Genomic DNA, 144,179 nt, shown 5'->3' with positions numbered 1-144,179 from the left:
CGCGCGCGCGCGCACACACACACACACACACACACACACACACACACACACACAACGGTGTGTGGGACACAATGATCTGGTTACGAGACCTTTGGAAATGCTGAGACACTGCTGGAGGCTGATGTCTGCAGGGAGTGGTCTGCACAGATCAGAAGGGCCCCGGGGAGATCTGAGTCACTCCAGGCAGCCCAGGGATGGGTGCGGGGAGGGGGGTGGCTCGCCGCTGTTCCTAAGCCTGACTATCATGAGAGCTTCCGTGCCCCTAGTCTTCAGAAATCTGGGCCTCTGCATCGACTGCCCACCATGAGTTGCCCAGGACTGGCCCTGCCCAGACCCCCAAGTAGACAGTAGCCAAGTGTCGAGCAAAGAGCACTGGGCAGAGTGTTGGGGGCCTGGGCCTTACTGCCTTGCCTCTCCTCTCCTAACCATCTATAAAATGGGAATAAACTGACAATCAGAGAGGGCAGGCACTGACCCTGGGTCGCACAGCTCAGTGAGGGACAGCATGGGGACCAAAGTACTCTGGGCTTACTCCCTTGCCAATACGGCCTCCTTTGTCCCCAGAACTGATCCCACGTGGCCCATGTCCCACCCTAGGCAGGCTCCCAGGGAAAGGTTGGAGAAGAAAAGAGGAGGGTGGGGATGGGGTGGGGACAGGAGAGACCCCCCAGCTTAGGTCCGCACAGAAGCTCAGAGGCCAGGCCTGTGTGTCCAGCCCTGCACCCAGATTCAAATCCCAGCTTCCCCACATACCTACTGTGTGATCTCAGACACGTTCCCTCCCTTCTCTGAGCAGCTGCAAACCTTCAGGTGTAAAAGAGATAACAGTCATTTCCTCTTGTAATTATCAGGCAAGAAGGGCTGTAAAGGGTGGGTGGGCTCTAAATGCTGATGCTCCTGCCGCTGGGGCAGCCCAGCCTCATGCTTGGTCACCGCTGTCTCAGTGTCACTGCCTTTCTGTCTCCCCACCTGCCACACTCCTTTCTGTCTTGGCTTAGACTCTCCTCTGGGCCTGTGAAAGTCACCTCCTCCAGGCAGCCCACGAGGGACCAGAGTGTTCTCTGTACTCCTTTGCAGCACTTGTCTCGACTGTCCCATGAGGGGTGGGTTGGAGCTGTGATAGGATATTGGCAGGGGTGTCTCCATTGGCACAGGAATGGGCCAACGGGGATGCAGAGCTCGGGTGATTAATTGCTGAGCACTCACGTTCTAAAGAGAGGCCTCACCAGCTGGGGCCACAAGGCCCCTCTAGGGCTTGCCAGGAAGACCAGATTGCCCTCCCACAGTGAGTGCCACTGCCCTGCTTCCGGGGATTGGGCTGAGGAGAAGGATTCCGTGGGGATGTGAAGCCTCAGCTTCATATGGACGCTGTGGATTTTCTCTCCCTTTCCACCCACCCAAGCCCCTGGGAGGCACCAGGGAAAACACGGGTTAAAGTTCCCTCCCCTTTAGGAGGGGGTTGGCGCCTCCCGCTGGGAACCCGTGCTGGTGGGGCACTTTTCTGGTCGGGGCCCATCTGTTGGGGTTGGGGGTGGAGAGGCAGTGAAGTGGCAGTGGTGGGAGCGACTGGCCCTGGGACAGCCTGCATGCCTGCCATTGGCTGAGGGTCCGCAGACGGCACAGAACAGAGCAGAGCTCTGCCATCTTGGATACCCATCCGGGAAGGCACCCCCCCACCCCAGGGGTCCCGAGACAGGAACCGTGGGGCAGCCTAGTGTGGGCGGGAGCTGGGAGGGGAGGAGGGAAGAGGTTGCGGAGGAACCTGATACCCACGTCAGGGGACCGTGGGGACCAGGGCTCCCTCAGGACCCAGAGAGTGCGCACATGTGCCTGTGGGCCACATCGGCAGGACCAGTGCATGGGAAGGAGCCCAGCTGTGGGTGGATAAGAAGGAAATGTTGCCTGTTGAGCCCTGAGTCCCTCAGCCCCTACTCCAGGGAGGCCACAACTTACAAATGGAAAAGGAATGGCTGACACCAGCTACAACATGGGCGGACATTGAAAGCACTATGCACAGAAAAAAGCCAGGAGTTCCCATCGTGGCGCAGGGGAAATGAATCCAACTAGGAACCATGAGGTTGCAGGTTCGATCCCTGGCCTTGCTCAGTGGGTTAAGGATCTGGTGTTGCCGTGAGCTGTGGTGTAGGTCAAAGATGTGGCTCAGATCTGGCATGGCTGTGGCTGTGGTATGGGCCTGTGGCTATAGCTCCGATTGGACTCCTAGCTTGAGAACCTCCATATGCCATGGATGCAGCCCTAAAATGCAAAAAAAGGAAAAAAAAAAAAAAAAGAAAGAAAGAAAAAAGCCAGACACAGAAGGCCATGTATGGTATGACTCCATTTATAGGAACTGTCCAGAAACAGCAAATCCATAAAGATAAAATATGGATTGGTGGTTGGCTAGGGTGGAGAGCTGGTCGCAGAGGGTGGGGTAAGGGGTGTCGAATGGAAGGGAATTTCCCTTTGGGATGATGAAATGTTTTCGATTTGCTTGAAATCTTGGTTGCACAACCCTATGACTGTACTAGAAACCATTAACGTGCACATTTTAGATGGGCGAGTTGTATGCTATGCGAACTATATCTCAACACAGCTGTCATTATAAAGTGACGGGGATTTAGTTTGGGATGATAAAAAAGTTCTGGAGATGGACAGTGGTGATGGCTGCACAACAATGTGAATGCACGTAATGCCGCCGAGCTGTACATTTAAAAACGGTTAAAATGGTAGATTTTATGTTATGTATATTTTACTATATTTTACCGTAATTTTTTAAAATTAAAAAAAATTGGGAGTTCCCGTTGTGGCGCAGTGGTTAACGAATCCGACTAGGAACCATGAGGTTGTGGGTTTGATCCCTAGGTTTGCTCAGTGGGTTAAGGATTGGGCATTGCCGTGAGCTGTGGTGTAGGTTGCAGAAGCAGCTCAGAACCCGAGTTGCTGTGGCTCTGGCGTAGGCCGGTAGCTAGAGCTCCGATTAGACCCCTAACCTGGGAACCTCCATATGCCATGGGACTGGCCCTAGAAAAGGCAAAAAAGAAAAAAGAAAAAAAAAAAAAAAAAAAAGACTTGTATAAGAAAAAAAAAATTAAAAAAAATTTGGAGTTCCCATCGTGGTGCAGCGGAAACAAACCCAACTAGGAACCCTGAAGTTTCAGGTTCGATCCCTGGCCTCACTCAGTGGGTTAAAGATCCGGCGTTGCCGTGAGCTGTGGTGTAGGTCTCAGAAGCAGCTCAAATCAGGCGTTGCTGTGGCTGTGGTGTAGGCCAGCAGCTGTAGCTTCGATTCTACCCCTAGCCTGGGAACCTCTATGTGCCGCGGGTGTGGCCCTAAAAAGCAAAAAAAGAAAAGAAAAACATTTTATTTGATGGAGTTCCTGCTGTAGCACAATGAGTTAAGAATTCGACTGCAGGGAGTTCCCATTGTAACTCGGCAGTAACGAACCCTACTAGTATCCATGAGGACTCAGGTTCAATCCCTGGCCTTGCTCCGTGGGCTAAGGATCCGGTGTTGCTCTGGTGTAGGTCACAGATGCAGTTCTGATCCTGTGTTGCTGTGGCTGTGGTGTAGGCCGGCAGCTGCAGCTCCAATTTGCCCCTAGCCTGGGAACTTCCATATGCCGCAGGTGCGACACTAAAAAGATGAAGGAAAAAAAAAAAAAAGAATCCCACTGCAGTGTCTTGGGTCTCTGTTAAGGTACAAGTTTGATCCCCCACCCAGTGCAATGGGTTAAAGGATCCAGCAAAAGTCATAACTGGGGCTCAGATTCAATCTCTGGCCTAGAAATTTCCACATGCCATGGGTGTAGCCATAAAATTTTAAAAATTTTGTTTTCATTTGAAAAACATGGAGGGGAAAAGCATCCCAGAAGAAGGCCATGGACCCCTAAATACTCCAAGATACTGGAGTCAGGGGACCAGGAAAGAACAAGTCTCCCCCCCACCAACCCGGATGTGTGGTAACACACACGCACGCATGCACACACACGAACATGCCCAAACTCCAAGTCCCGTAAGCCTGGTGTCTGGGGACAAAGGAAGGGAACGTTTTGAATTGCCTCTGGGATTGGGATTTCAAACAGATGGCCTTGTAAAAACAATGTGACCACAGCCCCTGGGATCTGCCACCACACAGTTGGGGCCAGAGACTGGAGAAAAATGAAACCACTTCCTATAAAGCCCCCTGCACACTGAAAGCTCCATAAATTGCTGCAGATGCTCAATGTCAGCTCCCCAAGGAACATACACTCCTTGAAGGCAGGGACCACAGGGTCTGGCTTGTGCCCGGGGCATGGCACAGAGCTGAAACATCATGGGTCCTCAGTCAACATCTAAGGACAGAATGAAGAGCCTCCCCCCTTAGACAGAGAAGCAACTCGGGGCTCAGGGAGGCCACAGTCCAGCCCAGGACCACACAACCAGGTGGAGGTGGATGCAGGGACTAGAACCCAGTTTCCCAGCACCACTGGCCCGGGCCCTGGCTGGGCAGGGCTGCTTCCACCCAGACCCTCCCTCCTCCAGCTGTGCACATCTGTCGGTGTCCATGGGATGAGGCAATTGCCCAGGAGCCTGGCCAAGGACTCCAACATCCAGGACGGAACCACAGGAGGAATTTCCAAGGGGTGGGGTTGGCGGCCCAGGGTGCAGCCTGGGTCCGTTCAAGGCTGTCTCCTCCTGCCTGGCTCCGGGAGCTTCATTCCTAAGGCCACACCTTGTCCTGTCACCCCCATTCCTCCTGGTTGGGAGGCAAGGATCCTGAGCTACTGCCTTTGACAGGTACCCCCACGGGGAATGAACCTAGCAGGCCCTGCCCCTCTCTGGATCTCAGGGTCCCCTGCAGGGTAACCAAGTTCCACCCAGCTCTGCTAGTCCCATTCCTCCAATCTGCACGGCTCTTGTTGACCCAGACTTCTTAGAGCCCTCGGCGCTGCCTTCAAGGACCCTTAGTCTGAGGGAAGAGGAGCCCCACCCTTAGAAGCCCCAGGCTGAGAGGGCAGACATAGCCCAGAACATAGGACCTCCTGGTATGCTGGACGAGATATCCCCCCACTCAAAGGAGGCTTGTCTAAGGAGGGAGACTTTTGCCTCGGGTTCAGGAACTCCAATCTGATGGGGGAGACCTGGGGTACCAGCAAGAGGCCCTGTGTTGAAGCTTGGGCTTTGGCTGGTTTCTGCCTCACCTTCAGATGCTCCTTCCCCTCCCCAGGTATGGGGCGAGCAAGCTCACCTGTTTCCCAGAACCCAGCATCTCTCTGTGGACGTAACAGCCACAGCCAGCTTTGTGACAGCTGGCCCCACAGAAAACACATTCCTGATACACCCTTTGCTTTTGGCAGCTCAGCTGTGTCTGTCACGGTCCCCAGGATGTGCCCCTTTAGTCTAGGATCTGTTCCAGGCAGACCAACATCAGTAATTAGAATTAGGAAGTGCTCGGATTGGACAGGCTGTCTCTGCCTCTGCGAGGCCTAGAGGCCAAGGCTGGCCTAAAAGTAGGGCAACCCCTCCAGAAGTCTGGCTCTGAGCCGTCCGGGGTCCATGGTGTCCATCCTGGTTCTCACAATATCTCCAAAGTCTGGGGTTACTGCTCATGAAGAACCCCAGAGCTTGTTTCCCCAGCTATAAAACGAGGCTGATAGAAGTAACACCTCTCAAAAATTATGAAGGTTAAATGAAGATACTACAGGCAAACCGTTAGCAGGGTGCCTGGCCAAGGGGAACACATGAGGTTTTATGTTTTTGTTTGCTTTTCCCTGCTAAGCATTCAAACTCCTTTCACTGTTTGAGAGACCACCCCATGGGGTGGACCCTGGGGAGGCAACCTGTCCTCCCAACACAGAGGCTCACGGACATTCCCCTGGTCACTAGGAGCAGCCATGTGACCTGGCTCCATCAATCAGGAGCCCACCCTGAACTTGGGGACAGAGGCTACTAAAGTGCCGCAAAGGACAGCTGGGATCATTCCCGGGGGCCAGAGGCTGTGCCCAGGCCGTGTTGCCCAGTGAAGGTGGCACCAGAACCAGACATTTCCTACAGGGGCCCTTTGCCTATGAGTGGAGCTGCCGGCCCCCTTCACATCCCCCTCCCCCTGAGCCTGCTCCTCCAGTGGATTCTGTGAGCTCCTTGCTGGCCTTGCAATAAATTTCTGTTCTGCTTAAATTAGCGAGCGTCAGTTTCCATTGTTTTCAACAAAGGAACTTGACTGGTTTGGAAACGGGTCTGAAGGAGTGGGTTTCAGACAACACTCCCTCAGGGAAAGGAGGAAAGACTCATCTGTTCAGGTTGAGGCTGAAGGTGGCGAAAATCCAGTTAGTATCCAGGGATGGGAACCTAGCAGCCTGTGGCATGTCGTGGTGAAACCGCTAATTAAATTAAATTAATTAATTAAATTATGGCCTGCGGCCATCTGGGGAAAAAAGTGCCATTGAAGGCAAAGCTTTGAGGGCCTGGGTTGCCACTACCACTGAACATGTGAGTGGCACGACTTCAAAGATGGGGTGGCTGCTTCTATGACACTGGACAATTAAAAGAAAAAGAACAACAAGCTTTAATCCCTAATTTCTTGGCTCAAGGCATAAACTGGAGCCTAGGGACTTTCTCTAACTGGACTAAAAATTCTCTTATCTTTCACTGCAGCAGGATGCAGTCTGTGGAAAACCAAATGCAAAGCATGATCCTTTGCATTGCCAGACTCCAGTGGCAGCTGAGTTCACAGCCTCCTCTTTCTCTGCCTACTGCATTCATGCTGGTGGTTCCTCCAGGCTAGGCCTGGGTCCTCTTATCTTCTTGCTCTGCCTTGCTGCAGCTCGTGGGATGCACGTGGCTGCAAGGAACAGAAAACCTCAAGAGGAGGTCCGGGGGAGGGGGACTTCCGGCACACACAGCTCCCAGTGCTGTCCGAGGAGCCCAAGTTTTCTCTCTCAGCTCGGCCATCCCCTGGGCTGGCTTTATCCAGGGATGCTGGAACTGGCTCATGCTGACGTCCAAGAGGTGACTGTGCATCCTAACTGTGTGTGTGGTGGCATCACATTGGCAGTTGGAAAGGATATTTAAACCATGGAAATCAGCAAGTGCTTCAAATCATGGCCTTTTTTTTTTTTTTTTTTTTTTTTAATCTTCTTCAATTGGAGAGGTGGTATGCCAGCACACCCCTGGCTTCATCCTAGCTCTGATTCCCTAAGGGGTGGCAATGGAGCCACCTGCCTCTTTGAGTATGTGCCAGGGAGGGAGAGGAAGAGGGGGAAAAGGAGGGGGGGAAGGGGGAGGAATGGGGAAGGGGGAGGGAGGAGAGGACAAATCTCCCCTGACCATAGAACCAGGCCGGCTCTCCAGCCTCGTGGAGAACCGGCACCAAGGGAATGTCACGGCCAGACTTGGCTGAGTCTCTCCAGATCCCTCCTCTCTGGAGCTGGGCTGTGGGGTCAGCTGTCCTGAAAAGCGAGGGCTCTGCTGGGGGCAGATCTCTGAACAAAACGGTCTTCCTGGGAGTGAGGAAAGAGAAAATGGAGGCGACAGATGGCAGCAGTGACCCCCATTCTCTCTTGAGGTGCCTACTCACACTGGTGGCTTCATTGATGACCCCCAGAACCTGGTCCCCACCCAAACATATGTAACTGACCACCCCCTGGATGTCTTTCCTTGGACAAGAAGGGACGTCTAAGAGCCAGTGCACATAGCATTGACCGTGGCCCGGCTGCTCTTCCGGTGCTGTCCATGTATCAGCTGAGCTCATACAAGAGCCCTACCAGATGGGGGCGTTGCTCTCATTCACAGACGAGGAAAACGAGGCTGGGGCGGGGGGGTAACTTGCCAGAGCCCATGGTGCCTTGAGGGGGAAGCAGCCACCGGCTCCAGGTCGTTGCTCCGAACCCCAACTCCACCCTGCTCACCACGAGAGCGACCCCCTCAAACCCACTTGAAGCGCTTCCCTTTCTCGCCTTAACTGCAACTCCATGTTCAGGTGTCACTGCAGGCAGGCATCAATGTTCTAGAAAGCTTTCTAACCCCAGCCCAGTTAGATACTCCACCCAGGGCTGGTGCAGTGACCTCTGCCGCCCCCATCAGAGCCAAGGGCACTGGGCCTTCTGACTGTCTGGCTTCTTGTCTGCTTCCCTTGAGATCGGGAAATGGGTCCTACAGCTCCCCAGGCCAGCGGCCTCAGCCCAGGACCCAGCATGCCAAGCTGCGTGGTACAGAGTGGGTGGGCAAGAGCCCAGCCCCAGGCCCTCAGCACGCTCCCCTCTCCTCACCGCCAGATCCCTGGAGCCTGGTGGTCCAGGCACACAGACCCCTCTACCCAGCCTTCCAGGCAAACCTCCTGGCAGCCCCCCCGCCACCCCTGCCGCTGCCCCTCCACCACCCAGCTGGGTCTGCTTCATACGCTCAGCATGGATTTCCTTACCTCCGCTTCTCAGCCTCCTTCCTGTTTTACTCTTTTATTAAGATTCTAATTAAATAATTCTAATTAAATGTAATGAGCTGAATCGACAAACTTATTGCGATAAAGCAGCATTCAAGACATTCTCTCCCCTGATCTTCCCCGGGCAGTGGAACTGAGATGGCACTGGGGGTGACTCAGCAGGGCTGTGACTGAATGCTGTGCCCACAAGGTATAACCATGAGCCAGAGCCACTGGGCCAGCACCCAAGGCCCCGCTGAGGTCTCCCCAACCCATGCGTCCTACAGCCATGCTTTTGGAAGAAGTTGCTCTGTTCTTAGAGCCCAAGCACTGGCCCCGGGCCACCCTGTCAGGCCCTCCTCTGGTCTGTGCCTCAGGTCAGCCCCAATGCCTCACCTGATGGCAACAAATGGCCTCCCCACACCAGGAGGGGCAGCAAAGACTCCAGCCCTGTAACTGGGGTTTGCTAACCAAGGGGGCCTTGGCCTCTGCCCTTCAGCCCTGCTCTCGGAAGAGGAAGAAAGGCCTCACTTGCCCTTCCCGGTGGCCTTTGGTCTCTGCAACTGTAAAAGGAGAAAAGAGAATCCAGAGCTATTCTGGGGGTCAGGAACCTGATCCTGAATCTCCCAATGGCATCAGGAATAACAACCACCATGGACCAGACACCTGCTAGAGTCAGGCACTAGGCTTTATATTCACTGCCTCATGCTGCTGCTTTTGAAGCCAGACTGCCTAGTTCAAAGCCAGGCTCTCCCAGTCCCAGCTGAATGACCCTGGGCCAGTAACTTCACCTCTCTGGGCTTCAGTTTCTTCTTCAGTAAAATGAGGACAGCATCCACTTTAGAGGGTTAGCGTGAGCATTTAATAAGGTGATCCATGCAAAGCCCTTAGCACAGGGCCTGGCACATAAAAAGTGCTCATTTAATCTTCATGATACTATCCTGAGATGGGGCCCCATTCTACAGAGAGGAAATTGAGCCATCATTTGACCAAGGCTATGAACTAGTGACTATGTGTAGTAAGTGACAGAGTAGGATTTGAACCCAGGTCCCTCTGACACCTAACTCTCTGTTTTCCACAGTGCTGATGTCCTGGCTTGTCCGGAAGGCCTCCAGGTTTAGGAATCTCTTACTGGCAGAGGGCTGGCAGAGCCCATACTTTAGACAGTCTTCCTGAGTGGTGAAAGCCCTGGTCCAGCTTGATCCCCAGGGAAGGAGGGGGTCTCTGCGCTTTAAAGCACAGCGCTGTGGGAACCAGGGGCTGGGCATCCTTGCTACTTCAGCTGTCAGATGTCCCCACAGGGCAGACCCTCAACCCAAATCCCCAAAGAGCACACATCAACTCCACTGGGTCTCAGGGGCATCTGTTTTGATCTGCTATACAAATGAGAGCTGAGCTCTGCAGAGCATCAAGCAACAGAGCACCCTGACGGTGACGGGGCCAAAATCAGACATTCCCCACTGCTGCCTCCTACAGACAAGCAGGTACCCACACACATGCACAAAGAAATTCACAAGCCCGCTCTCCCCAGGTCACACGTCCATAGGCTCATGGTCACATATGCATGCCTGCGGAGCAACGCAGACCACAGAGCTAACATGCACTGGCTCCACATGCCCGGAGGAATGACACATGTGCACCCAGGGACACTCACACCACAGCCTCACGACTGGAGGGACTTAGAGGTGCCAGCCCTCCACACCACACAAGGATACACAAACCCTGGACCCAGGCTCCCCACACCTGGGCCTCTGGAAAACAGAGAGGGAGGAAGTGCATCCCATGGCCGAGCTTCCACCCTCCTCTTTCCCAGCTCCGAGCCCTTTCTCTTGGGCCTGACCCCGCATGACTGCCATACCCGCAGCTTTCTGTACCCACCCTCTCTGAGCAGCCTCTGTGATTTCGCATCTCTTCCTGCACAGAACCTTCCGACGACTCCATCTCACTCAGACGCAAGTCAAAACCCCTGTCCTGGCCCGAGGTTGAGCAGCCGACTGACTCTCAGACCACATACCTCAGCTCTCCTCCGCCCACACGCATCTCCTCGCCCCTTCTGTTCTCGCACATTCCACTCTTCTGCCTGCCTGGGGATGCGCTTGCAGCCTCCTCTGTCCCTGGTGCTCTTTCTTCTTACTGCCGACAGGCCTATCCTCAAACAACCCTCACCCCCAGTCCCCTCCCCTGGCAGGTTTCCCTTCGTGGTACTGAGAACCAGAGATTATTTCTCTATATTTGGGGAAGGGGAAAGGTCAGCATCCCCCTTCCCACTGGACTTCCCCTCCACGGGATGTGATCTTTGTCATTCGGTTTTCTGCCATGTTCCAAGCACTGGGGGACCCAGCGTGGCACACAGTGGGTGATCAGTCAATGGGTGCTGAAGGAATGCCTCTGGATGCCCAGCCTAGCTCAGGGAGCATCTCGGAGCATGGCCCAGGCTGATGGGCAGGCAGACCTGGGGTCCTGCCCTGGTTCTGTCACTTCAGTTTCCAAGTCTGGGCTCTCACATGGCTGGTATGAGGACTGAAGATACCACTCCCGACCCAGTCCTCATGGCAGTGAGGTTTTCTTTGGCCCAAACACCCCAGCTTCTCCCAGAACTGTCAGGAGAGGGAGGATGTCAGGGCGCCTCCGCACCATTCCGCCTCCTGTCCATGTGCCCTCCCGCATCTCGGGGGCTGGATGCCTGCGAACCACTTTCCCACTTCCTGGCCACTGGTTTCGAATCAGCTCCTGCGGGTGAGATCAGATCCCACAGAAGCGCAGGAGCAGTGGCTCCCCGGCCACTGGCGGCAGGTCCCTCAGCTCCAACCTTTTCTGATTCCCCAAACCCTTGCAGGGGCCTCCTTCACACCCCCAGCCCTTCCAATCGTCCCGTGAGTGGAATCTCTTCAGTAGAAAGTTTATTTCCTACTTGAAACAGCTAGAATGGAATATTCCCTGGCCTGAATTCTGACTGGACAGTGAAGTTTCCAGCATTTTTCCGTGGGTCACACTTTGATGGTGGGGAGGGGCCAGAGCGTGAACTCAGGTGGCCTGAGGGTGGAAGCCTGTGGGACGTGACCCTGCGGTGAGACCGATTGGGCCCCTGCACCACAGAGCAGCCCTCACAGCAACAGGAAGAACAAAGTGACAGCCACAGTGGCCCATGTGCATAGCACCTCACCTGCACTAACTCACTGACTCATTTACTCCTCACAACATTCCCATGTGGACAGTGTCGTTATCGTCCTATTTTATACATGAGTAGACTGAGACCCGGGCTATTAAGTCATTTGCTCTTCAGTCATTTACATGCCTAATAAGTGGCAAATCTGAGATTCAAACCCAGTCTGGGCTCTTGGGACCGTGCTCATAATCAGCTCTCTGCTCTCTCTTCCAGGCATCTGTGCCAGCAGCCCGAGCAGCAGATGAGACCTTGGGGCCCTCGACGAGGGGGAATGAAGAGACAGGTGATGAGTTGATGCTCATTACATGCTTGAGAATTCACCGAGGCCCTTTCTCCAGCCTCTTCTTGTGGTAATCACTTCCACTTCCCCACAAGCAGACCTCGAGCCCGGGCTGCCGCCGCCAGCACACCAGGGAAGGCAATGCTCTCTCCCTTCCATGGGGTGGGTAGAGGATGGGGCGTGGGGCCCCTGAAGGAGAATAAGGCTCCAATCTCAGCTCTGCTTCACAACTGCCCACGTGGCCTGGGGAGGTTCCGCCCCTCCACGGACCTCAGTCCCTGACTGTGAGCCAGGAGAGTGGGCTGGAGAACCGACGGGCTCTTCCAGATCTAACATTCTAGAATCCCGCTTTAAAGACATTTTGAAAATTAAGCTCTTGGGTCAGGGCAGAGGAGCGGACCACCCAAGTTTTACCCAGTCAGGCTGGGCGGGGTGTGTAAGGCCAGGGCTGTGTGACAGAGAGCCAGGCCCAGTGGGCATGGGGAAGTCAGCCACAGGGAGGCTTCACCTCTAGAACAGATAACCTGCAGCATGGATCACTGGGCTGTGGGTGCTCCAGACTCGCCTGCTGACCTGAGGCTCTCAGCAGGGTCTCATAAGAAACCGGGCTGGTTGTCCTTTTTGATGGGCTGACCGGACTTACTGATGGCCACTCTGTGCTAAGCTGGGCACTGGAGCCACAGGTGAATCAGACCCCGGCCCTGGCCTCTCGGGGCACCCAGGCTAGCGAAGCCAGTCTCCAACCTTCCTCCCCTCCTTTAAGGCCCAGTGGGAACACCCCTCTCCTCCAGGAACCCTCCCTGGCTTCTAGTTCTGACTTGCCATGTCCTCCTGGTGTGGTACAAACCTGGCCCAGGCGCTTCCAGGGCACTGAGACCCACTACCCTGGACTGTGAAGAGGTTAAGACAGGTCCTGGAGGCCCTACCCCAAGCTGGAGCTCGGTAGGTGCAGTCAGAACTGTTCCTTGGCAACAGGGACTTGTGACACAGCCCACACAAGTCCTGGCTAGAAGCAAAAGCACCAATCTGACCCAGGCTCCATGTACTGGGCACTCGACTAAGGTCACTCTGTGCCGGGCTCAGAGGTTCCTAAGGAAGCAAGGTCATTGTCCAAATGTTCCAAGTAATCTGCGGAGAAGCAGGGCCATCCTGGGACAGGGGAGAACACAGACTCTGAATCCCAGGCCTGCCTCCAACCAGCTGTGGGAGGCTGGCAGGTCACATAAGCTCTGTGGGCCTCAGTGTCACCATCTGTAAAATGGGCTAACAGCGCCTACTAACACAGTCACTGTGCAGCAGTTTTAACCAGCTAACAGTCTCCGGAGAAGAGTTCCCTCCCTTCTGGCCCCCCTGAGGCTGGGATTCACCACCACCACCCGCTGAGTCTGCTCCTCTGCGGGACACCAAAGTTCGCTGTGGGTTGCTGGGCAGTGCCGGCGGGGACAAGCCGGGGCCCTGATGTGATGAGACATGCACTGCCGAGTCGTGAACTGGGCATATCCAGAAAGACAGCCCAAGGAGCACCATCTAGAAGCAGGAAGGATCTGTCCTGACCCATCTGTGAAGACGGCCTGGCCCCAAGTGCCAAACCCGGCCTAGGCCCTGGCCCTCCATCTGTGCTGCGGTAGAGGCGCCCCAGAGCAGGGCCCTCTTCATCCACAGGGGGGCGCACCGGGGAGATACACAAGCTCTGGTGTCAGGCTGACTGCGGTTCAAACCCCAGGTCCTCTCCCTACTGGCTGTTGAGATTCTAGTCAATTCACTTATCCTCCCTGACCCGCAGAAGCCCCATCTTGAAGATGGGACTAGGACTGCCCACCTCTTGGCACGGCTGTTAGGACCTGGAGCCCTGATGTTGAGTGTAACAGACGAGCAGGGCCTGGCAAGCAAGCCCTGGAGAAAGGCTTGCTCCCCGATGACAAAGAGGCCACCTCTGGCAGGGCCTGGCATGCAAGCCCTGGAGAAAGGCTTGCTCCCCGATGACAAAGAGGCCACCTCTGGGATCTGGGGGGAAGACCAGACCCCAGGCCAGCCCTGATGGCACAGCTTCTGCCCAGACTCCTGATCCAGCCTTGTTAGAAAGTCCCGGGAGAGGTTTAATTGGGATGGTCTCTCCTGGGAGAGGAGACCCCACATCCACTCAGTGAAGCTGAAGGTCACATCAAATCTGAAAGGCGACTTTGTTCGCCGCGGCTTCATCCGTTATGCATGAAAGAGCAGATGGCAGGTGCTCAGGATTCATAATTTGAGGCATCCAGAGACTAAAGGCACTGGCCAAATTTAAACCGAAAGATGAACTTGTTGGGTGTCTTTTCAGATTATGAGAGAAGAAAGGAGAGAATTTCTTAGTCATCTCTACCATCCACTCAGAATCCACAGCCGGTCTGGCCAACAGCTGACAACAGAGGGCTCCGCCCCTGGGTTCCGGATATTTTTATGATCATAGTTGGAAAGGAACAAAGAGATGACTGTCCGAGAAGACCCCACTGGAGGCTGAAGAGAGCGGCCTTTCTGTGAGGTTCGGCAGGAGGCCACAGGCAGCCTGACAGCAGACATGGCTCCTGGGGGACCAGGACATGGCAGAGGCAGGGGTCACAGAGTCGGGGTTGTGGCTCTGCCAAGAATTGGAAGCGTGGATGCAGCCTTGGTGCCTGAAGCAGGAAAGGGAGCTGGTACTGCCTGGGCTCAACAGGACCGCTGTGAGGAGAGCCTGGCACAGCCCCTGACACAGAGCAATCTCAGGCAACAGCAGCCACCAGAGCGATCCCTTCCACTTTGACTTCCTTAAATGTATTTGGTTCAAATTGCCTTTTGCTCTGAGATGACCTGTGAGCCATCCAAGCACATCACCAATGACATGATAACTGTCACCTGGCTCTCACGAAACCCAGGGAGGCGGAAGGGTTGGATACTGTTATACCCTTTTCCCAGATGGGGAAACTGAGGCTCGGGGCAAGAAGGGACTGATCCAGTGTCACAGCCTCAAGTGGCAGAGCCAGAGCCAGAGCTTCCTTGGGTCTCCCGTCTCGAAAATCCACTTTCCATCATCCCCCATCCCTGATCGCAGTCACACCCGAGCCACACATCCTGAGTCCATACAAACAGGGTGTCAGGACCGCTGTTTGAGCACTGAGTCCCAGGCCTGGTTTGTGTTTAGCACAAAGTCTGTCAAATGAATAAATTTCATGGATCCACTTGAGAATGTGAAGGAAATGACAGCCACCCCCCACGCCCCACGCAAAATGTACGAGTGGCCACACACATAATGTACATTTCAAAGTGTCACAGACCCTGGTTAGGAGGCCCTGACCTAGGTTTTCAGAGACCTCGACCTCTGCTGAACTCCGAGCTCTCCAGAGACGACGCACTGCGCACCCCGTCTGTCAGGTGAGACAGGGGCCCACTGGCTTCATCTGGGGGACCACAGACCACTTCCCCTCACATCTGGGCCTGTGGGCACCACTGCTGCAGCCACCCCATGACAGGGGCTGCCCGAGGCCACCAGGCCAGTCCATCCAAGTGCTCTTTGTATTTCAAAAAGAGAACATTTATTGCTGATTTTTTCCTCACTAGGACTTCCTTTACAGCAACATAAAGTAAAGCACGACAAAACTTATCTGCAGACACAAGGGGAGCACACCGACCGCTGGTGGCCAGAGTCAGATGAAGGCCACAGCGTGACTCACACAAACACAGCACGGCCTTTCTCAGGGCTCCTGGACCTTCGTGCCAAGGGCGGCCTTGTGACAAATACAAGGGCTGACGCCAAGGTCGTCCGGGGTGGGCAGAGGGGGTACCGGAGCTGGGCCAGGAAAGGAAGTTGTCCCCACACTCTGATAAAGACAGTCCCACCCACCCCTCACCCAGGCACTTCTGTCTCTGTGCTTTGATTCAGCCGCTTAGTCTGATGCGTAGATTCTAAGAAATGGGGTGTTTCCTGGCCTGGTGAAACCTGCCCCAACTGTCACCGGGACTCAAGCTCGGTAAAGCCAGGCCTGGGAGGTACCTGAGGATGGAGAAGGTGCTGGCAGCTTTTCCGAGAGCCCCGGGGCGTGGGAAGGGGGAAGGAAGGGAGACTCTGCAGGCGGGCTGCTGCGGGCATGTCCCCGACCTGGTGTCGAAGAGTCAGGAAGGAAGAGCGTGATGCTTACGAAGTTTGGTTTTGTCTCACCCTCTGAATTAGCAGACTTCAAACACTTCCATTTTCACAGAAATCAACAGTGAGACAGCTAGCAGGGCACGGAGGCTCATGCCAGTTCTGTGTGTAAAGGCACCAGATGGTTTGTTATGAAACACATTTTGGTCAGAAAATAGCTGGGGCTTTTTGGTTCCTGGGAGGACGACACAGCTAGAGAAAAGGAGGTGTGAGCTGCGAGGTGTAGGCGAGAAGGCAGCTTTGGCACCAGATCTGGATTCCACACTCAACTCTACCCCTTCTTCGCTTGTGGTCTCAGTTTCCTCATCTACAAACGGGCAACAGCACATCCTCAAACAAATCTAGGTGTTAGGCTTCACGCATCATCTCAGGAAGTATGGGGAGGTGGCACTCAGACCAAACAGAAGCTCGGGAGGGCAGGATGGGGACCCCATTATTGCAGGCAGACTCTGGGAGTCCGTGGGCAGCCAGTTACACTGGTTCTGAGCACGGCTGGGGGCACTCCACGGGGACTTTGGGCGCCTTCCATGGAAGGAGGGCAGAAAGAAAGCTCTGGGCAACGCAGCACCGTCAAGGCGCCGGAGGCCACACCTGCTGCGTGTGCTTTAAAGTGCCAGCTGCGTGCTGTCTTTGGTCAGGGGCTGCTCCTCTGTCTCTGGGAGTCCCCAGGGCCAGGGGCTCGAGCTGGGGCGCGCTGGGCCGCCTCTCCCAAGGCCATGGTGCCCCCCTGTGCTTAAAGGATGGCAGAAAGAAGGCTCCAATCACATTGAGGAACTCAGGGGCCTCCAGGGAAATCCAGGCCCTTAGAGAGAAGGGACAAGAAATGCTTTGGTCACCATCCTGACAGCCACAGTGGAGCAGAACTCCCTCAAGAGAGGGCAGGAAGCTGGTTGTAACACTGCGCTTGTGCCCGATGCAAAACTGGTTTCTGGGTTGAACCAGGAGTCACTGAATAAATATTCAAGGCATCTTTCAGTTCTTAGAGAGAACGAACAGGGTTTTTAAAAAAAAAAAAACAAAAAAACTCTCCTTCCCTCTGCGTGACTGGCTGCAGCTTTGATCTGCAGGCTGATAGTGCTGCCGACTGGAAGGGGGTGGCTGGGGGTCCTGGAGCTGGCCCCCATCCCCGGCGTGGGTCGCTTTGGTCCGTCATGTGTCCTGCCAGCCCCAGGCCCTCAGAAGTTGAAGAGGTCATCCGGCTCAGCACCACTGCTGTCAGGCTTGTCCCAGTCGACAGGCGAGAGGCACTGGGCGTACTGAAGGTCCTGTGCTGTCAGTCCAGTGTCCAGGACATGAGGGTTCGTCCGAGACTGGGCAAGCCTGGAAGGCAGAGCTGTGTGAGCCGGCGGCCCAGGCAAAGGGCTGGCGGGGGCCTGAGGAGCCAGTTCAGCCTGGCCAGCACTAGGGGCAGGAGGAGGAGAGAACAGGTGGGAAAACGGCAGGACATGGGGCCAAAGAAGAAAGCTCTGGATGTCAGGAGAGGTGGAGCCTTGACACAGAGAAGCCACCTTTAAGGATCAAGCGGCTCAGAAACCCGTGGGGCAGGCAGTGCCATTCCGGCCACGGAGAGGAGGGGACACCCATGCCCAGGAGAGAAGAGAAAGGGCGGCACTGGGAGGACAGTGAGAGCAGCAGGGGTGGGCGCAGCTGGGCCAGCCATGGGGCACTGTGCGCTTTAACCAGGCTCAACACGGCGCTGCTGGAAAAGGAAACTCAAAAGGGGCACAAAAGCTGTCCAAAGGACAGGGAGAGGTAAGTACGTTACAGCCCATGTCCTTTAAAGAACATGGCGAGGCAGTCAATGAAGGAGGTGTTTAGGAGTTTTTAACAGCCTGGAGAAGGGCACCTCGCAAGCCAGCACTAAGGGAAAATCAGGATTCCCCAAAGGAAATACGACGAGCTGATCAGTGGCGGGGGGGGAATGTATATGTGGGGGATTGGCCTGAATTAAGCCCCAAAGTTTGGGCTATGGGATTATGGGATGGTGTTATTTCCTGTTTAATACTTTGCTGGTTTGCAAAGTTGTTAATTAAGGGCACATGACACTTGAGTAATCTGGAAAAAGCAAATGAAAGATTTCCTTCGAACAAGGGGGATGTAGTCAGCCGAGGAAGCAGGAAGACAGCAAAAATCATCAGGAAGGGGCCACACATGTTGTCCCACCCACACTCCCCAGGGCTGGCAGGGAGCAGGTGGGGACAGCTGCGAGAGGGCTGTAGGGGCTTCCGAGGGTCCCAAGGGAGAAAGGAAGGCCTGGCTAACCAGGGCCCAGCACTTGGAACCCTGAGCTGCCCGGGCCTCTCCCTGGCCACAGCCTTCTTGGTGGCACGTCCCTGAGCTGACAGGAGCCAGAGATAAAGATGGCCCCTGGGCAAAGGGGAAATGCCACCAGCCTCAGGTGAGGCCAAATATCTCCTGGTGGGCCTGGCTTCCCTCCTTCAAGTAACACCCCATGGGCTTAATTAAACATGGTCTTCTCCCCGCCTCTTTCCATAAATGCAGAACCTCTGGAGGGAACAAAGCCAGCAAAAAAGGCCCATCTTCAAAGGCTGCGCCAGGTGTGGGAAGGGGAAGACAACCTGCAGGGTGTTCAGTTCAGCTCAAACTGCGGGAGGGCAGCCCCAAGGAAGAACTTTCAATTCCACAGTTAAGCGCTTTCTAGCAGACCTGGCCAGACAGTAAGCTCCCCACCCCTATTTGAGTTGAGATTTTTGCTCAGAGCTCATGTTCTCAGTCACGGCAACTGGCCCTGGGGAGCAACCCTAGTGCCACGCCTCTTCCCCCACACAAGGAGCCCAGCGTAGTGTTACCTTGAAAATGCTTCATCCAGGCCGTCATCCAGCTCCTTGGGGAAAACAAAGCAGGAGATATGAACCCTCAGTGCAGGAGCCTGTACTCACAGCAGGGGCTTGTCCCAGCCCCGGGTAAACCACAGGGACTCAAGGGACGCAAGAGCATAGGAGTCTGATGGGCGCCTGGAGGAAAAGGCACAGGGGGGCCTCCCGCCTGACTACTGCCACCAGCATCTCAGCACATGGACCCAAACCGGGGATGTGGGGCAGGAGAAGGGGCACCTGCGTGTCTAGGGACCTGGGGGTTCAATTCCCCCAGCTCTGCCACGACTCGGCAACACCCTAGGCAAAAGCCACCGCTCCTTTTTGAGACTCAGCTTTTCTGTACAGTGAGGGGGGTGGACTGGAGGATCTCTATGACTTTCAAAAATTTCGAGAGGGAGAGGGTGGGAAGGTTTTCTTGCTTTCACTCACTCTCAAAAGCGGAGCCAAAATTCCAAGCTTGTGAGGGAGAGCCCATGGCAGGAATCCCACAGCCTAGGTGGGGAAACAATGGACCAGGCTCCCCTGCAAGCCTCAGGGCGGACAGGCAGGTGGCAAGGCTGGCTCCCAGACAGCAGAGAACAGGCTCTTGGTGCCTGCCTGCGGGACGCCCGGGGGACACTGGGTGGCCCCTGAGAGGCAGTGGGCTTTGACAGTTTTGCAAGTCCCTCAATGTTCTAGGTTTCTTTAAATTAAAGAGACATGACAAGTAAAGTACCATGTCATTCTGCAGTGGCTCCTAGGCTAGAAAAAGGACAATGAAGGCCCAAGTGGAGACATGCGAATCGAGGTCTATGGCTTATATAACAGTGTTGTATCGATGTTAATGATTTTGATCTTTGTATGCAGTTATGTAAGTTGTTCACAACTGGGGAATCTGCATGAAGGGGAACAGGAATTTGTCATTCTGTTTTTGGAATGTTTTGTATAAGTCTGAAATTATTTCCAAATAAAAAAAATTTTAACTTTTTGATAAAAATATCTTCCTCTGGGAGATTCCGCAGGCAGAGGTCACCATCCTCACTGAGGAAATGAAAAAGCTGAGACAGAAAGAGGTCGGGGGCTGGCCGACCAAGTCAAGGGCCAGGCGGCCTGCTCGTCTCAGGCTCCTCATTCAGACGGCCGAGGGGGAGGGGTGTCAGGAGCAAACTGCCCAAGCGGAGAACAAGGGGGCCTTTGGCTGGTCCTGCAGTGGGCAGAGCCGGGGGATGTTTAGGCCAAGAGGCCAGGCATTGTGAGGAGACAGCTGTGCTGGGAGCCAAGCCTGTTGGGGACACAGTCCTAGGTTCAAAGGGGACATTGTTCACCCCCTCCCCTGGGCCTGAGCAATGCTAGGCTGGGTCTGGCCCTCCCCGAGGCCTGAAAGTCATGGGTGCAGAGCCTGCACCCTAGAGCCTTGTCCAGGCATCAGGCCAAGGCTTGCTGGATCCTTGGGTGGGGGGTCCCCAGGCCACTAGACCACTCACCCAGACAACACTGCTGCTGTTTAAGGCTTGAGGCCGTGGCGCCTCGTCCATGTTAGTGGTGTTAGCGCTGACTGTGGACAGTGGGGCCTTGGCCGTCTCTTCCAAGTCTAGCAGGTTCCCAGTGGCGACCACTATGAGGGGGTCAGATGTCAGGGGTCAGGTCAGGGGAGAGGAGGCTCCTGGGCTGTCCTGGTCCTGACTCCCTCCTTAGGCCCAGCACCCAGGCCACCCAGAGCCCCACCCTGGCACCTCCTGAAACAGCTGGACAGCTGCCCACAGAGTGGCAGCTTCTCTCCCACTCTGGAACCCGTATTCATAATAGGTATGAAGTTTCTTAAGAGATCGCACAACAGGGTGTAAAGTGAATAGAGAGATGACGAACAGGTTTGAGTGTCTGCATAGGGACAAAGCTGGAAGAACATGCACCAAAAGGAGTAATTTTTCTCCCTTTACCTACATTTGCTAATTTATCTATAATGAATGCGTACTATTTATTTAATGACAAAATCAAAATAAAACACCAGGGGTTTAGCCCAGCCCTGGAGGGAAAGGGCCCCGCAGCAGAATCCAGCCCCTCCCCCTCCCCAAGACTCACGGCTCTTCGACGAAGGGGCGCTGTCTCGGCGGCCCCCGCCCAGGGCGTCCCCTCCCTCTTGGCTGGCTTTCTCCCTCTTCTCCTTCTCTGTGGGACCAAGGAGCATCGTGTTGGAGCCCCGGACCCCAGCACTCCATCCCTAGCCCTCACTGGGTAGCGGGCAGGCTGTGGCCAATCTCAGGGAGCAGGTGTTAGGTCTCCAGAAGGGAGGAAAGAAAATGTGTATTTCATTTAATCTTCACCAGGACCCTGGGGGAGGAAGACAGCTGCTCCCATTTCTTCGGATGGGGAAACTGAGACTCAGAGGTAAAGGGACCAGTTCAAAGCCACAACCAGGTAGGTAAGGAAGCTGACAGTCCGTCCAGGCCTGACTCCAGGGCCTTGACCATGCTCCCCACCCTCACTGCTCCGCTGCTCTTTTTCATTGCCCCCCCCCACATGCTACCAACCCACCCACCATGTCCATGAACAAGGCTCACCTTCCTTGGAAACCTGCCAAAATTCGAAGGCGACTTTGAAGGCCTGGGCTACTGTGAGGGTGACAGCCTGGGCCTGCAAAACAGGAAGTGGGGTTGGAGGAGGGGTACAGTGCTAGGCAGGTAATAGCAAGTTTCGACTGGAGGCCAGGGGAGTCCAGGCCAGGCCCACCCCGGCTCAGTCCCAGGCTCTGGAATGTCTGATGGGTGGAGGCAGAGTCCCGGCCCCTCCCACATCAGCAAAGCAGCCTGGACATCATGAGGCTGCACCCTCCCCAGGCAGGTGGGGTCTCATCTTTACCACCAGGAGCCCAGCCAACGTTCCCACCAGTATGCCCTCGCTTTGGCACCGGCTGTTCACCTCCACTTTTTCCCTTCCCTTTGGGCTTCCCTAAATGTAACTGCGAGGCTTACTTCCTCAGAGAATCCCTCCCTATTCCCTGAGGACTTCACAGAGTGACGTAGCCCTTAGAAACAGACAACAGAAAAGCCAGGCCCTGAAGGAGCCTGAATGAGCCACAGCCAGAGAGGCAAAGGTGAGACTCTAGTTACTAGTATGTTGGGTCAAAGAGGCTTATAACTGGATGCCACAAAGTGGGTAGGAGGCGTCTACATTTCCCGGCAGGTGCAAGATGTCAACGAATGCCCAGGGCCGAGGACTAAAACCATCCAGTGCGGTAACCCGCCTTAAAGAAGGACCACACCCTGGCCCTCAAACCCTGGGGGACCCCCATCCACCCCTTCAAACCCACCTCAACTGTTACCACCTCACTCAGGTCACAGGTCACTGGGCTCCTACAGCCCTGCCTTACCTCTTTCTGGCATCATGCATATGAAAGTGTCACCAGCTCAAATGCCTGTGTCACTGTACCTGGGTGCTTCTTAAAGGCAAACACCTGGATTTTTGGGGGTTTTGGGGTTTTCTTCTTTTTGCTTTTTTAGGGCTGCACCCACGGCATATGAAGTTCCCAGGCCAGGGGTCGAACTGGATCTGCAGCTGCCAGCCTGCAGCACACTCCCAGCAACGCCAGATCCTTAACCCACTGAGTGAAGCCAAGGATTGAACCCTCGTCCTCATGGATATTAGTCGTGTCTGTTACCACTGAGCCACGATGAAAACTCCAAGGCAAACATCTGAACAGGGATCTGAACACCCCTGATTCCCAGAGCAGGCCAAAGCCCTCCGTGCTGATGATGCTGGCTGAATTACATTTGCCCAGGGGGCAGGTCTGCTGAGGCCTCACACTCCAGCCAGGACCCACCCTCAGCCCACCTTCATCTCAGCCCCTCCTCCTCTCTGGGTTCAGGGTTGATCAACTCAGCTGGAAGCAGCAGTCCCAGAGCTCAAAGCTGCAGCCGGAAGGGACATGGAGCTTCCTTCTGAAAGCCTGGCCTGGAGAAGAAAGCACCAGACTCTTTCAAGTGCACAACAAGTTCAGCCCCAACCAGCCTCAGCCCCACTCCCTTCCCCTCCGCCAGACAACAGAATTTAATTGAGAAATGAATCTGTGGCTACTGCCTTTAAAACTCTTTTTTTTTAATTTAAAATCCCTAAACAAGCTGACTGATCCATGCCAATTAAACCTCACGAAGTATAAAATCTCATTTGAATGTCTCCGTCATTTACATTTTTGATGGAAGTGCGGACGCTTTATAGCAAAACTTAAATATGGTAATTAAGTATGAAACTCCTCACAGCTGTTTACAATTTAAGCTGTCACGTCTGAATCAAGTTTATTAGACCCAGTTACCATTGAGAATTGCCCATGAACTAAAAATATGGGCTAATTACCAGCCAGAGTCAGATCACTATACACCCAGGCAAGGGCTGGTCACCCAAGGTGGCAGGGAGATGGGAACACCATTATTTTTGCCTCCATGAAATCTGGGGGCACAAGCCTGATACTGTTTTTGCGTACATCTGTCTGCTCATTTGCATACATCCCCGCCCTTTCGGCCTGAAGTCCCGAGCTGCAAGTTAAACCAAATATAACTCGAGATGTGGATGTGTGCAGGTGGCTGCAAGCCCAGGCTGGGCAGGGACCAGGAGGCGGGTGGGCCCTGTTTTCCCGGGCGACTGCAGGAATCTGGGCACCAGCATGACAGGGAAGGACTGCGGGGCTGCCCACGGAAAGCCTTCCTGGATCCCGCAGGCCAGGCACCTGCCCCTCCTGAGCGCCTGTGGCCTGTGAGTCTGTTTATTACCCTGACCGGGTACCACCTTGCCCAGGCTTTCATGTTCCTGTCCTGTTCCAGGTAAACAGGCTGTTGGCCTCTCACAGGTACCAGGTCCAGCTTAGGGCTGCAGACCTGCACTGGGACCGAGGGATCCAGGAGCCCAGCGGGGTACTCAAGCCAAGGGGGGCCAGGTGCTCAGCCCAGAAACGTGAGTCCCTGTCTGAAGGGATCACCTGAGGAAGGCCACTGGCCATGGGAGGGGACAGCTATGCCCCACCCTGCCCCTGGAGAATTAGGGGGTCCACTTGTCCCGCAACCCTGGGCTCCCCGCATGCCAGCGAAGGCAGCTTTACTTCAGAGCCCAGAGGCTGAAGTGCTTGTTGAGGTCTCCCCAGTGGGCAGAAGGAAACGTTTCTTTGCAGAGAACCTTATCCTGGCTATGCCCAACAGAAGCCACCAGGAAGGGAGGCCTGAGGATGGTCCTGCCTGAGCTGAGCTGAACTGGTGGGTGACCTAGAAAGAGACCCTTCCCCCCCCAACATCCGGGGTGGGTCACAGGCTTCTTGCTCATTCGGGCAGCCCAGCAAGAAAGGGTGGGGATGTGAAGACTCCGGGTCCCTGGCCAAGATGACTGAGAGCCACGTCAGCATCCAAACTCAAGGCTCCCCTGAGGCCGACTCTACCTTGCCACCCACCCTGGCTCCAGGAACATCGGAATCATACCGCTTAGGTCTGGCCCTCTGTGTCTTTGCACGTGCTGATTCCCACGCAGCAGCGTGCACCCTCCCCCGCCCCCCCAACTACCCCGCCAGCCTTCTCAGCCTGGCAAACTCCTACTGACTACCCATCCTTCAAAGCCCAGTTCACGTCTCCTTCTCTGAGAGGCCTCCAACATGACCTAATAACCTCCCCCAGCACCAGGCTCCCTGTCCTGTTACTGAATCCGGGCTCTTCTCCCCCACTGCCTCATTCACTTAGCCTGGGACAGGCAGCAGCAAACATCTGTGGAGGTACCGCCAGCAGGCAGGATGCAGAACCTGAGGCACCCGTTTCACCTCTGTCTCCTCCTCAGAAACCTCCATCTGCCTGAAGAGTCTTAGGACCTCTAGTGTGGCCAGACCACGAGGCCATAACACACTGGCAGCTCAGACTCGGGAGCCACAAGGCCACCACCCTGGGCTGGGCTCTCTTCAAGGGGCCTCTGCAGGGCTCCCTGATGGGAGATGTCAGGTAGGAAAGGCCGGAGAAGGACAAGCCAAGATCCAGCCATACCTGATGGAATGGGCCAAGAAGAGCAGAGGGCCTGGGCCCTGCCTCTGCCCAACGGCTCGGCACCAAGCAGGGGCCGGCTGTCTTCCCTGGTACCTGACCTCCTGGCCTAGAGCAGGCCGGTTTCGTCCAAGCCTGACTAAAGCCCCCAGGCCCAGGTCCTTAGCTGCTGGGCCAGCATCCACTTTCTTTTACCCCCGACCTCCCCCCTCCCTGCTTCCCCCTCAAGGAAGCCTCTGCATGTTGGGAGCCCCTGCTCTGCAACAATGGCCGAGGGCCAGACTCCCCTGCCCAGCGCCTGCTCTGGTCACTGGGGAGGAAGAAACAAACAATGGGCACATAATGAGCTTGTTCTATGAGAACAAGGCTGTCACGGGAGAAGCCACCGCAGCTCAGGGACCTAGGGCATCACGAGGCCCGGGTGAGTGGCAGGCGACACTGAGTCTGCAGGAAAGAAACAAGGTGCACAGTAGAAACTGGGACCTTTCGGAACAATCCTGGAGGTGACGGAGGCATGCAGCCAGAGAAGGGCAGGGTCTTATCCATGGTCACAGGCTCCACCCCCTGGCCTGTCTCCTCCCACGAGACCGTGGTAGGCTGAGTGGTCCCCCACCCCCCCGGAGGTCCACATCCTAATCCCTGGAACCTCTGAATGTTACCTTACGAGGCCAGAGGGACTCGGCAGATGTGATTAAGTTAAGGACTTTGAGATGGGGATTATCCTGGATTACCCAGCGGGCCCAATCACAAAGGGCCTTATGAGAGGGAGGCAGGAGGTTGAGAGTCAGAAATAGCAACGTGACGACAGAAGCAGAGAGGGTGGCTGGACGGTGCTCCTCACTGCTGACTCTGAAGTTGGAGAAGAGGCCCTGAGGGGCAGCAGGAAGCAGGGGGTGGTGGTGGGGGGACATGGAAAGCCTGGGATGTCCTGGCTGTGTCCCTGGACGGGGTAGGGGAGAGAATCTTGTCTCGTTGGCCATAAGGACCACAGGGACTGGAGCTCTGGGCTTCAGACAGAGAGGTGAACAGAAGCCAAATCCAAATCAATAAATGTCAGGAACCTCCTTCCAGGGTGGGTGCTCAGACGTCAGAGGCTCAGAAACAAAAGCTTCAGTGCCAAAGGTTGACTCACTCCAGCTGCTGGCCATGATGCCCAAAGCAAATGCCCAGGGACCCCCAAGGTCCCACCTGTCCCAGCTAGTTGTGCTCAGGGTGGCCTGGATGTGGGGCGGGGGCTCCTGGCTCCTCACAGTCACGCGGGAGGGAGGAAAGTTAGGTTTAGACCCTCACTCTGCCTGGCTGGCTTCGTCATCTTCCCTAGCAAGACAGCGGACCTCTGTGAGGCTGCTTCCTCATTAAAAATGAAAATAAAACACGGAACACAGTAACAGCGCCCACCTCGCAGAGTTGTTCTGGGGATTAAATGAGACGATACTTTAAGGATCACCACCGAAACAGAGACAGATGAGGTACCACAACACGGCCACTGCACTTCCTGCTCTGGCCACAGCAAGCCCGGGCCCCTGAGGGTTCTCGCCTTTGCCTTTCACCCTGGGCCCCTCTGATCGCCAGTCTCCAAGGATTAATCCCTCATAACGCCCTGCACCCCCAGACCATACGAGTGACAGGAGGACCCCTCCCAAATCTCAAATCCATCAAATTACTCTGTGGAGAGGGAAGGGCCCAGGGCACTGGAACATGGGCTTGTCACTGCCCACAGGCCAGCCAAGGGCAGCCCATCCTGACAGGCCTCCCACTGGACTGCAGCCCTAAACGGTGCCCTCAGCTCTCAGCCCCCAATCCCTGTCATCTCTGAGTCCTGCCTCCCCCACCAGACAGGAACCCCAGGGGAGGGCTGCCAAGGCAGGGCCAGAGCCGGCTGGATCCCAGCCTCTCCCCACTGACCATCTTCCGCTTGGTGCAGAGGAAGGCGTGGCACTCGAGATTCTCGTTGTGCTGGCTCTGTGCGATGTAGGCAAACACTTTATCGTGCATCTTGTCTGCCGTGCAGTAGGAGATTCTGAAAGGCAAGGGGGAAGTGTCACCAGACTCCAGCACAGGGGCCTCACCTCACCTGCAATGCCCCTTAGAGCCTCTCCCCTGAGTTCCAGAGAGCCTGCCATCCCACTCCACCAGGGCGGGACTCTGGGCCTGGTATCCCAGGCTGTCTCTGGGGAGGTGGAAGCCCAGGCTGGGCAGGAAGGAGTGAGTGGGGGCAAAGACAGCACACCAGGCAACCTTCTAGACATATCGCGCCTCACTGAATTCTCAGAACTGCCCTCTGAGAGGGGTTCTGTTATTCTCTCCACTTTTCAAGTGAGAAAACTAAGGCTAACAGTTTCAGACCACCAGGCTAGATTTTGCAAGTCCTCTTAAGGGTTCTGCTGGAAGGGGAGGCAGGACACCACCCCGCCCACCACCCCTGCCCTACCTGTGATCACACCCCTGCCCAGAGGTCAGATGAGCCCCAGTCCCCTCTCCCCCAGGGTGACTAAGACGTCTGACAAGTTCTCCTAGAGCTGTGGCAGGGGGAGAGGAGCTGGGGGTAGGGCGGGGGCCTAGGAGGGAACCACTTGCCACCACCCCTCCACCTTGTCTGATCCCACCACACTGCCTCCAGTCATCCTGGGAATTCCAATCAGGAGAGGAACTGGCAGCCCAGAAGTGGGACAGGAGCTCAGCAGACTCCCTGACCTCATGTGGCCCCCACTTCAATCACGGGCATTGACATAGGGATCAGCACCACTTAAACCCCTAGATGGGCAGAGAGAGGGGGTGCCAGGTTCCCAGCTACCTCTTCTCCAGCCCAGGGGATCCAGCTGCCTGTCCTAAATGCCCTGGGTCCTTGGTATCAATCGACTAGATCCTGCTATTCTACCCTGGCAAGGTGCCACCTCCCATGAGAGGCTTTCCCAGGTTCCCCCAGGCAGGCCCCTCTTGCTCTGCCCTTTTAGGAAACACACTCTACCTCCTATTTCCCCCTCCATCTCTCCCAGGCTGGAAGCTCACTGCAGGCAGGGTCTGGGTCTGATTCCTCACCAGGCACAGACCTTAGCAGGGCAGGTACTTAGAAAATGCTGGTTGAAGAAGGCAGGTAGAATCAGGAAGGTAAGAGGAAGACACCCCCTAGAAATTCTAAAACCACGTCCCAACACACACCTACATTCCCAGTATGGGCTAGTGCTCCAGCCCACTGAGCCAGCCTGGTTGACTGGAGACGAAGCAAGAGGGTGGAGGGAGGCCTGGTGGTGGAGGGCCTGCTGGACAGAACTCTGGTCTCAGTGTCCTGGTCCCAGCTCAGCCACCACTTCACCATGAAGCCTCGGGCGGTTCCCTCTCTGGGAGTCAGCTATCCATCTGGAAAATGGACCTGAGCTGTCCCTTTCAGCTCCGAAATCCTACAACTGACCAGCCAAGAGAGGCAGGGACAGCCTGAGGCTCCTGGGGCTGGGTCCTGCCTCCCTGAGAACAGCCCCCACCCCCAAAGAGATCATCTCCACTTTGGTCTCAGACTCAGCCTGCAGCCTCCCTGGACGCCTGGCCAGATGTCCAGAGCTGAGCTGCTGCATTCCTAGCAAAAAAGGCAGTGACTATGCAGCTCTCAGCTCCAAGCCTGACTCAGCAGCACGCTTGTGGGGGTGGCAGCGGGGGGCAGGGGTGTCCTAGGCCTGCTGCAACTAGTGATAATGGCAGCAGCAACTGCCTCTTAGCTGAGCACTCTTTACGAAGCGCTGAATGCTCCCCTGGCTTACAGCAGCACCCCAAGGCAGGTCCTGTCCCCCCTGCCGTGTACAGATGAGGAAACTGGAGGCCCCAGGGTGACCAGACAGAAGTGGCAGAGCCTAGATTCAAACAGGGCACTCCATCCACTGCCCGCGCGGCAGAGGGTGGACGATGCTGAGCGTACCTGTAAATGGACACGTTCTCAATGAGCTGGTTGGTGATGCTGTCGGTCAGGATGATCCCCCGTGGCGACACCTTGAGAGTCACCTTCTGCAGCTTCTTCCCGCTGGCCTTCGCCTTGGGGCAGACGTGGGTCAGAGGAGCCTGCCTGCCTCACTTGGGACCCACCCTCGTGGGCTACATCTAGCTGGTCTATGCCCCAGGTGTGAGGCCCACAGGAGGCCGAGGCCTAGGTGACGGGAAAGACAGTTCAGCCAACACCCTCTTCTCAGGAAAACAGGGATGAGTGCCGCTCGCTGAGTACCTGCTGTCCACCAAGCACTGGCCCTCGAATCCTCCTCACAGGCGGCAGGGTTTCGCCTCAGGAGGACACGGATTCAGAGAGGTTAAGGGACTTGTCCAAGGACACACAGATGGGAGGGACCTCAGACTCTGAGGGCTGAATGAGCTCAAAACCCGCAGGATAAGGGCCTGCTCCACCCACTGATTCTGCCAAGGCCCGAGCTGAGGGGTTCTAGGCCTCGGGGAGAGGTGGACTCCGTGCACATGCTCGCTCAGGCTGGGGAGGAAATCCAGTCTCAGAGGGCCATCCTGTCCCTCAAGCCACTCCCCACTCTCCCCACACACTAAGTTACTGACCCGTGGCAGGTGGCCTGAGTTGGGGAAGGGGAGGCTTAGAGAGGCCCTGGTCACAACAGCTGGAGAAGAAGACACTGACCCTGGCCCTGCCGGCCCAGTGGCTCCCCGCTAGCGTCTTTAAGCTGGAAGCAGGGGGACACAGAGGCAGGGACGGCTCGGACACATCTGATCCCAGTGACATGCAGGGGATGAGCACCCCCACCCAGGAAGAAGCTGGGCCTCCCCTCGGGCTCCCACCACGGTGCCCCGACCGAGCTCACCGTGGCCACGATCCTCTTGACGGCGGCAGCTGACAGCTCCTCGCCCTTGGGCTGCTCCACCAGCGTCATGCCCAGGTACTTGAGGCTGAAGAGCATGCCCTCGAGCAGTGTCTCCCGAGTGTCGGTCCAGTTCTCCGGCAGCTCTGGGCAGAGGAGGACAGGCTCTCAGACCCTGCTCGGCAGGGCCCAGTGCAGCAACAGCTCCCACAGCCCCACCTCCTAGGAAGACCCAAGGAGGAGGGCCTTTGGGGTCCCCCCGCCTATCATTGTGTTTATCTTTTATAAAGAGCTAATATTTTCTAGTACATACCAGGCATCATGGTAGGAAGCTTTACAAAAAGTCTTCCCATTAACCCTCATGAGAACCTATGAGGTAGACACGTCTCTCACACCCATCTGCAAAGACACTGAGGCACAGACAGGCGAGATCACAGGACCAAGTCCACAGAACCAGCAAGTCGAACAGCCAAGAATCGAACTCTTATTTTCTAGCCCAAAGCCCAATTTGGACTCTTAATTTCAGTGCTAACACTTGCTAAGGGCAAACTATGCCATTTTCTTACTGAATCTTCAATGCAATCCTGTGAGATGGATATTATTCCCACTTTGCAGATTAGGAAACTGAGGCTCAGAGAGTAAAGTCATCAGACAAAGCTCACATACAACAAACAAAGGGTTGGAGGCGGAATTCAAAACTGGATGATTCCCATGGCCCCAGCCTGGCCTGCTTCCCTCCGTCCACACAGCTGAAGAGGCCAAGAGGTAGGGAGGACGGGGACCAGGAAAGACAGAAGCCCAAGGAGAACAGGGGAGGGGTAGGACCCAGTGGGGAAAGGGGGAGGTGACCGCTCCAATGACAACACATGACAGCCAGCTAAATCCAGCCGACCTGGGTTCAAATTCCAGCTCTGCTTCTCCCACCTGCACAGTCTCAGGAAAGGCCCCTCTCCTTTGAGACAGTGCCGCCTGGGCTGCGGCAGGGGCATATGGCAGGGGCACACGGCAGGGGATGTGGGAAGCATCCTCTGAAAGCTCTGACCATGGTCGAGGTCAGCAAGGTTGGGAAATGAGGGGATGAGTCTGGCTCACTGGGTGGTGAAACAGACCAGGAGGAAGAGTTGGAAAGAGGCCCCCACCTTGGCCCACCCAAGTGAGAGAGGGCCCTGAGCAGGCAGGGGGACAGGAGCGGAAGTGTGGTCTTCACTGGGGGAGAGGTCATACAGGAACTCATAAGAGGACAAGAACTGCAGCCCCCAACCTCCCAAACTGAGCCCCAGGTAAGCAGGAACTTATTAACTTGTCATCCAGCTGAGTGAAGGAATGACCCAGACAACCCCAAGGCTGCTTTCAGGCCTGCAACGCCTCCCAATGCCTTCCTCAACTCTGGGCCCTGGCCCACCTCCCTCCAACCTCTGCCCTTAGGCCTCCACCCAACATGGGGCCTAGCCCCCACGGAGAAGACCTCAGTGTTCCCCCCATCCTCTGTCCCACCAACCACCAGCCTATTTCATTTGGTCCCCAGAAAGAATGAGAGAGCCCACGAGGTGTCCCAGTCCTGGGTTTGGTGATGGGGACCCCAGAGCAACTCAGACATGGGCCTTGCTCTCAGAGGAAGCAAAAATACCACCACCATCAGGGCAAAACAGACCTATCTGGTCACACAGACCACGCTAACAACAAAGCAGCAGCACTCTAACACTCACAGCTACCTTGCAAGCTGCATTTTTTCACTTCTATTTCACAGATGAGGCAACTGAGGCTCAAAGGACAAGTAATTTGTCAAATTAGTTGTCTGACTCTAAAGCCCAAGTTCCTAGCCATAAGGCCATACTATCGTTCCAAGACAAACTACCATCATTTTCCTAATTTGATGGCTGCACCCACAGCACATAGGAAGTTCCTGGGGCCCGGGATGGAATCCAAGCAGCAGCTGTGACCTACGCCACAGCTGTGGCAACACTGGATTCTTCCCGCAGCCACTGGCCTATGCCACAGCCACTGCAACCCCAGATCCAAGCCACATCTGCAACCTCGCCACAGCCTGTGGCAATGCCAGATCCTTAACTCACTGAGCAAGGGCAGGGATCAAACCCACATCCTCATGGATACCAGTCAGGTTCTTAACCCACTGAGCCACAAGGGGAACTCCCAACACTGGATTCTTAACACACTGCAAAGGCCAGAGACGGAACTCGTGCTGCCACAGAAATAACACTGGATCCTTAATCCACTGCACCACAGCAGGAACTCCCAAACCACCCTCATTTTAGCAAAAGGTCAAGGAGAAGTTCCTAAAACCGGAGGTATCTCCCCCACAACTCCTAATTCCTGGGGCCTCCCATCTGTAGGTAGTTGCCCAGACCACCACCCTGAACCTGAGATCCATCTAAGCAAGGATGGCAAACTACATGCTGCCATGCCTGTGGTCTGTGTCCTTGGCAGACATGGCTAATCAACTGCAGCTCTGATTTACAGGTTTTGAACTGTTTCTCAACACAAGGCTCCAGGCAGGCAATACCAATCAATCAGGGGTGGCCTCATTCATCTGGTTTTCCAACCCTGCCCCACGGCAAACATCCTTCCTCCCCCCATTTTCATGTCTCCTCTCTCCCATTTCCGCCAGCTCAGCCCTTTCCTGGCCCCTCTCCAAAGCCACTTCCGCTCCCTCCATTCCAAAGGGCCAAAGCCTGCCAGGGTCACAGACGACTTCTCTACTGTCAAAACATTCTCCAATCCTCCCTGACCTCTGAAATGCTTGGCATTTTTCTGCAATCCTTGTTCCCTGGCCTGACCCTTCCCCTCTTCTATGGTCTCCTGGAAGAGATCCCTGGTAGACTGGTGGCCACTCCATCAGCCTCAGAGACCCTCCACCCAAACCCCTCACTTGGAGGATGATGAAACTGAGGCCCAGAGAAGGATGGAACTTGTGCAAGATCACACAGCAAGTCAGAGGGAGCCCAGCTCCCAATCCACTATGGGCAAATGCCACAATGACTATTGGGAGTTGTAGGGTCCCCAGTCTCCTGTCCCCTACAACATCCCTGTACCCATGCACATGCACACATCCCAGGCTCCAGTCATGCAGAGCTTCTTCCCAGAGGGTAACATTTACTTTCTCACTCACGTGCCTTCGCTCAAGTCGTTCCCTCTACCAGAGATGCCCTCCCCCTTGCTTGACTGAAACTCATCATCCAGCTTCCTCCAGGAAGTCTCCTTTGAGGCAGTATGGCCTAGTGGTTAACAGCAATAGCCTTAATCCTAGAAGCCCAGTGCTGCCACTGGGTAATGCTGAGCAAGTTCATTACTTTTCCTGAGCCTCAACAGGTCTCTTCTATAAACAGGAGAAGGAAAAGTCTCCAGCTCACAAGGCTGTTTTGACCCTCTGATGAGATTATGAAATAATAAAACATGACGTGCTTGGCGCAGGGCCCTGCTCCTGGCTTTGCCTCGTGGAGCCTCATCTCTCCTGTCGGGGCAGCTCTGCCCCTCCTGAGTGTAGATTTCCTCCTCTTCCTCCCGAGGCCACATCACCACCAGCAAGCAGCTGCCTGTGTGTCTTCCTCTTGAAGGACTTCTGTGCAGGCGTGCCTCCCCAAGAGCTGGTGCGGAGAAGGTGCACTCCTGCCCGATGTTGTCCTGCCTCATCCTACTTCTGCTGCCCCCCACCCGACCCCACCCAGGCCCAGAGGTGCGCCTTCTTCCCCTCTAGGGACTCCTGCCTCACTCCTGGACTTCTGGGCATGACTCATCTCTTCAATGAGGTGTAAGGTCTCTCCCTGAGGAAAGCAGCACTGAGTAGCACTCACGGAGACAGGCGGGGTTCAGGACCACACCCGCCCTGCTCACCATCCAGCCACCTCAGAGAGGGTAGAGGCCACCCGGTCCTTCCCAGGAGGAGCCCAGGGCTTCCGGAAGGGCTCCCAGAGGCCTCCGGGCAAATACAGGCCTGAGTCCACAGGCCTGTTCCGGTCCTGGTTATTTTTGGCCCTGTGGTGGGTAATGACTGCGCTATTTTAACTTTGCGATTTTACAGATGACCTGCTGTCAGAATCAGCTGGAGACGGATGGACCATATGCCCAGTCTAACTTGTGGCTGCAAACATGTGCTCTTTCCTCATTAAGGGGGCCCCCTGCCCAGGAGTCAGAGCTGGGCATGGCGCCCTTGTGCCCCTTCTGATGCCCTGGGAGACCTGGCCTGTCTAGTGTCTGGAACATCAGAGCTGCAGCCCAACCCGGGACCAGGGGGGAACCTCCTGGGGAACTGGAGCCCTGGTCTTCTGGCCTCCTCCAGCCTGGCAGAGAGATGGCCTCAGAAGCCACAGAGTGATGTCTCAGAAGGGACTCAAGCTCTGCTGAGACCTGGCTTGAGGTTGTTTCTCTAGGCCACAATCTCCTCATCTGACAGATGGGCTCAGTCTCTCAGGAGTATCATCGGGAAAAGGTGCAGCATGTGAAAAGTGCTCAGCAAATTTCAGAAGTTGTTAAGATTATCAAGAGAAAATAATAAAAAACTGATAATGGAAGTTCCCATTGAGGCTCAGCAAGAACAAACCCGACCAGTATCCATGAGGATGTGGGTTCAATCCCTGGCCTCGCTCAGTGGGTTAAGGACCCGGTGTTGCCGTGAGCTGTGGCTTAGGTTGCAGATGCGGCTTGGATCTGGTGTTGGCTGTGGTGAAGGCCGGCAGCTATAGCTCCGATTCAACCCCTAGCCTGGGAACTTCCATATGCGGCAGGTGCCGCCCTAAAAAGAAAAAAATTAAATAAAACCCCAAAACTGCTAATTACAGCAGCTACTATTTCCTTAGTACCTACTTATACTGCAAGAGAAAAACAGTCTGTCAAGGTTAAAATGGTGAGGTCTGGAGATGGGCTGTGGGCTTCACAGTCACTCGACCCTCCCGATCCTTGGTTTCCTCACTTGAAAATGGGGACAATAGTACCCACCCATGGGGTTGTTGTGAGGGTGAAACTGGTGCATACATGAGGTGGGCTTAGAACCATGTCTGGCAAATAACAGGTGTGGGTGAAGTGGCATCAACGAGGGCCAAGTGCAAAGAGCTTTAATGTGTACACAGCTATTTGCAATATTTTATGAGTCAAGGATATATTAGGATTCCCATTTCACAGATGAAGAAACTAAATCAGAGGAGTCCGGTCATGAGCCACAGTCCACACTACTGGGCCTTGAATCCCACAGCTGTGCTCCTTACCTTCTCCTGCAGCCCACCCTGCCCCTTCCCATGCAAGGCAGGGCCAGGCTCAGGACCGCCCAGAAGAATGGGCATCCTGCCCTGCAGGGCTGCCTGAAAGGAGCGTCTGGCTCACTTGCAGTGGGCACAGAGTGACCTGACTCCTCCAAGTCACACACCCCTCCCTGAGCCGCCAGACTGGTGAGAAGCAGAGTCCCAGCCTCCAGTTAAATGTTCCTTGCACTTGCTGTTCCTTCTGGCTAGAATGCTGTTCCCAGATTCCTCCCTCCTTGTATTCAGAGGTGTGGTCCATGTCACCTTCTCCGAGAGGCCTTCCCTGGTTCCCTGCACGGACCCTCTCAGTGCCCCACCTTATCTCCTTAATGGGTACCACAAACTCCACCTGACAGACCACGCTCCGGCTGCCAGAGACACCAAAGCCTGTGCAGGCTCAGGCAGTAAGATTTCCTGTCCTCAGCAGCCCCACACCCACTACTGGCAGGACCTGCCCCTTCAACGGAGTAACTCCCCAGAGCTCCCTATGGGGTGGCAACCAGGTCACCCACAGTGGAAAATGGCTTCATGTTGTTCACTCTTTGGATTCCCTTCTCGCTTCTCCTAAGAATATTTCTTGGGGAGTTCCCACAGTGGCTTAGTGGTTAACGACTCCGACTAGGAACAATGAGGTTTCGGGTTCGGTCTCTGCCCTTGCTCAGTGGGTTAAGGATCTGGCGTTGCTGTGAGCTATGGTGTGGGTTGCAGACGCGGCTCGGATCCCGTGTTGCTGTGGCTCTGGTGTAGGCCGGTGGCTATGGCTCCGATTCGACCCCTAGCCTGGGAACCTCCATATGACGCAGGAGCAGCCCAAGAAATGGCAAAAAGACCAAAAAAAAAAAAAAAAAAAGAATATTTCTTGCGATCTCTTCCCAAATGAATGATTCGTACTCAGATCCTGGGCTCAGCATCTGCATCTAGAAGAACCCAAACAAGGACGTCACCCTCACCCGCTTTATCTTCTTCTCAGCATCACCACTACCCACAAGCACACCACTCATCTGCATCCTGGTCACACTGTCTACCTCCACCACCAGAGGGCTGGTGCTATTGGAAGAGACATGCGTTCACTAGACTCCCCGACCCCTCTATTGGTACCCAACAGAGTCGGTGCTCAATCAATATGGTTTGGGGTTTGTCTCATTCATTGCAAGCCTTATAAATAAGTATGGAGAGATCCTCCAGCCCCTGCCTACCACCATGAACTAGCTCTAGTGAAATCTGTATCCTGGATGCTTGCCCCATTCTCAGGGAGTTTTCTGACAACCCATAGAGGAGCCCGAGGGTCAGAGGGACTCCTCTCGGAAATAAAGGTACGGAGGGACCAGGGTGAGCCACCCTTCCAGGCAGCTGGAAGAAAGGAAAGCTCTAGGCAGGGAGGGAGACAAAATATTTATGGCCCCCAAAGAGACAGGGGTGGAGGGAACCATGCATGGGAGAGGGAGTGAGCGCTCCTTCAAAGTCAGGACTAACTGGGAGACAGGGGATAATGAGGTTCAGTGCAAAGAAGACTATCTACTGCTGGCTTTGCATTGGGACCTCAGGCAAGGCCTTCTCTGGGCTTCAGTTTCTCTGCAAATAAAACAATAATCAAGTTAATCCCAGCTGAGGGCCTGGAGGGGTGAGGAGCAAGTCACAGCTGATAGCAGGTGTCAAGTCTAACCTTAACACTTCTGGCTTCAGTTTGGCCCCAAAACTCAACAACAGGGCTCATACCTTGAGGGATGGGTCCAAGGCCTGGCTGAGACACCACCGCAGGCCAGGCTGCTCCAGCACTCCCACCCCAGACACACCCCACAGTTTCCAGCTCTACCTGTGGCCACTGCCAACCTCAGGGGCCACCAGCCCTGCCCCAGTTGCTTCCATGGCCAGAGTCCATGTGGCAACACTGATAAGACCCCTGCAGGGATTCAGAGCTAGCTCTTGGAAACTCCATGCTGGGGCCAATGACCCTACTTTCCTGAGCCTCAGGCTCCTTTATCTGTAAAATGAGTCTGATAAGAACCCCTGCTCTGTCACCTCACAGGAGCAAATGCGATAATGGAAGCAAAAACACTGTGGAAAAGGTAGAGTGACAAAAGCAGTAGTTACCATTTATTGAACTCTTTCTCTATGCCAGGCAAAACACGATTTAACTCCCAACAACAACGAAATCTGAGGCAGCTACTACTGTTATTGACAAGTGAGAAAACTGACTTAATAATGAGGGACAGGTGGGGATCTGCCCCAGCTCTTTCCAGTTCCAGAAGGCTCCAGGATAACACTCTGATTTGGGGGGGGGGGCTACCTAAGAGAAGGGGGGCTCTCCTCTCCTTTTCTCTGAAGATGGAGGCAGGCTCTGAGCCCCCAGAACTCGTTCCGCTACATTAAGAGTTACGCTGAATGTCCACATGACAGGCAGGGGGAAGGGGAGTGAGGGGGAAAGAAACCACCAACCAGAAGCATTATCAACAACCTTCACAACACCCCTGCCAGGTGAGAATATTTATCCCGGTTTTGCAAATGAGGAAACTGAGGATCAGAAAGGACAGGTGACTTGCCTGAAACCAGAGAAGGAAGGAAAAACTTTTCCACCATCCAAGGTGGCTACCTCTCCCCTTCCCGGTACTGAGCAAGGCTGCTAAGTATCCTTCCCGTGTCCAGGGCCCACCCCTTCCCTTATCCCTAGGGAAACTGCAGGATTCCCCCATTGGAACAGGCCATCATTCTCAGAAGTCTTGGTCAAATCCCACAAATATTTAAAGGAGCTATTTTGGGAGCCAATAATTGAGGGAGATGGTGCATCCCTGACCTGCTCCAGCCCTGATGGTCTCTGACCCCACCCCCACCAGCAGGCACCAGGCCACATTCCCAGTGCCAGTCTTGGTTTAAAAGGCAGCCACAGCTGGAAGAGCAGAGTGGGCAAGAGGCGGGGCAGGCGGGCTCCCTAGGCCCAGACACGCTGGCACTCCCGGGCCTGGGGAACTCGGGCTCCCCTGGTGGAGCCCTGGAAGGCAAAGAGGGAAGGGGGTGGGGTGTGACTATACTGACAGCAGTTTCCTGGTGCAGGAGAGGCCAGGGGCCAAGGCAGTTGGCAGAGGAGTGGGAGTGTGCAGGAGTCCTGGCTTTGGCTCCACATCTACCAGGATGGCAGGTGTGACCCCAGGCAAGCCACTCCGCTTCTCCTCATGAAAAACGAGGGACTTGGACTGGGTTTCTCAGGCCTCAGGGGAAGGTGCCAGGTGCCAGGTTCCCAGAGAGTAACTGGAGACAGGGAGAGGAGGGGAAGGCGGGCGAGGCTCCTCCCGGGCTCCCAGGGGCCCCTGGGAGAGGTGGCTCTGCCATTCCCCTGGGCGCCCAGGGACTTGGGAAGCTCAAGGGGGAAAGTGGGAGACAAAAGCAGGTTTCAAAAATAGCAGGATCTCAGCCCTGCCACCTGGACCCAACCAGAAGAAGGGACAACGGGGCCTAGATAGCCGGGTGTGCAATATCTTCTGAGACCCCAAGCTGAGCCTCACCCCCAACTTCAAGTAGGTACCTGGGAACCTAGGCTCACACCTGAGTCGGCTTCTGGGCGCCCAGGAGTCAAAAGATGGCCTCGTGGGTAGGACCGGGGTGGGGTGGGGGTTGCCAAGTGGGCTCCTGCCAGTCGCGGACCTCCGGGCTCGAGTGCAGGGGTGCGGGATGGGGGCATTTTCCTAAAAGCCTGCCCCCCCTCCCCCTCCCCCAGGTACCGACGGCGAGCTCCTGCCTCCCCTAGCTGTCCAAGGTGGGGAGACGCTGGGGCAGCGCAAGTTTGTTCTTGTGACCCGCAACCCCCTCACACTGCAGACCTCACCTGGCGACCCCGAGCTCCGGTCTCCTCCCCTCGTCCCCAGCCGCACAGAGTAGGGACAGAAGCGGGAATACAACTTGACCCCTGGCGACCCCTAACCCTGCAGGGCCGGGCAAGGTCGCGCCAGGCCGCGGGGCGCGGGTCAGGCCCTTCCTCTCCCCACGGGGCCCGCAGGAGGCGGGTCCGCGAGCCCCGACCCCCGCCCGGCCCCCGCCCGGCCCGGTTGGACGCGCACACACTCACTCCGGTGCCGGCCACTGCCCCCCCAGCTCTGCTTGGCCAGGCTGGGGCTTCGGATCAGCGCCCGCCCGGCGGACTTGAGCGCGTCCATGGCCGCTCTGGCCGCCGCTGCTGCTGCCACCGCCAAAACTCCGTCAGGGAAAACTTTCCGCCGGGGCCAGGCGGCGCGCGGGCTCCGCGCTCCTCCCCTCCCCGTGCGAGCTCCGCGCCGACGTCCGACGGGGCGGGGCGAGGGCCTGCCCGGCCCCGCCCCTGGCCCTGCCCCTGGCCCCCCCGCCGGGCCTTTGCCCTAGCTCCCCAAAGCTGTCAGACAAGGGCCCCCCCTGAGGCGGGAGCCGACAGTCCTAGGCGCCCCGTCTTTTCTTTCCTCTCCACAACTTCCTTATTTCCCACGGGGAGGAGCTTGAGGGTTGGAGACCCGCCGCACCCGTCGCGGGAGGCAGGCGCTGGCCTAAGATTTCTCGACAGCTGAAAAGTCGTTGAAAACCATTTCACTGATGGGGAGACTGAGGGGCGGAGAGAAGAAGAGGGTGACGCCCACTGCAGTGAGAGGCTTGGAAGGAGAGCTGACCGTGATAGAACTTTGCTGGCAACGGGGCAGGCAGACATATAAAGTTTGCCTTAGCAAGACCCGTTGGGCACTTGACTCACCCAACAGACCCAGCCTCTCCCTGGCACCATCTGGGCACTCTGGGCTGCCCCCTGCCCACCCTACTCCCCAAGTAGTCTCAGAGGTGGTGTGGCCTGAGTCTTATGCTCTGAGGTGTGGGGAAAGGAGCCTTAGCTCTGACGCTGCCTTGCTGTGTGACCTCGGGCAACTCCTTTCCCTCTCTGGGCCTTAATCTTTATCTGTAAAGTGAGATGAGATCCTACCTCTAGCGATTCTTTCAACCTGCCAGACCTTGACCCAGACGGTCCCCTGCTTGCTAGAAGGCACTTCAGTGGGAGTCTGGACTCAGAATTCCTCAAGCACAGATGTTCTAAGTCCAATATTTAGAATTCTCTCTAGGATCTTGTGCCTTCCCATCAGACTTTAGGAAGGGAGTCAAAAGGAGAGCACATATATTCAGACCATAGCCTGACTTCTTCTGTTGGTGAGATGCCACAGGCCTGAGTGTGGTTGTTGCCCGTTTCTACTCTTTTTGCCTCCGTCGCACTTTGTGTCCTTCGAGGGCAGTCAGTTTTTCTGATTCATTTCTGAATCCCAAATGCCTAGGAAGAAGTCCAAGTGGAGTTGGAATATAGTCAGTGTTTATTTTCTCCCTTCTTCCCTCCTTTCCTCCCTCTCTCCAGCTTTTCGCCCCAGCAGGCTGTCTTCTCCTGCCAGGGGCTGCAGTGAGGGCTAAGTAAGTCCGCAGGGCTGAACCCCCAGCTCTCTAACCCCAAGCCAGCTCATTCCTGGGGCAGAGAGAGGATATTCTGAAGCCTGAAGGAAAAGCAGTCACCTGGGGCTGGCTGGTGAAGGGCAGCTGGTGGCGTCCAGCTGGCCTGGGGAACCATATGGGCCCAGTAAACCAGCAAGCCTGGAAACTCTGTGCTGCAATGAAGGCTGTTTACAGGGCCATCCCCTCCTCCCGGAGGTGACTTGCTGGGAGCTGTCAGCCTTGCATCCCCCGCAGAGGGGCAGCCTGCTTGTGCCCCTTCTGCCAGTACCAGAAACAGAAGCAGAAACAGAAGGTCAGAGCTGCGAGGGGCCTCCTCTGAGGTTATCACATCCAAACCCTCATTTCACAGATGAGGAGCATGAGGCCCAGAAAAGGGCAGGGACTTGCCCAAGGTCACACCAGAAGCCAAGTCTCTTGCCTCAAGCTTGGATGCTTATGAAAACAGAGAGGGAGCAAAGAAATTTTGAAAATACACCGATACTCAAAAAGGAGTGTTAGATGGTTTTTCTTTTACTTCTGATCTAACTTCATAAAATTTTTTACAATGATCATAAATTCTTTAATAATCAGAAAAGAAAAAAGCAATAAAGGGAGAGAAAAGCTACCTCTGGGAATAACTGGCTTTTGTCTTTAGGAAAATGGTATCAGAATTGTAATCTTGGGGTTCCCATTGTGGTGCAGCGGAAACGAATCTGACTAGGATTGTTGCAGGTTCAATCCCTGGCCTTGCTCAGCGGGTTAAGGATCCGGCGTTGCCCTGAGCTGTGGCGGCTCGGATCTGGCACTGCTGTGGCTGTGGCATAGGCCGGCATCTGTAGCTTACTGTTTTCTCCCCTACTGGGTGCTCATGGGACCCCAATGAGATAGTGGGTGCTAGGGAGCTGGGAGGGCTCTCAGCTTCTCTCCAGCTATCAGTGGGGCTTGCAGTTGGACCAAGACTGAATGAAGCCTAGGCTGGGATCAGGAGCCCTGATTTTTCTCTAGTAATTGGTACTCCTGAGCCACTCCCTTCTCCTGGCTAGGCCTCCGTTTTTCCATCCATACAATGGAAGTTTTTACAGCAGCATATGTCTTCTGCCTCCTACTAGCAGAGCAAAATGGTGAAACCCATGGATATTGGAGTCTGGGATCCCATCTCCCCCATTTCTTTATTTTAGGACTTTACGCAAGTCATTTAAATTCCACAGGCCTCAGTTTCCTTATCTGTAAAAATGGGTGGCTGCAAGGATTAAAATAGTATTTGGGACATCCTTAGAATTATGCCTGGCATATAATAAGAGCTATGTATGTCAGTTTCTTTCTTTCTTTTTTTTTTTAGGGCTGCACCTGCGGCGTATTGAAGTTCCCAGGCTAGGGGTCGAATGGGAGCTGCAGCTGAGGCCAACACCACAGCCACATCCACACCAGATATGAGCCGGATCTGAGACCTAGGCCACAGCTTGTGGCAACACCAGATCCTTAACCCACTGAGCGAGGCCAGGGATTGAACCTGCAACCTTGTGGACACTATGTCAACTTCTTAACCTGCTGAACCACAGTGGGAACTCCTATCACATATTTTAATAAAACTGAAATCCTCACTAGGTGAAGAGTGAAGATGGAGTGGTTATTATTATCACAATTCCTGACTGGCTCTCAGGGATGGGAGCTATCTTGGGACTAGAACCAGCCTGGCCCAGCCTGAGTTGTGGGTAATTCAACCTCTCCCCAGAGCTCTCCCATCCCCACTCCCCTCAGGCTCAGATCTGAGGCAGCCTCTCCCAGGGAATCTGAAGGAACCTGGGTTTATTGCCCAGGGATTTCTGCATAGACGTGGCTCTGACCTTTCACCCAACCCGTGGGGCCTCTCGTGCCTGCTGTGTCCCACTGACCCACCTCTGAACCTGTCCCTCCTGTCCATGCTGCTTCCTCTTATGGAAACATCCAGCCAGATTTTCTCCTCAACTTTCCCAGCCTCCCCACCTTGGCCCAGAACATCTAGTTAGCCTCCTCCCCACACCCACAGTCACTGCTACCCACACACCTGTCTTTCCTCCACAACAGATACACACACACACACACACACACACACACACACACACACACACCCTTGACAACACCTGTTATCTTGGAGTTCTGCATACCTGGGCTCTAACACCAAGTATTCTGTCTATATATGTGCAACCTTAGCTAACCTGGATTCAGTTTTCCCATCTGTACAATGGGGATAATACCTGCTTTAGAGGGCTTTGCAAGGCTTCCGGAGGATAATATGTGGGGAATGCTTAGCCCTCAACCTGGCATGTGACAAGTGCTAAGTAAATGGCCACACTGGTTATCTCTCATTTTTTATGGGTTTTGGTGAACCTGTTTGCCTTTCGCAGAAGCTGATCTTGCCTGAAACACAGGCGCTAGAAACTGTCCTTTCCCCCGGGGTCCCCTGGAGCAGCTGACCGACCAGTGCCTGGCACAGAGGAGGTGCCCAATGCACATGCAAAGGTGGACTTAAGTTCTGTCCTCTGGTTCTCAGAGCGCACGCAGCAAGTGGATGACCCTCTGCAGGTGGAGAAACAGCAGCACCTAAAGGGGCTGGGGAGGTGCAATTTCATATCTTGCATCTCCTACCTTGCCTCTCAAACTACCTCCACCTGCTTACAATTCCATGCCTTTTCCTATGCTTTTCTTTCTACCTGGAATACATGTCTCCACTTTGCCCTAAAACTACCAACTCCTATTCATCCTTCCAGGCCCACAGAACTCCAGTGGCACAATCGGTTAGCATGTGGTACTTATACATCCTTCAAGGTCCAGATCAAATGCCCCTACTGGCCCAGACCTCCCTCTAGGGGAGGATCAGCAGTTGTCTCCAACTCAGTCTGGGCATCCACAGGGATGACTCTGGCTATGGAGCTGCTGAGCTAATTAAGAATGACAAAGCACCGTGTAATTGCCAGCAATTGATGAGTTCCCTGCTTCTTCCTGCCTCTCCTACCCTTGCCCTCCTTGGCACCGTCTGGCCTGGAGGTCACTGCACAGACACGGGAAGAGGCAGAGTGGCAAAACAGCACAGGCTGATGTCAGAAGACCTGGAGGCTGGCTGCCTTTGCCACCCTCTTGCTGTGGGACCCAGGGCAAGGAAGTTCCCTTCTAACACTTGATCTGTTTCCCCCTCTGCAAGGCCCTTGACCTTGTGTTAGAGGAGGTACAAGGCTAAGGGATTGGAGCAAGGCCCTCTGCTGAGCGACTGGGCTGCACCTGCCACATGAGTCGAGTGCAGCAAGGCTGAAGGCAGCAGGTTTGAATTCCAGCCCTGCTCCTCACCAGCTGTGTGACCTTGGACAGCCCACTTACCTTCTCTGAACAACAGATTCCTCATCTCCAAAGCAGGATTTGTTTGAGAGGACTCAGCTCTTATTCGAAGAACTGGCCTTTGTCCTAAACCTGTGCCTGTAACAGAGATCCCTGGACAAGCTCGTCTCTATCAAAGCAGAAATTAAGGGTCGAAAACTTGTAGAGCAATTCGAAAGAGTAGTTTTATATCTTGCATCTCATAATAAGAAAAATAAGCCTGTACTTTTTTTCATTTTGTTTCTAGTAATTCATTTTCCTTGTAGTTTACAAAAGCATTGGTCTGTGACAGACCAGAAAAATTTAAAGAACAGACCTTCTCCACAAGTTGTTTGAGAAACACTGCTTTAGAGGACTTTTTAAAATCAGACAACATTAACAATCTCTCCATAATATTTCTATGGTTCTCAGGACTTTCAACTCCTGAAAGTCCTGCAGGATAAAGACCTAATCTCTTAGCCTGGCTTTCAAGACCCTTTCCACTAAAATCCCAACCGACTATCCCATCTTGCCGCCTCCCCCACCCCCACCTCATCAAATCACCCTGTTTACTCTTCCCCTGAACTACCTACACCTGCCCACAACTCCATGCCTCTTCCTATGCTTTCCCTTCTACCTGGAATACCTTTCTCCACTTTGCCCTAAAACTGCCAAACTCCTATTCATCCTTCAAGGCCCATGGAGCTCCAGTGGCACAATCAGTTAGCACCTAGTACTTATACATCCTTCAAGGGCCAGACCAAATGCCCACTCTTGGGCAGCCTTTCCCTATGCCACCCCTGCATCCGCCCTAGGCAGGGTTAGGTGCTCCCTGCTCTGTGTGCCACAGTGCAACCTGATACACGGAAGCAGGACGGTGCAGCAGTTGAGGCTACCTATAGGCTCAAGAGTCGGAACGATGTGGATTTTAGACCTGACTTTGCCAGTCATGTGATTCTGGGCCCATGATTTTATACTATTGGTCTTCATTTCCCCCATCTGTACAGTGGGATGTGCTGTGAGGAGTAGAGATGATGGGTGAAAAATTCCCAGCACTGTATGGCAGCTGCTATTAGTGTTACCCTCTGATTTCTAAGTGCCTGGGTTGATTTTGCTGTCTCCCTACTAGATGCTTGCTCCCCGAGAGCAGGGATGCTTGAGAGCATCTGATGTACCTGGATGTTTCCTGGGCCCAGGGCAGGGCTTGCACAGAGGGTGTGTGTTGGGCAAGGGTCTCCATCTGCTCCCTGACCCACGGGCCTGGTGACTGTGGCTCTCTTGTTGGGATTCCTGATTAATCAGCTCTGCCCATTTCCATGGTGTGAATACACAGCCAAGTTTTAAGTTACCCAGAGTTTAACAACCAGCTTTGCAAATTTCCTGAATAGTTAACCTGCTCTTATGAGCCACCAGCTCCAGCACCCCTCTGGGTATGACTGCTCTGAGCAGAAGAGCAGCCACCAGAGGCTTGGGCCCCCAGGTGGGAGACAGGCTGCCTTCCCCTGCCCACTGCCTGGCCAGCACATTGAGGGCCACCCAGGGAAGGGCCATAAGGCCAGCCAGGCCCCCCACAAGTCCTCACTCATCCCCCTCCGGCAAGCCTCCAGCTCCTTTGTTCTCCAGGATAAAGCCTGTGTGATCTTTCATCTGTCTCCTCCCTCAGAAGGAAGAAGAGAAGCTGAGTCAGAGGATCCAGGTGACCCAGCCATCAGTGGTTTTGGGGGAACCTCAGCAAGAGGGTGCTCCCTCTGCAGCCAAGAGGGGGACAATTTCCAATAGTCCTGTCCCCCAGCTGTTGCAGGCTAAGGAAGCCAACCCTGGTCCCATTGTCCCTTGGGCACAGTGGGATGGGAGAAACTTAGGCCTTGCTTCCTTCCCTTCTCTCTTCTAGCCACGCCCAGCCTCCAAGTCTTTGCCCAGGCAGCTCCCTCTTCTTCCCGCCCCCTTCTCCACCCTGGGAAATCCTTCCTCCTCCAGGGCCCATCAAGTTACACCTCCCAGGCCCGTGGAAGCCGCTCTCTGCAGGTGCTGTGGATGCATGTCTCCCCGGAGCCCCCTGTCCAGCTGCCTTGCCCCTGCCTCCTCCATCTGTGCTTCCCCTTGGGGTGCTTGTTAAAAATGCAGTTCCCGTTGTGGCTCAGTGGTAGTGATCTCAACTAGTATCCATGAGAATGCGGGTTCGATCCCTGGCCTCTCTCAGTGGGTTGGGGATCTGGCTTTGCCATGAGCTGTGGTGTAGGTCGCAGACACGGCTTGGATCCCGAGGTGCTGTGGCTGTGGCATAGGCCAGCAGCTATAGCTCCAATTCGAACCCCTAGCCTGGTAATTTCCCTATGCCGTGGATGTGGCCCTAAAAAGACAAGATAAAAATAAATAAGTAAATAAAATTTACAAATAAACATAAAAATGGAGATTCTTAGACAATACCTTCAGAGTTTCTGTATCCACGGAGTGGGGGGGCAGGGTGCTCAAGAACCTGTGCCCCAGGAGATCGGATACAGAGAACTTGAGAAGCTGCTGGGACTGTGCCTGATTGACCCTGAGGCCTCCTAGTCACCCCTTGGGAGGACCAGGGGCTCAGGCCTCCTTGGTTGGCCTGAATCCAGTGTGTGCTCCTGAGGCTGCCGTGGCCGGAGAGCCAGTCCTGCTGGCTCAGCTGAGGGCCACTCTGTCCTCAACTCCCGGGGGCTTGAGCTCAGCAGGTGAGTGGAAGCCTCTCCATTCTCCCAACTGCTGCTTCAGCTTCAGTCTCCCTGCCTGTAGAACTGGCAGGGACACATCTACCTCCCAGGCTTACGGTGACCATTCAATGAGACCACACCAAAGGGCTCTTAGCACCGTGCCTGGCACATAGGAAAGTGCTCAAAAATGGTCAGCGCTTAGCGTAAAATCTGAATTTCCCAGGCTGGCTTGCAAAGGCTGCATGAGCTGACGGCTGCCTGCCGCTCCCACCTCCGCCTAAAGCACCCTCCCTCTGCCCCTGGCCTTGTCTTTGTCTTGCCTTGAATTGACCAGCTTGTTCTCCAACTCGGGGCACTGTGGACTCGACCATGTCCCCCTCAAATTCATGTGTCGAGGCCCTAATTCCCAATGTGATTGTATTTGGAGACAGGGCTGTTGGGAGGTAATGGAGGTTACAAGAGGTCCTATGTGGGGCTCTAATCTGATAGGATTGGTAGCCTTATAAAATGGGGAAGAGCGAGATGTCTGTGTGTGTGCACTAGGGAAGGGCTGTGCAAGGCACAGCCCAAAAAAGTGCGCATCTGCAAGCTGGGAAGAGAGCTCTTGCTGGGAACAGAATCAGCAGACACATTGATCTTGGACTTCCCAGCCTCCCAATCTGTGAGAAAAATAAATTTCTGTTGTTCAAGTCACCCAGTCCAGCATTTCGTTCCTGCAGCCCAAGCTGCTGGATACACAGGGCCTTTGCATATGCTGTGCCCCCTGCTTGGAATGATTTTCCCCTGAGGTCATGGTGGCTCCTTGTCACTCCGATTTCAGCCTAAGTGTCATTTCAGACAGGCCCTCCTTGGCTACATGTCTGAAGAAGTATTCCTGTCACCTGCTTTTATTTATTTATTTATTTATTTTGTCTTTTTGCTATTTCTTTGGGCCACTCTCACGGCATATGGAAGTTCCCAGGCTAGGGGTCTAATCGGAGCTGTAGCCACTGGCCTACGCCAGAGCCACAGCAACGCAGGATCCGAGCCGCGTCTGCAACCTACACCACAGCTCACGGCAACGCCGGATCGTTAACCCACTGAGCAAGGGCAGGGACCGAACCCGCAACCTCATGGTTCCTAGTCGGATTCGTTAACCACTGCGCCACGACGGGAACTCCCACCTGCTTTTAATTCTATGGAGAGCACTTATCATGTCCAATACTTTTCTTATTCTTCTTTCTTTGCTTATTGTCTGCCTCAACCTCACCTCAGCTCCATGAGGGCAGGAACCTCGTCTTTCCTGCTTAACACTGAGCCCCAGACCTTGGGCAGCATAATGGGGGCCGAAAAAATATTCCATAGATTGTTATTATGAACTGATCAGAATCTGACCACTCTTCCTTCCTAGAGTTCCTGTTGCGGCTCAGCAGGTTACAAACACAACTAGTATCCATGAGGATGTTGTTTCAATCCCTGGCCTTGCTCAGTGGGTTAAGGATCCGGCGTTGCCATGAGCTGTGGTGTAGGTCGCAGATGCAGTTCGGATCTGGCCTTGCTATGGGCAAAGGCCAGCAGCTGCAGCTCCGATTCGACTCCTAGCCTGGGAACTTCCATATGCCTTGGGTACCCTTCCTTACCCCTCGGGTAAAGCAATAAATAAATACCTACATAAGTAAATACATTTTTTAATTAAAAAAAGTAAAATAAGGAGTTCCCATCATGGCTCAGTGGTTAACGAATCCGACTAGGAACAATGAGGTTGCGGGTTGGATCCCTGGCCTTGCTCATTGGGTTAAGGATCCAGCATTGCCATGAGCTGTGGTGTAGCCTGCAGACGTGGCTCAGATCCTGCGTTGCTGTGGCTCTGGCGTAGGCCAGTGGCTACAGCTCCGATTAGACCCCCTAGCCTGGGAACCTCCATATGCCACAGGAGCGGCCCTAGAAAAGACAAAAAAAAAATTAAAATTAAATGATAACCTTCCCTCCCTCCTGGCCCTGCTTTCCTGGAGCACTGCCAGGGCACTTGCATGGGCCCTGTGCTCAGAAGGGCCCCATGCTTAGCATCTTATGCTCCACTAGCACTATTTTGAAATTCTTCGTTGTTTTCTTTTTAGGGCTGCACCCACAGCATCTGGAAGTTCCCAGGCTAGGGGTCCAATCAGAGCTACACCACAGCCATAGCCACAGCAATGCCAGATGCAAGCTGTGTCTGCCACCTACACCAGAGCTCATGGCAACGTCAGATCCTTAACCCACTGAGTTCAAACCCACATTCTCATGGGTACCAATCAGGTTTGTAACCACTGTGCCACCATGGGAACTCTTGAAATTCTTAATAATTTATCTTTAAATTGTCTTTGGTAAGACAAGGCTGATGGGACAAGGGAGCACGAGGGCCTTGGTCTCAGCTCACGTGTGTGCTGGCTCTCACCGCTGCTCCCTTGCCCATCAGTACCTCAAGCCCTATTCCCCTCCCTCTTTGGTTTCTGGCAGGACCCTGTGCCCCACCTGGCAGGAGGGAGGACTTGGGAGGCTCTGGAGAGAGGGCGTGTCCTTGGTGGTGGGATGGGGACCCTGGGTGCCTGTGAGAATCGTCACCCAAGGGTAGCCCTGTGCCCAGTGGCACACCCTCGCTCTGCTGCTGGGCTTATGGCTTCTTCCTCCTCCCAGGCTTCCTGTTTGCCTCTTCTGGCAGGCTGGCGTTTAAGCCTTGAGGACGAGCTATGAAATACAAATTGTGTAATTTCCATGATTCCACACATGAGTTATATGCTCTGATATTTGCCTTTAAAGCTGGCATTGCACAAGATAAAGATGAATGGTAAAACTCATGTTAATAATTTTAATTTTTAATTTTTCTTTACTTAGAGCAAAATTAAATAGCAAGCAGAAAACACAGTGAGAGAGGCTGCAGAAGGAAGTTTCCTGGGTACCAGACCTTTCTCTTCTTTTTGAACAACAGCCGATGTTTGCATTTTGCACTGGGCTCCGTAAATGACGCCGTCGGTCTTGTCTCCATCCCTCCTGGTCCTGCTGTTGTTTTAAGCAGCTCTCATGGCTTCTTGATGCTACGTGATTGACGTCTTTCTTCTGTCTTGCCTCTTGTTTCTTGACTTGTCTCTTACAGTCTGCTCCTCCCACTAGAATGTGGGCTCGCAGAAGATGGGGGCTTTGTTTGGTTCATGCCTGTAACCCCCGGTACAGAGGTGCCTATTACATTGCAGGCGCTCAGTAAATATTGGAGGGCTGCTGAATGAATGGCCATGACCTGGGAAAACTGGGGTCCACCAGTCTTTCCCCTCCCTGGCCATCTGGGCTGCAGGCCCCCTCCCCCCTACCCTTGTCCATTCTGGCTCAGACAACTCACATCACCTCACATTAGAACTTTGTGGTTCCGGCATTTCCTGTTGAGACTTCACTGTTTCAGCCTTTCTGCCTCCTGCCAGCCCCAGCATTGCCGGTGTGCGTGGCGGCTGCCGAGGGCCACAGTGCGACTTCACCAGGTGCCTGGTCCCCAGGCTCCTCTGCTTCCTGGAATTCCTTAGGTCATTTCCATCCATTGTCTTTAGCTGCAGCTTCTTGAGTTGATCTTTCCACCTCGGGAAGATTCCCTTGCTGGCTTCCCCATCTGCTGCCAGGTTCAAATCCTTTTTGGCTCCAAGTCCTCTCATGGGGTTTCCTTGGCCCCTGCTGCCTCTAACGGCCAGGGGGACCTTGGGGGAGCCAGCCACTCTCCTCTGGGGAGGCCCCTGTGAAATGAGGGGAGCTGCCTGTGCCCTCCTCCAAGGGAAGGGTGGTGGGGACCTGGGTCCTTTGGAAGACTAATGCGGATAAAATGAAAGTTACTTCTCTCACATTTAAGTAGTGGTCAGGCCCGCACCCTGGCGCCACGTGACCCCATTCTCTTCCTTTCCCCTTTAGTTACACAACAAAGAGTCAGCTTTCAGTGCAACGGCCACCACCCACTGGCCATTCAGTCAGTCATTCCTCACGCATGGGATGGGACAAAACTCGTCACGTGGGACTGGTCCAGATTCTGCTCCCCCTTATCCTAAAGAGAATTCTGGTTTTGATACTCAGCCATCTCTCCCCTCCCCTGCTCTGTTATTTAGGGATAAGACTCAACCGCTGTTTCCTAAGGCAAAAAAATCCCCCAACAAAGCAGCTTAAAGGATAGGAAGTGTATTTCTCTTTCACAGAAGCTTCCAGGCCTGGAGGGCATGTCTGCTCCACACAGTCCTGCAGAGAGACCCAGGCTCCTTCCACCTTGTGACTCTTCCATCCCATCAGGCTTTACCGTCACCATGTCCGGTCTCGGCCAGCAGGGAGGACAAGGAGAGACCCAGTGACTGAAGGCCAAACCCTGAATGTGGCCTCCATCATTGCCATTTAGTTTCCAACGGCCAGGACTTGGTCCCATGGCCACTGCTGCAAGGGAGGCTGGGAAATGTTGCTCGCAGCATAGCCACATGCCACGGAGGAAGGGGAGGATGGTTTGGGAGGACAACCAGCTGATTCACAACCCCTCTCTCTATAAGGCGAGTCTGGGTTTTGGACAAACCGGTTTCTAGGTTTTGGGTCACAGAACCAAGAAAATGGCGGGAGAGAGCCTGAAGTGGAAAGTGAGAGGGAAAGGGACAGAGACATGGAGGGAAGCAGGTTTTTTTTTTTTTTTTTGGTTTTTGGTTTTTTTGGTCTTTTTTGTCCTTTGAGGGCTGCACCCGTGGCATAGGGAGATCCCCAGGCTAGGGGTGTAATCAGAGCTGTAGCCGCCAGCCTATGCCACAGCCACAGCCATGCCAGATCCAAGCCGCAACTGTGACCTACACCACAGCTCATGGCAATGCCGGATTCTTAACCCACTGAGCGAGGCCAGGGATCAAACCTGCAACCTCATGGTTCCTAGTCAGATTCGTTTCCACTGCGCTGCCACGGGAACTCTGGGAAGCAGTTTTTAAGAGTGTTAGAGAGACACAGGTCACAGCTGGAATTATTTTAAAATTACTTTTGGTTACCGGTCTGTGTCTTGCGAAATGCTCAGCCTTCCTGGAACCAAGGCGGGGCCTTCTGGGGTCCCAGGTACGTGTGTTACACATGCACATCACACACAGAATTTACCAAGCCCTGTGCAGAGACGGAGGCTATGCGGTCCATTCTCTGCCCTCCAGGAATTCACAGGCCAAGTGGGAAAGACAGCCTCGGGATTAGAGGCAAGTCCAAGGTGCTGAAAAGACACCCAGGAGGGAATAAACGAATGCTGCCTTGGCAGGGTGGGGGAGGGGCAGAGAAGAAAGGCCTAAGGGGGACCTCGGATTCTAGGTTTGCGCCCCTGCCCCTCTCTGATCACCTTCTCTCCTGCTATTTGCAAGGCCATTTGATACCCTTGCAGGAAGGACTGAAAGGTGCCCTCACCAGTGGACAAAATACAGAAAGGTGCCCCTTCCTCCAGGCTGATGCAGCCTCCCGTGGTAGACACACAAGAGTTCAGACAGACTAGATTTCTTGGCCTCACACCCTTGTGAAGTGCACACCATACACAACTGTGTTTAGGCAGCTGCCTTCCAGATCAGCCTCCCTGGGATATTGTATGAGCCATGAGAATGACTCAGAGCGTCAGTGGCCCCAAGAACATCATCCTAAGCACAGGCTTCTTTCTCTTGTTCTGCAGTATGACTGGGACCAGCGGAGGGCGGGTGAGGTATCCGGCACAGGAGTTAAGGAGGCACTCACTTTCAGCATGACCACGGAGAAAGGGTACCTCCAGATACTTTGGGCGCCAGGCACCTCACTAGCTTGACCCAAGTCCGGACCGGCCCTACTGGATTCCCCCAGATAGAGGTGGTAGTGCTGTTTAAAAGAAGGTGCTAGAAAAGCATCTGAGACTCCCTGAGGGCAGCTTCTCTCAGTAGTGGGGAGCTATACACAGGAGCCAGGAAGAGGAGGCAGAAGCTCTGTGCTGGGGAACCTCCGACTTACCTGGAAGTGTGTGTGTGTGGGGCGGGGGAGTAGTCAGACCCCTTGTTTGTCATCTGAGGGGTTTATAGGAAGAGCTTTGGGGAAGGATTAGGAAGAGATGAAGACAATGGTTCTGGGTCCTAAGCCCCAGGTGACACGGCAGCCTCGGGCCAGGCTGGCTGAGCTCACACACGGAGAATGCAGCACCTGCGGGAGGGTGGCCTCCACCTAGGGGCCTGTCTTTGGGGCCAGCAGCGCCTTCCCCAGACTTGCCCTGGAGACAGATGCTCTGAAGACAAGGTCTCAGGCCACGGGGAGTCAGTGGATGCGTTCAGGCCAGGGTCCTTTCAGCAGAAGAAAACCAGGCTTATGTCACCCCACCTCCCAGATCCCCAAACTGTGGGACGGTGTTTGCCAAACCACCCAAACATTCAAAACCACTTTCGCTTTTGTTCGTTGGCGGTTTTTGAAAAACCAACTCGTCTTTACTTAAATCATTTATTTTCAAAGGAAACTGTGTAAATGGAAAAACTGCACGACTGCCATAAATAGAAGCTAAGCGATGGCACAAGGACATATTCATCAAGCGTGGTCTTAAATTCTAGCTGGACCCTGGTTCCCCCAGGGTTCTGGATTTCAGGGCCAGTCTCTGCATTCCAAGGAAGGTCAGAAGAGGTCGGAAAGGTGTTTAAGACGGAAAGAAGCCATTCAAGATTCTTTCATATCAGAAATGGAAACCTGTTGTCCTTCTGTGAGTCCGTGCCTTTTTTTTTTTTTTTTTTTTTTTTTTTTTGTCTTTTTAGGGTCATACCTGCAGCACATGGAAGTTCCCAGGCTAGGGGTAGAATCAGAGCTAGAGCTGCCGGCCTATGCCACAGTCCCAGCAACGCCAGATCGGAGCTGGTCTGTGACCTACACCACAGCTCACAGCAGTGATGGATCCTTAACCGACTGAGTGAGGCCAGGGATCGAACCTGCATCCTCATGGATACTAGTGGAATTCATTACAGCTAAGCCATGATGGGAACTCTAGTCTGTGTCTTTCAATGTGACATCTGTGTCTTCTGATCCCATCTCAGGAATGCGTCCCCTCCTTGTGAAAAACATCAGACAGCAAGAGTGACCTCTCATATTCATGGGGGAGGCTGGGGCACTGGGCTCTGGGAATGGGCTGAGCCCCCGAGCTGTACCCCAGCCTCAGCCTGGCTACACTGTCTCAAGTGAGTCTTGGACAGGTCAGTGTTGATGCCCTTTGACCTCAGCATGTGGTAGAGGAGCTGGCACACAATAGGTGCTCAATAAATGCATAAATGCAGAGCCCTTGGAAGAGGGAATGGGTCCACCCTCAGTGAATCTGTGGTCTGGCTACAGTGATGGCTCCTGGTGGGTGGGTTTTCTCAGGGTCCAGCCTCCTCCCTGCCGTGGGGGACCCAGTTCTGTGCAGGGACTGGAGGAGACGGAGGGGACATAATCCTGGGGTCAGGCCATTGGGAGGGAGGGGCCCATGTGAAGGGGAAACAGTAGGTTTGGTGCTGTGGTTTTGTGGTGACAGCTATCTCCCATGAGCAATGATGAAAAACAGGAAGTAGCTAGCGCCTGGGACCTTCCCCACACAACTTCGGTCTCCCTGGTCCCACCAGCCCGCTGTTGCCTCCACAACCTCACACACCAGGCTGGTCACCTGTCTGGTGTGAGGGGCTCTGAGAAGGCCCAAAAATCTCTATGCATGTGCCCAGCCCCGTGGCCTGCCCTCTGACACGCTACTGCTGCAGGAGGGACACCTAGCTGGCTGTGGGGTGCCTGGGGGCTTGGTCCAGCTCGGCCACCACCTCACTGTGTGACACTAGGCAAGCCCTCCCTCCCTGAACCTGGCTGCCTTACTACCCAGTGGAAGGGGCTGGACAGCTGATGGCTCTTCCCTCCCAGGCATCCCATAGGGGGCAGCAGGCAAAGGTCCTGGAGTGGGAGCGGGGGACCAGAAGGGGAGGCAGCCCCTGCCATGGGGGCCGCTGTATGACCAGCTCCCTGCAGGCTCCAGGCCCCAGCTGCACACACACACACACACACACACACACACACACACACACACACACACACGGCGTGGGCACAGCTTGTGAGTGAGAGTGCATCGTTCTTACACCTGACCCTGACTGCCGGGAGCGGGGGGCCACAGAACAAAAATAGCCAGTCTCCACCATGACCTTGAAGGGCTCCTGGACCAGGGGCAACAGGCCAGTCCACACAAAAGGCAACATAAAGATAAGGATGACAGTGGAGGAAGGCTCACAGTTTGGAGTGGGGGCAAAAAACTCTATAGGGGGAGGGAATTATTTCTCACCCTCCACGAATTAATTATTACTAGTTAATTATTTTATTTTTATATTTTGGAGATACAACTCACATAACATAAACTTCACAATTTAATTAATTTATTGATTTATTTATTTTTTGCTTTTTAGGGCCACACTCATGGCATATGGAGGTTCCCAGGCTAGGGGTTGAACTGGAGCTACAGCTGCCAGCCTACACCACAGCCACAGCAACACCAGATCTGGGCCACATCTGCGACCTACACCACAGCTCACAGCAATGCCGGATCCTTAACCCACTGATCGAGGCCAGAGATCAAACCTGTGTCCTCATGGATGCCAGTAGGGTTAGTTAACTGCTGAGCCACTTTGGGAACTCCCTGAACTCCACCTTTTTTTTTTTTTTGTCTTTTTGCTATTTCTTGGGCCGCTCCTGCGGCATATGGAGGTTCCCAGGCTAGGGGTCCAATCGGAGCTGTAGCCGCCGGCCTACACCAGAGCCACAGCAATGCGGGATCCGAGCCGCATCTGCAACCTACACCACAGCTCACGGCAACGCCGGATCGTTAACCCACTGAGCAAGGGCAGGGACCAAACCCGCAACCTCATGGTTCCTAGTTGGATTCGTTAACCACTGCGCCACGACGGGAACTCCAACTCCACCATTTTAAAGTGGGTTGTGGTATAGCCACAACTGGTGTGACCATCCAATTCCAGAACATTTCTGTCATCCCAGAATGAAACCTGTCCTATTAGCTGTCCTTCCTACCTCTAGCCCCTGGCAACTGCTAGTCTACTTTCCATCTCTATAGATTTGCCTGTTCTGGACACTTCATATAAATAGAATCATATACCATAAGACCTTTTGTGACTGTCTTTTTCACTTAGCATAAGTATTTATGTTGTAGCATGTGACAGTATATATTCCTTTTTAATGGCTGAGTAGTATTCCATTATACGGCCAGACCACATTTGTTTATCCCCGCCCATTGGTTGATGGACATGCGGCTTATGTGCACTATTTGGCTATTATAACCCATCCTCCGTGGAGTTCTTTCTCAACCTTGTTCTAAGAATTCCACAGTATCATGTCAGGCAGCCCCTCACACCTGCGAGATAAATACTGTTCTCATTTCTTTTATGTAGAAGAAGAAGGAGACAGGTGAGGGACTTGCCTCAGTGAGGTAGTGTCAGCATTTGGACTCAGGCAGTGATGTGACACCCTTCCAGGAGTGAGCACTTCATTACCTTGTAAAGCCCTCTTTCTCTTGGCCACATGGGACAGCAACAGTTGAGTTGAGTTGGTGGCTGCTCCTTCAGCCCATGTGCCTGAGTACCTCCCAGAAGCAGAGACCCCGGCAAGCCACAATGGAATGGAGAGTAACTGAAAGCAGACTTTGCAGTTCTAAGCTTGGGGGTGTTTTTTACTGCAGCAGAGCCGGGGCTGCCCTGAATAACACCTCCTGTGGGCTGGGACCCATACAGCCTCTGGGCACAGAAGTAAGGCCCAGGCTTACATAGGCACACACACAGCTTGGGTACATTTTTGAAGCAATTAGTTATGTGCCCAGTTGAATTAAAACCAAGATCAAGCGGTGTTGCTTGAACTTCCAAGGGCTTGGCGTGTGCATCTGGGGAGCTGGTTTTCATGAAGGATTTCCACAGCAGCTGAAACTTCACCCAGAAGAGACAATCTTCTGGATTAGTCTCATCCTTGAGGTTGTTCCCAGATGTCCCTCATGCTCCTTGAGAACTCACCTCATCCGTTAACCAGAGCTGACAATAATTATTCAGAATTTACCAGCTACCACGCTGAGCACCCCTCAGACATTTTATCCTCCTAACTTGTGGGATAGGTCCTTTATCATCCACATTTTCCAGGTGAGGAAACCAAGGATCAGAGAGGTCAAGGACTGGCCCAAGATGCCAAAATGAGCAGGTGGAAGAAGTGGAGTTGGAACCTAGGTCTTCCTACCTCTAGAGCTCATGGTCAACTCAAAGGTCATCTTGATAATCCATGACCGACCCAGCAGTGACCAGTGTCTTTGCTGGAGTTTATGGCCAGGTCTTCCTGGGGAGATGCCGTGGTGTACAGACAGAGTCCAGGGTGAAAAGTCAGGAACCTGGGGTTCAAGTTTCTGATCCAGCTTTAACTTATTCCATGGCTTAGGGCAAATTCCTCCCCTTCTCTGGGACTCAGTGTCCACATCCATGAAATGGATCTTTGGATTGGATCAGTGGTCCCAATGTTAGCTGCACATCTGAACGACCTAACAAGCTGGTAAAAAATACTGATTGCTGGGCTCTTTCCCCTACCTGCATTAAAAGGCCTAGAAGCTCTGAATCCACAAGTGATTCACACCTGGAACAAGCATCAGGAACTCTGCTTGTAGGGACCCTTCATAGCTCAGCTCAGTGAGTCTATGGAGGCAGCAAAGACCAACCCAGCAACCATGCCTGGCAGTCTGAGTCAAAGACCAAAGAAAACAGTTTGTGGACGGTATGTTCTGGAAGAATCTAGACGAGAAAGAGGTTGGTTGGACTGTGGAAGTTGGGGAAGTAGAAGCAGAAGTTGGTTTTGTTTAATTGGCATTGTGTCATTTTCTCCTTGAAAGAAAATCGCATTTCCAGTTAAGCCATCCTTCTTGGCCCCCTTACTGTCAGGAGGGGTAGTTCTGGCCAACGAAATAGGTAGAAAGGATGAGTATCAGTTTCAAGGCTGGCCATGAGACTGCGTGGGGTCCTCCATGCTTTCTCCCATGCCTGTGGTGAACTAGGCTTAGAGTGTGGATGATGGTAGCATGTAAAAATGGGAGGAATCTGGGTTCCAGGGTGAGAAGAACGTCCTCTGCACTGCAGGACGAAGAGGCAATACATTTAGATTGAGCTAAATTACTGTGAGTGTGGGGTTGTTTGTTAGAGCAGCTCGTGGTACTTATCCTGACTAATACGGCATAGAGGACCTGAGACCAGAGCAGGCTCTGAAAAGGTGAATACCATTTGGACACAGGGAGAGGAAGGAAAGGACATTCCAGAGGGAAGGAACAGTGGAAACAAAGGGGTGGCAGCTAGAACAGGTGCGATATGCTTGCACCCTAAAGAGAAATTCAGTTTGATGGGAACTGAGAGCTATGCTGGGTAGGAGATGAGACCAAAAATACTCCAACCAGTGGTGTACTGGATCCAGCTCATACCAGCTCATGAGAGCCAATTGTTTTCCCACCTCTGTGTTCAGTGACAGACATCACTTTGGTAGCTTGAAATTGGCCATGGTGGGAGTAGTTACACCATGGCAACCAGTAAACACTCTGAGCCAGGGCTTTTTTTTCCTGTGGTTAAACACTTCTCAGCATGCTACTGGCTGCAACCCACATGCAAATGAGTCCTGCCAATCTGTGAGGCAGTGGAAAGACCAAAGACCCTGTAGCCAGTTCTAAGACTTGCCTCACCCCTTCTGCGCTGCGTGGCCTTGGGCAAGTCAACGTTGCCTCTCGGAGCCTCACTTTCATCATCTGCAAAAAAGTACCTCCCTCAAAGGTGGATGTGAAGATAAAAATGAATGAGCTCGTGTACATGGAGGCCTGTCTGCATCCTTTCAGCATCACCATTGCTGCACACGTGACTCTCCTATGTAAGTACCTGTATCCCTCTGAGGGCCTTCTCTGCCCAGTGGGCACACGTGGCCCCCCTCCAGGAGGTCTGGAAATGCTGGGGAGCAGCCAAGGGTCTTAGGGAGCAGGCCTCAACCCAGATGGATGAGGGCTGGTACGTAAATAGCCCAGCTTCGTGGGAGTCCCCGTTGTGGCTCAGTGGCTACTGACTAGTATCCACAAAAATGAGGGTTTGATCCCTGGCCCCGCTCAGTGGATCAAGGATCCGGCTTTGCTGTGAGCTGTGGTATAGGTCACAGATGAAGCTTGGGATCTGGCATAGCTGTGGCTGTGGTGTAGGCCAGCAGCTACAGCTCTGATTTGACCCCTAGCCTGGGAACTTTCATATGATGCTGGTGCTGCCCCCCACAAAAAAGGCCAGCTTCTCACATCTTGATCAGGACAAATCTGAAGCCTGTTCTACCTTGCCTCCCAGAAGTCTCCGGGAGGGCCCAGCCTCTGTAGGCTGCTGGCCTGTAGCCCACTGACTGGCACATCCTGAATTGGAGTCTCCTTCCCTGCTTCACTTTACTGATTCCCCACCTGGGCATCGTTGCACAAGAAGTTTTGAGAGAACCTCTCTCGTCTTGTCTCAGGCCTGCTTCTGGGGGAACCCAACCCAGAGAGCAGCCAAGACGATCAGTAACCAGAATCATATCTTCTGTGTGTGTGGAGATTTACAAAGAGAGCAGGCTTCTGCTTCTGGCTCAGGCAGTTAGGCAACCCCATGAGGCAGGCAGTGGGCATTATTCACTCCATTTTGCAGATGGAGAAACTGAGGCTCAGAGAATAGCAATGATTAGCTCAAGGTCATACCACCATCAGGGAGAAGGGCTAGAATGAGGGGTCCCTATCCCAAGTTTTCAGCTGCTCTGGGCACCTGGGCCCTGAGCCACCTGGGAGGGGTCTCCATCCCTCTGCGGCTCATCCCTGATGGAGGAGGCTGATGCTGGCCCCTATGTGGGCCTGGGACAGTGGAGGGCAAGTGGGATGCTGGTAGGAATGGCTGCTTATTAAATCCATCTATCACTTAGCAGGCCTGACCCCATTCTGTCCTGGGAAAGCCAGCTTTGCCTGGGGGTGGCTGGAAGGGGAGGGCAGGGAGGGAGGCTGACCTGGCAGGAGGGGTTTGGGGAGGCCAGGAAGGCCAGAGAGTGGCTAGGCTGGGATGAGGTCAGAGGCAGCTCCCGGCCGTCTGTGTCCCCATAGTGTGGGGGCAGCGAGGGTCCCAGGGATGCACTGGCCTAAAGAGGGGTCTTCCAATTCCCCCATCAGTGCCTGAGCCAGGGAAGTCCTGAACCCACCAGATCCAGGTATCCAGGCCCCAGAAGACACAGGTCAGGGACAGTACAGCGGCTGTAACACGAAACCACCATTTAATAAGCACCAACTGTATGCCACACACTTATGTTGGGCCTTCAAGACCTGTCTCATTTCATCCTCAGGATGTGTAGGGAGTGGTTGAGGGCTTGAGTTCAGACTCAAGGCAGACAGACCTGGGTCGGAATCCAGGCCCCGCCCCCTGGGTGTCTGTACACCTCAGTGAGTTGTCTCACCTTAGTTTCCACAGCTGTAAAATGGGCTTCATGACAGCAATCATTGCATGGGAGAAAGGCGGTGAGGATGCAGTGCTGGATCATGTGGAACCTGCTCAGCGTGGAGTCCGGCCCACGAGACCCAGCAGCAATGATGACCTTAGCACCTGCTGTGCACAGGGCCCCTCGCTAGGCACTTGCCCTGAGTTAGCTCACTGAAGCCTCACAACCACCCTGAAGGGAGGGACCACTGTTTGCCCCTCTCTCACAAGTAAAGAAGGAAAGCTCGGCGGGGCCCACAGTCACACAGCTGCTGGGAGGCAGAGGTGGGATGTGAAGCCAGGTGGTCTGTCTGCCTTGGAGACCTGATTAGCGAAAAAAACAAAACAAAACAAAACACCCCAACTCCCTGGCCTCCCCCCTCCCCCCTACTTGTAACGTTAATCAATTATTTGATCTTTGAAGATATACTGCTGGGTGAAGCTTCCTGGAGGCCCTGAGAGGACAGGGTGCCAGCCTGGGGCTGAGAACAAGACGGTGCCAGAGCTGGGACTACACCCAGGGCCTCTGGTTCTCGGGCCAGGCCTCGTTCAGGACCTCAGATGCCATTTTGAGCTCTGCCCTGGCCTCTCCGCCCTGCCCTCTCCTCAGCCTCTCCAGGTGAAGGCGAGCGCCTGGGCTCCCCAGGCCACCGAGGGGTGGGATTGAGGCCCCAATTTTTTCTTTTCCACTGAGAGGTAATTTGCCTGGAACATGCTGAACCCTTTAAAAATTTGGTCACAGTGCCCACTGTCTGGGTTACTATGGTGACCTCATTCTGAATTTGCTTCCCGAGGGGGAGTTGGTAATAATTAATACAGCACTTGGGTTGGCTGCCCATAGCGAGTGTGGGGGAGGCTCACAGAGTCCCCTGGGGATGTTCCTCCCCAGGGGAAGCAGGGCCTCCTCCCCCAGGCGGGGTCCTGGCATTTCCCAAGGAGGCAGCGGAAGGGAGAGGACGCCTGGCCCTGCCTCCCCTTCCCAGCCCCAGAAGCCGTGTTGTGGGGGCTGCAACGGCTTCTGGGGAGCTTCCTTTTGCAGATGAGGAATATGAGGAAGTGACTTATCCAAGGCCACACAGAAGATCCAGGCAGTGCCAGCAGGGGAGCAGAGGCTGGTGTCCTGTGCTTCAGGACAAGGCTCTCTGGTGGCTTCCAAGGGTGGGGAAGCCCAGCTTCAAAACTTCTCCCCTCCCCCTGAGTCTGGAGCGCTACCTTTTAGGAGACACTTGAGAAGGTTAAGCATCGCCTTCTCTGGGCCCCAAGGAGAGGCCAATGGACCTGTGCTCATTCCTTGCCCCTTCAGCGCGAAGGGGACAGATTACTGATGACTCTGACAAGTGCTGAGTGTCAGGATCGATTATAAGATGATATGGGGTGTTAGGGACAGGCTCTGAAGAAAGCTGGAGAGAGGACCGGATAGGCTAGGATGGGGGCGGCCTGGGAAGGACATTGTGAAAGAGCCCCAGGCAAGGCCAGGCCTTCGCCGTTTCTGGAGGGGGGCCCTTGAGGCGGAAGGGCTCTTCTTCCGCCCTACTTCTCCCCATCATTTCTTGGTCCCCACCCATTCCAACCCCTGCAGAAAGAGAAGCAGAAAGACATGTAGAAGAAAGAACAAGAAGTCTCTTGTTGAGGGGGTTCCCATTGTGGCTCAGCGGGTTAAGAATGGGACTAGTATCCATGAGGATGTGGGTTCAATCCCTGGCCTTGCTCAGTGGGTAAGGATCCAGTGTTTCTGTGAGCTGCGTTATAGCTTGCAGATGTGGCTCGGATCTGGCATTGCTGTGGCTGTGGCTGTGGCCGGTGGCTGCAGCTCTGATTAGACCCCTAGCCTGGGAACTTCCATATGCCACAGGTGCGACCCTAAAAAGACAAAAAAGAAAAGAAAAGAAAGAAAAGGTCTCTTGTTGAATCCAGACTCCATCTCATTTTTCAGATGGGGAATCTCATTTTTCGGATGGGGAATCTGAGGCTCAGAGAAGCCTTAGAGAGGTCCAGAGACCACAACCAGTAAGTGGTCAGTGGGGATTTGAACCCACATCGGTCCAAGTGTACCATCTGCACTTGGACTAGGGTCTCTCCATAGTCTCACATTCCCCTTTCAGGCTGGGCTAAGAAGGGCTGGGAGACTTGTTAGAGCAAATATAGAGCTGGAGTAAGATGGGGCTGAGGCTCTCCAAGCCTAGTGAAGGGCGGGCAAGAGACAAAGAGGAGGAGCAGGTTTGCTTATCTGCTGGGAAACGGGCAGGTGTGGCTCAGGCAAAAAACTGGGAACTTAGGAGCATCAACTATGGAAGTTGGGTTTTAATAAAGGAGTGAAGGGAGTTCTCATCGTGGCTCAGTAGTTAACGAACCCGACTAGTATCCATGAGGACTTGGGTTTGATCCCTGGCCTTGCTCAGTGGGTTAAGGATCTGGCGTTGTCATGAGCTGTGGTGTGGGTTGCAGATGCAGCTGGGACCCTGTGTTGCTGTGGCTATGGTATAAGCTGGCAGCTGTAGCTCTGATTTGATCCCTAGCCTAGGAACCTCCATATGCTGTGGGTTAGATCCTAAAAAGGCAAAAAATAAAAAATAAAATAAAGGGGTGGGGGGGAGTTTTCTTGTGACTGAATGGGTTAAGGATCTGGCATTGTCACTGCTGTGGCACAGGTTCCATTCCCGGCCAGGGAACTGCCACATGCCGCGGGTGCAGCCAAAAAAAAAAAGGGGGAAAGACCGTAAAGGGGTGGGGAAAGGAGGAATTGGAGGCATGGCTTTGGTGTCTCTGATCATGTCCAAAAGTTGAGCTTGTGGTGTTTTGTTCATCTCAAACAAAACAAATAAAACAACCTGTGACTTTAGTATGCTACCACAAGGTGGCGTCATTTGGCCACTCAGATATTAACCTCTATTAAAATAAAAATTTCACTCATTTTTCAAAAAAGACAAAAGTATAAAAAATTAGATGTACATATTACATCAAGGTTTTTTTTTTCAAAAAAAATCTCTTCTATTTTAGAAGAGAAATATCTGGTATAGAAGTTGGTTTGCTCTTCCCTGGCCCTTAATTTTATCCATCTACCTTCCCTAAACCTTGGACTCTCTAGTGGTCTACCTTCCCTTTCTGTCTGGCGCTGGTCAACAACTGGAACCCACTCCAAACGTTGTCATGCCAACTCAACATACTGGAAAGAGCAGGGGACATGGAATTGTCCCAACCCTCACCTCAGCCTGATTTTGGAGATAGCTTCTCACCACCCCAGGTCACCCCAGGTCAGTACAGTAGATTTGCCATATGCCCCGGCTTTCCTCCCGCTGAGTTAACTCTGCCTGCCTGCCACGCCAGAAGGTTAATTCCTCCAGGCAGAGCCCTTGGCTCCTGTATCTCTATAACCGCCCCAGACCTTTCCCACAATGCCTGTCACATGGATAATGACCAGCAGTTCGTTGAACAAATAGATGAATTCCCATTTCAACGGTGAGAAAACAGAGGCAACCAGAGGGAGATGATGATGACGATAATAATAACTGATATGTGTTGTGTACCTACTACGTACATATATTAAATTCATTCAGTTCCCACAATCATTCTAGAAGGCAAATACTATTATTACACTCATTACACAGATTAGGGAGCTGAGACTAGAGACACTTGGGACAGGAGAGCAGCTGAAGGAAAGCTAACAAGTCCAGTTCAGCAGTTCATTTGGGATGGAGAGCTGAGGGCAGACATCATTCGTCCATGCATTCATTTATTCAGGACAAGTTTACCACAGCTAGATGCCAGCTATCTATGGGACCCTTAGTACGTGCTAAACCCTGTGGTTGGTAGTGGAGCACCGCCTTGTCTCCCCTCTTCACCCTGGCCAGCCTGTGAGTGAGGCTCTTTGCCCACTGCCTCGTGGACAACCCACGACAGCTTGGCAAAAATGGCTTCGGCCACCTTGAACAAAGCCTTGCACCACGTGGCGGTTCGGGTGGGGGAGAAGGGAAGCGCTCTTGCAGAAAGCTGCTAATATCTCCTCACATCTCATTGGCCCTCATGGGGTTGAGTGTCCACCCCTGAACCAATCAAAGCAGTCTGAAGCACGTCATGGGTGGGTTGACTCCACCCGGAAGTGGGAAGGCATCAATTCCAGCCGCCTGCAGGTTAGGAAGGTGAGAGAATTGAATCCAGGTGGAAGAAGGCGGGGTACCTGGACGCGGCCACTCTCGCCCACTCGCTCCTGTCACCTGAAGCTGAGAACGCACACACCACAGGACAAACTCTCACCTCACTTGGGGAGCTGCTGTTTCCACCCCGCCCGTCCTGCCTCCCCGCCCGCTCCTGCTCTGGTTGGCTGTGTGAGCTTGGCCAGGGCCTCGGTCTGTCCGCCTGCCCAGAGCTGTGGTGAGGAGCTGACCCAGGCAGGACGCTTGCGCACTAGACCCCTCCTTGACCGTGCGGGCGTTCTGACTGGTCTGAATCCCTCTGCAAACCCAGGCACAAAGCCCCTCCCTCTCACTGCCCGAGGAATCCCAGGCTGCTGGAGAGGGATGTCTCTGGGAGGCTGGTAGATTGAAGGAGGTCCCTGCCTGTGTGACCCTGCCTCTCTGAGCCTGTTTCCTCACCCATGAGGACAAGATAACTCTACCAGCCCTGAAAACAAATGAGGGTAGGGAACCCGGGGCCCTAGGAGGGAGGTGCTCAGAGATACTTCTCTTATTTATTGGGAGGAAGTGCAGAATAGGGATGGAGAGGGAATTCCGGGGCTTGCAGTCAGATTCTAGGGCTCAGTCTTTCATCCAGCAAACATTTATGGAGCATCTACTATGTGCCAGGCATAATACTAAGTGCCAGGGATACAGCAGTGAATAAAACAGACAAAAATCCCTGTCTTCATGGAACTGATATTTTCTGCCAGGGAGACAGACAAACCACAAAATAAGTAAAAATTTAAAACGTGATAGATAGTAACAAATACTGAGAAGAAAGCAGAGAAGGCTAGAGATGGTTTGGTTTCCTGGACAGAGAAGGGCTCATTGAGAAGGTGACACTTGAGTAAAGCTCAGAAGGAGGTAAGGAGATGAGTCAGACATTTGAAAAGAACTGTTACAGCCCAGGGGAACCTAAAGAGATGTGATGAGCAAGAGTAATGTGGTATCTACATGGGATCTGGGCACAGGACAAGGACATTAGGTAAAAACTGAGGTAATCTGAATTAAGTGTGGACTTTAGTTAATAATTGGTTCCTTAACTGTAACAAATGTACAATGTGTAAGACGTTAATAACAGGGGAAGCTGGGAGGGTACAAGAACTTCTGTTACTACCTTATCAATTTTTCTGCACATCTAAAACTCTTCTAAAATAAAATGTTTATCCAAAAATGGAGGAGGGCAGAGTGGCGGCAAGTGCAAAGGCCCTGAGGCAGGCATGTGCCTGGTGGGATTAGCAAGGAGGCATAGTTTGCGGGAGAGGGGGAGGGGAGGAGATCAGAGGGGTAGGTGGGGAATGAATTGTGTTCAGGCTGGTGGGACTTGTACGGACGTTTCTTCGCTCTGAAGTATATTCGGAACCATTGGAAGAGTCTTTGACACCATCTCGCTTGTAATCTAACAGCATCTCCCTGGTTGCTCTGTTGAAACTGGACCCTGTGAAACTGGACCCTGTGGGGCAAGAGCTGAAGCAGGAAGGTCAGTGAGTGTAAGCGAGTGAGTGGGACCCTGCGAGGGCTTCCCAGGGTGGCCCCCAGTCCTATCTTCCACCTGCCTTTTGATCTATAGAAAAACTTTAGTCAAAGAACCAATTTAATCAGAGAAGTGAGAAAGTACAGAGAAAAAAGAAAACAGTAATAAAAATTCAGCCATTGAACAAAGTCAAGGACCTTCAGTTCGTCGTCGAAGGTTATAGAGAATATTCTGAGCCACGTCCTTGGAGCTGTTTTGCAGGTGCTGAAGCCCCCACCAGGTGGAAGAAGCCCACTGGATGCCGCCCACAAGCACGTAGACCCCAGACCAGTTGGAACCAGAAGGTTGATGACTCTGACTCCCAATGACCTCACCACCCACCAGTCAGGAAAGTGTCCACAAGCTGATCACGCCCTGCTCCTCAAACACTCTAAGACTCCTCACTACCCCCTCTAAGGGGGCACACCATCCTTGAGGCACTAGCCTGCTGTGTTCCCCTTTGCCTGGCAATTAAAACTCCTTTTTCTGTTTCCTCCAATTCTGTCTCCATGTTTCTATTTGGCGTTGGTGTACAGTGCAGCCGAGATTTCGTCAACATGAGGAGGCTCCTGCACAAGGCCGGGTGCGAGAGAGTAGTGGGTCAGACCAGGGTGGTAGCAGAGGAGGAGGTGAGAACAGGTTGAGTTCTGGAAATATTTTATTTCCAGGGTAGGGCTGACTGGATCTGCCAACAGACAAGGTATGTAGCGTGAGAGAAAGAGAGGAGTCGGGGAGGATCCAGGGACAGCTGGAGCGACTGGAAGGACGGAGGGAGGGAGGGTTGGGAGGCAGTTAGGACCTCAGTTTAATCATATGGAATCAGAGGTGCCTGTGAGACATCCCAGAGGAATTGTCAAGAGGCATCTGGAAATACAAGTCTGGCCTTGAGGAGTCAGGGCTAAACTGAAGATTAGGAAAGTCAGAGTCATCAGCGAGGAAACACAATTTTAAACTCTAAAACCTGGGGAGGTAAGATCACCTCGGGGGCAGGGGTGAATGCTCATGCGTGGAGACACACACACCATGTGTGGCCATTTAAATGAGCTTAGAGATGCACATGCCTCAGCTCATATCATCCTTGCAACAAACTCCCCAGCCCACTTCTCGTTTGCTCCCCCTAAAAGAGCCGAAAGCACTTAGTGACCTGAGAGGTGAGGTGAGTGCCCAGGGCCTGGCAGGTACCACTCGGCTGAATTCTCCCAGCAAAAGTGTGACCTGGAGGCCATTTTTGTCATCGCCATTGCACAGAGGAGGAACGTGAGGCACAGAGATTTTAGGCACTTGGTCCAGGCTCTGTTTGACAGAAGGCATCCTGAGGGGTGGGGTCACATCACCCCCTCTGCTCTCACAAGGAATTCGGTTTATTCAGCGCCTGGACTGACAAGGCAGACAGCCTTTCGCAAGGGCTTCCCCAACAAAGGCCCGTGGAATCCACTGCTCTGCCTGCCAGGGACACCTGAGACGCCTCTGCTGGGCTAATCCCGCTGGTTCTTGAGGACTTGGGGCGGGGGACACAGCTCTGTTCCCCACCATGAAGCTGAGGGGTCCCAGAGCCCCACTTTGCACCCCAGGATTCAGCCTAGGGGAGGGCAGAGGGCTCAGGCTTCCGCTCTTCCTCTGTATCAGTCAGCTTTAGCTGTGGCAGCAAACAGCCCCCAAATTTCAGTGGCCTCCACCAGTAACGTTCTTGTTGTTGTTGTTCACGGGTCTAAGGGTTGGTTTTGACTCAGCTCAGCTCCCAGCCACGTGTGGCCCCTCTGTGGGAAGGACTCTTTTCCTGACAGAGAGCCAGAGGCGAGCCTGAACCACTCAGGTGCATTTAAAGCTTTGGCTCAGATGGGGCACAGGGGACGTCCATTCACATTCCAGAAGCCAGGTGATAGCCGGGAGGGTGGGTGGTTAATCCTCGGTGGGGCTGGAGTGGCCAGTGGGGAACAATAATATGCGTCTACCACAGGATCTTGCTCAAGAGAGGCTGGGTCATGGACTCATTCACTCAGGGGCAGGGCTGGGGCCCCGCTGAGCAGTTCTTGCCTCTGAGAGCCAAGAGGCTGACTGGCTGACTCCCTCCCATCTTTCCCAGCTGGCTTCTCAACTTCCACAACCGTGTACACCCATCCCTTTCCATTCAATTCCCTTTTGCCTTTTTTTTTTTTTTTTTTTTGGTCTTTCTAGGGCTGCACCTGCAGCATATGGAGGTTCCCAGGCCAGGGGTCAAATCAGAGCTACAGCTGCTGACCTACACCACAGCCTCAGCAATGCAGGATCCGAGCTGCATCTGCGACATACACTACAGTTCACGGCAACGCAGGATCGTTAACCCACTGAGTAAGGTCAGGGATTGAACCCGCAACCTCATGGTTCCCAGTCAGATTCGTTTCCGCTGCACCAGGGCAGGAACTCCTTATTTTATTTTATTGTCTTTTTTGGTCTCAATTCCTTTTTGGAGTTATAGTGGCCACAGTCCGAGTCTACAGCTTGCAATACAAACACCTCAGATCAGACAAACAGTAACAAATTTGAGGTGATGCTAACAGAATTTCTTTATGGAAACGGGGAGGGGGTGAAGATCAGTGTGATAAAGGGGGCTGGCAGAAGGAGCCCATGACAAGGGCCTGAAGGGTCACCCTAGGGCCAGAAGGCAGAAGAGAGCCCATGAGGTCTCCATGGGGAAGGTGGGCAGAGAGACTGGCTTCTCTGACAGCTCAGGGAAACACCTTAGGGTCCTTGCCCGGCCCCAGGCCCCCAAACACCCACAACCCCTGTTCTGAGGCCCCAGGCCCCAGCCAGGAACCAGGCTTCCTTTCATTTCCTCTAATTCCCAGTTTCACCACCCCGGCTGTACCTTAGAAACTGCTGTGGAATTAAAACAAAACAAAGCCCAGGTCCCTCCCAGCCTGGTTACATCAGGCTCGCAGGGGAGGGCCCCTGGGCTGGGCAGTTTTAAGAGCTCCCCAGGTGGTTCTAAGGAGTGACAGGGTGTAGCCTGAGGCCAGCTTCGTCCAGACCCCGCCCAGGGATGTCAGATCTGCCCTTCTCAGTAGAAAACAAAACAAAATCTAGAAATCTCCCACTTTCAAATGCTTTGTTGCTGTTTTGGCTTTTAATTACATTTAAAATGTGTTTCAAAAACCATTACTTTTATTATAAAGGTAATAGTAAATTTGTTGTGGAAAATTTGGAATATACAGTGAAATATAAAGAAGAAAATGAAAATCACCTATAATTGGGTTCTGAATACAGAATGATTCTAGGATGTTCTGAAAGAAAGTCCCCGCTTTACTGTGCTGGGGGGTGGGATGCCCCTGGAAGTCTTTATGGAAACAGAGTTCCATGTCTTTTTATCTTTTTGTCCTTTTTAGGGCTGCACCCATGGCATATAGAGGTTCCCAGACTAGGGGGTCTGATCAGAGCTGCAGCCCCACTGGCCTACATCACAGCAATGCAGGATCCGAGCCGCGTCTCCAACCTACACCACAGCTCATGGCAATGCCAGATCCTTAACCCACTGAGCAAGGCCAAGGATCGAACCCGCAACCTCATGGTTCCTGGTCGGATTTGTTTCTGCTGCGCTACAGTGGGAACTCTGAGTTCCATCGCAAGGCTGGTCCCTCAGACCATTAATGATTGTCAGAGACAGACTTTGAGAACCTGTCTTATTTTTTAAAATCAGTATTTCTTCCTAATACATAGTAACAAAACTTATAATTAAAAAGAAAGAAATCTTTAGGGAAGAACCTCTGCTGTCCAGTGGAGCTGGCACTGGAGGTGAGAGGGCCTCTTGCTAAGACCGCATGTGCCCTCTAGTGGCAGCCAGAGGGGCTGGCTGCAGGCAGGGCTGGGCCCCAGGGCCCAGCCTTGCTCTCCAGTCAGTGATTCCCACAGGGGGTCCCAGGGACGAAGCCTTACCTGGGAACTTGTTCAAAACCCGGATGTTCACGTTCTCTCCCAACCCTCCTGAATCAGAATCTCCGAGGGTGGGGGCGCGGCAATTTACATTTTAACAAGCCATTAAGCAGGCACTTCTGATGAACCCTAAAGTTTGAGAACCACTGTTTTAGGTAAATGTGGGCCTGGTACCAGATAATGTGCCAAAACAGCACAAGTTCTGAGGACAAAGGGGAAGGGAATGTTGAAAAGCCGACTCTGCTGACAACACCGCCGGCCAAACACACCTCATTGAAGTCCCCGCCAGAAGGTGTCTGGAGGCTTGCAGAGCTTCGGAACAGGGGCAGAATGGACCATGGCCCAGAGGAAACCTGTCTGAGCTTCTTGGATGGGGCTTAAAAGGCCACACCATGTTGATGCTAAGCCTGGGATTCTTAGGACAGAGATCAGAGGTATAATGGCAGATGATTCCAGAACCCTAGCAAGCCCATCCTGAGGGAATAAAAAGAACGAACTTCAGGCAGAGGCAGAGGAATGAAAGGCAAACACTGAAGTAGGACTAAAGCAGGAACAAAGTAAGCCCAAAGAAGAAGGGAGCCAAGAAAAGAAATGTGGTTCCCTTGGGCAAATGGATCAGTCTTTAAGCAGGTACCTTCCTGGAGAAGGATTTCTGTTTTACAATTTGAAGACTGTCAAAATGAAAAAGCCCCACACTGAGGTCAGGTGCAGTGGTGCCAGCACTTGGGGAAATCGGGTCTGAGGCGCCACTTGGCTAAAAACGGCTAGGCCCCCAGCAGCTTCCAGCAGTGAGGTTTTCCTGATGGAGACGTGATTGTTCTCAGGGCATCCAGCTGTTTAGGAAATCTTCGCACCTGGCAAAGTCAAGCAGGAGTTTGTAGAGACAAATCAAGCAAAACAAGGCTTCAGCAGCAACTCGAGACAGGCAGATGGAAGATGTCACGGTGAATATTCCACTTCAAATTTTCTCCTCTCCTAGAAAGAGTTCTGTTTATACTGTCATTCGAATAGTATGATTGCAGGGGTGTTCTGATCCAGGTAAGACACCGTATTTCAGGTTACATGTCTAATCTATTAATTAACTATATTCATTCAGTAAGTATTCATTGAGCACATGCTACGTGGCAGTCATTGCTCTAGGTTCTGGGGTTATAGCAGTAAATAAACAAGCAAAAATTCCTGCCTTTGTAGAGTTTACATTGTAATGGAGGGGAGAGACAACAAAAGCAGGAAAATGTGTAACATTTGAGATTTCCATCTCCAGCTTGCCCCTCATCAATTAAGCTCTTAATTTTTGAAGCTTTGTCTGCTTTTGAGTGTTGGCTGCTTCTGAACTAGCAGAGAGGGACAGTGTTGAGTCTTCGAATTAGGAAAGTCAGCTCAGGTTGGGGCTTCTAAACTATGCATAAACAACTGAATCACCTGGAGACATTGAAGCGGGGCAGGCCCGAGGTGTGGACCACACTGGTGAGGAGCTCCCCAGGGAGTCAGGCCGCAGAGGGCGGGGCGGGGCTTGCTGGGAACTCGGATTCCAGGCAGGCCCCGCCTCACCACCACTGCCAGCTTCAGCCCCTGACCTCGCCATTGGAGGCCCTGGCTGGCAGAGCCTGTTTGTCGTCACTTCACCTAATTCCCACAGCAGCTCCTTCTGCAGTCAGGGCAGCCAGGAACAATTCTCCTTCTTAAAGGTGAGGAAACAGCCCCCACCCCAGAGAGGTTAAGGGGAGGGGGTCACAGATTGCTGGGGCACAGCAGGGAGCAGACTCCCATCCACAGGGCTTGGCTAGGCCTGGAGCAGACGAGGAGCTTTGCAGAGGGGAGAGGCAGGCCTGTGAAGAAACCTGCTCAGCAGTCAGCATCACTGAGTCACAGCCAAGGAGGCATCTCGAGAACTCAGGGGCTCCTTATCCTAGCCAGGTCTAGCTACTGCGGCCCACCTGAAAACAGCTGCCTGGCTGGCCTTCACTGCATTCATTGGCTTTAAGGTGGGTTTCCGGTTTACCTCCTCACCTCCCTTTGGCGTGGTGTGAATTTTGCCAGAAGCAACCTGAGAGCAGTTGTGAGGCATGTTCAGCCCATCCAGGTGGCCTTGCACAGCCCGGTTAATACAGCCCAGGGAGCCTGGGGAACTGGGAGGGCAGAAGGACTCTGCCCTGCCTTCAGGCTGGGAGCCTGAGGAACCGTTCATTCTCATCTTGTGAGATGTCTTGGAAAGATGCTGAGGGAAGGGGCACACAACAGGTATTTCCTTCTGTCAAGTTAGGAGATGTCATCAAAGAGGTTATTCAGCCAAAGCACACGCAGTCCATTCTTTCCTTAGCTATTTAACCATCCAGAATGGCAAATCCTGTTTTATGGCATGTAATAAATTATATTGTACTAAAAGGGAACCATTTTATGATGGGCCTAAAATAACACAAACAACTGGAGAGCTCTTTGGTGGAAAAGAACATGACAGTGAGAATGCTGGAGGCAGACACATGCCTTCAGGGAAGGCGAAGGCAAATGCCAGGCCGAGGAGGTTCCCCAGGGAGCGCTGCTCCCAGTATCAAGTGTGGTGTGTCTGCAAGCGCCTCAACGGCCCAGACTCAGGAAGGCTATCCAGCCACAGGGACAGGGGGTGAGGTGCCAAGAGCAGTATTTTCCAAAACTGAAGCCAAGATCAATTGTAACAAAGGCCGAGAGAGGCAGCTGGCTTCTCAGAGGACAAAAACAAAGCCTCTAGAAACAAGGGAGGACTACCGAAGAGGTTACCTGCGAGGGCAGTTCAGGATCTGTGACACATAGGAAACCCAATAGGGTGCTGGTCACAAAGCAGCCCGACGAGATTCTGGAAAATGGGAAGGAAACTGGCTCTCAAAAATGTCTCACCAACTACCTCCAACCCCACCCCTAACTGGCTTTTTTTAGAAAAGGAAGGTCAGACCAGAAAACAAGTCAGTCTTGGTTCTAAACAGATGCCAGAGAGAAAGGAAGAGGGAGGGGGGAGGGGAAGGAGGAAAGGCGGGGAAGGAAGAGGGAGGGAGGATTGAGAATGGATCCACCCTATGTTAAGACTAGAACTAAAACTACCTGAGCCCCTGGTGGACTCACCCCAAATCCTGTACCTGCGCCCGCCCGCTGCACGGGACACTGCCACTGAAGTGGGTGCTGAAATGAGGACAGAGCAGGAGTGAGAATCCAAGGCCCGAGCTCAACAGTCTACCTTGACGTGCCCTCCTGAAAAGTTAAAAAGGCAGAAAACTAGTTTATCTGTAAGAAAATGTTTATTCTTTTGAACCCCACAGGAAAAAAAAAAAAAAAAGAATGCAGCCAAGACCAAGTATTTAACCAAAATAGTGTCCCAAAAGGCAGCAAAATGGGGGAAACCTCAACACAAAGTCAGTGACAATTTTCCATGTTTTTGCACAAAGATGAAAAAAAATCTATGACAATTCTGAATAACACTTTCATGGTGACAATTACACAAGATGATTCAAAAATGCAAAATGGCAGCAACATGCACACCTGGCTAAAGCTAGAAGTTTTTAATCCCAAAATAAGATCTGTGATTAAAAGGATGATTCTTTTAATACTTCTATTTTGCTGACTTGCTTGTCCTACTTAATTTGCTTTAAATGAGACATACATGCCAATTAACAGGAAATTTTAGAAGAACTATGTCCTTCCAGAATCCATGGCAAGGAAGCAAAACCAATCTATTTGGTTCCTTAATTTTCCTAGTTTCCAAATACAATTTTGCTTTGCCCCTCCCTCTCCCAGTCCCACCCTCCACCCCCCACCCTGATTCTTAAACACTTCCAAGGCTTGCCAGTGCAAACACTTTTCTACCAATGTATAATATACACTTGAAACCAAAATCTTTGTGCGGTTTTGAGATTTAAACTCTTTAAAAAAACAAACAAACAAACAAACAAAAAAAAACCCTTCTTGGCACAAGAACTGAGGAATTGTCAAGTTTCTTTGAAATCGTCAAACACAAGATGACGAAGAGTGGAAAGCACAGTTAAATGAAATTTTAAAAAACAAAACAAAACCTAGAACTGCAGCTTTTTATTAGCTGTCATTGCAGTCTCTCGAAGGCAAACCCCGGCCAGCTCCCCTTCCCGTGGTGCTCGCCTCGAGCCAAGTCCAGAACACTGTGGTGCTTTCTATGAAAGGAAACAGAAGGTGCGGCCCTGGTGGGAGGGAACAGCCCAGCTACCCACCAGTTTTACAGCAGGATCCGTAGTGAGCTCGATACATAGAGAAGAGAGATGATGGTGAAGGGGGCTATTGTTTAAAATCGTCAAGTTTCCTCTTGAAATGTCTTTTCCCAAGGCACTGTGAACAAGACTGCTGCGAGCCATTTTCTGGGACTAAACACACCGATGGGAAAACACACACTTCAGACACAACCCTTGTTATATTCTCACAGCTCGTCTCATCACCTGAGGCTCTGCCCTCAGCTGAAATGACACCCCTTGAATCTGTTTGGTCCTTGGAGGGGTAATCAATTTTTGTTTCCTGCAATATCAATAATCATCTTCTTTAATGCAGCTGTAAGATCAAAGCTGTGTTAGATTATTTAACCTTTTCACACTAAAAACTAAAAGTTTTCATTATCATCCCATGTGAATCCAATGTACAGGTTTTGCTTGCTGATTTAAGAATAAAACAAAACAGAACAAAAATAAAGGGTTGAGAAGCAAAAACTCTGCTTTTTTTTTCTTCAAGAGGAAACTGTAAGAATACATAAAAGGCAAAATTGGCTACTGGAAATCCAAGAATGGTTTTAATGTATTGGCCGAAAAAAATAAACTGCAAAGTTCTGTGAGGTCTTCTAAAAATTTACAAGAAAAACTGATGGGCAGTTCTAATCGGACTTGGATGTTATCTTTCCCCCCTTTTAAAAAACGACAACATATACAGTCCCACAAAATACAATATAAACTTTTTTTATCTTGACTGCCAGAGACGCTCCTTTGAGATGCCTTCTGAAAACCCAATGGTTGGACAAAACACACTGCTGGCCTTCATTTCTTCAGGGGCTGGTAAACAGAGGCATTGGGATCAAGTCCAGAGGGGCTGGTCTCCACAAATTTGGAAGAGTAGTGGGGGGAAACAGGGCTCAGGGGGCTGGTGGCAGCACTGTACGTTATGCTGGGCATGACGGCCATGACTTCGGCTATCTTCTGTTTGAGGTCCTTGATTTCCTGGTCCTTCTGAAGAATTTGTCCTGGAAGATCAAAGACCATCCATTTAGTGAGAAGGGAAGGCTCCCCCCACACAATGCCCTCCTGGGCCAATCAATCCCACAATCCCAAATGGATTTGGCTCCAGCTTTTTTTTTTTTTTTTTGGTCTTTTTAGGGCTGCACCCTTGGCATATGGAAGTTCCCAGACTAGGGGTAGAACTGGAGCTGTAACTGCCAGCCACAGCCATAGCCACAGCAACACCAGATCTGAACCGTGTCTGCAACCTACACCACAGCTCACAGCAATGTGGGATCCTTAAACCAATGAGTGAGGCCAGGGATGGAACCTGTGTCTTCATGGATATTAGTCAGCTTCGTTTTCTCTGAGACATGACAAGAACTTCTTGGTTTTGGCTTTGATGGTTTGTAAGGGAGACACATTTTTCCAGGAATGAGCCAAATAGCAAATATTTTAAGCACTATGAACCATAAACTGTCTTTGTTGTGCTCTGCTGTTTTCTAAATCATAGAAAAATGTAAAACCATTCTTAGCCCATAGGTGGTACAAGAACAGGTGGCAGATCCGGCCTGTGGGCCATGGTATACAGGTGAACAGGGATTCTGTTCATGCAGGTGTGATAAAGCAAAGAGCTCCATCTCCAGGCACCATGCTTTGAGCTCGGCAGCCACCAGGGCAGCCTAAGCAGGTGCTGCTTTTGAACTATGGCTCCATCTCTTGAGCTAGAATATTTTTCTAGTAGGAAGGACTATCTATGAGTGTCAGACCAAGGAATGCAACCAACTCCTGCCTGCCTCAGGGCTGCCTTCCTTTCTGTGCTTCTCCCACTCTCTGTGCCATGAACTCATGAGATTTGTTTCTACTTCCTCACAAAGCTTTCCCTGATCGATTGACTGATCGATCAAGCGATCTTCCTTCCTTCCTTTCTTTGCTGCCTCACAGCATATGGAAGATCCCAAGCTAGGGGTCGATTTAGAGCTCTAACTGCTAGCCTATGTCACAGCCATAGCAACACTGGATCCCCGACCCACTGAGGGAGGCCAGGGATCGACCCCACACCCTCATGGATACTAGTTGGATTCATTTCCACTGCACCACAACGGGAACTCCCTGATCTTTCCATCTAGATCAGATGCTACCCCAGCCTGCAACTCCTCGATCCTCAACTAAGCTTTCCTTTGCGTTAGTTTATTCTTTGTAATAATGATAATAATCACAGCAGCTAACACATATGTGCCCGGCACTGTTCTAAGTGTTTGTACAGACTAACTCATTTATTTATCACAACAACCTATAAGGTGGGAATTATTAACATCATCCATTTTATAGATGAGGAAAATGAGGCACAGAGAAATTGAGTCACAGAGCCAGGAGTCAAAACTACACAATTTGGAGTTCCTGCTATGGCACAACGGGATCAGTGGTGTCTCTGCAGCACCAGGACACAGGTTCGATCTTGGCCCAGCACAGTGGCTTAAAGGATCTGGCACTGCTGCAGCTGCAGTGTAGGTGTAGCTCAGATCTAATCCCTGGCCGGGGAACTCCATATGCTATGGGGCAGCCCCAAAAGAAAAACAACAACTACACAGTCTGGCGGCAGGGTTTACATTCTTCTTCTTTTTTTGCCTTTTTTCAGGGCTGCACCTGCGGCATATGGAAGTTCTCAGGCTAGGGGTCGAATTGAAGCTGCAGCTGCCAGCCTATGCCACAGCCACATCAATACAAGATTTGAGCCATATCTGCGACCCACACCACAGCTCTTGGCAACACCAGGTCCTTAACCCACTGAGCAAGGTCAGGGATTGAACCCGCATCCTCATGGATACTAGCTGGGGTTGTTACTACTGAGCCATATTGGGAACCCCGAATTTGCATTCTTCTGTCCCCTGGGACTATTCATTTAGGTGCTGATGTGTCCTCCATATCTCCACTGGACCATGAGCTCCCTGGGGCACAGACTGTGTCTCCTTTTTCCCTTTGCTATGGCCCTAGCGCCCAGCCAAGTAGAAAGCTGAGGCCCTGAAAGTCATGTAACTCGCCCAAAGTCGCTCAGTTATTAAGAGGTAGAGGGGGATTTAAGCCCAGAAACACTTTGTTCCAAAGCCCTCATTTCCATCACACTTTGACACCCCCTTGTCTACTAGGGGAAGAACACTCAGGAGTAGCCTTCAGAAATGTAAGTACTGAAGAAAGAAAGGGGTTGTATTTGAGTTGCACTCACTTTGAGTCCTACAGAAGATGGTAACATACTTGAAACGTAAGAGCGTGTGGCAGCATATTTTAAAAAATGATACAGTAGAGATGAAAGTTTTGGAGCCAGGATGAATCAAATGACATAAAAAGTAGGAAGGAGAAAACCAACAAGGGGTTTGATTTAAATTACAAAGTTGGGTTCTTATCAGAATATTCCAAGCATGAGCGTGACAGTGGCGGGAAGTAGGGGGAAGGCGGCAGTAAAGAGCAGTAGAAGGGAGCTGCTCCCTTGGCTTCCTTCATGTCCCCTGGGCTTCAGGTAAGCAGCAAGTATCCTCCCTCCCTTTGAAGAAATTCACCTCAGATGAATAAAATACCGAACGACATCTGATCTATGAGCCACTGTATCTTTTCTTCCACGCAGATTTAAGTTTGACTGCTTTAATCAGTAACGTGCAAACACTCCCAGAGCTTTGGAAAAGACATTTCTCTTTGCTTCTTCATCGTTTTACAAGAATTTCCTGGGCCAGCAATGAAGCATACACAATCTGTGCTGGGAAGTTGAGCTCCCCTCAGCTACTCTGAGGCCAGATGCTGCTTCACTCTGGGAGGCAACCTCTTCCACATGTGCAAGTCCAAGTAAACCGGGATGAGCAGAGAGAGGGTACCCACTGCTCAGGGAGGTGAGCCAGGCAGGCAAAAAAAACAGTGCAAGGTCACACGTTTGGATTTAACGCAGGATTCCCAGGACTCCTCTTTTTAAATGCCTTTCCTTGAGTCCACCGATTAGTAAGCCTGATTCTCAACCCTCATCTTCTTGCTCTGCCACCCCAGGGGTTTGGACCCCCTCTCTGGGGTTTAGGCCCCAAATTCCCACTGACTGATGAAGATCTTTCAGCCCAGTGTCTGGGAGACAACTCCAGATCAAAACATCCCAAACCAAACTCATTCTTTCTTCTCATTCCTTTCATCTGTTCTGCTCTCCTTCTGTGGTCCCAGCAGCCCTGCCAGCACACAGTACCCGCTTCCTCCCGAAACTCCAGGGACACATCCTCCAGCACGGCTTCACCCACGGGCCTCTTCATCTGCTATTCTCTTCTTCCACAGTCTGAGGTCACTGGACTGCTCACCCGGACACTCTCAGCTCCTTCTTTCCTTCACTGACACCGTTTCCTCAGGTAACGACGTGCTCTGCCATCTCTGCTCTCAGAATTCATCCTTCAAAGTCCACTCGACGGCCCCTCCCTTCCAAGCCATCTGCCTCTTATCTAGCGGCAGCAGGCCTTGCTGTGTGGCTTTCCCCAGGGCAGTACTTCTCATAGGGTCCACGCTGACCTCATGTAAATACTAAGATATTATCTGTTTTCTTCATGCTCATTCCTTCACAAGTGCAAGTGGAGTCTTCCAGAAGCAATATGGCAAGTGAAATTACAACAGACTGAATGTAGAAATGGAGCCAGAAATAAGAGAGATTTGCTATATATGTAAAACAATACCACTTTTCTCACTAAATTTTTGTTTTGAGAAATAGCTATTTTTCATAAAAGTGTTATTTACATTTTTTTCTTTTTTTTTTTTTTTTTTGTCTTTTTGCTATTTCTTGGGCCACTCCCACGGCATATGGAGGTTCCCAGGCTAGGGGTCTAATTGGAGCTGTAGCCACCGGCCTACGCCAGAGCCACAGCAACTCGGATCCGAGTCACGTCTGCAACCTACACCGCAGCTCATGGCAACGCCGGGTCGTTAACTCACTGAGCAAGGGCAGGGACTGAACCCGCAATCTCATGGTTCCTAGTCGGCTTCGTTAACCACTGCGCCACGACGGGAACTCCCTGTTATTACATTAACAAGTAATATGTTTATTATGTTATCTTTGAATGAATTAATAAATGTTTTAGGTTTTAATTTCTAATAGGTAAATACTGCTAGGTATAATCCACTTGAAAAACACCTCCTTGGGGTTCTCAATAATTTTAAGAGTGCAAAGGGGTCCGGGTCCCTAAGCCCAAAAATTTGAACACTACCACCTCAGTGGACCCCCAACTAGACCATGTCTTATTCATCTTTGTCTCCCCTTTGCCTTCTAGTATAAAGATTTACAAAGAGTAAGTGTGAATACTAAGTGTGAAATAGTTTCCTTCTACTAAGTCAACTGCTTAAAATTTTTTTCAGTAATCTATTGGTGGCTTATCAATTTCTTGAACAAAATCTCAATTTCTTTTCATCACGTCATGTCAGGCCTCTGTTCAGAAACCTCCCAAAGCATTCCACAGCACTCAGAATCAAGTCCAACATTCCTTCCATGGGTTGCAAAGTTTGGCAGAAGGTGGCTCCTGCTGACAACTCTCCCCATCACCGAGGCCGAAGCCCCACAGGCCACCACGCATGCTCTCTCCGACTGGTGCTTCCCCCTAAGAGACTCACATGGCTCTCACTCTCACTTCCCCTCAGTCTCGGTCAAATGCTACCTATCAAAGAATCTTCCATGTCCTCCATGTCAAACCAGCAGCCCTACATACTTACACACACCACACACACACACCACACACTGCCTCATCACTGCTTTGTTTCTTCACTGCACCCATCACATATTACATATTTGCTTATTACTGTCTGTCTCCTCATAGTGCCTGGCACACAGCAGATCTCAGTAATATCTGCTGAGTGAATGGCCTGCTCTCCAGACTCTCCTCCCACCACTCCCTCATCTGCAACCTTCACTCCAGCCAAGCAGAGCCAGCTGCCCCTCTGCACACATCAGGCCCTCCTAGCTTCCCTGGCCTTACCTGAGGTGTTTCTTCTGTTTAGATGCCTCTCTACCCCTCACCCCCAGGACTTCTTCACTGGGTTAACCGTCTTCTCCTCATTCAAGACCCAGCTCAAACATCAGCTCCCCAGAGAAGTGGCCCTCTCTGACCACCCCCAGACTGGCTTAGTCTCTGCCTCTTTATGTTCCTATAGCCCCCAGACATCCTGTTACATCAGCAACTTTTGGTGACTGCAGTTCTCTATTTATTTCTTCAACAACACTCTGAGCTCCTTGAGCACAGAGACTCATCCCCTTCTCTGTGTGCCCTGCATTTGATATGGTCTCATCTCAAAATATGTCTGCAGAATGAATTAATGTAATGATTCCCAGTGTCCATGGTAGGCACTTATCAAGGCACTTGAAGAGGAAACCGAAACTTTGGTTTGAGCTCTAAAGGGGCTCTGCGCTCCGGGCACTGGGCATTCTCACCCACGCCGCCTGACCTGGGCCCACTGCTCTCCTACCTTGGGCAATCTCCAGCTGTCGCTTTGCGTCCCCCAGTGCAGAGAACAGGTCCAGCTTGATTCGTGTCTCTGCGCTCAGGCTGTTCTCCAGGTGCTGTGTTTTATCCTGCATGGCTGAGAGGGCTGACATTAACACCTCGGTGTCCTTCTCATTTTCCTTATACTTCCGAAGCTCCTATCGACAGCATCAAAGGAGCAATGTTACAAAAACAGTTTTGGCATGGATGCCTACAAATTAGCCTGAAATCACAAATAAAATCCCACTATTATTGACCTGATCCCGAGAACACAGAATCTTGGTGTTTCATGAGTTTAGCCCTCACCGCTTAGAGGGAGTGCAAATGTATTTACACAGTAATGTGCACATACAAAAGCTCTTGACTGTGCAGGCTGTTTCTAGATAACAGTAGAATCTGTCTCCAAATAAAAGACTTTCTTACAATCCTAATTCAGAACCACAAAGAACTTTTTCCTGGTTGCCAATTGCAAATGTTGCCATAATGCTGTAGTCAAATTTGCCAAAACTTTACTCTCAACCTGCACTAAAAATTGCAAAAGTGTTAAGTATTTTGACAGGGCACACTGGTAAAACAAGCCCACTTAAAACATCAGCTAAGAAGTTTCCTCATGGCGCAGCAAGTTAAGGATCCAGCATTGCCACACCTGTGGCACAGATTTGACCCTGGCCTGGGACTTCCACGTGCTGTGAGTGTAGCCAAAAAAAAAAAAAAAAAAATCAGCTATTATAGCCAAACTTATTATAGTGAATTAAAAAATATATAAAAGTTCAAAGAAGAAAATAAAAATCACCCAAAATTTCAATGCTGCAAAAACTGATTTATTTTCTTTTAGTTTTTTTTTTAAAGCATACGTGTATCTTTTAGCATAAAGGAAATCACACAGTATGTACTATTTTTCTAAAAAACTTATGTATCTCAACAGTTCTTTGAATATGCAATTTGTATTGGTTATATAATCCTGCACATATATAATTATATGTGTAATATAATTTATTAAGCAAATCTCACATTGTTAATCTCACACTATTTTCAGTATTTTCTGCATTTATATACCACTATGATGAACATCTTTGTATATCAACCACTGGTGATATTTTTAAATATTTACCTTAGGCTGGAGTCTGAGGGAAATATTTTTAAAAACACATGACCTTTTCTAGAAAGTTACACTTCCATCAGCAACACAAGAGGACTAGGCCACTGCATACTCACCCAGGTTGATATTACCATTTAAAAATTCCTTGCTAATTGCACAGAAGGTAAATGATATCTAATTTTAATCTGTCTTTGGTGATCGATGAGGATATATTTCTACGTTAAGTCATTTATATTTCTTCTGTGAATTATTCATATTCTTTGCCTATTTTTCTGTAAATCTGAGCTTTTCTTAGCACTCTTTATTAGCTATTTACATATTGAGAACATTAATTACTTATTTATAATATTTATTGCAATATCGACCCCCAATTTATTTATTTATTTATTTTTTACTTATATGATTTAAAACAGAATTTTTTTTTCCTGTTTTTTCCTGCATTCAACTCTTCATCTAGAATATCATTTTGTGTGGTATGAGATGAACATCTAGTTTTATTTTATTTTTTCTTATTATCTAGCTATTACCAAGCCTTTTACTAACCCTTGCTGTTTTGTCCATTTCTGATGCCACCTTCACTGCACACTTGAGGCTTTATCTCTGGGCCATCTATTCTACTCCACTGACCTGCCATTGATTTCTTATGGATTCCATATGATTCCAATTGTTGTAACTTTACAACATATGACATCAGTTTTAAATGTCCCTTTGAAGAGCCAACAAAGGACATACAGCCTCTAAAACTGGCAGCTTTCCTCACCACACACTGCCCAGAGTGGCCATCTAAAAGGCTCAGAGCCATCCAGAATGGTCAATTCCCTGGTGACAGACAGAGGCTCAGGGCTAAGAAGGGGCATATAAGTTCCAAAGGACACTAATCTGACCTATAACCTGAAAAAGTCCAATAAATCTACAGTAAGTCAAATTCTGGTATAAAACGTCAAGGACCAGCAACATTTCTGGCTTGTCTTAGAATCTAGCAAAATTAAATATGACTTGAGTTAGACAAGATGAGAGCTTTTTTCATGCAGAGATTTTCAGCAATGAGATTTGGAGGCAGCATCTCCACACTGAAGCACCGAGTGCAAACCTAAGATGGAAGAGGAATTCAAGTGCGATGAAGTCTGCTATTCTCCCTTTACCTGGACTTTCAGTTCTAGTTCTCTGATCTGGTCTTCTTTCACCTTCATGTCCATCGTGAGCTTTTTGCCCTCTGCTTCTAATTCTCTGATCCGATTCCGTAAGGTTTCGGTGCACTCTCCCCTTTTGAAAAAGAAGAGAAGGGAAAAGGGGATTTAAAAGATTACAGGTTTACTTATATTGTAGGATTGATGTTTTTCTTATACTCTCACAGAGTCAGTCACCTTTTAGCTTGTGGCACAGCCTGCTCATTTTGTTCTTTGATCATCCTTTTTTTTCTTTTTTTCCTTTTTATGGCTGCACCTGTAGCATATGGAAGTTCCCGGGCTAGGGGCTGAACTGGAGCTGCAGCTGTAGGCCTACACCACTGCCACAGCAATACCAGGTCCAAGTCGCATCTTCAACCTATGACACAGCTTGCAGCAACACTGGATCCTTAACCCACTGAGCAAGGCCAGGGATCGAACTCACATCCTCACAGAGACTATGCTGGGTTTTTAACCCACTGAGCCACAATGGGAACTCCCAGTTTTTTGATAATTTTAAAAGTGATCTAAAATAATTATTAAGAAGATGTGGTACAGGAGTTCCTGTCGTGGCACAGTGGTTAACAAATCTGATTAGGAACCATGAGGTTGCAGGTTCTATCCCTGCCCTTGACCAGTGGGTTAAGGATCCGGTGTTACTGTGAGCTGTGGTGTAAGTCGCAGATGCGGCTCGGATCCCGAATTGCTGTGGCTCTGGTGTAGGCTGGTGGCTACAGCTCCGATTAGACCCCTAGCCTGGGAACCTCCATATGCCGCAGAAGCGGCCCTAGGAAAAGCAAAAAAAAAAAAAAAAAAAAAAAAAAAAGGTGATCTAAAATAATTATTGAGAAGATGTGGTACAAGAGTTCCTGTTGTGGCTCAGTGGTTAATGAATCTGACTAGGAACCATGAGGTTGTGGGTTTGATCCCTGGCCTTGCTCAGTGGGTTAAGGATCCGGCATTGCCATGAGCTGTGGTGTAGGTCACAGATGTGGCTTGGATCCTGCGTTGCTGTGGCTGTGGCGTAGGCCAGCAGCAACAGCTCTGATTAGACCCCTACCCTGGGAACCTCCATGTGCCGCAGGAGCGCCTCTAGATAAGGCAAAAAGACAAAAAAAGAAAGAAAGAAAGAAAGAAAGAGAGAAAGAAGAAAGAAAGAAAGAAAGAGATGTGGTACACATACACAATGGAATACTACTCAGCCATAACAAAGAACAAAATAATGCCATTTGCAGCAACATGGATAGAACTAGAGACTTTCATACTAAGAAAAGTCAGAAAGAGAAAGACAAATACCATATGATATCACTTATATCTAGAATCTAATCTATGGCCTATAAATGAACCTCTCTACAGAAAAGAAATTCATGAACATGGAGGACAGACTTGTTGCCAAGAGGGAGGGGAGGGAGTGGGAGGGACTTCGAGTCAGGAGTTAGTAGATGCAAACTATTGCATCTGGAATGGATTAGCAATGAGATTCAGCTGTATAGCATAGGGAACTATATTTGATCACTTGTGATGGAACATGATGGAGGCTAATGTGAAAAAAAGAATGTATATGGATATATGGCTGGATCACTCTGCTGTGCAGCAGAAATTGACAGAACACTGTAAATCAACTATAATAAAATTTTTTTAAAAAATAAAATAATTATTAATTGGGTATCTAATATGAGCCAGGCACCAAGTCAGCTACTTTATCCACACTACTTTCTTTACTGGGGTAGGGTTTATTATCCCATTTTCCAGAGAAGACTGAAGCTACTTAGATATAATACTAGTCCAAGGTCACCTAATTTGTAGGTCACAGAACTGGGTGAAGAACTAGGGTTTTTCTGGCTTGCCAATTCAGCAAGCTTCCCACTCGGCCATATGACCTGAGACAAGGCACAGGAGCTAAGCAAGACAGAACCACATGTTTGCTGTCTCCAGCAGGGGGCAGTGAGCTAAAAACACTTTCACTTTTGAGGGGCTATGCATTAGGAACGTCCCCTTTCTTTAGTCCTGAGGTTGTGACAAGGCTGCAGTAAACAGAAAAAGGGAGCAGCATTAGGTTGCTTCTCAGGGCTATAATAAGGACACACTGAAAAAGATGATGGCAATGGCCAGTGCAAAGCAGATTAACTGTTTAGGTTTCAGAAACGGTCTATCGGAGAAAGAACCAAAAAGGAAGGTCCAGGGAGAGACTTAAGCTTTGAGATTTACTTAAGAATAAAAACAATTGTCTACATAAACAAATGTCTACATAAACAATGACAAACTAGGACCATCCAAGGATAAGAGCAAAGGAAATAAGCCTGACTAAAAGCAAAGAGATTTAGGGTAAAGACTGAAACCAATTTACTGACTCTCAGGCATAAGAGACACTAAACAATATGGTTAAGGAACTTTCATATCCTCCTCAGGGATTTTTTTTCAAAAAGAGTATGATCACTGTTCAGGAAAATCTCCTGCAAGTCTAAGTACTCCAGAAATGCTTACGAATCTTTAAATGAATGAACAAACAGCTCCCCCTCACACATACACCCATTCTAGGCAGGTTACTAAAGGGCCTTATGAATCTGTATAGATGCCGATGGGCCAAGTGAGCTCAGCCATCTGCAGTACAGGATCTGCTGGGGGAAGCAGGATCACACAGGAGAGAGAGTTCTCTCTCTTGCTGATGTTTCCTCAAAGATGAAATGATGGTTTACCAACTATTATACAAATGCCAGAACCCCAAAAAAGGCTATTGACATGCCAAATACAAAAAAGCAAAAAGCAGAATTACATCACATAAACATACAAATTAGGATAGAAACTTAAAATGATCCATAAATCCACAGCTGACCCTCATCATTTAGATGAACTTCACTAATCAATAAAACAAGGAAAAAAGAAAATGTGATAAAAGTAGAAGTTAGATGAGAGAGATGGAGGGAGGAAGGGAGGGAAGAAAAAAAGAGGCTCAACTTTTTTCCCATTTTTTCCAGCTTATGTGACAGTTTGCTAGTATCCAAAAAAGACATGAGCAGTCAGTACACAGTGCCTGGGGAACCAAAATTTTACCTTTCTTCCATTTTAAGATTAAAAACTCAAGAAACACACACTTAAAAAGAGTAGAGAGTAATGATAGTTCTATAAAGAGAACAAAAGTTCAGACTAGTTCTCTCAAAGCATTCAGTAATATAAGTCTTACGGAAAGTGACCAGAAATCCTTTTTCGAGCAGCACTTTGCCTCCTGGGTGTGGAAGGCACGGTGAGTCCTTTACCCCACTTTATAGAGGAGGTCACTGATGGATGACCTTGTCATGAGAACACAAGATTGCACAGATGGGAGTTTAAAGCAGCTAATAAAATGGTACTTAAAAGCAATCCATTCACACATGATTGTGTACTTCCAGTCCTGCCCAAGGCATCAAATTCCCATGTCTGTCTCTGTCCAAGGAAAGCCAAACTTGGATCAAGCACTTAGGGGACAGGACATACCTAGATGCAGCAGCAAATGCAACAGCCCGGGCAGCAGTAGCTTCTTCTAACTTCTTCCTTTTTTTCTCCTCCATTAGCTGCTTTTCTACAAAACTTCGAGCTTCTTGTTCAGCTTTTAGCTTTTTCTCCAACTGGCTGATATTCTGCTTGTCTTTTTGCTTCATTTGCACAGCATTATGCAACCTATATGGAAATGGTTGTCATACAAAGTTTTACAATTAGAAACATCCACTACGAACCCTGGAGAAACATGGCTCCTCTTTATCATTTTAAGGTCAACATAAAGTGGAGATATGAACAGTAAATCATAAGTGTCAGCTCGCAGAGTGCCCAGGGAAAATACATTATTATTTAGCAATTCCTAAATACCATCAACAAGCTGCCTTACATGATACAGAATCAGACCAAGCCTCTTCTCTACTAACATGAGTGATCTATAGAAGGTAATCCAGAAAATAGATAAAATAAGTTTCTTTTCTTTTTTTTTTTTTTTTTTTTTGTTTTTTTGTCTTTTTGCCTTTTCTAGGGCGGCTCCCGTGGCATATGTAGATTCCCAGGCTAGGGGTCTAATGGGTTGCGCCAGAGCCACAGCAACGCAGGATCCGAGCCGTGTCTGCAACCTACACCACAGCTCACGGCAACGCCGGATCCTTAACCCACTGAGCAAGGCCAGGGATCGAACCCACAACCTCATGGTTTCTAATCAGATTCATTAACCACTGCACCACGATGGGAACTCCTAAAATAAGTTTCTATCAGAGGAAAAGATAACTGTAGAACTAATTCTAGTGGCCCAATGCACCCTGAAAGAGCTTCAGTCTGAGACCAAGGAACAACTGATAGAACCAGCCCCAGTGAAACTGAAGAGTGGGAGGGAAGGTCTTTCTTTGCCTGAATAAAATATGCTGCAGCCTAAAGCTGCCTTTCTTTTCCAGCTGTGAGATGTTTTCTCTGAGTATCCCAAAATAGATCCTGTAGTTGTCGACTCCCAGGATGCTTCATTTCAGATAGAAATTTAAGCCACATTCCCTTCCTGCTACTATCACTCCCAGCTTCATATATAAGGTGAGTTTCTCTCAATAGATCAGCATAAGGGGAGATGTTCTCTATGTAACAATGCTAGAGCCGACACACACATGCGTGGGTCCGAAGCAACGGAAAGGTTATTTGCCTATAATGCTCTAGCTTTGAGCCATAGTTCTTGAAAATGCTGAAGGAGTGCTCTTTCACGGGCAAGTGCAGAAAGTTCAGAGCTTAGAACAGTAATCACTACCCCCAGACACATAATGCTTAAAGATTAAAAAAAAAAAGACCCACACTGAGTCAAGAAGTAATTCCAGAATGAGCATAAAATAATTCACACAGAAGCGCTGGTTTTTTGTCTGCCTCTTCAAATAAAGTCAAAGTTCAGTGTCATTTTTTAGTTCCAGAAAACAAAGTAAATAGAGTTTAATCCTCTAGAAACTTTCACTCAAAAAAGCAAGAGTTTCAAACTGAGGCAGAAATACTTCTTGTCAATTTTACTCATTACAAAAAAAGTTCAATAGCTATTTTAAACTAAGAAAAGTCATTAAATGAGAGAAGACAAAATAGTAATATTAACAAACTGTTTTGTTACAATGAAATAAGATTTTACAGATTTTATAACATGTTGAATATCTGGTCCTAAATAAAATAAACATTTTATTAAAAACCCCCCTGCTAGGTCTCTTTGTCATCAACAATCTTGTGCTCCAATCCCAGGAAACAAGAGCGACGTGAGGCTGCGTGGCTCATGGCCAAAGGCCCAGAGGTACACGTACTTGTTCTGCAGCAGCTCATTCTCCTGCCGGAGCTGGCCCATTTCTGAGCGGATCCCTCGTTCGGTGCTGGAGAGGGAGCTGATCTGACTGCGGAGCTCCTGTTCCACTTGCCTGCTGGCCTGCAGGTCAGCCTTTAATTTTTTAATGTCTTGTTCCAGCCTAGGAGAAGGAGAAACGCAGCATCTTCATCACTGAGAGGGCACTCACAGGGCTCTGTGGGAGACCCTGGCTGAAGTCCCGACTGCTGGGCGGATGCGGAGCACCCCTCTGGTAGCTCCTGACATCACCGCAACTCCTGTCTGCAACTAGCCTTTGACTGAGGGCTTCCACCTGGGTCCCCACCTCTTCCCACCAGATGGTAACTTTTGGTTCGCCCCCAAATATTTATGGACATTGACAGGTGAAGATGGTGCTTGTGAATATATCTGATCTGCTCAGAAAGGAGCAGGGGCAGGTAGGGGGAGAGTGGCTGAAGGGTAAAATCCTCCCTATTAATGAATTTCCCATGTCCCTCAGCAAGAGAGATATGTTAATAACAACCAGCAAAACCCACCTGCTCTAAGATGTTCTGATAAATCAGAATCTGCTGTCCAAGATTCCCTCCCAACCATGGGTCTGGAAGAAATTGCTAAAATCGCTAGCATCCTTGCTAAATGATGTTCACACATGTGGTGATTATGACAGAAGAGCCCATTAGACTCAACAATAATGAAAAAAGGAATAAATTAGATGATCTACAAACTATAAGAAAACTCCATCTGTGAAATGAAGCTTATTTTCTCCTTTCAATTGCTTACTCCTGTTCCATCTATTTTCTTTAATACAGTAATAGTTTCTTTTTTGGCTGTGCCCACAGCATGTAGAAGTTCCCAGGTCAGGGGTCAGACCCACGCCACAGCAGCAACCAGAGCCACTGCAACGACAATGCCAGATCCTCAACCCACTGTGCCACAAGAGAACTCCCAGGAATAGTTTCATTTTAAGCAATATGTATTGAGGAACTACTAAACGAACATGTAGGACTGAAAAGGGTCAACAGAAAGTATAAAGTCAAGCCCCTTTCTTCATGAGAGAACTTTACAATTTCACTAGGGGCCAATAAACAGGCACTTAAAATGGTTAAACAATAACACGGGAAGGCCATGGTTAAATACATGTTACAAAGAATAACTAATATTTAATGAGAACTTATGTTCCAGGCCTTGTTCTGTAGGCTTTAGTGGTATGAACTCAATGTGTACAACTATGGGCTAAATTGAATAACCCTGGCAATTATCAGTCCCATTTTTAGAGATGAAGAAATCTAGATTCAGGAAAGTTTCCAGCCCAAGGTCATGAAGGCAGCCTAGCTCGAGCGCACTCTCTTCTCCAGCAGGCCAAACTGTGGCTCCCTCATCTCCCTCCCTGGGGAGAAGAGCCACATGAGTTCTGAGGAGAGAAGATAGGAACTGAGTTGGGCCTCAAAGCTGGGCAGGCTATGGAGAAGCAGAAGGGGAGGAGAACGCTTTCCACACAAGGGGAAACATGTCCCAAAGCTCAAAAACAAGAGAGCCACAGATATCTGGGGGCAGAGTAGTCCGTCTGGCCTCTGGGGAAGGCTTGTACTCTGGGAACAGAATGCGAAGGGATAGAAGAAATCTGGCAGATGGGACTGCAGAGAATGGAACTGACGGTCAGGCCAAGGAAGACTGCCAAATGACACTCAGAAGACACTATTTCCTACAAATACGTGGGTTGGCAAAAGTCAGCCAGCTCTGATGAGACGCTTGTGCCTTTCATTAATCCACCATCCCAAGAGAAGAAAAACTTCTGGAGGGCAATGGTGATTTCTCCTTTGAACTGCCAACTCCACAGACTGGATCCTTATAGATGTTTTATGAAGCACAATATCCCCAGGGCCCTTTACAGTGATCAACACTTACTAAATACGTATCTGTGTGTCCTTAGAAAACCAAAGAGCAGCTCTATTTACCTGTCTACCTTTAGCCAACTGAAACAAAATCTCAAAATCCAAAAGCCACAAAATTTGATGGTTATCTCCCAGGCACAGTGGCCACTCCCCTGTCCAGTGTCTGGGAGCACAGACTAGAGACCCCGTGTTCCAGAAGTGCTGCTGGGTCTCTTGACACAGCTTGCTCCCCAGGGAAATCGACATCATGCCACGCTTTCCCTATTGCCAGGGTTATTCCAGCTGAATGTACTCCCGGAACTGCTCTAACGATTACCGACTGGCATTTATACCACCCCATGCCATCCCTCAGTCACCCAAAGTAACCCAAGGGATGTTTGCCAAAACAGGTCAATGCTGTCAGATTATCCCCATTTAGAAATCTGGCTGAAGACGTGTTAGGTAATTTATCTTCCTAGAGAAGTCAATTTCGCAGTCTAAGGACTGCATTTTTAGTAGAAAGGTTGAGTTTTAAGAAGAGAATAGGGACCCAGCATGGTTTAGAAATGGGGTTTAGGATCAGGATCCTAGACTCAACTCTGATGCCAACTCTGTGACGCTGGGCAAGGCCTGTACATGTCACAAGGTAACCTTTGTAATGTTCCCCACAAACGATCTCTAAGGTTCCTCCCAACTGGTCTAGGATTTCTAGGCCTGACACACTTAGCACTGGCCGCTGATCTGCTCCTTCAGATGAGCAACCTAAGCTGTATCATGTGCAGAGGCCCAGGAATCAGGTTCCACAGAACCAGCCTCTGGGGCAAAGTATGTGCTGCAGTTGGGTATGAAAGAAAAGTTAAATCTACAAAAGCTAGATGTCAATAATTTTTAAGTTACTGATTTTTGGAATTTTTAATCTATAGAAGCCAAATTTTCCTACTATGAACTAAGAATAACAATATTCTAAATGAAACTTCAGAGTTCCTTGAAACATGTAAAAAACCGAAGAGTGCAGTCATGACAGCAAAATGTGTAAAATATCTACAATATAACTTCTGGAGACCACAGGACACTGAACAATATCTTTTGTGTATAGAACTATGAAAATTTTTTCTAAGACATATAGCAGCACAACACAAGCAAAATAAAGTGACATGGTTACAAGGCTATGTTCCATCCTAAGTGTAGGATTGTACATTTAAGATCTGTATGCTTCTGCGGATGTGTGTAATACTTCAAAAAAAAAAAGCTTATTTTCAAAGATTAAAAAACTTCACAAGGCAGAGAACTAAAATACTTCAGGATGTTATAAGTGCTGCCATTGGTTCTGTAAAATTCTGAACTCCCTAACAGTTAACCAGCGTTCCCCAATTTAACAAACACTGATCCAACACCAACTATAATGGAAAAAATAAAAGTCATTAAAAAATAATTTTTAAAATGTAAAAAAGGAGTTCCCGTTGTGGCGCAGAGGTTAACGAACCCGACTAGGAACCATGAGGTTTCGGGTTCGATCCCTGCCCCTGCTCAGTGGGTTAACGATCCGGCGTTGCTGTGAGCTGTGGTGTAGGTCGCAGATGCGGCTCGGATCCCGCGTTGCTCCGATTAGACCCCTAGCCTGGGAATCTCCATACACCACGGAGTGGCCCAAAGAAATAGCAAAAAGACAAAAAAAAAAAAAAAAAAAAAAGTAAAAGTAAAAAAAATAAATAACATTAGATTAGAAGAATAAAGAAATATAATACAATTAGGTGAACAACCGTCAGACTGTTATGCAATTCAACAATAAATATACATGAACACACACACACACACACACACACACACACACACGAGAAACACTGATTCACGGGAAACTGCGTAACGACACATAGGGTAACAATGTGAATGGTAAACCCAAATATTTTTAAAATTTATGAGGGGAAATTTTTCATTGTCTCTTTACAGAAAGCATTAATTTAATGCTGAACGTTCACTATATTTTAAATCTTTACTGAGGTAGGTGGTAAAATGATCTATAATCCTTTATTGGGTTTATGTTTTTATTGCAAAAGTGATACCCAGTAAAAGTAAAAAACTGCATACAACAGAAGAGTGTAAAGAATTAAAATGTAAATAACTCAAATCCTTTCATCCAGACAGAACCACTATTTGTATCTGGTTTACTCCATTTCTGTTTGTCATCTTTTCTTAACATGTAAATATTTTTACTATTGCTGAGAGAACCACATGTGTAGTCTACATATCTTAAGCACCTTTACAAACCATTAGAAACTTTTCGCAATTGCTGCATACTCCTTGTACAGACGTACTGTGAAGTCCTATTTTCTAAGATATATCTCAATTTCTGCATACGCTTGATAAAAAGACGTATGCATGAGTTTTTAAAGAATTATGTGGATTAATAAATTTAACTGAATGGAGCCAGTCAAGTGCCAAGGGCATTTATCAAACAGATAACTACTACTTGTCTTAATGGTATACTTAACCCTTTGATGCTGAAGGTCAATACTCACTAGGTAAAATGCAGATATATAATTTATTGGTGTGAAACACCAAGAAGTACTGATTAAATGGTGTTAAGAGGTTAATACAAAATCTTCAAATCTATTCATGGGATTTTATTAAAATGTCAATAGCTGCAACCTAAATTAGAGGCAAGTGGTCAGGAAAAAAGTGAGGCAGAAATAATGTTCATAACCCTTAAAACTAATTTCAATAAATAAGAATCAAAAGAAAGGAGGAAAAAAATTCATCCACAAACACAAATCTGTTTATCAAGGCTAAATCCTACTCTCCTCCTTACATAGTAAAAGATTGGGGGGAGTTCCTGTTGTAGCTCAGTGGTAACGAACCCGACTACTACCCAGGAGGATGAGAGTTCAATCCCCGGCCTCACTCAGCGGGTTAAGGATTGGGCGTTGTGGTGAGCTGTGGTGTAGGTCTCAGACTTGGCTCAGATCCCATGTTGCTATGGCTGTGGCGTAGGCCGACAGCTATAGCTCCAATTCGACCCCTAGCCTGGGAACTTCCATATGCCACAGGCATGGCCCTAAAAAGACAATAAAGAAAGAAAGATTAGATGATAAAGGAGCACTTTCCTCCGGCAGAGCCACAAACTCATCCACAAAAGAGAAACAATGGGTCAGAAAGATCTCAGCCAAAGTTTGGTAAGGCTTAGGCAGGATATAAATGCATTCCCTCTTGCCTAACTCCTGCGGCACTGGTCTTCACCCTTATCAAGGCTGCTCAATAGTGCTGCCACTTGGGATACTGACGGGCCCACAGCAAGACTGGGGTCTATGTGTCCCTCAAAAATATACATTTGCTGAGTTCCTGTCATGGCTCAGCGGAAACAAATCCGACTAGGAACCATGAGGTTGCAGGTTCAATCCCTGGCCTCACTCAATGGGTTAAGGATCCAGTGTTGCCATGAGCTGTGGTGTAGGTTGCAGATTCGGCTCAGATCTGGCGTTGCTGTGGCTGTGGTGTAGGCTGGCAGCTACTGCTCCAATTCAGTGCCTAGCCTGGGAACCTTCATGTGCTGCGGGTATGGCCCTAAAAAGACAAACACACACACACACACACACACACACACACACACACACACACACACACCCACGCACGTTTGTGTCTCATCAGATAAACCAGGGTTCTAATCAACTCCAGATGTTACCTATTAGGTCTAGGCACCTTGCTGAGCCACTTCACAGATAAATTTAAACTTCTAACCTTGCAAAGCCACCTCTGAACCCCAGTGGACTCCCTAACTCACAAGCAAGCAAGTGAGGTCCCTGGAGCAGCCTTTCCTCAGGCAGCATTCACCTACCTGCCTGGCTGACTTCAGAGCAAAACTGCCAAGTTGAGGAACCCTCTCACACACTCCAAACCTCAACTCAATCTCATCTTCTCCCTCACCCTACTTGATTAAGGTTAAGCTATAATGTAAATGGTTAATAATTATTTAATTTTAAGGGAAAAGATCTGCATTTTAATAATGGGGTAATTCCTAGCTGACCAAAAGAATGAAGCTCAAAGATGAGTCTTTCAGTCAGGCTAAGCAGGAAAAATATCTTTGGGTATCTTGAAGCACACCTGGTAGTAAAGCAAAGTGTAGTATTCAAGTGTCAGCTTTTAGTTGAAAGAGGTATTGTTTTCAAGTGTCTGAAAAGGTAGGGAGATACTTAGGTCTAAATGTTTGTAATCCTTATCTTTGTGAATTACTTGAATTACAGCCACAGTACTATGACTTCACTAAAAGTTTAAAAGTCTCCAATGTGTACAGCCAGGACCTCCATATTTTCATAAAGCCTGAGGCTTTATGAGGCCTGAGAACACAGAACTTTAAGGCTTTGGGGCAGTAAATTTCCCCAGGAAGCAAGTCCTGCAAAAAAGAGGGAGGCCTTTTCTCAGCCAGGACTTCCCCTAGGGATGACTAGGTTCCGTCCCTGCCAAACTCTGTGAATCACACTCCCTACCCACTCTAGAAAACGACCTACATGTATTTCTGTGGGTTGCCAGCGTGACCCCTTGAGGCCACCAGGAAGATAAGGAGCCTTGGCTCAGCTGGTTATCTCTGAACTCTAAAAAGCTGTGAGAAAGATGCTGCAGGCCCTGCAAGGCAACACAGGACTCACAATGCCACTTGCTTGGTAAGAAAAGAGGCTTCAGAAGGCCATCTCCAAATATACAGCCAAGTGACTGAAAGATGAGTTTTTCTCACAAACACATCATACCAGCCAAAACAATCTACTCTTTCCTTCCAGATGTCTTCTGCCTTTAATCATACCATATCTCCCAGAGGAATGGCTTCCAATTTTCAAATCTCACTCATATAGCCCCCCAGTCAAAAAACAAAAACAAAAAACAAACTAAACAAACTCTCCAGCATGAGGTGCTGATAGCTAAGAGCCCAAAGTCCCCTGTTCTGAAATCTGAAAGCCCTCACCATTGGTGTTTCTCCTTTGGCACTGTATCATTGCTTTGTGCTGTGTTTTAATTTGTTTTGGTTTTTAATCTTTTCCTGTGTATGTGTCTTATTTCTAAAAAGCCTACAAGTTCTTTGAAGCCAGGGACTGAGAGTGCTCTAAAGTTAGAAACTGGAAGTATATTTCTAAAGTTTCTTCCAATCCTTCCAGGACCATGTCTCTAACCCTCACTCTGTGTCCATCTCCTCCGTGCTTAGAATAGAACAAGGTCAGTGTTATGATACATGAGGCTCTGGGAACAATCTATCTCCAGCCAGATTTTTAGTTTAAACAGTGGCTGAAGGAGACAGGGGTAAATGGGTGTTTGCTTATCAAGAAAGCAGGTGCACATGAAAAGAATGAATGAAGAGCAACTGCTTCATCTTGGTAAGTACCTAATTCCATTAGGAGATCCCCTGGTGTACACTAATCAACAAGACAAGGCTTGTTTAGGGATCACACAGCTGTCTATGCAGAAAGCTGAGCTCATATATCAAACCTCTGTCCCCTAAGAAACATCAACCCCTTCCCTTCCCCCCCTTTCCAGGTCATTCACACTCATGAGATGGGCAGCATGGGTCATTCACATAAAAACATGAATGTCTCTTTGAGCTAAGTCCCAAAGGAGGTAAAGGTGTGAGCCCTGCATTGTTGGCAGGAAGAGTGTTTTAGGATCACTCTCTTCACAGACCTGGGGCTCTACTGGGCAAACACTGAGGCTACAGCAGGGACAGGAGTGGGCAGACTTCAGGAAGGACTTCTTGTAGAGGAATGTGGGAATCTGAGTTTGTATACCTTCAGACCTGCTCCCATTCATCCCTGGAGAGTCATGGAACTATCAGGTTGGAAGAGCCTTCGAGAGTGGAGGTAAGTGGGGAGAGGAGGGAGGAATCCGAGGTGGGGTCCTCTCCTGCATCTGGTGTGAGGTGGAAGTGACAATGATGTGGTCAGCAAAGCTTAGAGTTGCTGGACCTGGAGGAAAGTCACTATATAGCAAGATCGAAAATTAAGGAATTTCTCTAACCCCATGGAGAGAGTAAACAATAATTTGGAGAAAAGTAAAGTATGAGAAAAAGAATGTAAAATCTCATCAATAATCTTTTCATTGGTTACATGCTGAAGTTACAATATTTTTCTTTTTGCTTTTTAGAGCTGCACCTGTGGCATAGGGAAGTTTCCTTGCTAGGGGTGGAACTGGAGCTGCAGCTGCCAGCCTAGGCCACAGTCACAGCAATGTGGGATCTGAACTACGTCTGCGACCTACACCACAGCTCACAGCAACACTGGATCCTTAACCTACTGAGCAAGGCAAGGAATCAAACCCACATCCTCATGGATACTAGTCGAGTTTGTTACCACTGAGTCACAATAGGAACTCCTGAAATTACAACATTTGAATGTTTTTAAATAAAATATCAAAAATTTTAAAAAAGAACATGAATGTCTCTCATCTTAAGTGAGGCCCACACTGACTTGGTGAAGCTTTCAGAGTATCCTATAATCCACGACTTTGGAAAAGGCGAAATGAAGCTGCCTCAGGTCTCACTGTGGTTACTACAATTGTTTACCTACCAGGCACAAGTAATCAAAAATTAGCAACGGCCTGATGACCTGATTGCTAGACAAAACTATATTACAAAGTACCTTATGTTCCTAATCTGTCAAACACAGTCATTTTCATTAGGGAACACAGAGAGACAGAAAAGGAAATCTAGAGGATTTCACACAACTGGTCATTCAGGGAAAAGGGAAACTGACTTCTTAAAGCCCTTTAAGCCCTTCAAGAATAAAGCTATGGGTGCCACGAACTAGCATTTTTAATAAGGTCCTTAAAGGATGGTCAGACCTGAGAGTTTATATCAAAGTCTTTAAAATGTTCATAACTGTTGATATAGCATCCCACTCCCAGACTGGAAATATACACTGGAAATGCATACAAAGACTTGAGTAAAAGTGTGTTTGTTGCAGCATTATTTACAATAAGAAAAAAACCCAGAAATACTTAAATATTCAATAGAAGATGGGCTAAATAAATTGCACATCCATGTGTATGACATGAACCAATGAAAAATCATTGATGAAGAATATTCAATGACTTGGGAAAATGCTCAAGATAAAGTCAGAGAAAAAGACAACTATAAATCATTATCATAGCACGAGCTTCACAAAAGTGAAAAGATTATGTATGTAAGAAAAAAAGACTGAGAGATAGAGTAAGATGGTGGCTATCCTTTATTTTCAAAGTTGGAAGTAATCAACATCCATAACTTATTTTAAACAGTTTAATTATCATTTTATGATTGGGAGAAAAGTTGTTTTAAAAGAGGAAGCTGTCAATTTGCTTTCCATGGCTTTTCAACACTCATGGTTACTCTTAGATTTACCCATGTCACTCACAGGCTGGTTTCAGAACAATCTGAAAGCCTTAGGGAAAACCCAACTCTTTCACTTTATAAACTTTTTAGGTCACTCCAGAAAAGGGGAACTTAACTTTCTGAAGTAGAAAACGTCTCAGTTCCTAAATCTACATCAACTACTTCCCATTCATCAGATCTTATCAAAGCAGTAGTTTGTCTCAATCTAGATTCTGGAGCTGTAGTTTATCCTCCTATCCTTGGCTCCTTTTGGAGAGAGGAAAGCAGGCATCTCTCTGACATCATCCTTGGTGGGACACACACATTTACAGAGAATGGTGCTGGGGGGTCCAGATTCTAAGTCAGCTGGTCGGTGAAGTCTGTTAGTAACCAGTGTCCATGTGCCCAGTTTGGGTATATGTTACGCTCCAACAACACAGCAGAAAAGTATGTTGGTGTGGAAGACCTCACAAGCCTCTGGCACAGGAGGTTTCTGCAACACATGGTTTGAGTAAACACCAGGGACCCAAACCACCCTTCTCTCTCTCTCTTTTTTTTTTTAGCTGCGCCTGTGGCATGCAGAAGTTCCCAGGCCAGGCCAGGGATCAAACTCACATCACAGCAGCAACTCGAGCCACTACAGTGATGACATCAGATCCTTAACCCACTGTGCACCAAGGAACTCTCAAACCACCCTTATTATTTCAAGGCTGTCCCCTCTCCTTTTAAGTGGTCTGAAAGCCTCATGGTCAGGTGTGAGGACACAACAAAAAAAGGGACCATCTTTGGCTCTAGAGTGGCGCTGTCAATAGGTGCATGTTTTCCAGGAGCACAAGGAACTGAAGGAGAGGAGAAGGCAAAACGGTCCCATTAGTACATGGCAGGTTAGTTCATGGGATTTACCAGACAGCACCTAACTAAAGCCCTTCCTACAAGAGTCCAGTTGTGATTGGTGGGGCCGGTAGAGAATGGAACCAAATACAGGACTAACAGGAAGGGGCAGTTAAAGAGATTACAAATCTGGTCTATAAACATATTTTGACCATCCCCCACATGATGTAAAAATGTGTTGTTTAACTATGAGACCTCACATAAAGACATATATTTTTGAAATCTTTCTAAATATCTGAAGATTTAGCAACACTGGGCCTGCAAACCCCTACCCCAGCAACAACTGGCTGTCCTGTTTAGAAGGGTATGTGCTTCCAGACTCCAGGTGCCAGGTGCAGTCTTGAATACAGATGATGCCCACCCTGGCCTCCCCACTCATGCCTGTGCTCTGTTTTGCTCCTTAGGTGTCTGAGTCTGCAACACCCTCACCAGAGGCCAGGGGGAGAGTAAGGACAATGGTCCTTTCTAGTTCATTACAGTGTTTCTGTTTCAAATCTATCCTAACACTTTACCGAGAAAGGTGACATGTAACTCATAAGACAGGAGAGTTGTCATTCTTCCCATAAAAAAGAAACCAAAACTTGTTTTAATTCTGAGAGTCCCAGCTAGTAAAAAAAAAAAAAAAGGTCTAAGAGATCCCCAAGAGGTCTACACAGACCTAAGTATACCCACACTGGCTGTCAGAGTATTCAAATAGCCAGTTTCTAAATGATACCATGAGTAACATTTAAAGAACACAGTTCCTTTTCCTTGGAGTACCTTCCCTTTAGGGAATCCACCCTTAATCCCCTTACCTGGAAATGTCAGTTCATTATATGCCAGTAGGGGTACTGACTCAGAATTTAACACAAACGTTTCTAGTAGTTCCTTATGAATTCTAGGGAGGAAACTTTCTAATTGTCTAATCAGAAATCCCTGTTGTTAGAATAAACTCTCAGTATTCAATATAAAAATGCTTCTAATGTGGACTCCCTCCACCAAATAACTTATGTGTTATTTTATAATTTATCTATACAACATAAATAATTATCTTCTTCGATCATCTGGATATAAAGACATTAAGTAAACTGCTGGCTTAAATTCATTAATGCCTAGCTTCTAAAGTGCTGTACAGTTTTCAAGCCATAAAATAGCCCTGCTGAGTATAAAATTATTGTGCTTCTATTACCACATTTATATCTCAGAATAGTATAGTTTTAAATCCCTGTAACGGTTAAAGTAAATTCAAACTATATTATGAATTAATATAATAAACAAAGCTAACCCAGTAAAACCTAAAGGCACCTTAAATATTATGAGCATGGCAGAAAATTAAAATAAATCAGGTCTGACAATGTGTATCTGCTCAGAAACAATGCTGGGGTAATATAAATCAAAAACATGTTTCTACAGAGACACTAAACTTACTAAATAGAAATATGGCTCCACTATTTACTTTTTCCACTTAATAATTATTTCCAAATAATTCTGTAGCAGTTATATCCAACATATTTAATCTAATCAAGTTAAACCTTTAAGTATCCAGCTATATTTTACCTCAGCTATAAATGACACTGTTACAAGTAAATTATCAAATGCACCTGTAGAAGCAGAAGGGCTTACTGTGGCAGCTGTCACTCACTGGAGAAAGTGTCAGGCAAGTCACTGTGCAATACAGGTGGTCAGCACAGGTGACAGGGAGTGCACACAGGGAAAGCAACAAGGATAAAGCCCCAAAGCCCTGATCACTGTCTCGCAGGTCAAATTTTCGTCCTCAAACTATTCCTGACACACAGCAAAATGTATTCAAATACAAAAGAAAACAAATACACCATTTTCTCTCTAGCACCAGAGATGATATATAAACAGTCAACACATTTTCTAACCAGGGGTACTTCCTTAGAGGGAAGTTGGAACAGAATCATGGGATCTGAGCTCTCTCTCCGGTTACCGCAAATATGAAGAGAACAGCCAGGACTAAGGGGGAGAGAGAAGGCAAGACCCACCAGCAAAGATGACTAAGACATGGCAAACTGAGATTTCCTCCAAGTTCTTGGCTGGCATGTGGCTTGTGCCGAGATTCCTTGGCCCTGAAGCACAACCAACCCACTGCCAGAGCAAATGGTTTTTTTTTTTTTTTTTTTTTTTGGTCTTTTTGTCTTTTTGTTGTTGTTGTTGTTGTTGCTATTTCTTGGGCCGCTCCCGCAGCATATGGAGGTTCCCAGGCTAGGGGTCCAATCGGAGCTGTAGCCACCAGCCTACGCCAGAGCCACAGCAACTCGGGATCCGAGCCACGTCTGCAACCTACACCACAGCTCACAGCAACGCCGGATCGTTAACCCACTGAGCAGGGGCAGGGACCGAACCCGCAACCTCATGGTTCCTAGTCGGATTCGTTAACCACTGCGCCACGACGGGAACTCCTAAATGGCTTTTTTGACAGCAATCCCTTGGAGTTTTCTCCCCTTGCTCTTGTAACCTTCAGAAAATCTTGAACTGGGAGTTTCCGTTGTGGCTCAGTGGTTAATGAATCCCACCAGAAACCACAAGGTTGCGGTTCGATCCCTGGCCTTGCTCAGTGGGTTAAGGATCCGGCCTTGCTGTGAGCTGTGGTGTAGGTTGCAGATGCAGCTCGGATCCCACGTTGCTGTGGCTGTGGTGTAGGCCGGCGGCTGAACCTCCAATTCGACCCCTAGCCTGGGAACCTCCATATGCTGCAGGAGCGGCCCAAGAAACAGCAAAAAGACAAAAACAAAAAAAAAGAAATTCTTGAACCTCCTGCACAATCCTGGGAAAAAGTTCTGACAGTTCTAAATTTTGAAACTTCCTGGGAAATACCAAGGAAAGGGGCTTGGAGTAGAGTCTTTTTTGTTGTTGCTTATTTTATTTAATGGCCACGCCAATGGCATATGGAAGTTCCTGGGCCAGGGATTGAATCCAAGCCACAGTTGTGACCTCCGCTGCTAAAGCAACACTGGATCCTTTAACCCACTGCACCAGGCCGGGGATCAAACCTGCGCCTCCGCAGCAACACAAGCCATTGCAAGTCTATTTTTTAGAAATAAAATCAGTAACAACTTACTCAAGAACAACATATAGTTTGACACTGGATGGCAGGTCCGTGGCCTGGTCTAATGTAATATTTAGGTTTCCCAACTTCAAAAGCCTTTGAGCTGCACTGACTGAAATTACTAAAGCCCATCTTTCCTCCCCTGTCCTCTTCCTAGTATTTTTCCTGTACAAAGATAACAGTCATTCAAAGAGTATTTACTGGACATCTTCTCTGTGCCAATCACTGTGGACTGCGGCAGACAAGAGAAAAGAGGTCTCCGTAACATTCTATTATGAGAAAAAGCCTGTGTAAAAATTCAAAATATGTAGAATAGACAATATAGAAAGTAAACATCTCCTATAATCGACTACAACTACCATTTGGTGCATACTATTTCTCCTGTTATAAAATGTTATAAAAATGATATCTACCCATATTTTGCAAAGGGTTCATAACATATGATTTGTTTTACTACTTCCTCCCCTTTAACAATCAATCTTGGGGTCTTTCTATTACTCTTTTATTTTTTTTATTTTTGTTTTTTTTAGGGCCACAGGCGTGCCATATGGAAGTTCCCAGGTTAAGGGTAGAATCAGAGCTGTAGCTACTGGCCTATACCACAGCCACAACAATGCCAGATCCAAGCCGTGTCTGTAACCTATACCACAGCTTGAGGCAACGCTGGATCCCTGACCCACTGAGCAAGGCCAGGGATCGAACCCGTGTCCTCATGGATACTAGTCGGGTTCATTACCATTGAGGCACGATAGGAACTCCTCTATTACCTTCTTTTAGAATGGGTTTCCACCTTTTAAGAGAATCTTTTGTAGCCTTTCCCACTTAAGCTACTGTGACTCCCTACTCAGGACTCTGCAGGGACTTGGGAGAGGGCTGGAAAGGCCCATAAAGGGCCACCTCTCCCTGGAGTGCCTGTCCCTGGGAGTGCAAGTGGGCTCTACCTCTGAAATTGACTGCTCTGTTTTGTTTCTTCCCCTTAGTCAGGTCTCAGCTTTGGATACTATTCTTGCTTCGTACCTACAAAGGCTTCTTGGATTTTCTCTTTACTTTCTCTTTTCATAGTTACTATTCACACCAAAAATCATACTAGTCCACTGATTATTAAAAATCAGTATCTAAAAACATGGCCCTTTCCTTTCAATGGATATATATTTTTCATTGTGTGTAGACATCTTAAAATGTGGTGAAATGAAAAATAGGAAGTAGTGTAAACTGTCTCCTGCTGCTTTTCCCCAGGAAGCGAGACCACATCAAGGAGCCCTCTCTAAGGCAGAGTTTACATAACAATCTCAAATGTTCATGGCTGGGCATAAGATTAAAATTTAGAAATACAAAGCCTAGGAACTGCTAGTCAAACCACTTGGGCAATATGTGCCACCAACAAGTCTTGTCAAAAAGGAAAGCTGGCTGTTACTGCTTTTGCCATCTTTATCCCCCTTCTTGAGAGAAACAAAAAAAATCATAAAACATAAATACAAGTTTATATGCGCTAGAAAGTGGAATGAAGACCAATGACATTTTTCTCACCAGCTTAAACTAGAAAGAGATGAGTGGCAAATACTCGTATCACAGCCTACTAAAACATAACACTAATCAATATATATTGCTGATGAGCCAGAACATCATAAAGCCTATTTATGAAATATGTTCTCATCAACCTATATATGCTCCCAAAATATTTCTCTAAGACCCAGATCTGGTAATACAAGTTAGTTCCTGGGTATAAGTGTAAGTTAAACTCTTCTCAGTGAAGTGAACAAGTTAAAATTTCTATCTATTGCTCCTCTATCCTTTCTCTCTCCCTCCCTCCCCTCTGAGGCAGGGCTACCACTTGCTTAGTGATTACTGGAAAAATCATGATAAACAATTTTCTGCCAAGGCTCTCCAGTCTCCAAATAGGCAGAATTGTATGAACAAAGTTATAAGTAGTAACACTTTGGTGTGCCTGAAACAACCAAATGAATTTAGAGAGGAGTAAAGAGTGGGTACTCAATATATTACAACATACCCCAGATTTCCATTTTCCGATGAAGAAAAGCAACCCCAACCCCGGCTCTCAGAACTTACTACCATGGCCAGGCCCACACCCCAGGCCCCAGGCCTTCCAAGAAGTCCCTGGTAGCGGAGCTCCCCTCATGGCGCAGTGGTTAAGGAACCCAACTAGGAACCATGAGGTTTCGGGTTCGATCCCTGCCCCTGCTCAGTGGGTTAAGGATCCAGCCTTGCCATGAGCTGTGGTGTAGGTCACAGATGAGGCTCAGATCCCGCATTGCTGTGGCTCTGGCATAGGCTGGCAGCTATAGCTCCGATTCAACCCCTAGCCTGGGAACCTCCATATGTCACGGGAGCGGCCCAGGAAATGGCAAAAAGACCAAAAAAAAAAAAAAAAAAAAAAGGAAAAGCCTGGTAGCCTTTCCACAGGTAAGTTGAGGGTTACATCCCTAATCTAAGTTTTCTATTTCAAGGCTCTTAGATGCTGCTATCAAGCTAAGCCCTCTACAGATTTATTCCTAAAGGCAAATTCCCTGCTGGGTGGCCCTAAGGTGTCTGAATCTGACTAATTCCCACGCTAGGCTTAACCAGAGCTGAATTCTTAGAGATTCTGTTCACTTCCGAGGGTATGAGTGGATGGCCCCTTTCTGTTCAGAAATAAATACACCCCTGTGTCTTTGGCAAGAGCAAGAATTTTTAAAACATTTAAAACAGCATATCTCTAGAAGAATGGATAATAAATGAATTCTGAAATTCTAAGCATTTCTTCTACAGATTTTAGCCAAGAATGTATAAAATTTAGCTCTGATACCAAGCCCTGTGCCAACTTTAGCTGTATGTGCATGTAAAATAAACAAAAACACAAAAATTAAAAAAAAAAACACAGGAGTTCCCGTCGTGGCGCAGTGGTTAACGAATCCGACTAGGAACCATGAGGTTGCGGGTTCGGTCCCTGCCCTTGCTCAGTGGGTTAACGATCCGGCGTTGCCGTGAGCTGTGGTGTAGGTTGCAGACGTGGCTCGGATCCCGAGTTGCTGTGGCTCTGGCGTAGGCTGGTGGCTACAGCTCCGATTGGACCCCTAGCCTGGGAACCTCCATATGCCGCGGGAGCGGCCCAAGAAATAGCAACAACAACAACAACAACAAAAAGACAAAAAAAAAAAAAAAAAAAAAAAAAAAAAAAAAAACACAGAAAAATAAAGCAGGTTGATAAAACTTTTTTTTAAAGCAGTACGGTATGACAGCAAAGGCAGAAGTCAAGAAACTTCGGTTCTGGTCCTGGCAACTGCCACTATGGCTGGGTTACTTGGTCTAGCCGTTTACTCTTCTAAGGCTTGTTTACTCCAAGGATAAAAAGACAGGGTTGGGAAGGCTGGTCTACATGTGTCTCAGAACTCTTGCAAAATTCATTATTCTAAATCCTACTCAATTTTGTTAAATTCATCTTTACTAGCCAAACTGTGGATACTTATTCTTTATGACTCTTCACACCAACATTATTCAACTACATTAAAGAGTCGATCGATACCTTATTAAGAATAAGCACTAGAAACAGAAAGATTGATATTCTGTCTTGAATACAAAAAAAAAAAAAAAAAAAGAAAAAGAAAGAAAGAAAAAGTAGGATGGAAATAAACCAAGAAGAGATTTTTGCTTCAACGTTTCTACAGAATATGGATCACTTTACATTTTGTGTTCAAAGTTTTAAATTCTCTCCCTCAACTAAGAAACTGAAACAAGTGACAAACCCTAACAAGAAACCCCACAGTCTTGGGCTGTGTGTGAGAGGGAGCATGGTGCCAAGTACAAACAAAAGTGCTGGCTCTTCTGCTTGCAGCCCTAAAACTGCAGGAAAGCAGCTTAGGTGTTGCACCCTGATCTGCCCGGTCCTAGAGTGACCAGTGATGGGTCACTTGGCCCTGCCAGGGAATATTCCGTATCAAGTGAAAACCAGGTTAGGCTACATTGGGAAAATGATTTCAATATAATTTAGGTGAAAAAAGCAGGGCACAAAAACTACACAAACACTATGGTCACAGCTATATAAATTCAGCTGTGGAAATAAACAAAAACTTAACTGATGAAAATAAACAAAAATTTAAAAGTGATTTGTGTCATATATTTCCCTTTTTTCCATCCAAAGCTTCTATAATTTTTTTGCACTTAAAATATTTTAAAATTGACCACTGAAGAAAAAATTTAAGCAAGCTTCATTCTAATTTATATTATTCCTTTCTAATCCAGCACTTAGTTAAAATAACTGATGTTCCTCATTGCTTTTCTGTTTGTTTGTTTTATTTATTTTGTCTTTTTGCCTTTTCTTGGGCTGCTCTCGCAGCATATGGAGGTTCCCAGGCTAGGGGTCTAATCGGAGCTGTAGCTGCTGGCCTATGCCACAGCCTCAGCCACACAGGTTCTGAGCCATGTCTGCGACCTACACCACAGCTCACGGCAAGGCTGGATCCTTAACCCACTGAGCAAGGGCAGGGATCGAACCTGCAACCTCATGGTTCCTAGTCGGATTGGTTAACCACTGCACCACGATGGGAACTCCTACTTTTCTGTTTTTGTCTAGAATTTTTCGCATGTCAAAATTAAAAATATTTTTGGCTACCAACATTTTAAGTCTGTTTCTAAATAACTTGGGGAAAGAATTCAGAAATCAAGCTGGCAGAAATTGGGTCATTTTGTAAGATATGTGTTTCTCAAACCAAAAGAGGACTTTGGAGTGGATTTAGCAAGTTCCCAAACTTTTCCTGGGAAGGAGCCTATGGGCAACACTTACTCCCAAGTTCCCTACCTTCCCCCACCTTAGTGATCTATAAGCATACTTTTTCTATGAAGGGCTAGAAGTAAACATATTTGGTTTTGTTGGCCAGTTCCTCAACTCTGCCACCATAAAGCAGCCACAGACACTACGTAAATGAATGAGCGTGGCTATGTTCCAATACAATTTTTTTACAAAAACAGGCAGTGGGCCAGCTTTGGCCTGCGTGCAGTTGTTTGCCAGCCTGTGGTACATAGCACACTAGGGAACCTCCAGGGGGCTTGGAGAGATGGTGGAAAAACCTGAAGGACTGCTTGCACTTTCACAGGGAATGACCATCAAACTCTATTTTGACAGCTACACAGATCTCCAAAAATTTTCTCTGAAAGTGGTATACCAATGAATTTTCTTCTCTAAGTCAATGAACTGGTTTCTCAAATATAGCAGTTTTCAACCATGATATTGAGACCGACATAGCCACGTAGAACATGTTACGATTAATTTCTACTAATAATATAATACTGGTTTTCAAGTTAAAAAAAAATTATAAAAGGGGTGATCGGTCTCATCCCTACAGCCAGCCTTGACCTGTATACAGCCCTTGCTGTATCTGCAGGAATAAAGGACTCACTACATACCATTAGCCCATGTATTCTGTATCAGAAGGAGCCTGAGAGACAAGTTTAGCCCTTTTCACCCGAAGATAACAAGTCCACTCTCGGGCTAACAGCTCAAACATGTCAGGTTTGGATCCATTACAGCCTTATTAATATTCATGAAAAACATACACGAAATCAAGGAAGAAGCAGCAGGAGATAGCCAAGAAGGACAAGGGACAATATGACAATTCGCTAGGATACTCTTTCTTTTATAAGCTTTCACTGTTGTTTATTGTAGAAAAACTTGAAAATGCATGAAAGAAGGAAGAAAAACTAAAAGCCCCAGTACTATCATGGAGCAATAGTTATTGTTATCATTTTGGTTCCTTTCCATTCAAATCCTTTCTCTGTCTATATTAGAAAAACAAAATGTTTTTGATAAAATTGCTTTACACTCTCATCATGAAATATTATGTCAAGGGCACTTCCCTATATTGTTTAATATGGCTCAAAAATATGATTTTGTTATATCTGTATTAAAAACCCATCAAATAGATGGACCATAATTATTTAAATTTCTCTCCTATTGTTGGGTATTTATATCATCTCTTTATTTTTTATAATATTACATTAAAAATGGGAAATAATCCTTACAGAAGCTTATAGAACTATTTAAATATAATATTTGATATTTATGCATTTGACAGCAGGCATTCCCTAAAACAGGGTAATATTTTGAGGCCTTCAGGATCACCGCACTTCAGGGTACACGTCAGTGACCACAGGAAGAGGTGTGCACCCCAGGAGCAGTCACAGAGTACTGAACCCAGGACTGGAAAATTGGCCATCTGAGTCTTTGAAATTCTTTTTTTTTTTGTCTTTTGTTGTTGTTGTTGCTATTTCTTGGGCCGCTCCCGTGGCATATGGAGGTTCCCAGGCTAGGGGTTGAATCGGAGCTGTAGCCACCGGCCTAGGCCAGAGCCACAGCAACGCGTGATCCGAGCCGCGTCTGCAACCTACACCACAGCTCACCACAACGCCGGATTGCAGGATCGTTAACTCACTGAGTAAGGGCAGGGACCGAACCCGCAACCTCATGGTTCCTAGTCGGATTCGTTAACCACTGCGCCACGACGGGAACTCCTGAAATTCTTTACTAAAGGCAGATCAGGTAGCAAAGTCAACTAACATGACAAGTGGGGCCCAAGTGATGTGGTATCACAAGACTGAGCTTTGACCGATCTCTCTCTGCAACACCCAAAAGGAAAATTGTTTTGACTTGACTGCTATTAATAAAACTATGCAGGAGAAAGGATGTTAAAAAGCTAGTGGCACATGCTTCATCTATAGCATATAGTAAATTTGTGGGATATTTCCTTTGACATAGAAGGCCAACTAATTCGTCTTTCTCCCATGGGCATCTGGAAGAGAGTTCTCTGCTGAGTGTTTTCTCTGCAGGGTACGATGGGGGCAGAATGTCATAACAAACAGATGTGGATGCCAGCCTGGTATCAGCAACAGCACGGTATGGTTCCAAAAGTGGCCAAGGGCTATGAAACCTCTAGAGCTTTCAGCAATAGAACCCACATACATTTCTCTTGATCTAGCTGCCAATTAGAAAACTAAAATAAATTAATAATCTAAATTATATAATTTTAACACTAGAAACCTTCCCTCCTAGAATAAACTGTCTGCTCTGAAGCAAGCCAAAGGAAGAAGAATATACGATAACTTAGTGGACAGGGGGAGTTAGAACTGCCCTCTTGAGTTATACAGTTTAAAAAGGCTCCATAAAATAATGCCATTTATAGCAACATGGATGGACCTAGAAACTATCATACTAAGTGAAGTAAGTCAGAAAGAGAAAGACTGATACCATATGATGTCACTTAAATGTGGAATCTAAAATATGACACAAATGAACTTGTTTACAAAACAGAAAGAGACTCACAGACATAGAAAACAAACTTTCAGTTACCAAAGGGGAAAGGGGGTGAGAGAGGGATAAAGTAGGAGTTTGGAATCAGCAGGTACAAACTACTATATATAAAATAGAAAAACAATGTGGTCCTACTGTATAGCACAGGGAACTATATTTATCATCCTGTAATAAACCATATGGATAAAAATATAAAAAAGAATATGTATATATAAGTGAATCACTTTGCTGTACACTAGAAACTAACACAACTTTGTAAGCCAACTATACTTCAATTAAAAAAAAGAGAAAAAAATAAAAATAAAAAAAGCTCCAGTTCAGATCTCAGCTTCCAAACTGAAAGACATGAGATAAAAGGAACATATACATATTTTATAAAATACATGAAACACAGCAAAATCAAGTCTAAGCCAGTCAAGGTAATACAATGATGTTATTCTTCAACTTAAAGATGGGGAAAGGAACATTGCTGATTAAAACCCATGTCTAACACCATATGGCTGACCCCTGAACACGTGGGGGTTAATCCTAGTATAATTCGTAGCTGGCCTTCTATATCCATGGTTCCTCCGCATCTGCAGATTCAACCAACCATGGACTGTGCAGTATTAAAGCACTTACTACCGAAAAACAATCATGTGTAAATGGGCCCGTGCAGCTCAAACTCCCATTGTTCAAGGGTCAACTGTATTTTAACCTACAGAATTTTTAGAAAGAGATTATTTTTCAAACCTAACTTTCCCAGAGTTAATTGGGGGATAATTCGTATTTTCAGTGGAAAATCAAGCACAAGCACAAGGTGGTAAAGGACAACTTTCTTCACCACCACCACTCCCATTTTTGTTATCTGTCTGAAAAAAAAAGGCGTGAACAGGACACAAACTCTTTTTTTTGTGTGTCTATGCCACAAGAGCTTTAGATATGCAAACAGAAAAGGTCAAAGACTAAAGATAGGCCTCTCAATTCCACAAGAAAAATCAAGATACATGTAAATTTGTCAAATATGTAAAGTAATTACCATCACCACTTACTCAGAACACTGGAAAGAACTGGCGTCAACCCTTCTGGACAACAGCACTAGGTGGCCAACAAACCCATGTGAAAAAACCACTAAAATGTCAAATACCACAGAGCTAACTGTCACAGTAACCGATCACAAACAATTCCTTCAGACCTGTTTAGAGGTGTGGTTTTTAAGACCTAAGTCAAGTTTATGAGAAGTGTTGGTGAGGACATGGCACACACACTTACCTTACCAGTGCGTCTGGTTTGCTTAGCTGGTTATTAGGAATACAGTTTTCCATTAAGTCCTTGTGTGCACTTGGGCTCTTGCTAGTGCATTTCTGCTTCTTCTCGTTTTTACTAGATGAGGAAGGAATGCTCCCATTTGTGGCGCTGTGACTTCGAGGTGAGGAGTTCACAACTCCACTGGCATTTTTGTAGTTTTTTGAGGAAGCAGTGCATGAGTCCTCTTTCAAGAGATTTTCTGTACTTCCCACAAGATCATTATTTAATCTTTTACTATTGATATGGTTTTCCATATATTCGATTTCTTGTATTTTAGAGTCTACAGGTTGTAGAATATTGTTGTTATTTATTCCAAGGTTGTGTTTTTTGGCATCTTTGTCTTTTTCTTTCCCTTTTTCTCGGTATTCTATCTCTGGCAAAGTTGTGGAGAGTTTTTTGTTGGCTGGGATACCTCCATTGTGGTGTATAAGGATCGAGGAATCCATATCGGGTAATCCTTTGGCTGCTACAAGACCAAAAACAAACCAACAAGCAAAAAACCCACACTGGAATATTTAGTTGTATAAAAACACAATGGATTGATTCAACAAACTCTATTATCTGTGCCTAGAAACCCACTACATTAATTTGCAGACCCATTTAGAATCAATAACCACACTATAACATTATGCTAACTTCAAGAAGCAAATCCAAATAATTTGAGAAGCTCCACATTTATAATCACCAAACCATTAAAGTTTTGGCCTTGAAAATAATATGAGGATTTTATAATCACGTCATACTTCATTTTTCAGTCAAATCAAACCTGTCTATCACTGAGGTGAGAGGACATTGACAGATCGCACTCTTAAGATGCCACATTTTAAAAGATGCTTGGACCAAACAAATCTCTTTATCATTTAAGAAAGAGCTTAAGTGATGTTAGGATACAGGGCATCTATCCTTTGTCTTGATTCTACTGTTAAAGTAATAAGAAGTCTGTTATCATTTACTAGGCCTTTGGTGAAGAATTTTCTATATCAGGTCTACATATTCCAAGTAAAGTCTACTTTAAGAGATAATTATACACCACACCAGAGAATAAGATTTTGTCACATATCAACTAAAAGCATGATCCTCTCAAACCAGAGAAAACTGGTGTTGCTGTCAACTCATCTACTGAACTGGCTATATATTCATGAGAGAGGTTGTGTCAGATAAAGGTCAATTTAAGATTCAGGTTGCATTATGCAAACCATTTAAAATGAGACCTATCATCTTTGCTCTACTCAGAAGAATTCTGGCCTATAAAACAATTTGATATGTTTACTTTGTTATCTTGCTTATACTTTGGTTCTTGGCTTGCTTTTAATTACAGATGCACGTAGTTATATACACTATTTTCCTACTGAGAGTATTCTAAAATATACATAACTAAGATATTAACATAGAAAAAAAGCTATAAAAATGAAATATAAAATAAAATAAACATATTTAAAAGCACATGGCTTTGGACACTAAGTAGAAAACATCAGGCACATTTTGCATTTCATGACCAAACAAAGCAATGGCCGTGAAGGCCCTGAAGAGGAACATCAGAAAACAGGAAAAGCCTTGGTAATCTTCTAAAGTCCTAGCAACTTTTCTGGAGGAAAAAAAAAAAAAAACACACAACAAAACTTCTACTACAGACAAAATAATGACTAACCTATTGAGCAAACAGCTTTAGAGTAAAGACCTACCTTCCTCGGCCTCTTTTTCTTGCTTCTGCAGCATTTGTTGCTCTGGGGGGAGGGCTTGCTGAAGAAGCTGCATGTAAAATTCGTTCTCTTTCTGCACTTCCTTTTGCTTCCTCAACCGCATTTTGTAGCTGACATAACTTTTGAAGCCAAAGCCCAAAGTCACCACAGGGTACCCAATACTAGAAAGAAGACAATACCACCAGTAATTGTAAGTTAAAAACAAGCAACAGGTGCATCAAGCAAGCACATGGGAACATCTATGAACTTAATAAATTCTAGACGACGATGCTTGAGCATTCAGTAAACACACAAATGAATGTGATGTCTGCTATGGAAATGAGAGACAACTAGCACATGGAACAAACCCCAGGGAACAGCAGGACTGATGGACTGTAAGAGGCTGCGCATCAGACTTCGGCATTCTTCAAATGAACTCAAGAAGTTATGAGAGGGCCTGCTGGATATAGTAGCTAATGTCTTTGATTAACACTGAACTGCCTTGTGCATGATTAGAACTTAGGCATCGGTATGCTTTTAAGAACCAACACAGGTAGAGGTTTTATGAGTGGTCATAAGTGAACATCACAAGTGTTAAAAAATCTAAAGGACATCTTTTGGTTTTTAATACAAGAAGGCAGGGTCAAATTCAGGTGACTAATCTTGCTGTCTGAGGGGTACTGTCACCAGCTATTTCTGGAGAATTGGTTCATAAACACTCTGTCAAACATAAATTTAAGAACCATTTAAATAAGTATCTGACATCAATGCCAACATTTGGTCCATAACAACAAATTAAACCAACTATACTTATAACTCTAATCTCTGACATAAAAAGTTAAATACTTTCATTCAACTCAACAGTCTGTCTAGGAGTTCCCGTCGTGGCGCAGTGGTTAACGAATCCGACTAGGAACCATGAGGTTGCGGGGTTCGGTCCCTGCCCTTGCTCAGTGGGTTAACGATCCGGCGTTGCCGTGAGCTGTGGTGTAGGCTGCAGACGCGGCTTGGATCCCGCGTTGCTGTGGCTCTGGCGTAGGCCAGTGGCTACAGCTCCGATTCAATCCCTAGCCTGGGAACCTCCATATGCCACAGGAGCGGCCCAAAGAAATAGCAAAAAAAAAAAAGTCTGTTTAATATCATTTCAAAGCCTCTGAAAACACTGTTGAACTCATATTAAGATTCATTAAAACTTACTAATTATAATTAGTCTAAATGTGATCCCACCACAAATTTAAAGTGACAAGTTTTACTGACTAGGTTTATTTAATTCACTTATTTATGAAAAGACTTTAAACATACCAGAAATGATTTTTGTTGTTGTTGTTGATTCCTATGTATTTTGATTTCTGTCACAAATATTAGCAAAAATTGGTGTGTTTAAAGGAAACATACATTAAGAGGCTATTTCTCCAACAGATATAAACAAGAATCAAGCTCATTAAAAAAAAAAATGTTTCTGAGTTTCCACTGCGGCACAGTAGGTTAAGAATCTGACTGTAGCAGCTCAGGTCACTGTGGAGGCATGGGTTCAATCCCCTACCCAGCAGAGTGTGTTAAAGGATCTGGCATTGCTGCAGCTGCAGCATAGGTCACAACTCTGGCTCAGACTCAATCCCTGGCCCGGGAATTTCCATTTAAAAAAAAAAGTTTCATAGTTTAAGGTTAAAAATAATAGTCCTTAAAAAATATTAGTAATATTCTCTTGTTTTTGTAAATAGGCAGAAGAAATAGTAAGTTCATTTAAGCGTCATGAAATAGCCATATATTTGGTCAAGACTTTTTGGAATCATTATCTAATCACAATAAAAAGAGATAACATTATCAGATACCTATGTGTTTGGCATTAAGCTAAACTCTTTACATATATCATCTTTCCCATGACCCCATGAGATAGGTTCCCAATATACAGGTAAGAGAACTAAGGCTTAGAGAGGGTGACATGTCCAAAACTGTTAAGGGGCAGAGCTGGGATTCAGACACTCGTGTGCCTGAATAGAGAGAGCATGCTCTTTACCACACCATGTTATGTTGTCTTCTAGGTTCTTCTCTAAATAAAATTTATGATTGGATTTAACATTCTACATTGAAACTACTGAATTGAATTACAGATTAAGAATATGCATAATACTTACCAGTGAGCAGCAAATGGCCGACAAAGGTCTACATGAAAATTTTTGAGATCTTTAAATCTAATGGCTGCTTCAATATAAACAAAGAGTATCCAGAGGGACACTGTGGGCAAACACACTCCCCTTTCTGTGAGAAAGTAGCAGAAAGACAAGCATCAGTGAAACATTAACTAATACAACAGATGGGTTGTTTGGGAGACTGGTCCAACTACAATAACTTTCATTAAGACTTTCAAACTAATTATAAAGTAATCTAATCCAAACTCAAAGCTTTTATGGGAAAAGACGATATGGAATCATAGACAAACATAAAGATAAGCATTCAAGCAGAAAATATTTACAATATATGTAAAACAAAGGAGTCACAGCATACAAAGAGCTCCTAGAAGTCAATAAGAAGGCAATTGAAGAAAAAAAGTTGCAAGTCATAAAAGAAAAAAATACAGATGGCTAAAAAACATGTTGAAAAGATGCCAACTTCACTACTAATTAGGGAGATAAAATTGTTTAAATGAAATTCGATTATTTTAACCTGTTAAAGCAAAAATTTTAAAGATGAGTAAGAGTATATGGAAGATACGCAAAAGGGTTTATTCTCATACTTGGCAATAATATAAGTTGGGGCAACTTTATTGGAGGCAATTTGGCAGTATAATTAAAAACGCTAGAGTTCTCTGGTGGCACAGTGGGTTAAGGATCTGGCATTGTCACTGCAGCCACTTGGGTTGCTGCTGTGCTGTGGGTTCAATCCCTCGCCCAGGAAATTTCATATGCCGCAGGCATGGCCAAAAAAAAGCAAAAACAAAAACAAATTTATACCTTGACCCAGAAATTCCAATTCCAGGACTCTACACTATAAAAATACAAAAGAGCCCTGGATAAATGCATAGGAATATTCGTTATTTTTGCAATAGCAAATATTAGAATTTAGAATTAACTTAAATGACTATCAGTAGGAACTATTTAATTATGATAAATCTATATAATAAAATATGATGCAACTTTTCAAAACAATGAAGATCTGTACTGCCATAAAATGATATGTAAAAAAACCCAACAAATTCTTGGAGTTCTGTTGTGGTTCAGCAGTAATGAACCTGTCTAGAATCTATGAGGACATGGGTTTGATCCCTGGCCTTGCTCAGTGGGCTAAACAGCCTGCACTGCTGTGAGCTGTGGCATAGGTCACAGACATGGCTGGAATCTGGCATTGCTGTGGCTGTGGTATAGGCCAGCAGCTTCAGCTCTGATTTGACTCCTAGCCTGGGAACTTCCCTATGATGAGGGCGAGACCTTAAACAGACGACAAAAAAAAAAAAAAAAGCAAAAACAAAAAACCCAATTCTTAAGTAAGAATGAATTACAGTACTAAGAAATGTTTCTGACATTTAAGTATTATCTAAAAAAATTTTAAACTATACGCTCATATTCCTTTTGTAAATAAAAACAATTTTCAATGGAGGAAAAAGCAACTTGCAATAGATGCAAATAACTGGATAATTTTCATTAAGTTTTAGAATCAAAGTCTGCAGGCTAGGTCCAACTACGTCAGGACATGAATAATAATGGGATATTTTATGAAGATGGACCACAGGCATGAGATCCAGTAACTCTGGAAAGATCTCCTTTGAAACTATATATAGCAAGGAAGTTATAGAAGAGAGAACAGGAAGGGAAAATCAGGGACCTGAAGGACTAAATGGCTTTTTTCTAAGACTCTGGGATGAAACACAAAAAAAAATTATAGAATCTTGGGACTAGAAAGATCATTTAGTCTGACTTCCCAACTTTATTGAAGAGTAAAGTGAGGCCCAGAGTTTATACAAATTGAGTCCAAGTTCACAGAGATAATACTGAATCTGCTTCTTAAGAGAATCTAAGTCCCTTTAGATCTAATCCATAAGGGAAGAAGGCACCTGAAGCTCTGTGAAAGCAGCTATTGGTCTCAACCATTCTTACAGATTAAATATACCCCCAAAAAAGGGTATTTCCAGAGTGTAAGAAGACAAATAGCAATCTTAGAATAATACATTTTCAAATTAATTTTTAAAATTTTATATTCAATACTCCCTATATTAATTTCTAAAGCTATCAGAAACAGCATAAGCACATTATAGGAAAGTGTGGACAAACTGCTCATATTTCTACACCTACCAAATAAATAAAATAACATAATGTTGAAAATATTTTGAACTAGTATAATAATCATGTTGTATATACAATTTTTTTTTCTTCTTTTTATGGCCATGCCCATGGCATATGGACATTTACAAGCCAGGGGGCGAATCGGAGCTGCAGCTGCTGGCCTCTGCCACAGCCACAGCAACATCAGATCTGAGCCACATCTTTGGCCTACACTGCAGCTTGTGGCAATGCCGGATTCTTAACCCACTGAGCCTATCATAACAGGAACTCCATACATACAGTTTTATACCTAGTTTTCTCTCTCTTATCAGCAAGGAAAAAAATTAATGATATAATATCATTCTTTTGTGGCAATATAATTTTATCAATCACTCCTCATATTCATAAGAAAGAATTTTTAATTTTAACAACTGAAAGAGAAATTAATCCAGTTATAAAAATTATACTCATATTTACTGGGCCTAATAAAAACACAAAGTTTGTTTTGTCTGTGTGATCATTCATAATTCCAAATTAAAACATACTCCAACATGCACTTCTGAGTCTAGAGCTAAAGAGATGCCAGTATCATTTATGACATTAGCATCATTTGCTGCCCTGTGGGCCACCCACTAAACTCCAATAGGTTCTACTAATTGTTATATGCGTAGTTTTTTCTCAACTAGTAAGACATTAATAAGTAATTATATTTCATCGGAGTCACAGATTATCTGAGCTGAAAGGCTCTCTTAGACATTATCTAGATTGCTCCACCCTCATACGACAGAGAAGAAGCTGAGACCTAGAGAGAATGACAAGTGTAAATGGCAACCCATTCAAAACTGAGGCCCAGGACAAGGAAATACAAGTTAAAACCAGTATGTAGAAAATTCACTTTTACTAGAGATAAGCAGACCAAGGAACTAGCATGCTTAGTGTTGAAATGAGAGTGCTGGATGGGAGAAATCTATGCTCACAGCAGATACTTTATTTTTTTTTCACAGCGGATACTTTAAATAACAGAGCTGAATTGTCTTCTAACATGGATATCATCCTTCCAGCAGCTTAGAGAAGAGGATAAATGATGCTCCAGAGAGCTTTTATTAGTTGGCACTCTCTCAGTGATTAAAATATTACAGGTTGCAGCTGGGCATAGGAATCAAGTTTCATGCGGCATTACAGACAAGTGTGATGATCTGAGAGCCATTCAGCACATCCCCACGCGTCCTGTGTGCAGGCTTTATAGTGGACTAGAGCTATCAAAACATCTCATCTCATCTCAGTTTGAAACAGCAGAAGTATAGCTCTAGGAAGAAGGGAGGTGACTGTGTGGCTCCACTCAAGTCAGAACATACCTGAAACAGCACATTTTGATTTAGAGAATGGTTAAGAACTTGGGAAATCAAAATAGTAAAGCTGCCTAAAATAACATCTAAGGAAAAGCTGATAAAATCATAGATGTTTTGTTTACAGAAAAGAAGATGAGATGATATGACAGTGTCTTTAGAACTCTAAAGAAATCTTAATGTGGCTGGAAGGTTACACTAACTCAGTGTGGCTCTAATGCAGGGATCTAATGTTTGGACTAGAGGGATGGTCTGTAGGCCCCTTAAAATTAGAAGAAAAAAAAATCCATACATTCCCAGATATTTTTCTGGGGAAAGAAAGCCCTTTACATTTTCTAAGCAATCAGTGAGCCCCAAGACAGTCAAGACATGCTGGGTCAAAAGTGTAAAGAGGAAAATTCTGGCTCAGTATGAGGAAGAATTTTCTATTCCAGTTGCCCCAAAACAAGAGCAGTAAGTTCCTTGTCACTACAGGTTTTCAATCAGAGATTAAACCACCATGTGCCAGGGATGCTGCAGGGAGTCTTCTACCAAATAAGAGTTCAACTAAATGAGCTCTGATGACATTCCTTTCAATACTAAAGCTCCAGCAACATTTTTCCTATTTGGCACATGGCTGTCTTCAAGTCTACCTAAATAAAAACTGCTTCAAAATGAGAACTGATAACTGAGAAGCCTACAATTGAAATAACAAATCATAAAGGCTTAAACTTTTGATTCAATAATTAAAAAAAGAAGATACATTTTAAAGGTATATTACCTATTATGAAAGGGGAGCTTTAAAATGCCAACATTAAAACTTAACTCCAAATAATTTATTCAAAGAAATCACTACACTTAAAAAGTTTGAATCTAAGATTTCTATCCATCTAAGAAATCATTAAGACTTACCTGTATGCCATACGTACTGAACCCACACATATGTGCTAGCAGCAAAAAAAAGCCATTGAATGGGGATGAACAGCAGACATATTATGTTTGACGTGAATGCTACACAAACAAAAAATACTGAGAAGGCCTAGAGGGAAAAACAAAATAAAAAACACACCTTAGAGCTTGTTACTTTCAAGCAGAAACAAAAGAGACTATTAGAAACACATCAGACAAATCTCTGATACTGCTATGCAGTAACTATAGAGCAAGTTACAACAGGAAATTTTAAGTATTTAAAATTACCCATATAAAAGTAGTGGTTTAATTTAATATTAAAGAGTAATGCTATTTATGGCCTCAAATCATTAAAAACTGGACCAGAACAAATTGAGGTGGATTCACAATGAGTTTATTTGGACTCCACAGGTGGGTTAACTCAAAGAACTAAAATTTTAACGTAGAAAGGCTCCTCTCTCCTCATAAAACACTACTAAAGCACCTCATTCTTAGAGGACAGGCTGTTGGAGCACAGATGAAACACACCAGTAGTATGCTAATGTTCATAATTTTAACAACGCAACCTTCCTCTGGACACACCACTATCTATTACTAACAAGACATGAGCTGGGGAGTTCCCGTCGTGGCGCAGTGGTTAACGAATCCGACTAGGAACCATGAGGTTGCGGGTTCGGTCCCTGCCCTTGCTCAGTGGGTTAACGATCCGGCGTTGTGGTGAGCTGTGGTGTAGGTTGCAGACGCGGCTTGGATCCCGCGTTGCTGTGGCTCTGGTGTAGGCCGGTGGCTACAGCTCCGATTGGACCCCTAGCCTGAGAATCTCCATATGCCGCGGGAGCGGCCCAAGAAATAGCAAAAAAAGACCAAAAAAAAAAAAAAAAAAAAAAAGACATGAGCTAGAAACCATCTTTTCAAGGCATGGATTTGTTCTGACCAAAGCACCAGGTCCAGAAGGCAGAGTTACAGAGTTTAAGACATGGCTTTGGAACACAAAAGAACTACAGATCAACCAAGGGAGCAAGCCCAGTCCTGTACCCTTGCTCTAATCCAGTAATTATCAAAATATGGTCTGGGGATCCCTGAGGATCTCTGAGATCCTTTCATGGAGTAAAAAATATGTTCATAATAATACTAAGGTGTTCTGCCTTTTTCAGGCTCATTTACCCAGGAGGATGGTAGCATTTTCTGCAAGTTACATGATGTGATATTGTAATCAATTGAGCTCAGAAGCAGATATGAAAATCCAATTGTTTTCTATCAAGCCAGACATTAGAGAGATCTGCAAAAATGCAATTAATCTTCTAATTTTTTTAATTTGGGAAAATACAGTTAATTTTCATTTTAAAATGCAATGTGTATTAACATGTAATGAGTGTGAATTAATAAGCATTAATTTTTTTCAGTTTTAATTTCTAATATAGTAAATATGGATAGATGGAACCCACGTAAATAAAAGCTTTTTGGTATCCCAAGTAGTTCTTAAGGGTGTAAACAGATCCTGAGCCCCAAAAGTTTGAGAACCACTGCTCTAACTCTTACCTAATTCCTAACCCAGTGGTAGAGGCTCCAGAGGTATTCAGGGTAGGACTGGGCAACTACTGCTTTCCCTCTACTCTGTCTCCTTCCTGAAGTCCTCCCTCCCTCTCCTTTTTTTCATTGGAATGGTGGAGAAGGAGGTAGTATAATGATTTGATCAGTGGGTTTAGACCAAATAGTCATAAGAGCCAGTTTCAATCCATAGACCCTATTAGCACAATATAGTCACCTAAATATTACTAATAAAATCTAAACAGTTTCACTTTCAATTATTGAAGACTCTCTTAGAAGGATAATCAAATCCTTTATACTTGACAAACATGTATGAACAAACATACCAGTCCCTGGTATCTGAAGGAATCATAGACGCTTCTGATGAAAAGCCAAAATGGCCACAGATATTCAAATCTGAACTCCAGGACAAAATCTGCCAGGAGGACAAGTGCCCACACTACCAGGAATTTCAGGTATAAAAATGTACTGCAAAATATAAAAATAAAGAAGTCAAGGTCATTCGTGAAGAACTAGAAAAAGAAAATGCATTGCTTTGTTTAAAAGAGACAAAGTATATCTTCCTACACCATGAAAACAACAGAGATACAGGACAAAAAGAGATGCTGCCATGGCCCATCTATACTTTTAAAGCTCTAGTGTTCGTTCTGAGACCCACAACCATCAAAATAACATAATGACCAAAAATGTTTAATTTCACTTAAGATGAAAAAACCCACTTAAACCTCACCGTTTTAAAATGTGCAAAGTGTCTGGCTTCAAAATACTGCAATATTCTCAAAATTACAGCTTTCAAGCTGTTCTTCATTAGAAGAAAATGTCATGGTTGAACGGCTTCAACTTTGCTGTTTCTCCACCCTCTACATCTGTTGAAGCGTCTTTGAAATTCATGATGCACATCCCTACATGCTTGAAGAATTCTGTCTTTATTTCCCTCTTCTCCTCTTGCCTCTCTCTATAGTATTTATCTGCATTAACCAAACAAAAACCAAATGACTTCCCAAAATAGAACTTAACAGATGCCAATCACTTCTAAGGGCTATGAGGGCACAAAAAAGTACATTAAGGAAAAAAATTCTGAAATATCCCAGCCTCGCTCTAGCTGAGATGTAAATGTGTGCTCCCAGTTCCCTCTGGACTTATACACAGAAACACGCTTTGACAAGACAGTCAGAACACACATCTAACCATTATAGTATCTCAAAGCAAGGTAAAAATCTGGATTGAAAAATATTTTTTGTATAATCTAAAAGTCCATTCTTTTAATTCATTAGTTGTACCACAGATAATAGAAACCTTCAGACTCTACCCATTAATAAATTCCTAATTCTAGGTCCTTAATCTGTTCAATTCTGGAAAGGGTTAAATTCAGATATTTTTTGAAAAGTTTTCAGGAGTTCCCATAGTGACTTAGTGGTTAACAAACCCTACTAGTATCTATGAGGACTAGTTCAATCCCTGGCCTTACTCAGCGGGTTAAGGATCCAGAGTTGCTGTGAGCTGTGGTGTAGGTCGCAGATGTGGCTTGGATCCCTCATTGCTATTGCTGTGGTGTAGGCCAGTGGCTACAGCTCTGATTCCATCTCTAGCTTGGGAACTTCCACATGCCTTGGGTGCAGCCCTAGAAAAGACAAAAGACCAAAAAAAAAAAAAAAAAGTTTTCTATGATATACAAATTGGAAATACCTAAAATTCACTCTGACTTGGGCTAGAGCCCTGCATGGTGTTTTACAATACAAACATTCCAATATTGCTGTGATTAAATCACCTGTTTGAATTCACACAACCAACAAAATCAAGACTTTTAATGAATAATTTTGAAATATATTAAAATAAGGTACAAAAAGACATATTCTTAGGGGAAAAATGAATAAAAGTAGGATCCAGCATTGAGCATTCTTTCTATACCCTATAAAGCCACACAGGTAATAGATGTCAAAAACAGACACACATGGGAGAGTTCTCTTCATGGCATATCGGAAACAAATCCAACTAGAATCCAAGAGGATGTGGGTTTGATTCCTGGCGTTGCTCAGTGGGCTGGGGAGCTGGCACTGCCGTGAGCTGTGGTGTAGGTCAAAGACATGGCTCAGATCCCGAGTTGCTGTGGCTGTGGCAGGCAGCTGTAGCTCTCTCTGATTCAACACCTAACTAGGGAACCTCCATGTGCCACAGGTGCAGCCTTAAAAAGCAAACAAAACAAACAAAAACAAACAAAAAAACCAGACACATATGACCCTCAGTGTTACAGAATCATAATTATACATAATTTGCAACTAGAGTCAATTTCTAATACTAATTATTGGTAAAAATCCTTAGGGCATGACAGTAAGTTCTGATTAAGAGGCGTGCTGTAGAATCAAGGAACCAGAATCCAAACCAGAACACAGGCTTGGATTCTAAGCTCCACCTTTTAGTTTCATTTCTTTTTTTCATTTTATGGCCACGCCCTCGGCATATAGAAGTTCCCTGATCAAATCTGAGCCATGCTACAGTGTAGCAATGCTGGATCCTTCAACCCACTGCATCAGGCTGGGAATTAAACCCACACTTCCGCAGCAACCTGAGCTGCTACAGTCAGATTCCTAAGCCACTTTGCCACGCCAGGAACTCCAGTTTCTTTAGAGTCATGTTAGCCAGATGAGAATGGAGTCCTCATTCTCACTCATTAAATCCACCACTGATCCAGTGGAGAGCAAGGCATAGTTTGTTAGAAGGAACAACTGAGTCATGTAGGCATTCGGGAGCACAAATCTAGTCTGAAACTAGATTTCCAAGCTTGGCTTTGAAACAGAAAGGTTTTTTCCTTGCTTCTAGAATTGTTCCAAGTTCTAAAGAAGAAATGTTCCTAAGGCACTTAAGACATGGCATGGAAGATGATGAATCCATCTTCCCATGGGGCTGTCTATGGAATGTAGGTGAATAAGACATGGTGGGTATCTCATCATGCCCAGTCATCACTATTCTCCAGGTGGTGAAGCCAGAATACTACCAACTGCTCTCTGCAACTAATGCTCCCAAGTATGGCAGGAATCTAGTCTAGCTGACAACATTCCATTTCACGGTTTAGAGAGCACTATCCTAAGAATGGCAGCCTGTAGAATACTTTTTTAATAACTCTATCATTTAAACCCAGGGAAATACAAAAAAGATCATCTCTGCTACAGTGACTACTCATTTTCAATCCTATAACTTCAAGGGCGTTTCTTTTTATATATTTCATTTCTTTTCAAAGAACTGCTTTCATACATCTGATGTTCCCTGACATGCAGTTCTTACAGAGTCACAGTAGAGAAGTACAGATATCTAAGGAAACTTGATCTTTCACCAACATGTGCTAACCCTCAGCTTTCCTCAGGATGCTCTTTTAGATGGGCCTGCCTCTAAAATCAAGAGGCAACTGGAGTTCCCATTGTGGCTCAGCAGGTTATGAACCTGACTAGGATCCATGAGGATACAGGTTCAATCTCTGGCCTTGATCAGTGGGTTAAGAATCTGGCGGTGCCATGAGCTGTGGTATAAGTCGCAGATGTGGCTTGGATCCCACATTGCTGTGGCTGTGGTGTAGGCTGGAGGCTGCAGCTCCAATTCCTGAGAATTTCCATATGCCACAGGGGCGGCCCTAAAAAGCAAAAAAAAGAGGCAATTTTAGTTAACAAAGTTGATTTTACCCTAGGACTAGTCTTAAATTTTATAGATTCATTTCAATCTAATCATTTTAGAAAATTTAAGACAGTTGTCTGATTCAGTATTGAGCCTTCTGTTTCAGTAAATTATGCCTATTATCCTTCCATAGGTACATGTACAAAAGTTGAAAAACAAGTACCTAAAATGACTGCTCATCAGTGTAGAAAAACTAATTCCTTTCCTTCCATGTTCTGAAGGTCATAAGATTTTGCCAAATCAATAGATGTCTTTTTAAAGGAGGAGGAAATTTTAGGCAGAGTTTTAAACCATAATTATAATATTTCAAAATATTTATTTTAAACCATAAAAATGATTAAATAAAAATGTTTTATACATATAGTTCAAAATATGACTTACAACTAACTTGATGTTATTTTAATTCTCTGATCCTCATAAATATACTAATAACTTAAAATATCTTAAACAAAAACTTAAAGCATAACTGTAACAAAAGCTATTTTCCATAATAATATATTGAAACAAGGGCAGACCAATAATGTCTTTTGATGATCTGATTAGCTTCTATTTTGGGTGCCCGTGAAATAAAGACAAGACATGCAAATATTAGGCTTAATGGTGGTGATTCTTTCATAGTGGATAATAACTACAAGATTCTTTTTTCCCCCATTCTATTCCTACCCTTGCCATTTACAATCATTTTTTTTTAACTGAAGCTGCTTAGCAATACCATCCATCTATGGATTAATCATCCATGATTAATGAAATAGTACTGAACATTCTTCTTTTTCCAAGTAAAGTGCACCTTCTCTCTAGTATCTCTAGCTGCCTGTCACTTAGATTATTTTATACAGCCCACATAATTACCACAGGGTGGCCATCAATCCTTAGTAGCTGACCTTTTCCCTAGGCAGACTAATGGCCACTTAATTCACTCGGTCCTCACCACAGAAAGAAGTCTGTGGAATATTTCACTGGCTATGCTAGTAGCCAGCCATTTATCTCAATTCCAAGCTTTCTTGTCCTCTCTGTAAGAGCAACTGTGAATCCCTCTTATCTTTCAGTATGTAGCAGGGTACTTCTTGAACTGAACTGCTTTGTTTACAAATGTTATCAAATACTTCTGCCTACTGGACATCACCTCTAGAATATTCACCTAGCCTCTTGTCTGGCTGGTCTCCTGCTAAAATCTCTCTCTCGTTTTTTTTTTTTTTTTTTTTTTTTTTTTTGCCACACCCAAGGTACGCAGAAGTTCCCAAGTCTGAGATCGAGCCACAGCAATGACAATGCCAAATCCTTAACCCCTAGGCCACTAGGGAACTCCCTTAGGTCTTATGATATGTAATTATAGTCTTGCTGCTCAAAGTGTGGTCCATGGGCCAGTAGAACCAGCATCATGCATAAGCTTTTTAGAAAAGCATTATTTCAGGGTCCGTCCCAGGCCTATTTAATCTAAGCTTGCATTTTAACCAGATCCCTAGATCACTTGTACATACATTAAAACTGGAAAAGTACTGGTCTATTACATAATCTTCTCATAGGCATAGAACTTCCACTGAATTCCATGATATCTCAGAAAGAAGACAACAATCTACTCAGATTATCCACACTTATGTCCAAACTGTTAGCCTTCCCTCAACTGGGAACATTCAAACTGTTTGGGGTTAGTTCTTCAATTTTTCTGCATTTCTTTCTGAGTCACAGACAACATCCTTACCTAAATACAATTTAAACTAAATCAAGCACTTCCACTACTATTTATCCTTCAGCATGCAGGATAAACATTACTTCCTCAAAGACCTCCCTGATCCCACAGTAAAAACTGTTACCCCATTATATACTCATATATTACCCTATACCATAAGAATATTTAATAATATTATAATTAACATTTTGTACAATTTACTGTTTAAACATAAAGTCCACAAGAACAAAGGAGATGCCCATTTAGTTCCCTGCTTTATTCGCAATGCAATGCACACCGGAAGAAATTAACAAATATTTATTGAATGACTGATCTGCAATGCACAAGAGTGTTTACGACAAACAGTAGAGCTTTTATCAAAGCACACACCTGCAATGAAGGGAGAGAAGATGCACAGGTGACTGGGAAGGGTATCTGAACAAAGCAACATCAACAAAGGTAACAAATACAGCTTCTGCCTGAACGATTACCATGCACCTGCCCCAATCTGTTCTCAATATTTTTCTGTTAGGAGGAAAAGAATTTAATCAGCCTTGCTCTGGATGCCAGACTACCACTCCATTTAGCCTACGTGCCACTAGCTCTGACTACCATGGGCGTCCTCAAAGTACTTCTATTAGTCTGACATTAAAGAAACCTGCAAAAATGTAAAAACACGTTATTCTCCTCATAGACTTATTAGTTATTTTTTATATGAAGGAGTAATTATTTAAATTTTTGTTTTAATTTCTAATCCAGTAAAGGTTTTAGATATAATTCATATAAAGCAAAGCTATTTGGGATTCTCCATCCTTTTTCAGAGTATAAAGAGGTCTTGAGACAAAAAAAGTTTGAGGACTAGTGGTCTACAGATAGCTGTGCTTGAGCCTCAAGACTGCAACCACTGCTGTACTCTGCAACCACATTCTGTGTAAAATCCAGAAAATGGGGCAGCTTGAGAAGACCTAAGCTGTTCTGTATTTTTCCTTTCTATTCTGGTCCTCCTGTGGACTGCAAAGAAAACCATTCTAGAGTCACTCTCTCTCTCATACACATACACAGCCACTGGAGTAACAAATATAAGTGTGAAATATGTCCAAATTAAAAAGAAAAAAAACTTAGAATGAAAATCACATTTAAAAACCTTTTAAGAATTGTGCTATTGGGAGTTCCTGCTGTGGCTCAGTGATAATGAAGCCAACCAGTGTCCATGAAGACGAAGGTTCGATCCCTGGCCTCACTCAGTCAGTTAAGGATCCGGTATTGCCAGTGAGCCTATGGTATAGGTCAGAGATGCAGCTTGGATCTGGTGTTGCTGTGGCTACAGTGTAGGCTGGCAGCTGCAGCTCCAATTTGACCCCTAGCCTGGGAACTTCCATATGCTGAGGGTGGACTCCACCCCCCCACAAAAAAGGCAACAAAAAAAGAAATGTGTTTTATAGTATTTTTATAAAGTACTATATGACTACTAAGATATTAAGGACAGGTACTATAACCTAATGCAACTGGAGAGTTTGAAGTTTTAGAATTTCTGCTTCAAAAACACTTCCAACAGTGTGGAAAATTTCTGGGGGTTTGAGATGAAGAGGGGTGAAGAAGACATAGGAGAAAGAAAACAGCCCATAGGCTTTAAAAAAAAAAAAACTGTTAACATTGTACAAACATTAGAAATTCATTTCATAGTCACTTATGATGGCGCATGATGTGAGAAAAAAAGAATGCATACATGTATGTGTAACTGGGTCGCCTTGCTGTATAGTAGAAAATTGACAGAACACTGTAAGCCAACTATAATGGAAAAAATAAAAACCATTGTAAAATTAAAAAATAATAAAAATTTAAAAATCAAAAATAAATAAATAAATAACTTTGGACTAAGAAAAAAAAGAAATTCATTTTATAAATGAATCAAGTACTTCGTATCTTCAACAGTAATAATCACCTACTAATCACACTTTACATTTATATCTAACTTGTAACTTTTCCAAATGCTTTCATATTAATTATCTCATTTTATCCTTCTAACTGTGTCATAGGTAGGGCAGTGATTACCCTTTTATAGGAAAGAAACCTGAGGAACTGGAAACTCAAAGACTGCAGAGCATTGTTGAAAGAGCACAAAAATGGGAGTTAAGAGACCTCAGAGAACAGAGTGAATTCTACATGGAATGCTGTGTTGCTAATTTAAAAAAATAATGTAAATATCTATGTAAAGAAATAGACATCAGATTAAGGAGAAAAACCAAGAAATTTCGTGTAAAACAGAATCCTATTTTTGTTAACAAATACATATGTTTGTACAGAGCAAAGAAGAAACCATATTTATAAATTATATAACAGTGCTCATTCCGGAGCAGGACTAAGGCTTTTACATTATACTTACTCACTGTCATACCGCTTTAATTTTTCATAACAAGTATGTGCTACTTTTATTTTCTTTACTCTTCATTTTAAAGTAATTTTAGACTTACAGAAAAGTTGCATAAATAATATTATTCTCTTGGAGTTCCTGTTGTGGTGCAGTGGAAACAAATCTGACTAGTATTCATGAGGATGCAGGTTTGATCCCTGGCCTTGCTCAGTGGGTGTGGGGATCCAGGGTTGCCATGAGCTGTGGTCATAGAGGCAGCTTGGATCCTGTGCTGCTGCGGCTGTGGTATAAGCCTGCAGCTGTAGCTCTGATTTTGACCCCTGGGAACTTTCACATGCCTCGGGTATAGCCCTACAAAGCAAAAAAAAATATATCTATATCTATACACACACACATATAATATATATATACACACACATATATATTATATATATACACACACATATATAATATTTATGTATGTATATAATATGTACATAATTCCCATGTGTTTTCCCACTTAGATTCCACAAACATTAAAACATTTATCAAGTTTCTGTTTTTTTCATGAACCATTTGAAAATAATTTGCAGAGATAATGCCCCTTTCCTAATTTCTTGGAAACAAGAATATTCTCTTATACAACAATAATCAAAAGCAGGAAATTAATACTGATTGTTATTACTATCTGATCTATAGGCCTTATTCAAATTTCAGTAATTTTCTCACTAATGTCCTTTATGGCAACAGACAGACTGACTGATCTATTGATCAACCCTTGTTCAGGATCACAATTTGCACTGTTGTCATATCTATACTGGATTATTTATTTAATAGAAAAGAGATTCTCATTTTGAGGAGGAAAAAAGATTAATGGCCTTGCACAAGACACTCCTGGTACCTGTTGCTTCACCTGAAAAATGAAGATAATGACACTTGTCCTACATGTAGTATAGAGTCTGAGAGGACCACAAGACTTATTACTCATAAACGCCATTCAGAAATGATGAAATAGGGGAGTTCCCGTTGTGCCTCATCGGTTAACAAACCCGACTAGGATCCATGAGGATGCGGGTTCGATCCCTGGCCTTGCTCAGTGGGTTAAGGACCTGGCATTGCCGCAAGCTGTGGTGTAGGCTACAGATGCAGCTCGGATCTGGTGTTGCTGTGGCTGTGATGTAAGCCTGTGGCTACGGCTCCAATTGGACCCATAGCCTGGGAATCTCCATATGCCACAGGTGCAGCCCTAAAAGACAAAAAGACCAAAAAAAAAAAAAAAGAAAGAAATAATGAAGTAGCACAAAAAGTAAAACAGAAAGAGGACTGACTTTGGGGTTAGACAGAAGTGTCTATCAAGTAGCAAAACCTCCTGTGATCTCAGTTTCTTCACTAGTGAAACAAGCTAGTATCTTTACTGGGACTAGATAACAGAATGAAGATAAATTATAACAATAGTGACAGCAAACAAATTTTTGAGCAATTAGTCTGTATCAGGCACTATGTTAAGTATTTACCTGACTTATCTCAATTATCCTTACAAAAATGCTATAAAGAAGAATATTATCTACTATTCTCACTTTATAGATGAGAAAATTGAAGGTTAAAGCAGGTAAATGACCTGTTTGAGATCACATAACTAGTATCAGGGACATTAACTGAACCTAAATCCAAAGTTTTAAAGGCTATATGCTTATCCATCACATTGAACTCACTCTCATTAGATGATGCTCAATAAGTATTATTTCCCTTCTTTATATCCTATTGTGTGAGTTTGTATATATATTCAAGTTATGTAATTCTTTAATTCTCCAAGAGAACCAAGTTTTTTAAAAAATGAGCCTATGTACTTAATGAAAGAATAAACAGTACCTTAATTCATAAATTATGAATCTGTAAACTTAATTTGTAAGCACACTATGAAGCTCTGTAGAAAAAGATGTTAAACATTCTTTACAGAAATAGCTATGGCACAAAAGATGGGACAATTCAAGGCGCTTGTCAACAGTATTCATACTCATAGAAGGTCACTGTAAAAGAGAAACATGTAATTTAAAAATAAAAGGACAACTCATTTTTTAAAAAGCCAGAAACACAATGAACCATGAGGTATAGTTTGTGAAGCCTAGGAAAGACAAGAAAATAATACTGATTACATCCTAAAAAGAAGATTCCAGCCTTAGCGTTTCTCGCATCTGAGACAGGAGTTTTTGTTTGACAATGAACATGGCACTCATTCTAGAGCTCAAAGGTCCTCACTACAAGATAGGCAAAGTACTGACTTTAATACTGAGCAGCTTATTTGGTTTTTGAAAGTGTTTTGAACATAAACAAAAGTAATACTATAATTTAGAAACAGAGCAAGATTATTTCTAGACACCTCCTCTGTGCTGGGTAGGAAACAGATCCCAAACAGCTTCAAGGAATCAGTGATCCCAGTGGATATGCCTAAAGTGGACTAAGGGCACCATTTCAATCCACTAAATGCAAAACTTCTACAACAGAAACAGAGGAGATGGGGTGAGAGAAAAATTACTTCTGATGTCACAACCCCATGAATCAATGTGAGGACATCATCTTAAGGGCAGCAGAGGGAAAAATACAAAGGAATGAAGGCCAGTGCCATGAAGGGGCTTCAAAGTCTAGGGCTGATAGGCACCTCAGAAGGTTAATGAGCTGGGGTCAATTTGATGTCAGTTAAATTAAATGTTAAAGATATAAAGCCTCAAAGAATATACTCTAACAGCTGATTATAATTTTTAAAGTTTCCATTCCTAGGACACATATGCCTAAAGGTGAGAGACCCTGAGAAAATAGTCATTTCTCAAGTATTTGAAGAAACCCATGATGGGGGGGGGGGAGGTCCAGCAAAGAATATGTTTCTTCTGTTGCTATGTACCATTCTACCTACGCAGCTTGTTGAGCAGACAACTTATTTTTCTTCTGGACCTATTTCTTGAAAATGATTCTGTAAAATAATTACATTCAAATCTGGGAAGCCTAAAGAATAAAGTAATCAGTATATTTGAAAAGCACACTAAATTTCAACAAGAAAAGTAACCCAATTATAGTATTTAACTTTAAGGTCTAAACTAAGTTTATAAAATTTCTATCTGATCCTCCAGACTCCACAAGATATATGTTATATCTTGTTATAGCCCCTTAAGCATCACCTGGATGGTAGCCCAGAAAATGACAAAACAAAACACACATAACACACACATAAAACTCCAAAGGGTTAATATTGGAGTGATCTGGGAGAAATGGCCGAAGAAAAGACTGGAAAGAAAAGTGCTTATAGAACATAAGTTGGGTCCACAATATATAGGTATATAACTAACACAAAAATGAAAACAAGTTATTAGGTATACCTTTAAAATCAATTTCCAAATCTACTGAGGTTCAAGAAAAGCCATGAGGAATCAATGTGAAGAAAAAGGAGAGTATCACTGAATAAATAGGAGGCTTTTATGAAAATAATCTGAAATAGATCACATTCCCTCCTTTCCCTGCCTCAATCTGCAGTAGAAATTTAAAGAGATTTGGGGTCATTTTGTTGTACAACTTGACAAAACACTGTAAGTCAACTATACTTTAATAATAATAAAAATAAAAAATAAATTTTAAAAAGGGATTTTCCAAACATCTAAGAAAGTAAACTGCCAACAATGCTCAGATGAAAAGAATCATAAATGAAAGTTGAAGGAAAGTAGTTTTAAAGGTAGTATACTACCAGCAGAATTCCAGTATGGAGGATTTATTTAAATGTATTTCGTGGAAACTACAAATATGATGGTTTAGCTAAACATCTCATTAGAAAGGTAAGTGAAAACATTCCAACTTCTAATTCCTCCACTGTGCTTACCTCCTAACCAATACCCCTACAAAACAATACTGAATGTTATCACTTTTATGCCAGGTCCAGCTGTTGCTGAAGTTACGGCCTGCCAAGATTACCAAAATGCTTTTAGGCTGTGAGGTTGCAACACTGGTATCTGGGGTTTCAGTTGCAGAACACACGTAAAATCAAGGCAGCCAAGGGTCATGCCATCCTCCAGTGGCTTTAATAAGCACAGCCCAAGGAAGTCTAAAATGAGGCTTAGGAAATATCATTAAAGCGGCAGGCAAAACAGTGAAGTGAAATCTCTGGAGACCAGATTATTTAGACAAGAATCTGAAAAAGGAAATTAGGAAGCTGAGAAGTACGCAAACTTTGACCATTTAAAAAGTTAAAAGCCAGAAAACTCTTCTCGGAAATAAAGATGGGGAAAGGTATCATACATACCAGGGAAGTCCTGAGTCCTTGGTCCTGGCTTTGAGCTAAAAATGTTAAGAGCCAGGTACAGTATTACACTGCACAAGCTTCAGGCAGAACCCAGCATACCATGACAGAAAGTATTCATAAATCCACAGGTGGAGGGGTGCTTCCTCAACCACCAACAAAGATATAAAATAATTTCCTAAAGCTTAAAACACATGCCTCACTTAAAATTCTTACTATACTTACTTGGGAAAGCAACAATTTTAACTGCAGAAACATTAAATATAAATGTTTATGACTCTGTTCTTCTACTCACCACAGCTTATCTCCTTAAAGTCAGTAGTTGTCAGAGGGGAGCGGAGAGCATGGCAAGATGAACGGTGGGTGAACCACATGGAATCTCCTTAAGACTTTTAAAAACTACATAGCACTCCAACCCTACCTAACCTGGAGAGTCACTGCAAGCAGTAACTAGACATTACTGTTAGGAGTGTCTGATGTGTGTATGAAGGCAGACACAGGGAAAGAATCATTGCCCTAAAACCTGAAGGCATCTGAAATGTCATAGTTAAGTAGAGGTGTTTTTTTTTGTTTGTTTGTTTGTTATTCATTTTCCTTTCTCTTATTAATAAGTTTTTTCATAACTTCCAAAGGACTTGTACACCTATTTCATCTGAATTAGAAAATACATATTCCCGGGAGTTCCCTGGTGGCCTAGTGGTTATATAACCCACGTTCAATCCCTGGTCTGGGAACTGAGATCCCACATCAAGCCACTGCATAGGTCAGACAAAAATAAATAAATAAAAATTTTAAAAATACATATTCCCTTGGACTTCCCTTCGTGGGGCAGCAGAAACGAATCTGACTGGGAACCATGAGGTTGCAGGTTCGATCGCTGGCCTTGCTCAGTGGGTCAAGGATCCTCCGTTGCTGTTGCCGTGGCTGTGGTGTAGGCTGGCAGCTACAGCTCCGATTAGAGCCTCAGCCTGGGAACCTCCATATGCCACAGGTGTGGCCCTAAAAAGACAAAAAATATATATATATGTATATATGTGTGTGTGTGTGTATATGTATATATATGTGTGTGTGTATATATGTATATATGTGTGTGTGTGTATATATATATGTTCCCTCACCTAGTGGTGACTACCTACTTTATCATAAAATAGCACAGGGCAAAATTAAGCTGTTAATGCATCAGGTGAACCACTAAAACAGCACGCTAAAATTTAACTCAACTATTTTTACCTGAACAGAACAAAGTTCTTTGGAACCTCAAAATCACCATACACATTTAAGAGGGAATTATTACGGCCTCCTCGACTGTAAATTCCTTGAAGAGAAGGAAAGAGGATATCTTGTATCCTCCATGAGTAGCAGAACAATGTACGTTCTTAAATGAATAAAATGGATTAGCTGATATTTATTTACTAATTCACTCACTCAACATTTATTGAGCAGTGAATTCCTATTCTGTGTCAGGCTCTACGCTGGCTCTGATACTTTGAAAATGACACTGAATTCTAGCTCATAATAATATTAAAGAAAATGATCACCACTCCTGTTTCATTTCTCTTACGTTTGATTAACTTGACTGGAATAACATATTTCTATACATTTCAGTTTTCAAATGATGGGCATATATATAAATGCAGATAACATTAATATAATGTTAACATCTATTTTCCATCTACCTTGCCCCGAAACAGAATTCTATCACAGCCATTATTTTGACAATCACCTCGGTCACAGCTGCTGGATTAGAGCCCATGATTAAAAACGTCTCAGCAATAGGTTTGGTTCCCCCCCACCGCAGCAAGACCAAACAGCAACTGACACTTGTTTTGACTAACCAACTTTTGTTTATTGTTGAACCAAATCTTATGGCCTTTTCTGAGTCCCTAAAGAATAAACCAAACATGGTACACTGTGAACAACATGGTAAATAATATTTGTATCAAGCATGCTAGAATTTACAGACTTTCACAAACTGTACATTATCTCCTTTTAGTCCTCGAAACTCATTTGACAGATGAGAGAACTGGAGCTCAAAGCTGTGGATGCCCTTGCCTGTTCCATATGGCAGAGCGGGGATTTTGAGTCTAGACCTAGGTCCCCTGACACTCACAGTCCAGGGCTGTCTTCAACACAGCTACCTTCTTGCTATGCCCAAGCTCAGAAAGTTGTACGGACTGAGAACATGAAAATAATAAGTCCATGACAGGTTACGCTATGAAACAGTAGATAGTGGTTATCAAAATTGTCAACAAAGCCTCTGAAAAAAAACAAAGCTCTTTATTTAATGAGACAAAAATTGGCCAGATGTTGAAAAACAAAATGGGCAATAGATGGTGTGAAAAATAGTTTAGTGTAGACTTAAATTTGATGATCAACAGAAATATCATATTCACAAATTCTCAAATTTGATACTCACAAATCCTTAATTCATAACCAACCCACTCATTCTATCTGCTTTAAAAATAACTGGAAATTTTCTAAATCTCTTTTTAAAAACAAAATTGCAAAAAAACACAAAACTATCATCTGTTCTTCAGACCAGCATTCCATAATAAAAACTACAAAACATAAGTGAACTGAAACACCCATTTGATATATGATGCTACAAGAGGAAAGACAGGTAGAAATATATGTAGATCTTTTATTAACATTTAACTTAGAGCCAAATAGAGGAGAGTGAACAGATTTGAGAGCTGAAGTATGTCTGGTTTCTTAAAATTTTACAGATGAAACTGTGAAACTGTGAATAGTTTGCATAAGGTATTTACTATTAATCTTCAGCATAAGAAAATCAAATTTCAAAAGTTCATCAGTAAAATAATAGATCTTCAGTAGACAATAATTTACTTCTTCCTACATTCACACTGATTGGTTACTATGAGGCAGGTACTAAACTGGGCATATTTGTTCAAATACAAGAGAAGCTGAAATACAACAGAAAACATGTAAACAACATGAGATTCCCAATCTTCTCAGTATAAACAGATATATATCACATAAGTTACTGTAAACAGTAGCCATTCAAATGCTGGAGTTGTCCTTGGTTTATTAACTCTGTTTAATATGCTTTTTCTATTCTTGTGTCACTATTTATATTAAAGTCTTCCAATCCTTTTCAATAGCCGGGGAAAACCCCTTCCTTTATTCAGGAATTACAGTAGGTGTAACTTGAAGAGACCTTTTCCTCCATTAAATCTGTAGAAAAAGTGGCTTTTACTTTTATTACAGTTTTGGTTTAAATGATCAGGTTTGACTGATTCAGCATGGATTTTGGCCTGTTTTACTCACTTCTGTACCCTTACTAGCCAGAACAGAGCCTGACACATAGTCTATGTATTTGTTGAATGAATGAACTACTCCTATGATCTATCACTCATCATGCAAGGATATATCCAAGAACTTTTCACTTTAGCTGACTTCTTGACGCTTTTAAACTTGAAATAAATGTTTACATCAGTCAGCTGCTTGCAAAAAGCAATCATTCTATATGTGTAAACAGTAGCCTGTGCAAGGTGTACAGTTATGCTAAGGCAACTTGGGTGTCATCAGCTAACTACTCACATATTTCTCTAAGTCCCAGAGCTAGAAGAGCTAAATTGTAAACCACCACCAGGACTCAATTAAGCCTATATCCACATCCTGAGAGCTCTCCTTTGTAAACTAATTACTTCTCTACTGAAATCATTTCTTTATCAAGGCAAGTATCATTTAGAATCACCATTGTGAGAACCAGCAAATAAGAGTCAAACACAAACGCTGCTTAGGGAAGCTGGGATTGTCATTAAGTTGCTCCATGAACCTGTTGTCCTTCTACCCCTCGGAGTACTGAATTCAATTTCTACTCCAAAAGATAGACACTGCTTTGTTTTAGGAGGATTAAAACAAACAAATCAAAACATGCGAGTTTGGAGAAAATTCCTTTAGAAGGTTCGACGAAAACTACCTGCTTGGGATTGTCAAAATAATGTTGCTGAGAAAATGATCATCACTCCTAAATCTGGAGCGGGGCCACAAGGCATGATTTGGGGTTATCGGCTTCGGCCCTCGGGGCCAAGTTTGAGATCCCAGAAGAGGAATAAAAGGCGAAAGAGGGGCAATGAGGCCACCTGCCCAGGCTGCCCCAGGACCGCGGGGCCGCTGTCTGCTCCCAACTTTGTCAGCCTTCCCCCCACCAGTGTATATGGTCCACGCGCTTCCCAGCTCAGGCTCCTGGGCCAGAGCCGGGCTGGGAGACCAGCGGAGGCCCGTCGGCTCAGGCAGCGGCCCTCGGGGCCCCGCGCGCGGGCGGTGAGGGGGTCGCCGCCCCTCCCCCTCGGTGGAGCCTGGGCGCTCCCAACGGCGGCGAGGCGGCTCCCTCAGCGCGCGCCCGCCGCGCCCTCCCGCCCGGCCGGCGACCCTCGCCACGCCCCGCGCCCCGGGGGTCGACCCCTGCGGGCCCGCCGCGGCCCCCTGGGCAGCGCTCCTCGGGGGAGCCCCAGGCGCGGGCTTGCGGCCTAGTCCGGGTTACATAACGGGGCCCGGCCCCTCCGGAGCCGGCCGGGGGCCGCGGGGCCCGCGCCGGAGGAGGCGGGGGCGCCGCCGCTCACCTGCCGTAGATGCCCTCGGTGATCCGGTTCCGCTTTAGGGGGCGGCGGAGCTTACTGCAGTCGGCGTTCCGCCGCTTCATCCTCCCGCTGGGGGGCCGGGTGCCCGCGCTGCTGCTGCTGCTGCCGCCGCCGCCGTCTCTCACCTCAGCCGCCGCCGCCGCCGCCTCCGCCTGCCCGCCCGCGTCGGGCCTGGACTCTACCCCTGGGCCCGGTCACACAGACATGGAGCCAGCACCCGGGGGGGAGGGGGTGGGACGGGGAGGGGGGGTTTCTGAGCTTCCTCCGCCTTCGGAAACAAAGAAATGACAATTCCGGGGCCCGCCCGCCCCAGCACCAGCCAGCCGCCTGCCCCGCCTCCTCAGCCCTGACGGACGGGCTTCCGGACCAATCGAAGGCGACTCTACACCGCTGTCGCCCAGGGCCCGCTGAGGCAAAACGGACTCTAGAACCCGCCTCTTCGAAGGACAGAAGAATGCGCCAATCATTACGGCGTCTGGGCCCGAGTCTGGGCCTATCAGAAAAGATTTAAATAGAGGCTTATAAATAGGCCCTATAAATATAACATCCTATATTATGCTTTGTTGCGAAGGTACATTTTATTATCGGATTGTGTTTCATTGTATAATAATCCACATTAGAGCATACCGTGCTATTTTCACTGTAGGCTATCACTAGCACTCTGAAATCCAGAGGCCTGGGTTTGCGGCATGTGCTGTTTCTGTGCTGACCTGCGCTCCAGTCAGTCGCATCATTATGTAAGGGGTTCTCAACATCCTCCCCAAGCGGGAGGCGCCGGGGACATCACCGGGAGCATTTTCTGAGGATCCTGGAGCACTCAACCAAGCCGGCCGTGTCTGCGAGCGACCAGGGTACGAATGACAAAGCAAACCGCGCACACACACGGACGCGCGCGCGCACACACACACACACACATACACACACACAGCCTGCCAGCTTCCCGCGACGTGGTGACAGCGCGGCGGCCAATCGAAGGAGGCGCGGGGCGGGGTCGCGGCGGTCCCGCCTCCTGGACCTCGCGTCACAGCGGGCGGGGCCGTGGGTGCGCGCGACGTCCCGCGAGGCTGCTGGGGGTGTGTAGGGCGGTTCGGCTGGAGTTCCACGTCCGCAGGAATGGCTGGGCGGCAGGCTCAGCGGGCACCGCGCCTGCTGGAGCAGGCGAGCGTCCGTGTCGGGAGCATGTTGGTCCCCAGACAGGGGTATGGGGCCGCCGGGATGCCCGACCAGCGACCTTTCTCACCTAAAATTCCTAGAGCTTCGATTTGGTCATGCACTGTGCTGGGTGCTCTACATCTATTTGTTCATTTACTCATTACTCCCCTGCAGCATAGATATAGCAAAATAACAATTAGAAATGGCAGCAAAGATTTTTTTATTGAGAAAGAAAAAGATGAATATATTTCAAAAAGGAATGCATGTCATTAAAGAAAACTGGGGAAATGTAGAAAGTAGATGAAGGGGAAAAAAAACACCCATGAATCTCATCACCTTAACACAAGTACTGTTAGAATTCTGTATTTTTTCCTTTCTCTCCAGTTTTCCCCCGTGGATGATATATTATTAGTTACTGTTGTTATTATTATGAAGCAGAATAGTAATCACATTATTTGATTTTGAATCCTGTTCTTTAGCTAACAAGAGCACTTTCCCGTTTTATGATGCACCCTTCCTAAATATTTCTGATGGTTGCAAAATATCCTATCAAGGGGCTGTACCAGCTTAAACACTCACCAACAGTGGGAACTTTGGAAGGTCTTACAGCACATTTAAGAAACTTGCAGGAAGCAGATGTCATCTTGTTTTGTCCTGGGATGTGTGAACCTCTCCCTGTCCTATGATCATCCCCTAAATAAAAACCCACCCTAAGAAGGAACTTGTAATTTATACCAAACGCATCATCCACAGATCTTTGAAGATCCCCCAATGCCTGAAAAAGAAAAGCCATTCTCTTTATTATGGCATCCAAAGCTGGTCACATGGGGACTCACCCCTCATTTCTGGGCCTCCTCAGGCAAACAAGTCTTATCTACTCACTGTCCTCAAACCCTTTAGTACAACCTTATCTTCCCCCCTTCCTGCCTTCACTCCCACATGGAGCATCTCCACCAGTACTGTTCCCAATTTGTGGTTTCTTGGGTGAAGCTTGTCCATCCACCTAGATGAAAAGCTTCTTGGAGATTGGATCCACACCCTGTAGAGATGCAGTTTAGAAAAATGGCCAGAGAACCTGCTTTTTCAGACCAGTATTGAAATTCCAGCTTGGCCACTTAATAGCTTGGGCAAGTTACCGAATGTCTCAGAGCCTCTTTTTCCATTAACGTTTGTTTGAAGGCTTACCAGACAATGAACTCTCAGGGCTAGCCGGGCAGTAGGTAAAAGCAAGTCATTCCTGTTAACATCCTTCACCTCTACTCCAACACGTTGATTAAGTGTCACTGGACAGCCAAGGATAACAAACTCTGTGAGCTCAAAGTTTCACCAAGCCTGCCCATCATTGTGAAAGCATCTGAACGGAATGCTCTGCTTGGAGCAACAGAAAAAGACTTCAGCTGCAAAGCCAGGTTGGTTCATGGAAGAAGATACAGGCGGGACCTAAATCAGTATGCCTGGAGGCTTGAAGGCAAAGGTACATGGTGAGGTCACGACTCCAGACTCTGTGAGGGTTCAGACCTAAACGACCCTCCTCTCCATGACTGCAGGCTTCCAAATTACCTGGGCCAGAGACTAAGACAGGCAGCTCCGTGATGTTAGAGGCTATATGGGTGATCTTTTCCACTCCCCACTGTGTCCCTGTTGCCTAGGACAATGCGATGGCACACGGTGGAATGTATAAATGAATAATCCACGGAAAAGATGAGAGAGGCACTGAGGACACGTGCCAGCTTCCTGAAGATCACTATCTAGCCTGCCCTCAAATAGCTTCAATCCCCTCAAGCTCACTAGGCATGCATGGCTGGCGCAGCTATCTTGTGTTTTGTTCTTGTCCCACGGGAGTCATAGAAAAATCCAGACATATCTGTACCCCCTAGAGAACCCTGTTAACGAAGGATGTTCATAGTAGTGTTTAGAACAGAAATAGTTTAGAAATAACCAAGATATCCTGCAAAGGGGATGTGATCACACATCCTTACTGTGGAAGTCAGTATGGCGTGGAGAATAATTACCCAAAGCACTTACTATGTGCAGGCACACCTCTCAGCACCATAGGCATTTTGATCTAATCCTCACAATAACCCTATGGGGAAGAAATTACTACTGAGGCCATATGACAGATGAGAAAACTGGCTCAGAGAAGTTAAGTCATGTGCCTAAGGTCACACAGTAAGTGACAGAGCCAGGATTCAAACCCAGGCAGTCTGGTGTCAGAGGCTGGGCTCTTGGCCACCATGAAATAGTGTTGTAGAAGGATTTTTCCTGGTTTGGAAACTGCTTATGATACACTGTTCTTGAAAAAATCAAGTTACCAAACATGTGCTATACAATCCCCATTTTGTAGGGGAAAAATCAAGACATAAATTCACATGGATAGAAAAAAATGAGAAAGGATATATACACAAAGAAGTAGAGCTGATTTTTGGAGATGTTGAAATAAATCATAAGTGTTTTTGCAAGCTTTACGCATCTCTGCATTTTTGACGTTTTCTATGCTAAACATGCCAAGCTTGTACAATAATAATAATTGCTAACCATTACAGAGTATTTTCTACATACCTGACACTTTGTGTGAACTACTATGAAATTGGCACTGATTTTCTCCACTTGAAGATAAGGAAACAGACTCAGAGATATTGATCATCTTACCCAAGGTCACACAGCTAATAGTTTGCAGTGCTAGCATTTGAATCCAGGTTGCCTGACTCCAAAGCTCATGTGTGTTAAATGAATAAATGATTGACTTAGCCACACTTTAACCAGGCCTACCCAGAACAAGATCACACCCTTGGTGTGGACAAGCTTCCAGAGAGGCGATAGAGTCCTACCCATGACTGAGTTTTACAATACTTGACTCAGGTGAGGAGGGTGTGGTGAGTGTTTTCGTAGAGTCCTGTTTTTACAGAAAATGCATGATTACGCATGAAAGCTGCAATCTCTCTGACTTGATTCATCATACCTAGAGGAAGTCTGGCCGCCCAGACCAGGATGTCACAATCATGGCACCACTTGCCCACCTTAATTTCCAACACGCAGGTTGCCAAGCATGCTTATATAGTCTCATATTCATAATAACTCTGGGAGGAAAGCAGAGCAGCTCATCTTATTTGACACATAAGAAAATTGAAACAGTGAGTCGTTTAGTTAATGGAAGGCAGAATTGCAAAGCAGTTAACAGCACAAGCTGTGGCATCAGATGAATGCGGGTTGGGTTCCAACTTAGCTGCTTATTAGCTGTGTGACTTTGGGCACTCACACCACCTCTCTGAACAGCAGTTTTCTCACCCGTGAAATGGGAGCGGTGATGCCCATATTCACAGGCTTGAGGGGAAGAGTAAGTAAAATAATGTATGCAAAATGCTTGTTCCAGTGTATGGAATTCCAGAAATGGCAGCTGTTATTCAGTCAGTAGATATTTACTGAGCACCTGCTACAGACCAAGCACCAGATGCTGAGGATACAACAGTCAAAAGTCCTGGTCAGAACGGCCATCATCAGAAAGTCTACAAATAGTAAATGCTGGAGAGGGTGTGGAGAAAAGGGAACCCTCCTACACTGTTGATGAGAGTGTAAATTGATGAAACCACTATGGAAAACAGTATGGAATTTCCTTTAAAAACTAAAAATAGGAGTTCCCACTATGGCTCAGCAGAAACGAATCTGACTAGCATCCATGAGGACACAGGTTCGATCCCTGGCCTCTCTTAGAGGGTTAAGGATTCAGCATTTCCCTGAGCTGTGGTGTAGGTCGCAGACATGGCTCAGATCCTGCATTGCTGTGGCTGTAATGTAGACCAGCAACTACAGCTCTGATTCAAACCCTAGCATGGGAACCTCCATATGCCGCAGGCCCTAAAAAGACAAAAAAAGAAAAAAAAAAAAAACTAAACTAAAAACAGAACTACCGTATGATCTAGCAATCCAACTCCTGGACATACATCTGGAGAAAACTGTACTTTGCAAAGATACATGCACACCAATGTTCATTGCAGCCAAGACATGGAAACAGCCTAAATATCTATTGACAAAGAAATGGATAAAGAAGGTGTGGTATATATACAGTAGAATATTACTCAGCCATTAAAAAGAATGAAATAATACCATTTGCAGCAACATGGATGGACCTAGAGATTATCATACTGAGTGAAGTAAGTCAGAGAAAGACAGTTTTACCATGTGATATCACTTATATGTGGAATCTAATAAAAATGATATCAAAAAAATACACAACAGAAAAAAAACTCACGGATTTCAAAACCAATCTTAGGGTTACCATAGAGGAAACTGTGGAGGGGAGGGAGGAACTAGGAGGATGGAAGTAACACACACACACTACCGTATAAAATAGATAATTAACAAGAACCTACTGTGTAGCACAGGGGAATAGTTTCTAATAGCCTATAGGGGAAAAAAGAATGGAGATATATATATATATATATATGCACATATATATTTGTATAACTGATTGGCTCTGCTGTACACCTGAACCTAATACAGCATTGTAAGTCAACTATACTCAGATACTTTTTTTTAAATATCCCTGGTCTCATGTCGCTTAGATCTGAGTTGGTGAGGGCAGGAGCATACAGATGTCTGCGAGGAGACCTGCTTTAGGCACAGGAAACAGCAGGTTCATACAGAGCTTTTCTCCCCAACATTTCATTATGAAAAATTTCAAACATACACCCCAAAAAGTTCAAGGCAATGTGCAGAGAATAGTCATTCCCCTGCCACCTAAAGTTAACAATTAACATTTGATTTATTTTATGACATTCCCGCCCTAGATCACCTGTGCTTTTTTTGTACCAGGGGACCTGCCTTGAAGATTTGGAGGCAGACTATCGGGAACTGTAGTCAGAGAACAGGGGCCTTTTGCAAGAGTCAGAGAGGGAAAGAGAAAACTTTCATTTTGACCATTATTTTAGGAGAGGCTACTTGTGGGGGGCACCTCCCTTTATAAAAGAAAGCCTTTCTGTTCAGAGAGAAGCTTGGCCCCCACCAAGCAGTCAGTCCCTCACTGAGACAGGATCAGAAAACACAGGGGTTTACGATGCCCCCATGGAAACCAGCTTGCCATCATCACTGGGTTTGCCAGCTAGTAAAAACAACCATCAGGGGTTCCAGGTACAGGGGCTGGCAGGGACTGGAAATCGTCAGTGCTCCTCTGCTTGACCTTTGCTGGCCCTGGGCAGGTGAGTCTGGCTGCTTGGTTTATAAGCAGCTGGTATAGGATCCAGGCCAGCAAGGTCACATTTACTCATTCCCCTCACTGAGGAGTCTGGTCCCCCCCCCCCCGCCCCCGCCCTGCTTAAGGAAACAGTTCATAACAAGTGCTGATGACCAGAAAAAAGCCAAAAATCAGAACCAAGGCTGACCACGAGGGCTGACTTCTAAAGATCAGGGCACCTAGGAGTTCCCGTTGTGGTGCAGCAGAAACGAATCCAGCTTGCATCCATGAGGATGTGGGTCTGATCCCTGGCCTCTCTCAGTGAGGGTTAAGGATCCAGCATTGCCATGAGTTGCAGTGTGGGTTGCAGACTCCACTTGGATCCCAAGTTGCCCTGGCTATGGTGTAGGCCAGCAGCTACAGCTCCAATTTGACCCTAGCCTGGGAACTTCCATATGCTATGGGTGCAGCCCTAAATGAAAAAAAAACAAAAACAAAAAAAACAACCAGGGCTCTTACTCCCTTATATACTGTGAAGATAGCAGGAGACTTGGAATCTTACATTCCCAGACTTTGAGAAATAGTCTTCACCAAATAATATATCTTCTGTGCCATCTTTGATAAACCTGAAAGCATTTTCCTCTGGATTTTTCCGCACATTCAGTACCACCACACTGGTGGCAAGCTGTATGTCCTGGAGTTTACTTAACCATTTCCCAACTGTTGGACATTTAGGTTATTCTTCAGGTTTTCCTTCTTTACATAAAGCTGCGCTGAGCAAGAAGTGACGGATGCCAAACACTGTATGACTTTGGGCATGACCTTCTGGGTCTGAGTTTCTTCATCGAAAAACAAAATGACAAGATTCTACCAGGTGATTAAAATCTCCCATGATCCACATATGAATCACTTGCAAGACATCTCTGACAGCTTCTGTTTGCATTCTCCTAGTGACAGAGTGCTCACTATCTCATGAATGGTCAGAAAGTATCCACTCGTGTTGGGCCAACATCTGCCTCCCTGCACCTCCTCGCCTAATTTTATTCTCCGGGCCTCCATAAATTCAGTCTATACTCAGTGGCCAATGGCTGGGGCCAATGTAGAGGGTAGGAACACTTTGACTCCTCCCTTCCTTTCTTCCTTCCTTCCACCCTCCCTTCATCTCTTGATGGTTGTTATACATCAGACCTTCTGCTAAGCACATGCATTTGGTTATAGGAAATGTTAACTCCGAGGTCAGAACTAGATCCCAGGTGCCCTAAATCCTATTCCAGGACACTGTCCTCCACTATGTGGTGGGGGTGCTGAGGCCAGTGGCCTTCCTCAAATGCACTGGATTGCTTGTGCCCTCAGCAGAGTTCTGGGCTGTTCTGTGAGGGGGTGACCAGAGTTGGGGGGCTGAATCGGGACTCCTGCTGGGGTTTTACTAGAGCTGGACCCAAGCAGCCTTTCTTTCCCCCCTACCTGCCTATAGAGATTTGAAACAGGTAGATTTAATACAAATTCAAATATAAATAATTTCACCTGTGTAGCTCTGAGGCATTTGTTCTCTATAGGTCCTGTCTATGTGTCCCCCAGGACTTGGTCCTGTTCTTTGGTTTCATTCATTCATTCATTCTTTCCATACATCCTTTTTAAGAGCCTACTGAGCGCCCTCTCTGACATGTGATAAGGTTTTTTTTTCTTTTTCTTTTCGCAGCTATGGCATATGGACGTTTCCAGGCTAGGTGTCGAATCTGAGCCAGAGCTGTTGTCTATACCACAGCCACTGCAATGCCGGATCTGAGCCACATCGGCAGACTACATCGCAGCTTGAGGACATGCCAGATTCTTAACCCACTGAGCTATGTCAGGAATCCAACCTGCATCCTCACGGACATGACGTCAGGTTCTTAACCCACTGAGCTACAATGGAAACTCCTGAGCTAAGGTTTTAAAGAGAAATTTTGCCAGTCCAAAGCCTTATCTGAGCCTTGGTTTTCCCATCTGTAAAATAGCAGTTTTTATCTATTCTGTTTTGCAAGGATATGGTGAGGGCAAATGGAAATAATGGATAAAGGAGGATTCTTTCTTCTTCTTTTTTTTTTTTTTTTTGGTCTTTTTGCCTTTCCTAGGGCCGCTCCTGCAGCATATGAAGGCTCCCAGGCTAGGGGTCTAATCTGAGCTGTAGCTGCTGGCCTACATCAGAGCCACAGCAATGCGGGATCCGAGCCTCCTCTGCGACCTACACTACAGCTCACAGCAACGCCGGATCCCTAACCCACTGAGCAAAGTCAGGGA

The 144,179-nt window shown here is 47.4% G+C and overlaps 2 protein-coding genes and 1 long non-coding RNA gene across 4 annotated transcripts; 1 reads left to right on the top strand and 2 right to left on the bottom strand.

The window, feature by feature from the left end:
* LDLRAP1 (low density lipoprotein receptor adaptor protein 1) lies at positions 15,367-39,125 on the bottom strand. 2 transcript variants are annotated; one of them, XM_003127708.4, is made up of 9 exons: positions 38,921-39,125; positions 29,618-29,760; positions 28,723-28,835; positions 26,721-26,835; positions 21,372-21,444; positions 20,893-20,979; positions 20,298-20,428; positions 18,808-18,842; positions 15,367-17,317 (listed from the first exon to the last, which is right to left on the bottom strand). In XM_003127708.4, the coding sequence occupies exons 1-9, from the start codon at positions 39,006-39,008 to the stop codon at positions 17,173-17,175; spliced, it is 930 nt and encodes a 309-aa protein (XP_003127756.1). In that variant the 5' UTR covers positions 39,009-39,125; the 3' UTR covers positions 15,367-17,172. The 2 variants fall into 2 exon arrangements, with proteins under 2 accessions (XP_003127756.1, XP_020951253.1); XM_021095594.1 differs by having other exon boundaries at positions 18,808-18,839; positions 38,921-39,124.
* LOC106510636 lies at positions 56,909-66,208 on the top strand. Its single transcript, XR_001309272.2, has 3 exons — positions 56,909-58,166; positions 62,847-63,012; positions 65,340-66,208. It is a non-coding gene; the product is annotated as an uncharacterized LOC106510636 (long non-coding RNA).
* Positions 74,066-135,671, bottom strand: TMEM57 (transmembrane protein 57; the record flags this gene model as incomplete). The annotated part of the gene is given in 11 exon segments (NM_001038646.1): positions 74,066-74,570; positions 80,014-80,188; positions 82,272-82,392; positions 85,767-85,949; positions 87,569-87,727; positions 109,266-109,767; positions 110,984-111,162; positions 113,116-113,239; positions 117,474-117,600; positions 119,345-119,486; positions 135,563-135,671. Coding segments are annotated over 11 exon segments (1,995 nt in total). The 5' UTR covers positions 135,643-135,671.

This window comes from Sus scrofa, chromosome 6 (assembly GCF_000003025.6).
Source record: "Sus scrofa isolate TJ Tabasco breed Duroc chromosome 6, Sscrofa11.1, whole genome shotgun sequence".
NCBI lineage: Eukaryota > Metazoa > Chordata > Mammalia > Artiodactyla > Suidae > Sus > Sus scrofa.
This window is presented reverse-complemented; position numbering and strand designations above follow the sequence as displayed.

Bases quoted from the DNA above. Each gene is read 5' to 3' on its own strand.
- LDLRAP1 (XM_003127708.4), bottom strand. From the start codon at position 39,008: ATGGACGCGCTCAAGTCCGCCGGGCGGGCGCTGATCCGAAGCCCCAGC. The intron at 29,761-38,920 runs GTGAGTGTGTGC...TCCTCTGCCCAG, and splicing joins GGGCAGTGGCCGGCACCGGA to AGCTGCCGGAGAACTGGACC. The intron at 20,429-20,892 runs GTGAGTCTTGGG...ACCCCCTCATAG, and splicing joins CGCCCCTTCGTCGAAGAGCC to TGGTCGCCACTGGGAACCTG.